Source organism: Myzus persicae, unplaced genomic scaffold (assembly GCF_001856785.1).
Source record: "Myzus persicae strain clone G006 unplaced genomic scaffold, MPER_G0061.0, whole genome shotgun sequence".
Classification (NCBI taxonomy): Eukaryota; Metazoa; Arthropoda; class Insecta; order Hemiptera; family Aphididae; genus Myzus; species Myzus persicae.
In genome coordinates, this window is record NW_019104466.1 from 152,177 (window position 1) to 296,355 (window position 144,179).

The 144,179-nt window shown below is 28.4% G+C and overlaps 9 protein-coding genes, 1 non-coding gene and 1 pseudogene across 13 annotated transcripts; 6 read left to right on the forward strand and 5 right to left on the reverse strand.

Annotated features, from left to right (window-relative positions):
* Nucleotides 1-24,143: 24,143 nt before the first annotated feature.
* LOC111042361 (chromatin modification-related protein EAF3-like) lies at nt 24,144-33,833 on the forward strand. Of its 2 annotated transcripts, none has more exons than XM_022326949.1 (10): nt 24,144-24,639; nt 26,351-26,555; nt 26,662-26,741; nt 26,850-27,013; nt 27,080-27,172; nt 27,238-27,326; nt 27,391-27,496; nt 29,738-29,864; nt 30,238-30,325; nt 31,499-33,833. In XM_022326949.1, the coding sequence occupies exons 1-10, from the start codon at nt 24,612-24,614 to the stop codon at nt 31,614-31,616; spliced, it is 1,098 nt and encodes a 365-aa protein (XP_022182641.1). In that variant the 5' UTR covers nt 24,144-24,611; the 3' UTR covers nt 31,617-33,833. The 2 variants fall into 2 exon arrangements, with proteins under 2 accessions (XP_022182641.1, XP_022182639.1); XM_022326947.1 differs by having other exon boundaries at nt 24,146-24,639; nt 26,811-27,013.
* Nucleotides 33,834-35,697: 1,864 nt separating this feature from the next.
* LOC111042384 (zinc finger MYM-type protein 1-like) lies at nt 35,698-39,127 on the reverse strand. The gene is made up of 9 exons (XM_022326974.1): nt 38,581-39,127; nt 38,210-38,392; nt 37,811-38,078; nt 37,536-37,731; nt 37,135-37,453; nt 36,796-37,048; nt 36,480-36,728; nt 36,134-36,408; nt 35,698-36,051 (listed from the first exon to the last, which is right to left on the reverse strand). Exons 1-9 carry the CDS (start codon nt 39,037-39,039, stop codon nt 35,698-35,700), a joined length of 2,556 nt encoding a protein of 851 aa, XP_022182666.1. The 5' UTR covers nt 39,040-39,127.
* A 4,429-nt stretch (nt 39,128-43,556) lies between these two features.
* On the reverse strand, nt 43,557-50,053 carry LOC111042379. The gene is made up of 2 exons (XM_022326968.1): nt 49,653-50,053; nt 43,557-43,900 (listed from the first exon to the last, which is right to left on the reverse strand). Exons 1-2 carry the CDS (start codon nt 49,890-49,892, stop codon nt 43,586-43,588), a joined length of 555 nt encoding a protein of 184 aa, XP_022182660.1. The 5' UTR covers nt 49,893-50,053; the 3' UTR covers nt 43,557-43,585.
* A 2,698-nt stretch (nt 50,054-52,751) lies between these two features.
* LOC111042375 (sorting and assembly machinery component 50 homolog A-like) lies at nt 52,752-57,651 on the forward strand. The gene is made up of 10 exons (XM_022326965.1): nt 52,752-53,380; nt 53,896-53,964; nt 55,390-55,491; nt 55,598-55,714; nt 55,788-55,999; nt 56,087-56,192; nt 56,265-56,540; nt 56,620-56,781; nt 56,852-56,972; nt 57,165-57,651. Exons 1-10 carry the CDS (start codon nt 53,360-53,362, stop codon nt 57,350-57,352), a joined length of 1,374 nt encoding a protein of 457 aa, XP_022182657.1. The 5' UTR covers nt 52,752-53,359; the 3' UTR covers nt 57,353-57,651.
* Nucleotides 57,652-78,012: 20,361 nt separating this feature from the next.
* On the forward strand, nt 78,013-78,585 carry LOC111042378. The gene has a single exon (XM_022326967.1). The coding sequence runs from the start codon at nt 78,013-78,015 to the stop codon at nt 78,583-78,585; it is 573 nt and encodes a 190-aa protein (XP_022182659.1).
* An 8,608-nt stretch (nt 78,586-87,193) lies between these two features.
* On the forward strand, nt 87,194-89,310 carry LOC111042377. The gene is made up of 3 exons (XM_022326966.1): nt 87,194-87,499; nt 87,669-87,923; nt 88,747-89,310. The coding sequence occupies exons 1-3, from the start codon at nt 87,437-87,439 to the stop codon at nt 89,251-89,253; spliced, it is 825 nt and encodes a 274-aa protein (XP_022182658.1). The 5' UTR covers nt 87,194-87,436; the 3' UTR covers nt 89,254-89,310.
* Nucleotides 89,311-91,937: 2,627 nt separating this feature from the next.
* LOC111042382 (FK506-binding protein 5-like) lies at nt 91,938-113,141 on the forward strand. Of its 2 annotated transcripts, XM_022326972.1 has the most exons (11): nt 91,938-92,212; nt 93,162-93,483; nt 104,585-104,786; nt 104,862-104,956; nt 105,025-106,175; nt 106,242-106,340; nt 106,406-106,488; nt 106,556-106,661; nt 108,735-108,861; nt 112,407-112,494; nt 112,898-113,141. In XM_022326972.1, exons 2-11 carry the CDS (start codon nt 93,429-93,431, stop codon nt 112,965-112,967), a joined length of 2,076 nt encoding a protein of 691 aa, XP_022182664.1. In that variant the 5' UTR covers nt 91,938-92,212; nt 93,162-93,428; the 3' UTR covers nt 112,968-113,141. The 2 variants fall into 2 exon arrangements, with proteins under 2 accessions (XP_022182664.1, XP_022182665.1); XM_022326973.1 differs by lacking the exon at nt 91,938-92,212 and having other exon boundaries at nt 92,796-93,483.
* On the reverse strand, nt 96,449-99,445 carry LOC111042383 (annotated as a pseudogene).
* A 14,829-nt stretch (nt 113,142-127,970) lies between the features above and the next one.
* On the reverse strand, nt 127,971-134,986 carry LOC111042364 (serine/threonine-protein kinase grp-like). 2 transcript variants are annotated; one of them, XM_022326955.1, is made up of 10 exons: nt 134,894-134,986; nt 134,516-134,605; nt 133,716-133,939; nt 133,393-133,457; nt 133,188-133,313; nt 132,019-132,151; nt 130,918-131,121; nt 130,554-130,765; nt 130,365-130,496; nt 127,971-128,328 (listed from the first exon to the last, which is right to left on the reverse strand). In XM_022326955.1, exons 2-10 carry the CDS (start codon nt 134,578-134,580, stop codon nt 128,125-128,127), a joined length of 1,365 nt encoding a protein of 454 aa, XP_022182647.1. In that variant the 5' UTR covers nt 134,581-134,605; nt 134,894-134,986; the 3' UTR covers nt 127,971-128,124. The 2 variants fall into 2 exon arrangements, with proteins under 2 accessions (XP_022182647.1, XP_022182646.1); XM_022326954.1 differs by lacking the exon at nt 134,894-134,986 and adding an exon at nt 134,688-134,737.
* Nucleotides 134,987-137,906: 2,920 nt separating this feature from the next.
* Nucleotides 137,907-137,979, forward strand: Trnar-acg. Its single transcript has one exon. It is a non-coding gene; the product is annotated as a tRNA-Arg (tRNA).
* A 2,234-nt stretch (nt 137,980-140,213) lies between these two features.
* LOC111042385 lies at nt 140,214-141,530 on the reverse strand. The gene is made up of 3 exons (XM_022326975.1): nt 141,513-141,530; nt 140,747-140,981; nt 140,214-140,590 (listed from the first exon to the last, which is right to left on the reverse strand). Exons 1-3 carry the CDS (start codon nt 141,528-141,530, stop codon nt 140,538-140,540), a joined length of 306 nt encoding a protein of 101 aa, XP_022182667.1. The 3' UTR covers nt 140,214-140,537.
* Nucleotides 141,531-144,179: the final 2,649 nt, after the last annotated feature.

A 144,179-nucleotide genomic window follows, 5' to 3' on the forward strand; every position in this document is an offset into this window, starting at 1 on the left:
GCATGGGTTCCAGTAAAAAGCCACTCCGATCAACAGTAAATATATATATAGGTACCGATAATATAGTGTACTTTTATAAAATGTATATAATGTATATAAGAAATTATAATGATATATACAGAGTGATTCGCCAAGCATGCTCGTCCCCTTTTCTTCTTCAATAATGCAGTTTGTAGTTGATAATATTAATAATTTGTAAAAACGGCCCAAGTACAATAAATACTATAGTTCCAAAATCTTCTGATATTATGTCTATTTTCTATTTTAGTAAAACCATTTTTAAGGATTTATATTAAACCTGAGTACAAACATTTTCATAACTAAGAAAATATACCCATTTTAATTCAAGTACATTTTCAAAAAAATTATACACTACATGATTTACAATAAAAAAAAGGGGGTTCACATTTGAGAAACAGAATTTTGTACTGACACAAGCAGCACATTGCATTTTATAAATACCTAATACCTATATAGATTATAGATAATATAGTAGTATAGTATATTTTATGATCCGATAAGTTATCGTCAAAGGTTTGTGATGGTCAAAGATGACTCCTTAAACGTTTCCCAGATGGATATTCATGTAAGTACTTTACCGTCTGCATAATGGTGTCGTCGTTAAAAGGACGTTACACTGACATTTGTTATATCCGTCTTACAAGTGCGTATCATACCAAAAATTACGCTCAGCATATCACGCTTATCTCCGTTAGTTTAAAAATTAGAGTATATTGTCCTCTTAGAAAATTTAAAGGTAAGACTAATATGTAAGCAATGTTATATTATGTTTATTGTATTTTTATTTTAAAGCGAGCATGGGTATTTTAAGATGTACAAATAATTTGCAATTTTAAAATATTCATAACAATCACTTAATCGTTTGAACTATAGTCTATAATATATTTATATTAATAATAATTACGATAATATTTATGGTCTGACGAAATTTTTCACAACAAATACCTATATTTTCAAATAAACGATCTATATTATAAATGTGTAATTTATCCATCGTAATAATAAAAAGCGATAATGTTTACATTGTGTGTTAGTGTGAGAAGTTCAAATCCGTGTATATGTTACTCGTGGTTATAAAATTTGGTAGACAATTAATCTTATGTACACGGGGTGCAACTCTAAGTCAATTTTTTGAATTAAGCATTTAAAAAAACAGGCTCACTATACTATAGGGCACACTGTTAGCCCTAAAAAAATGAATATATGTTTTTGTTTATACAAAGGTGCCATTGGTTACAGAAAATAAAATATATAATTATTATTCATTAAAATATTCGATATAACTTTAGACCTATATTTAATATTTGGTCAAAATGAGTTAAAATATATGTATAGTCTACATTTCACAGAGTTTGAGACAAGGATGTATGGTACATCCGTTGGAATTGTCATTGGCAACACCTTATAATTATATAAACTATAATTATTGTTAATAAAATATATATCTACTGACTACTATTATAGGTATATAAAATCAAACGACTTGAACAGACGATCCATATCCATAACATTTTTGTCGAAAAATTCAGCAAGATCCGTATAGAATCATACGCACTATTATAGGCTATCATATTATTCAGCTGTTCGGCTTTTTATTATTCCCTATCTATTTGCTTTTTGCTTATCTACACATAAATGTTAAACACATAGTTGAATCGCGAAAAACCGTCACTATATTTTTATAATTCGAGACCTGCGCTAAATATTTGGTCAAAACAATCCAAATAACTGGAGAGTTAAGCATCTGTATAGTTTATATTTTAATCGAGTTTAAGCAGGCGGTGAGCGTTAATTAAATTTGTCACGGGCAATGGCATCAGCTAGATAAAGATTCGAAAAAAAAATAGAAATAATAAAATCAGAAATTAATTATGCTGTGGGTACTTGAGGCCGAGACCAACCGGTATAAACAAACGGACACAAATAAACGACGAGAATCATAAATCATAGACCTGTCCGCGTGAGGTTGACGACGAGCGTCGGCGGCGGCGAGCTAGGCAAAACCAAAACGGCGAGACGCCTTCAAGTCTACGTATGACGAGGCCACGTTGGCATACAGGTCCCTCCGAAACTCGACGGTAGTCAATGGCGTTTATATAACCGCATATAATATAGTGCATAATATATTATATTAGTATGGCCGACCCAATATCAAATACCCTTCTCGCATCAATATTGTTTTGGCTTCCTTCGACTGTTAATAATAGACGAAAAATTAATTCTGAACGTCGTCGGCCCGTTCTACGAACAACATAATATTATAATAGTTTAATATACAATATATTATACGAAGTGATCCATTTGACGTAAGACACTCTTATTATTTCAGAAAACATACTAACGCTTTTTTTAAATATTGCTCTTACATAATTTCAAGTCGTTCAAAAACAACTTTTTACTAGATAATAATATATATTTTACTTTTTACCATCGGTTTTTTTTTTATTGATGACGTATATTTTTAATTTCATAACTGGTAGCAGAATATTTGAAGTATTTCGTTCGATCAAGATACAATTTTGGACAAGCAATCAAAAAGTTATACCTTTTAATAGTAATTTAAGATTATATGAGTGCAAGAGTGGACCAACATTTCGCGGTGACGTGCAGTGGCAACTCTGTCAACACACTCATCCAAACTTTAAATACTTATAACTCATAAAGTCATAAACTACTCATCTTTAATTTGATTTTTTTAAGTGGAAGAACTCCAAAACATATTTTGCCTTGGGACAAGGAATTAAACACGCATGTCGTAATCATTTAAAAAATAACATCGATATAAATAGTAATAAATATATTTTTTTAGGAAAATCATTTTAATGACTAGAAATTATGTAAAAAATATTTTCAAAAACGTTTGTTTTTTAAATGATGAGTGTTTTACATTAAATGGATCATTCGGTATACATACCTATCGTTATGTTTGAGATCCACAGCTGCTGCAGTATAGCGTTATTCGATATAACATATAACTATATAGGTATTTATAAATTTTATAAAATCACTTCACGATATTTGCACAATATAGTAAGATGGATAAAAGGATAGTAGAGAGATTGGGGTAAAGGTTCTAGGCCCCGTCATTTTTTTAATATAGGTACTAGGTTGTACGTAATAGGTCCAATATTGAGATTTTTTAATGGGAGTAAGAAATATTTTATATCATATGGTTTATGGTATTTTACAACTTTATTTTAACGTCATATTTTTCATTTTTGAGAGCGTTTTAGAGCTTTTTTAATTTGAAACAACAGTATAAATAACAACATTTTTATATAGTAATTTTTCAAACGTATACAAACTATGAACATTGTCGAAAAAAATTAATGCTGTAAAGGGCGGGGTACCTAGTAATAGTTAATAAATAGTTATCATGCGGTTCTAAATAAAAACAATTAAAGGGTTCAAAACATTTCTTATATATATTTAAAAACTTTCGACTAATCATTAAGTGACAAAAAAAAAAATGGAATTTTCATACAGTGAAGGATTTTAAGTTTGTTATTTAAATACTCGCACATGGCATTTGTCTTCAATATATTATGTTGAAATATAGGAGCACTTTTCCATACACAAAATTATAAGTGGTCAACAGACGATTATTTGAAAGTCCCGTGATTAAGTATAACAAATATAGAGATTCCGAACGTATTAAACGTATACATAAATAAACGAACTAAAATTTTAAAAATAAAATGTTTTTTTTTTGTAAGGTTCAAATCGAAGATGCAAAATTTTACAGTACTTACATTACTGTAAAACATTTTCAATATTTATTTTTGAATAAGCTTTTGTTTGAAACTTTTTAAAAAAAAATACCCTACTCTTTTAGGGCATTATATTTTGCTAGCCCTAATCATTATCTATGGAAAGTTTATTAAATATTATTTTTGTACGAATAATATAATATTTGGTTACCATATTTTAAAAATGCCGCCTATGTCCAAGGTATTTTCAATCTTGCATAATTGTAGGCAATTTCGGCGAGCTTAAATAGCTTTTAACTGATCAAATTTGGTGTCTGGAAAATGTATCTACGGCAGATGATATGTGTAAAAATCGGACGAGTTAATACTTTGTCACTTCGTTACCATCATCGAGATAATATTAAAAATTCTTTTAAATTATCAATACTGGACACCTTGATATTATAGTATTCTAGTAGATTTGTTTTTTTTTGCAATTTAAAATATGTAACTCCGGAAAACCAATTATATAATAAATTTAGGTGAATATAATTTAAAGAATCTATTAATTACAAAAAAATTATACCAATAAGAAAGAGCAATTAGGTACCAACAGTTACATGTGGCACCTATATCTATTATCTGTATTATACGTATCATTTTTTTTTTAAATTCATTACAATAGTTTCAACAACTTTTTTTCCTAATTGTATTTAAAAATAATAGTTCCTAATCACACGCGCTGCACTAATGCAGACAGTGTTGGTATGTACTTATGCATTACTTGAATGCAATACAAACGTTGGTCTGTATAATGTTTTAAGGGTTGTCAACTTAAAATAATGCAGACAAAATACTGCATCAGAGTATTGCACCGCACCCGTCCATAATGGTAAGGTAATCTCATTATCGTTTTAAATATTATTATAAAGTGAGGTTTAGCTACCCACGTAGTACGCATACAACCAACAGTTTTAAAATATAGTGTACCTATGCTTCATAATATCACAATATTATAAACACAGCCACTCAGCAGGATAGTTCACAAAACGCATGTTTTGCTTTCATAACGAACTTATTCAAATCAATTGAAATTTTTAAATACCTATATACTTAATGAAGATATTTTCAAATGTCTACTATATCTCTTTCTCTGTTTAAGGAGTTCCCCGTGGCTATATAAACTTCTTTTTTTCAAATAAAAACAAACCTTTTCTAACTGTACTCAATACAGTGTTTGTTAAATAAATGATTTTTTGGAAAATGTTTATGTCGAAGTCAAAATTCGAACGAGTAGTTGCTGAGTTATTAAAATGTATATATTGTGGAAGATAATCCTAAAAAATGATTTAACAAAAATTTAAAAAATATTGATATCATAATATTTAACTTTATGGATTATTTATTATACTCAAAAAGTTTTTATAAATCAATAAATATTAATAGATTAGATTTAAGTTAATCCTGGTGGCATTTATTAATTTTCCCGCCTCACATAGGTATATCCTTCACAATGATTATGTCTTATTTATAATCACATTTAAACAGCTTTATTTTTTTTCTCTGAATAATCAACAATTTATTTACTTGGTAAAGAAAATTATTTGTTATTCATTAACTGTACTTCAATGAATTCCATCTTTCATCTATTCTTATTTATTTTATTCTATCCTTTTCAAACGCTGCAACCGGTTTGTACTCTATAAAATATGGGTGTCTTATGTATTATGTCTTTTTAACAATAAAATTATAATTCCTAATTTTACTGGCTTAGGACTTTCAACAGAATTAAATTATTGGCTTGGTTAAAAATTGTTTCATAATAAGATATTGGTACACACTATACACTATTTAAAAATATTATTACATAGCATAAACTAATTAAGATAATATATGCAGAGTGATGTTTATGAATAAAAACTACAAATAATTTTTTTCTTAATATTATGTTAAAATCTCAATATAGACACCTATATAAAAAATACTGCCAATTACATTGTGGTATGAAATCGTAGTCCCATTATTTTTAAATACTTTTTTTTAAATATGATGTAATGTTTATTGTGCCATGTATTTTTATTTCTAAATAGTGTATTAAAAAATGTTGCGCTTTTTATGTAAAAAGGTACAAAGTTTCTAAGGAATATAGGCCCTATCATGTAACAAACCTCATCGAAATAGAAAAAGGAGAAATAGAAAATAAATAATAATTGGTAACGTTTGTACTCACATATGATGAGCAATTTTTTAAATCATATTTCAGTATTAGGATAAATTTTGAAAAAAATGATTTCTCTTAAAAAAAAACACATATTTCTTGTATTGTTTTTGATATACGTATATTTGTGTTACATAAATTTAACGACATCAAATTATTTCTGAAATGTACTACTAGTTATCATCTATAGAAAATCCTTTTGGAGCACTTCAACATTTGTTTATTTACCTTATTTTCAGTAGTTGAGTGAAGAAAAAAAAGTAAATTTTTAAAGCAATTCATTGTAAACTGGTTTTCTTTTTCAAACTTCTCAAACCAAAAAAAAATCAGAACTTGATTACATTTCTTATTAATGGAAAAAATTGGGTTGAACAAGCTTGGTGAATCACCTTTGAACATTTGTGAAGATATCAATTATTGGAAATCGTATACATGTAGTAACAAAACAAAATTATCGCTTTACAAACAATTATTCAATTCGTTTTTAAGAACTAGCTACTAATTTGATCGCCGGTTTTCGAGGCCCCCTCATCGTTTTCCAAAGTCCTCTTGAACAATCCAATCTTATAGAGTATAGATGATCGAAATGTTCAAATACATCTTGGCTTAAATAATCTTGTTTTTGGGTGAATTGAATTTAAAAAAAAAAATAATTATTGGAAGATTGAAAACAATATTTTCACCGAGGGATAAAATATGGTTATCGGTACGGTTGAAAATATTAAATACCGCTTCAACAGTATAACACTGCGAATACTACCCGTACAATATTATCATGGCATCCGCACACACTATAATATATTTTGTACAGGTCCCTGTATATTTGTATTTATAGATTAAAACTAAACGACTGCTGCGCCTCAACTACTCACAATATAATAATAATATATTATATACTTATACTATATATTGTATGCACCTATTATTATTATTATTATTATTATTATTATACATTTACGCGTATTATACGTTATACCCACTATTATTGCACATATTATACAGAGCGATGTACGCAGTCGCAGTTCTCGTCGGGAGACGCTCGGACACTATAATAATATAATATCTATACGCACTTGAGCCCAGAAGCCATGGAAACACCATACACGCATTAAGTACAACGCCGGTGGGTACGATAAATTTCACACGTCCAACTGCAATCGGTGAACACCGATCTGCTTCCTCGTGCACGCCTAATATGCGCTAAGGCTGCTCGGCGTACCTACCATACACGTATCATACGGGACGTCCGATATGGGTACCTACCTATATATTTTATTTTATTTTATTTTATTTTATTTTATTTCACATATTATATTATAATATGTGTACAGTCCGCAGGGCGCAAAATATCAACCGGAGTGTAAAATTTAATATGCCGACACACCTCTTATTATTATCACCGTCGTGTAGAATAATATCGTAATGATTGTATAGTGTAATAATTTTTGTCCCCCCCCCCCCCGGTTTGTCTTGCTTCCTCGCAGGTTTTGCGTGATGGTCGGTAAGCACGGCGGCGCGCAGACTCTATTAAATTTGACGGCCCGTGAATGTGTAACGAGTGTTGGGTCTTTTGTTTACAATATTATTATTATATTGTTGTTATTATCATAATATGATTATGATTTGTGAGATTGGAACATATTTTATATACGCGCAGGTGGAGGACGTGTTTTTGCGCATATTATTTCGTCCAATTTTCACCGATACGATATTATAATAACACAATAATTGCACTATTATACTATATTATAATATAATAAATAGTCGGACAACCGCTATGTGTGGCAGGCGACAGTGTGTATCTATATCTATATTATTATTCGTGTGTGTTGTGGTGTGAGTGTGTAATTATTGTGTTGTATTACTGCCTATAATAAGTTAACGGCTAAAACTCCTCGACTATACAGAAATAAAAAAATAAAATAGTTAAAAAATATAACATCTAGGTACAATTTATCATTATTATAATATCCTGTTTATATATATACCTATATATGGGTACAACTATTATTCGGTACACAATAAACATATTTCACAGTCACGACGAATTTAAGACATGTGTTCGTTTACAAAAAAAAAAAAAACAAACATTAAAAACTTAAGTAGGTACCTATTAGCCTTTGTCTTCACACCGTCTTGCCCTGAATTGGCCTCTTTTGTTTTTTTTGTCGGCACAAATATGACGAAGTTTTGATTCGACAATGTAATAGGTAGGACAGGTAGGTACTAAATAATAATTCGATTAATTACTTTTCTTGTAAAGAACTAAAATATTATTTTTTCAACAGGCATGGGACACATTTAAGTATGCGGAAGGTTGTATTATTCAAATTATATAAAATAATAAATTGGAGGGATATATGGGTCGCAGTTAAAATTAATGTAATGCTCGGCTTTGCTTGAAACGGTTAATGTTATGTCATTTAAATTAAGAAAAAATACAAATTTTAAAATCTTAGCTAGTGGAAAAAATTGGCAAGAAGGTATCGCTCTGCAGTTGGACTGCAGTTAATGCTCGAGTAGGTCACTGTAATGGATGTGTTACATTTGATTTCAATAATAATCAATCATTCCACATGAAAAGTGATTCTGAGCTGAGAAACGATCTGTCAACTTATTGGCTATTACTAACTACACCTATTTGATTATGAGTTTTTATTGTTACTATAGTATTCTATGCTATAGGAAAAGTTTTAATTGGCCCGTGCTATACATTTTCAAATTATTTTATAAAATTTAAAATGTTAGGATTTATCTGTATTTTGTTTTATAATATTTATATAATCGACATAATGTGTATCGTACAACACAGATATCACTTCTTATCCACATGTATTAATAATTAAATTAAAAAATAAATGTCAATTGTATATTTTGTTTTTTTTATTTTTTGCTTTTTATGTTCTCTTTAAAGTTCTAAAAATTGGCGCTCTAGTAACATTGCTGGGTTTCCCATCCCTATCTTATAGCATAGCTATTACTATATTATCAATACGGTGTAGATTGAACTAATGTTTGATAAAACATAGAATTTATCATATTAAATAGTGTACTTATATTTATATCGTGTTATATAATTCATTATAGTTATGAACAAAAACTTACCGTAGAACGGTGTGTCGGTGTTGTGATAGGTTCATGGTATAAATGAGCAATACCTTAAAATTAATCTAAATGTTTTTAAAATGTCATTATGTATAGTAAAATATAGTACACCTTTACCTATATATACATAATATGTTATATAATAGTTTCAAGTTTTCATCAATAATATTCTTAAATTACACCAAAATAACTAAAATCTTATTATTTTTTAAAGGTTACCACATTAGTCAACTACCTAATAACCTAGTTTGATCCGGGGTGAATAACATTATGACATTATGTATAAGTATAATACATAATAAACAAAAAAACATATTTAGAAATTATATTATATTAAAATACTATGAATAATACATACCCCATATACCATTACAATAAAAAAACTAAAAATCTAAAAACTGAATGTTTCAGTTCTTCGTATAGGTTATACTTTATAATTTATAGTAATTTATATAGGTACATAATATAGTGAACCAATATAGCTATTTTTAGTGACTCTCATGCGTTTAAAACTTAAGTAAATAATAATTACATCCATATATATTCAATGTGTAAATGTTTCCTTAGTCTAAGGCTTCAAAATGTTAGATTAAAAAAATATTAAAATTTTATCGACAAAAAAAAGTGACTGTTTAAGTTTAAATTTTATTTGTGGAAATATTTTTCAACCGATAACCGACGTCCGACAGTATTACACAAAGTATCTTACTACTGTAAATCAATAAATTACACACGTGATCTTGAATTTTACAAAAATAAAAAGTTCCAACTGGGATGAGAACGTGTTTCAATCCAGAGGCCAAAGATTAGACAAGATTGCCAAATTTGGAATGGTTAATAAAAAAACGGTCTTAGAGCCGTAAATAAAAAAACAACAATCGTAGATAGATAGATGGTGAACTTCACAAATATACATATATTATAGATAGTATTATGTTAAATATAACATAAAATAATATATTATATACATTATACATGTATATAATTGTCTTCATTAATAGATACAGATATTTATTTATTTGTTATTACTTATCATGTCTACCATGCACGATTACCAGTTGTAAAACAAATGACATAGAGAAAATCTAAAGACATTTTAGTTTGAAAATGACTTTTAGCTAGTAAATGTTTGTGTTTGAACAACTTTGGAAGAAATAAATTATTATACTTACTCACATAGGTATAATTTGGGAGGTGCTTGGAAGAGCTTAGCACCCCCAAAATATTTAATAGCATCATCGAATTTTTATTGGTTATACCATTGATTTTATAATATACATATATATATATGTATATATTATATATTACTATAAAATCAATGGTTATACTATTGTTTCACACACATTTAATTTAGCCATTCGATCAAAATATTGGAAATCAATCTTTTAGACTTGTAATAGTTATACGCTTGACAAAAATGTAAGTACTTTCAAAGATCCGATTTAAAAATCGAATAATGTTTGGGTGCATAAATAATAGATTACTTTGCATTAATCATAGAATTTTTCCAATTGTAGCAAATTGTTATCAATAGTAAACTAATATTGAATATAATATGCACCTACCGATGGCAAGGTATTAACATCCTTACTAAACCAAAAATCTTTACATTTTTAAATTAAACCATTAGAAGTAAATAAATTGTTGTAAGTTGATAAAGTCATTTGGTAATAATAATAATAATAATTTGACGACAATGTAAAATTAAACCATTAGAAGTAAATAAATTGTTGTAAGTTGATAAAGTCATTTGGATAAAAAATGTAAAAACCTTGCAGGTTAAAAAAGTTAATCTAATGATTGTGTACGAACGATTTTTTATTGAGCAAAGCCCCCCACAGACTTTAGTCTATTTAACATTTAACCCGAATTGTGCCTTTCGTGAAATTATGAATATTGTGATATTATAAAACTAAAAACATATACAAACTAAAACAACATAAATAAACATAGATATTATATTATAATATTGATTATGTTATTTCGTAATAAAAAATTTAAATAAAAAGAAAGCAACAAACTAGCCAAAGGACATAGAAGTAAATATTTTTAAAAAAACATCGTAGATTTCACTCTATGTATACAGTAGATTTCGAGTATTCCTCGTCATTGAGTAGGTCACTGTAATGAATGCAATAAATTTGATTTCAATAATAATCAATCATTGCATGCGAAAAGTGATTCTGAGAGAAGTCATCGGTGTGTCAGCCTCTATTACTCAGAATATTTAATAATATATTTATATTACGGCCTCACCCCGGTCTTTATCACAAAAAAATAGGCCATGATAGTACAAATAATGTTAGATAAATTTATTACTGCATTGAGATAAAAATTTAAGTGAAAATTTAATTATCTTATGAGTTGTGAATTGCTGTGAATGAATTTTTTACCAGTGATATGCCCAGTTATAAGTATCCACCCCAAAATTTCAAAAAGCGAAATAATGCCACTGTTGGAGGATAAATCTTTATTTTAATTTTTAAGTTTAAAATTTAAATATAATCCAATTTCATCAAAATTAGAACTTTAATCGATCATATTCATTTATTTGCCTTTACGCTCCTCAAACTTTATTTCAAGCTTTAGTGAGTAAAACTTATAAGGAATCGTCTATTAAATTGTCAATGGAACAAGACTCACGAACAATGAATATGGTTATAATAATAATATATATATAGTATATACAGCGCATAAATAAAAAAAATATAAAAATGGGAACCTAGGGTTTAATCTTCCACCTCCTCCCCCCCTTTCAGTAACAACTAGATCGGATTTTCTTCAAGAAAACACGCTCTACGTTGAAGATTGAAGTATTTTTACCACTCACAAAAGTGATATCGCAGAAAAAAAAACAAACAAACGAGTTGATTACATGAAGATTATTGTTGTCATGATTATTTGTATTCTTTCGGCAATGTATAACGAAACGTATAGACAATTTTCCGCTGTATAATATTTACCTATTATATGGCACGTCACTCTGTGCCCACACTAAAAATAAGTCGCCTATAATAATATGTACTCGAATGTATACATATAAGACATTGGTACACATTCATAATAATATTATTATGCACAATCTTCTCGGGTAACGTATTATACATTTTTGTGAGGCAATGTGTCAACGAGATTTTCCTCGACGTTATCCATAAAATCCGAACGCCGTCGCCATATTTTAATGTTCGGTTCGATGTACGCTTAATGCTTGTATAATATACCATGTACCTATACCTACACTATGATACGCATCGTGGAGATATAGGTAATTTAAGCGCCCGTATATCGGCCATAAGACAGCGTTCGTAATAAATCGCGTTGACGTGTCGTAAATATCTCTCGAAATAACGTCTACATAATAATAATAATAATAATAATAATAATAATAATAATAATTTGACGACAATGTACGCCTCATCAATAACAGACCTTCGCCACCGCACTTGATCGGATGCCTGTACGTGAGCGTACCGGTATAATAATGACGGCTCGTCGCTGCTGCTACTTAAGAACACCGATTTTTGAATTTGCGACCAGAGTCATCATCCTTGATATGAAATTGAATTTTAATAATGGTGCATTTTCATCGATGCTTGTCGGACAAAAAAGTTATGAACACACAATATGGACTGGAACGTCGATTACTTGTTAGTTATTATTCCAAACTAACAACTTAGTTTTTTTTGCTAGAGAAATCTTTTTATGAATACTTAATTTTCATCGTGTATCATAAGTTTTTAGTTATTCATAAGCATAACTATTATATTATGTCGTTTATAATTACTTATACAAGTTGTGTTATAAATTATAATGTAATATTAAACTTGTATTCAACTAGGTAATTAAATCACAACTCGCATAATATATCCATTACTAAACCTATAGATGTGATAGCCATTTCAACTTACTAGTTATTTTACTTTCCTAGTCTTACTATTTATTTAAAATAAACTTAAGTCATTTGGCCCCGGACAAAATTACTTCGAGCAGCGGAGTAATCAGGATTACGAAAAGTAGGGTTATATAAATAATATAAATAATACATTTATTAGTGGCGAAAAGGTAATGGGGGGGAGGTTAAATAACCAAACCGCCTCTGCATACTCCACTGCCTGCGAGGACTCTTTGCCTTTTGATACTTAGGCCAGTTAGTAAGTAAATTTAGAAGTGGAACAAGTATTTTTACGCATAGGAAAATGTTAAAATTATACTCCCAATCATAGACCCAAAATACTGAAATACCCTTCCTACAGATACTTTCTAATAATAAGGATAATTAAATGTGTTTATTCAAATATTTAGAAATCATTGGCGAATATTTTGGTAACAACATAAGAAAATAATATTTTCCCGTTAATGACGAACCTAACCCACTTGAAGTGGTTACACACTGGGCATTAAGATAATGGCGCCCAAGCCACTCCAAGCTTTGCCTAACCTCGGAAAATTCGAGCACAAATGACCACAGTCTACATTATCATAGAACATACTTTCATATTCTACACACGGAAACTATGGTAGGTAGTTTGCCTACATAAAACGGCTGTGACCGCGTCGGAGACGGTAAATGATGGTTAAAGGTGAGTAATTGCTTAATATGTAACATTTTACCAGTTACTTCATACTTGTAATATAAGGATATAATATACGAAATGGTGTTAATAGACGTGTACTATGTGTAAGCACGTGTTATAGACGTGTCTGCGGCGTACGAGCGTGAGCATAAATATTAGCCTAACTGTAGAGATTTTCGGGCGATTTTCGAGCGGTTATTACGGCGATGCGAAACGTCTCGGACATTATTTTAATATCGTACGATATTGTCGCCGTTTTTAAAAATACGCAATAATGGAGGATGGCACCATTACGAATTACAATAAATAATGTGGTAACCAGCAGTATTGGAGAGATTAAATTAATGAAGTTACTTTATTCGTTACATACTCTAATAAAATTGTAATGAAATTACTTAACTTTTCGATCTAAAAACTAACTCCGTTACTCTGGTTACCACGTTACAAAACAAAAAAAAACCAGTTTATATGTATTTCTCCAATAATTCCCAAATTATTTTTACACTCGAAAAAGCACCAGACGAGCGACTGCACATAGTAGCTGGTACCGAAGTACCCAGTCGGATTATATCAACTTACGCCGAAAATGATTAACACCTAGAATCGCAATAGGTACTCGAACATGGCGTTCCCCTCATTGCTTCTTCAAAAGCTCTATCAGACGAGTCCTATTGGACCGTATCGTACCGTGGTATGAAACATAATAAATATAACGATAAAAACTCTTTTATTAGTTAATATCCTATTCCTATGCGTATATAGTATAGTATAGTATATAATATTATATATTATACAATACATAATTAAATGGAAATATATGTCATGAAAAATATTATTATCGTGCAAAAGTATACTAACGTATAAGAACAACGTTAAATCTTTTCAGTAATTTGACTGTTTGATGTAGGTTACTAGTTACATTTTAATTCATGATGTAGATATTTTGATTATATTATATTTAAAAACGTAGAAACCCCTCTTTCAAAATTCCTTATCACACTTCTTCACACGCAGTATGTAGTACTTACCGATGATTATATAATATAGGTACAAATATATACAACACTGTAGGACGCAGGAACCCACAGGCTTACAACTTCTCAGTTGTCTTAGCGAACAAATCATTTTTGTCAATTTTGCTGTTGTTAACAATTAAACTATGATAAATATGCTTTAATAATTTACTCAAACTCTCAAACTCTTTTTTGTAAAAAAAAATATTATATAATTTCTTGTATGAACTACCAAGAACCTACTCGTTTACGTAGTACTGTCATAGTTGGTATGTTCATTCACAAATTAAGCAAGTAAATTAGTAAAATAACTGAGTTAGAAGACCCTGTAAGATGAGTTTTGATTAAAATAAATGTTTCATAAGCTATATATTATAAAGGTGGGTAGTGGGTACTTAATATATTAATGTTGAGTTGTATGAACAACTACTAAACATTTAACGAATCAATAGTGAACTAAAGCTAATGGTTTCTTAAACATGATTTAGTGGTCTAAGATTAGTCCATCAAATTTTATTGAACCAGTTAATTAATCAATGTTTCATGCAGCCCGACAAATGCTTGGTATAAAATTCCATTATAACCTACTAATGTCTAAAATATTATGTACCAATATTTTTCATTTTTTTTTCTATCATACAAAGTCAATGGTCAATAATATGCAGTAAATTAATTTTAAAAAGATTATAGGTATACTATGCATTTTATAACTTCTACAATATACGAAATAATAAATTTCATGTTTGGGTAGTAAATATTTTGAATAAAAATTCGTATAGTTATCTTTTATTTTAAATTTAAAATAAAGTTTATTTGTATTCAAAATTATTAATTTCACAACACTTTTTAGTAATTAGTAAATTTGAACGTTATTGCGTACATTGTTCGGCGATTTTGGTTTGGAAATCCTCTAAAGGGTTTACCGCTTTAGAGTCCGATCCATAGATATTATAAAAAATAGCGAACCTACCCATGCCCGCTGTATATACTATACCTATTGATCAGAATAAATTGTCGATTTTTGTACGACTTCATGCCCATCATACAATGTGTAAAGTAATTTAAAGGAGATTTTAGACAGCACCAAAGTCCCGCCCATACTAAAATATTCAACTTACAATAAAGATTTTTCGAAATACATAAAAATGTATTATTTTCCATTGAACATTAGAACCTAAGAAGAATAAACTTCATAATTAACTTGTTTTTCCAGACATAAATTCGGGACCTACCATCTACTGTTATAAAAAATAAATATATTGTACATTTTGATATAAATTATAGATATCATATTTATCAACTTACACTAACACGCCCAAATATTATTATGATACATTCAAAACTGTCAAAAATGCCATTTATTCTATACAGTGTAGGATGATATTGCAGAACGAGAGTACCTACTCGTATACCAATTTCTTTATAAATTCACTGCTATATATCCTATAGCCGAGCGATGAAGTTCCGTCCGCGGGTCAGGTACCGTATCAACGATAAAATATACCTGATAATGGTGGTATCCGCATTTTCAATGAACAAAAGTATAATAATTAATAAGCATAACATCGTGGCCTTATTGTATAAAATATATACCTATACCTAATATGTAGCTGTCTGATTAAATATTCATAAATCCGTACTCTCGAGCGCGGCTTACCGTATAATATATTATATATATTATTATGCGAGCAAATTGAACTGCATAGGCCGCAATCGGTAGGCAGGCAGGTATAAGTAAGTAGGTATACAGGCAGGTATAGGTACGTTACGAATATATTAGCTATAATTATCATCACAATATAATGTACTGCACTGCCGCCGAAGTCGACACATATACTTGCTCGCATATTATTGCATAGCTACAATGCGAGCTGGCGGTCGTTAATTATACATTTATAATAATATATTATATTATACGGTTTTCGAATAACGTCTGTCCGGTCGAGTGTATAATGTATATACCTTAATATATGTTTATTGTATCTCGCATTCGACGCGATGCGATGGGTGTTTGCAGTTTGCACACCCATTCTCGTACCCCGCGCCGAAATAAATAGAGCTCACATCCTGACGAAATCGCCTCCGTGTAGGTACACACATTTCTATTTTATCCTATCCCGCGCTCCTGTACAGTTACCACGTTACTTGCATTTATATGCACGCCGCCAGAACAATGGCACGTATATTACGCATTATTATGAATGTTTTTTAATTTTTTTTTAATGGCCGTTAACAATGGCTCAAGACGTTTAAAAAAAAAAACCGTGTGTAAAATGTCCGTCCGTGTATTTGTGCAGTGTGTATTTGCTGTTTTTTTTTCAACTCGCTCGATACGCATAGAATATAGCCTCCCATGATTTTCGTACGCAATTATTATTACCGTATTTATTATTATTTATATGATGTGTGTGTGTGTGTGTGTGTGTGTGCGGTATTACTAGTATTACACACGGGTAGTTTTACCGCGATGGAGATCTCTACTATTCGTGTTTGCAGGTACCGTTCGGTCATGCCGCGGATATAAGTATTATAATACATTAGGTATACATATATAAGAGTGATATGGCGCATAGGTGCTGAGGTATAAAATTAGAGCAATACCTAATGTATACATAATAGCACTGACTGCCTGGCTTACCAAATAAACAATCGGTTTTTTTTTCACCGACGCCGACGACCCGTGCTAAATAATTGTAATAATTTTTTTTAGGCTCACATGCTTTATTTATATTTTATTATTATGCCCATTGTTCTGCGGGAGGAAGAACGTTGCGTGTGTTAAACGGTGCACGTTTAAACTTGGCCACAGCGGCGCGGCGTACAGGTGAAGAAATCCATAAAGTAATAATATAATATTAAAAACGCAATAAATTACCAGGCACAGGCACGTTATTATTATGACTATTCAGGAATGGGGGGGGGGGGTACAGCTGATGGCCGAGACCATAGATAATGTTAATGTTATTATACAATCTATCTTGTATTATATCTATGGACGAGACGCACACGAAAAGCCCATAATTATATATTATTTATATGTGTAAGACAATGCTTGACTCGGGAATGTCCTATGTAATATAAGGATATTGGTTAATATAGGTACAGAGTGATTCACTGCATACCCAAGACCACTCATTTTAAAATTCTTGAATTTTTTTTCTATTACTTAAGGACATGTCACATGTCACATGTGGCAGTACAAACTTCTGTTTTCCAAATCAGAACCCCATTTTTACTGTTAATTATTTAGTGGATCATTTTTTAGAAATTGTTGATGTACCTTATACTTACTTACTTAATTCGACCCATGCGCACAAGTCAGCAACTGACTACGTTTCTTAATTTGAACAGAGTATAACATGCAGTTGGTGTATAATATCAGATCTATTTTTTGTAAAAGAAAATCATTTTTGTCGATATTTTGTCAATACTCAATAGGTACATAAGAAATCTTAATATTTAAATCAATTTCTGAATACAACAAATATTCCATTATTAGGTATTCGTCATATAATATAAAACATGGTAGTGACGGTTGAGCCTATTATACAGCAATAAGAAATTTAAAAATGATAAATATTATTAAGTGTTTGCTGGAAATAGCAGAACTAATTGAATACGACAAAACTAAAAAAAGTGCGAAATGAATTAGCTAATTGATGTTTATTTGAAGACGACCGGACACAGTGGTCAAGCTACTTCAACTTCACCCACCTAAATGAAAATTAATCATTTACAATTTAAAAATTACTTGCTAATTTTGAACACCATGCAAACACCATGCAACTTGCTATTATTTGCTAATTATTAATTTTTTTTTTTGCATACCTTTGGAGTATTTTGAATAAAGTGGGACTGGGTGAGCCAAGTTCATGAACGTTAAACAATTTTCCAAAAAAATGATCCACTAATTAATTTACAGTAGAAAAAGGGTGTTCTCGTTTGAAAAACAGAAGTTTGTATCTATACAGCCTACAGGACACTCTTAAAGTAGCACAAAAATCTCAATAATTAAAAAATATGATTTATAAATACCTACCTATTTTTAATAATTCCAAAATCAGTCTTTGGATAAGTACAATAAGTACAACACTACAACCCAACCCTGTATAGTGAGTAATAAGTACAGAAAAATTAGAAAAAAAATCGTGAAGTAAAAGCAAGGAAAGAGAATTTCGTTGGACAAATTCAGTGAAAGATCCTGATCACCTACTAAGAATCAGTTTTAAGACTGAAATAGCTAAATTCGAATGTCATAATTCATGTTCGATAAAAATTCAAATCAGTCCACTTGCTAATTCAGAATATGATTATAATTACAACTATAAAATCAATAAAACGATGTGTTGTTTTATTTTCTGTATACGACTTTTTGATCAGTAAAAATCTTTAACTTTGGCCATAGTGTATTGGGATTTATGGTTTATTATAATTGTATCATAAATCTTAATACAAAAAAATATATTCAATTTTTAGTCAATACTGACTTACTGCAGGGCTGTGTGAATATAGGTTCATGGTATAAATAGGCAATATAGAATACAATTAATCTAAATTTATTTTGAAAATGTCATTATGTAAGTATAATATAAAATATAGTGATAGTTGTACTATAGTTTCAAGTCCCCAACAATAATATTTTTGAATTACATCAAAATAACTAAAATTGTAAGAATTAGAAAAAAATAGTCATCATTTTAACAACAAGTAATATTTTAAGTTGAACATTAGGTAAATAATAAACTATAAAAGAACCATTCAATATTTGTGTTAAACATGAACTGTGTATTTTACAATATTTATTTATTTTTTTGTATTTTTAGTTTCATACCTGAGATTATATTATGTACTTAAAATTACAATAAATCATTTTGTGAATTAAATTAGTGTTGTTTTTTATATTAATGTAAATATTTAATGTGATTGATTGTATCATGCTCTATGTACAAGACTACAAAATAAGAATTAATTTTATTACTTGTAATTTGTGTATCATGTACCGTGTAAAATTGATGTATGCCTATTTTGTAGGTCTATTGTCCATATTCTAATAAATGTTATCTTTAATTAATTATTTCAATACAAGTTTTGTAAGTTATAACTCTACTGTGCTTTTTATTTCTATTTTATGTATAGTGTTCAAGAATAAATATGCAAACAACAATTGATGTTTTTGTGTTATAAGGTCGATTGTTGAATGTTGGAAAATAAAATCTGGTTGGAATGTATAAAAATGTGAAAATATAATTTGTGTATGAACAATTTCTATTTCAATTTTTAAGTGTCTACTTGACACATATTCAATGAACAAACTGTTTGATCACATGGATTTCAGATTTTTAAATGTACTGTGTTTGTAACACAATACAATAGATACATATAAGTATGTAGGTACATGCACATGGATAGCTGATGATAATGTATCCCAAGAGAAAAATGTCAGTAGTGTTTTATATGAAAAACATTTTGGACAAAGGATAGGAAAGATAATGTATTAAGACATAATATTATAAGGAGCAATCATAATAATAAAGAATTGACACATTTTAAATATGTAGTACTTAATAATTATTATACATTGAAATTTGAAACAACTAATAATTTCATATTTTTATTTAAAAAATAATTTATTATTAAACTAAAGGTAAAAACAAGGAATTTAGATTTTAGAACAGCGTGTACGTGGATAACTGTCAACTGTGTATTAGGTGTCTATAGTGTCACTGTAATGGATGTGTTAGGTCTGTCAGCCTATATAATTACTAATTCAATTTTATGATTTTATTGTGATCTAAGTTAAAACGCCTTCAAATGCACACATAGGCAATACAACACGCAAAAACTAGCCGGTCATGATTACAGGAAGCAACACAGTTCCCGAAAAAAATTACTTGAGTAAGCAGTCGAATAATGATATTTAAAAATACAATCATCTAATTGGAAATTTCTGTGTGTATTCTGTATTTTTCAAATCATTTTAAACAATATCAACAGAGGCAATTTAACTAAAAATTATTGTTGAGTATTTTCAACATTTTATTAGATAACATTCCCCGTGGACCGGCGACTAATAAACAAACTTTTACTTTTATAATCTGTAAAATATTTAAAAAATTAAAAAATTAAAAAATTAAAATAAATAGGGAAGTGGATGGCACTCCGCTCATAAGTTGCAGTGTACTGGATGGACGGTGTTAAATTTGAATTCATTGATATAAAATCATTGTACTGGAAAAATGATTCTGATCGAATATTCGAATGATATTATTGTGATTAAAGTAATTTATTTTACTATTAAGTATTAGTACTGTACGGTAGGTTAAATCTATTTTCACCAAAAAAATTATATTTGAAAAGTCATTCTGTGTATAAATTATAATAATATCCTCCAAAAGTTTCAAGTACCCACGAATATAATATTTTTAAATCACACCAAAATAACTTAAATCATTATTCTTTTGAATTTAATAATGTGTAGTGTCTTCCAAAATTGAACTTAAAATAACAATAATAAAAAATAACTGTGGTTGTATATTTTTTAGATTTTTTGTTATAGAATAACTTACTTACTTGGAACTTTGTTTTACATTGTCTATCTTTAGCTTCACAATTTGAATATTTTATACATTTTTATCTACAAAATAATTTTAAATTTTAAATTTGATAAATGTTGTTAACATTTCAACTTTAAATGCCTACAAAAAATATTGTGCCAATGTATTTTGAATATTTTTCAACTGCTGTTGTAACAATATATCAAAAACCTTGCAATACATTTTCAATCTTTTTGACCTAACGAATACAATTGTATTCACATTTACAGAAAAAAAGCCAAAAACATTGAAAACTTAAAATGTCAATAAACAGCTGAAAAGGAGTCAAAATATTTTGAAAATTATTTCAAGTATAAGGAATGATGTAACAAACATTTTGTGTAAATTACAAGTATCTGCGATTATTCGTTTATTATAATTGCAACAAAATAAGAAAATCGTTCCATAAGAAATCTAGTAATTATCCAATGTTGTAAAAATATCAACTTCAAATGTTCATAAAAATTTAATTTGACTTACGAAATTTTTTTGATAAAAGTAGACCAGCTTATGAGGAATGTTTGAAGTTTAAGTAGTTTAAAAAAACTAATAATGATCAAAAATGTCATATGCCTATAAATAGTTAAACACGAGTCAAAATACTTTGCAAATTGTATTACATATAGCAAATGCGAATATAAGTATTCGGTAAAAATATCATGTATCTGCGGTCATTTGTTTTAGAGTTACGCCAAAAATCAAAATCGATATTGTCAAAAGCCGATGTTGCGGTAGAATTCCAACTTTTTAAATCTTGGTAATATTGTAAAGAAATTTCAACTCTTAGATATACATCAAACAATTTTCTGAATTTTTAATTCGAAATATTTTGCCAATGTTGTAAACATTTTAACATCAAACGCTCATCAAATTTATTTGTGAATTTACTCTCAAATTTTTTTTTAAATTCTACTAACAACTTTTGAGAAACATTGTATTATATTTTCAAGATTTTCAACCTGGCAAAAAAAAAATAATTGAAAAAAAAATAATAAGACTCGAAATTATCTTATTCTTATGCCCACAAATAGCCCACAAATAGCTCAAAAAGAGTCGCAATATTTCGAAAATGTTATAGGGCATATTATAAATTGCTTTTATAAAAATGTATTGAATATGTCGTGTTTGCAAATAAATGAGAATTAGGAATCCAACAGTTTGAGAATAACCGGAATGTTGATGGGCAGGCGGTAATCATCATTCTTCATTCATGATTACAATAAAATATTTCAAATTTTTCTATGGTTACTAATTAGTAGAGATAAGATTTTAATGGCCTAAAATATACACAATAATGCACAAAAAAATGACTTAAAAACTCAAAAAAATGAACTTAAAAAATGACCAAAAAATGTTCTTAAATGAACGAAAAAAATTTAATTTTTAAATAAATATAATTATTAATTATTATTTATTATTTTTTTTATATTACACAAAAGAGGTAAACATTTGTTTTTAAAAGTTAATTAAACAAATATTTTCAAATTTGAGTTGACTTGTGAGTTTAATTAATTATATTACTTTTTCGATTCTAACCCATTTAGCCGAATCCCAATTCGCCGACAACTCAGTTTGCCGACAAATATACCAGTTTTGGAATATTTGTAATATTAATTTATTAATAAGGTTTAAATTTTTCCCATTCGCCGACCGGTGACAATAATTTTGTCGAAAACGGGCATAACAGTGATAATATTATGGTATGTTGTCGATGTAAGTTCAAAGATACTATTTTTATAAGGGTACTATAATAGGTACTAATTGAGATTACTTATACAACACATATTAAAAAAACTAAAATAAACAAAAATTAGTTTAAATACACAAATTAAACGTAATATTTGTAAAAAATTAGCTTAAAAAATGCCAAAAATGCAAGATAAAATGTACACATTCTAAATTGTTGTATCACGTAGCAAATTAATTTCTTGGTCAGAACTGTATAGCACTTAAAGAAAAAAAAAAGGCAAAAGTCACCTAAATCCTAGACGTACCTACTAATTAGCAATTAATGATGGGTGTTGATTATCAGTAAATATCATTTTAATCGCATAAAATATGTTTAAATATTCAAGTTGGATTTTATTCCATCAGGGCTTATAATTAATCAACTGTCATGATGAGGTCCATCGTTTTGTAAGGTTTCGGATTTGTGCAAATTTCGATGTTCAACGATTCGATCTTTTAAAAGATCGGGCAATGGATATCTCGATTCAAACCACCCATTACTATTTTTTTTTTCTATAGCGAAAACTAGTATCACATTTGTGAGCGCATTAAAAACACGAACGTCCGTGCGTGAATTATGAACACAAACGTTCGAGGTCTCTAGACACCAAGGTTAAAGGTAGATTAAAATTAATCCATAAACCTCGTCTAGACACGGCGTAATCATTGTTATTGTGGAGGTATGGTGGTTATCACTAATGACGACTACGTCTAATTGCGTGTGTCCGAGCGAGTTTTAAGTTGTTAACAGACCAGAGATCTTAACATAAAATGGGCTATTTCGTGTAGGTATTTAAATCGTGCAGTCAAAAAATGATTAAGAGTCGCGTTGAAGCGGATCGATTACGGCGGGACGGGGTGGTTTTTGGTATGCGATTGTGTGGCGGTGTAAACGTCAAAAAATGAAGGTAACGCGCCGTACGATGTGCGTGTGCGGTACGAAAACTGAGAAAACGAGATCGATGCTGCGAAAATACGAAGCCGGAAGTAGGCAGCCGGTCGTTCTATCAATTGACGCAGCGCCGTCCGGAAACCAATGTGACCAACCGTTTTTCGCGAACATCGCTTTCGCGATAAATTTTCGCGGCGGCTTTCCACCAGCGCGGGTCGGTGTCGCCAACCGCGAGAGGGTGACGACGCGAGAGGTGCATGGTAGCGGCGGGATAACGATATTCCGATAACACTCGCGACTCCGCCGCTCGCCACTCGCCACTCTGTATTCACATTTCACTGCGCCAAGCGTTGGACGGCAGACACTCGCGTTACTATTGCTCCCTGTGGTTTCGGATGTTACTGTATGTGAGAGAATTGATAGATATATTTTGTCATGACTTGGTCGTCATTTGCGTTTATCCAGTGATCAGGATCCGTAATGCTGTGAGTCCGTGAAAACCGTGATATCCCCAAATCGTTACGACACGACCGTTGGTTTATTCTGACTGTTTGCTTGTGCCGATTGCGTTTATTTGATCCATGCAATCGCATTATCCGTCGCCGGCGCCATATTGATCGACATCGTTCCAACTCGTTTCACCATTTTTACCCGTCTGTATTTTGCCCTTAGAATTTTCTCGTCTGCTGTTGGTTACATTATCAAATAGTTGATTTATTGATCTGCAACTCAGATTTTCTGCCGAAACGACGAAATATATACAGACATATTATACTATATGATGGAACATTTTGAATTCGCTTTGGGTAAGTATTGATTTTGTTACAATAATTGTACGGCTGAGTTTATGCCCCAGTTTGGTTTATATTATGCTGCTGATTCCTCGTTCAATTGCTTGGCTGATGTGTTGATATATTCAATGCAACAAAATGATTCCGTTCACCGAATATCACCATAGATACATTAAGAATTTAGCCATCTATACTCAGTCTCACAAAACAACAATCATTTTTTGAGATTCGCGAATGATTCGATCGGCATATCGAGAACCATGTGATCAGGCTTACCGTACACTGTGGAGTTAGTGGGAAATGAGCAACACAGACATACATCTGTCAGCCGATTGTTTATTCTCTTTTGAGTATAATGGGTGTAATAATGAATTGCCAAAATTAAATCTAACTAGTTTCAACTGGTTATACCAAAATAGGGCATCTAGCATATTGTGTTATCAAAAAACCATATTGTTCTCTAACAAATAATTATAAGAATCTTTTAATGAATTCATAATTATTTTTATAATCTATTTTTACATAATATGAAGCAGGTACTATTACTTTTTTTAATAATATTTAACTTGTACCTACCAATCTTACCTTGTTTAAATAGGTACCTGTGTAAATAATAAATTAAAATACAAGAATTGAAAATTGATAACAAAAATTCTCATAAATAGTTCGTATTGAAATTAAAAAGTATAAAGGCATCATTATTTTTTACAGACATTACTAGAGATACTCGTAATGGTCATGAAACGTTTATTTTTTTCTATACATCTAAAACCAAGAATAACCACTCAAGTTATTTTGTTATAATTTAAAAATATTATTTGTGGGTACTTGATACTTTTAGAGTATATTGTTATTTTGTGTACAGTTTACACACAGTGATATTTTAAAATGCAATTTTTTGAAAAAAATTAATGTAACTTGCTGCAGTACTAATGCTTAATAGTGAAATTAACTTCTTCTTTAATCACAATAATTTCACAGAATTTATTAAATAATTATATAGGCTGACAGGTACTTTTCTGTTATCCCTACTACCTCGAGTCTCCATTCTATTATCTCGACTACCACGCCGATGCTGTGACCACAACTCGCTCGATTACCTTTTGCTGACAGTTGTTGTATTTCCGTCATTGTATTTATTCATTTAAAAATAATTATGAATCTGTGGAATTTACCAAACAGTGAAAAAGATGCAATTGAATTTTTTCAAGAGAAGGGTTTACTTCCAGGGCACCGTGAATGCAAAAATAGAATTTTAGACTTCTAGCTGTAACCGTGATTTTTAATTTTTATATGTAATATTTAATATCTTGATGAATTTATGTTTAATGTTATAATTTATAGAATAGACTTACAACTGCTGTGATAATTTTAGAATATGTAACTTGACGTTTTGTGATAATTTTGAGGACATACTAATATACATTATTATATAAATGGCAATTCATGTATTTTATGTATTAAAATATAGAACTATCTGGATATTACTTTAGTAGTCGAGATAACAGAATTGAGTGGTCACGGTAGTCGTGGCATCGAGTGGTAGTATGGATAACAGAAAAGTACCAGCTGACAGACCTGAATCGTTTTTCTTATACAATGGTTCTTGAATCAAATTTAACACATCCATCACAGTGGCTCACTAGACACCTAATGTACAGCAGAACGTTATCCGCTTACCTGCTTTATTTTTATTTATGTATTGTAATGTTTTATTCTTATTTAGGTCAACAAGTGTTAGCATATTCTCAAGGTTTGCTCTATGAAGCCAAGGTTATCGATCGACGAGTGACAAACTCAGGGTGTAATCAATACTATATACATTACAAAGGATTCAAAGCAAAATGGGATGAATGGCTTGACGAGGAAGAATTGTTGGAAGTTAATGCAATAAATTTAGGTCACAAGAGAAGGCTACTAGAATCTCGTCGGTAAGAAATTGCCGGGAAAATTGATTTATTATTGCTACTCACCATTTATCACCGTTTATTTAAAAAAAGTTTTATTATATTTTATTTAATGAATGAATAATTGTAGAAAACTTGAAAAGACCAAAACAGCTTATGAACGAAGGACAGCGGTAGCATCTTCATCAAAATCAGCAACAAGAAGAAGAGGTATGTACTTTCGTTCAATATTTATTTTGTATTTCAACATTTGTCATTGTAATGTTTTATTAAAATTAGGCGATTCCGAAAATAATGTAGCACAATCTGCAATCCCAGTTTTAGAAAATGAAGTAATGCCGATTGTAGCAGATGATGAAGTACTAGTTATAGATGATGAACCAATCACAGCCATTGAAAACGAAGTAGTCCCAGTTTTCGGTAACAGAGCAGCTGTTCGTCCTGGTCGTGGAATTATATTCCATAATATTCCACCTCCAATGGTATCTATTACAAATAGTGTAATAATAATAAAAATAATACCTATTAAAACTATATTTTTGTTTTAGCTTCTTGCAAATGAATTGCGTTCATTAAAACTACCGCGTTTTCTTAAAGGAGCGAGGGATATTGATCGTACAATGCACAAGTCATTTGGCATGGTACAATACATTTAGTTTTTATACGTCATGATTAAATCATTTTAATATTGATTATTTGGTTTTAGGTATTAAAGTTTCCGGAGAAAAACTTTGTTGCAGAAGTATTGCACGAATTCACAAAATCTAACTTTTTTGTAGATGATGATGTCCAAAAGTAATTTTTTAATAACCATTTAAATTTATTACTCATAAATATTTTACACTTAATTTTTTTTTAGAAAATATACAATAATATTTCCTGTTACGTTAATGAAGTATTTTAATACCTCAGTGCATTCATGCCTCACGTATAAGAATGAGAAAAAGCATCGTCTACAAAATAAGGTAATGAGAAAAATAAATTGTGTAAAATTATAATTATAATATATTTTTAATACAACATTATGTATTAATAATTTCCATTTTTAAATACTTTGAATTCTAAGAAAAAGTGTACTTAAGAATCTGAGCAGAGAGATAAATGTATTGATTTTGTGTTTGTTCACATGAACTATGATGGGTAATAAAAGCATTTACGAGAAGTCTTGTGATAATTAAAAAAAAAATAACTGTCATTGTGCTACTTATAGATTTCTTAAATGTGTTACTTTTTTAGTTTGTGATTTCAGTATGATATTATTTTTTTGGGGTAAAAATGTATTACAATGTTACTTTAAAGGTTAGCATGTATACAAAATATACATAATCACTATATTTTTTTTTAGATGTTAAAGTTTTAATTTTAAGAAATTCTTCAAAATTATTTTTTAGTGAAAATGTTCAATTTTTACACTTAAGACTAGCAAATATGATTCAAAGTTAAATGAGGAAAAATGATTTTAGTAACTTTCATGAAACCAAGTAATTCTTTTTGCGGACTAGAAACTAATATATTATCTATATTATTTTATTTAACTATACACAATGCACTTTGCTAAATATTTAGAATGAGGTATTGTTTATATATACTACTACCCTATTCATACCCTACCTACTGTAAATAAGTATTGACTTAAAGTTAATAATAATAGTCAATAATTATGATATAATTATATACCTTAATGATTATTGATAATATAATAAATTCTATGTTTCTGATAAAATTAATCCAACCTATGATATTAGCCATAATATTGTTCTAATTTTAATAACAATATAAATACATTATTTCTTATATTTGGAATAAAAGTTAAGTGTTGAGGGCTCTTTTCAAAATTGCATTTTGTATACAATAATTTATCTTTGAATTAAAATTTAACATATTTTTATAATCAATATAAATTCAGAAGTAGTCATTACATTTGATAAACAATATTGAAAGGAGTTGATCTGTATTTCTAAAGATATTTTATTACATGTTTTATATTACTCTTGGGAAAGTAGAAATCTAATCGATTTAAAAATTACCAATACAAATTGCATATTTTATAATTTAAATGTGTTTTTTTTATATAATATAATCAGGTGATGTTAACACGTCAGAACGATGCGAATAGGCTACTAGTATAATTAGCTTTAAATTAATTTAAAGCTATTTTTATTATATTTTGAAAATTAAATTTTTTTAAATAAAAAACTAGCTGCATTACTCGTTGCTACCACATTGCAGTGGATACAAAATAGTAAATAATTATTAAAAATATATTATATACATAAATAGAAATTAAAAAAATAAAGTTTTAATGTAATATATAGAAATCTCATGCCACAATGGCAAATGTTTGTCACCAAACTCCTCCGAAACAACTGGACCGATTTTCATGAAAATTTGTGTGTTTATTAAGTATGTCTCAAGGAGTGATGTCAACTATTTTTCATACCCCTAGGTGTAAAGGGTAACTCACACAAAATATTATTTAATGTTTAATGTGTAAATTGCATAATAATAATAATAATAATAATAATAATACACACCGAGAGTTCAACAACACTGGTTATCGAAAATTAGTATCAATATAGCTTTTAAACAATAAAATACATGCAATTGACATAAATCGATCACCATCAAGTCTCTGGTATAGGCATGGCATTTTTAAGGGGCAACAAAGTGTCAGCTAATAATATTATAGTTATTGAGAAAAAATGCAAATTAGATCTTTTAAAAAATTAAAAATACAAATACTACCAAAAAAACAAAAAAGATACTATGCATGTAATTTGTTAAGAAATTATGTATTTTCAATACCCAAATTAATTGTAATTTTCATTTGTCAGTTAACATTTATGGTTGAAATATTTGCAGTTTCCTGATATCTATAAATATTGTTAAAAATATTATTAAAGAATTGGTGTTTCCTCATTTTTGGATGCTTGCTTATAATTTTAGCATTTATTTTCTTAAGTAAATTAAATACATTTTGAGGGCCAATATTGGTATACACTGAACATACACAATTGTATCGCTTGGAGCTCAAGTTATTAAGTGCCGCTTATTATACCAGTTATAATATTGTATTATGATATAAACCTTACTGCAATATTGAAAACAAGGTTTTTTCTTAATTACAAAATTATTTAACTTAATACAATATGTACAAATAATTGTTTTTATAAAACATATATATTATATAATGTCGTTTGTTCTAGGGCATGAGTTATTTTCGGCAAAGAATGATTGATCGGCCTAACATCAACTATGTCTTAAAAAATTACTTAAATCCCAGAAGAATTTGGTGTTACTTATATGGACCGATATATCTACTAAGATTACTTGGTAAGTATCAAACACAAATACATTATTTTATTTTTGCATTCATTTGAATATTGCACAATATTGTGTTATTTTTCTTGCACCATTTAAAGTAAAATAAAAATTCGAGCTTTGATCCAACCTGAAAAAATTCTCATCTTTCAAATCAAAATTTTTTAAAATTTGACATATACATCATACTCTTTACACAGACCTGAAAATCAAAACTGTTAAAGAAGAAGCAGTCACTTATTATAAAAGATTCCATAATCGGCTTGCATCTCATCCCAATCCTTTAATTAAAGCCTTTTTTTATCAAAAGGCCTTGACTATACAAATATTAATATAATTATTTGATCATTTGCTATTTAAAATTTGTTTAATATTTATTTTTCAGTTCATTTACCAAAAATTTTGGTAACAAACTCGTGGCATCCCGAATATGATACAAATATGTTTGTTCTTCATATTAAACAATTGATGCGGTAAGTTATTGTTTTTTCATTTGTTATTTAAATATATATTGTAGAAATCATTTACAAGAACATTCAAAGAACTAGAAAAAGTACAGTAAAACAAATAAAATACACAATTTCATCAGGATAATAAATTATATTGTCATCTAAATATGTTGAATATATATCCAACGTTTATCAACTACACAAAGAGCAACGTCTGGGACTGCATTTATGTTATATAAATGGATGGGTATGACCATAATTTATGACTCAAATGTTCTTTGTTAATTTTGTGGTGTTAAATACAATGTAGCAAGACTAATAAGTAATGACCTCAGAAACTCATCAGTTTTGTTACAATAACACACCAGCCCCTATGATTTTTTAATTTTCTCAAAAAAGTTAATATATATTTTAAACACACATATTACGTCTGAATATTTTAAAATATTATTAATAGCTTAAACTTAGTTCTAATATGTATTTGTAAAAATCTATTATTTGGTTTTAATATAATATATTTTTTAGCTATTGAATTTAAAAGTAGTACTATGATTAGATAAAAATCCAGCATGCTAGTATATATGATGCAACATTATATTCTTATTCTTCAAATCTAATTGAGGGTAATAGGATTTTGCGTGTTATCTCCATTTAATTAACACATAGCCTATACAATTTTACATTAAGAAAAGAAAAATCAATTTTATGTCTTTATTTTTAATGTTAAAGTGAAGTAAATAGTAAATTTTAAGATGTTTACTGAGTATGGAACAAATATTTTTTTTTCTTTCTCTAATTGGTCTATATGTACAAAACTTAATAATTAACTCCCTAAATAAGTCTTAACATGTTTACTTCCATGTGACTGCCAGTGGAAAATATTACAAACAAATGAGATTATGATAGTGCACAGCGTTTAATTAATAACAATGTGCGACTACCGGCGTCCTTAAAGCTACTTTTATATTTTGATATTATGTGGATACCAGCAGTCTTTAGGAAATTGATGTGTTGCATTTGACAATGGGTCAATTCACTTTAATAATTAAAATAATTGTTAAAAATAGATTCTTCTTAATAAAATAATATATTCAATGTTATTTGTTAGTAATAATCAATACAATGTCATTAATTCTTAATTATATCAGTAAATTTAGTTCATCCAAATAATTTTTAAAAAAAAATTTGGTTTTTCAGTTTTTTGGAGCATAATTACGATACCTATTTCTCTGTCTATGATTACATACCAATGGACCATAATACACGTAAAACAAAAAATGTGTTTTTACGACAAGCATCAGCACGTTGGCACTAGGCGGTGACTGGTTGCGCAGCTTTATCAAGAAAAAAAGAAAAATTTCAGTTTTTAAAAATCATAATATTATTAATGTGCTATGGTTTTTTTTCCTAGGTACCTGTGGAATGAAGTTTCACTTCAATATACATTATGGTTATAATTTAGTCTATAAGAAATTCAATGTACATTGTAAACTACATAAATTAGTTAATTATATAAGAAAAACTACATTTTAAAACAAAAATTGCTTTATGTCTAGCTATTAAGGTATATAATATATAAGTCTAATTGTTGAAAATTCCATATTGATAAGTTAATTATGAACAAGGTTTTAGTTAGCTATTCATGAGCATTCGTAGTAATTAGGTAATTATTGCAAACAATTTTCACTTAATTTGTTAATAATTTTTATTTTTATGGTTAAATTTGTTAAGGTATGTTTTCCTTTCAGAACCAAACAGCTGAACAGTACAGGGTTGGTAGTTGATGCTAGGCGCCCCATCCAGAAACCGCAGGAAAACCGTACCTTAACAGAATAAAAACATAAAAGAAACTAAGAGGATCATTTTTTTTTTTCGGTCACGTAACTGACTGTTTTTCTAAGATTCTAGAAAGATTCTGTCATTTTTTAGTTGTAATTTTCTAGAAGCATTGGTCCCTAGGAAAAAAGTCAGTTTGTGCTGTATCTGGCGGCATTCCCTTGAAAATTATGCTAAGCATCTGATGTTACAAAACAAGTGTAATCTTAATATATTATAATGGCGTAAACAGTATAATCGTGCTTTAATGAATTTTATCTTTTTAACAATTAGTTTTATTCTTTATTCTTTAAATATATCCTGTAGTATTAGAAGAAAAAATAGACCCATTAAAAATAGACACATTTTACATTAAGTTTCATAATCATTTGATTATGTCGCTGCTTAGGTACTCTTTGAAAATTTGCTTCTGGAAATATAGATAACTTGTTAGCTTATGAAATGTGTGTAATATTTTGTTTGAAATTGTTGTATACCTATGTATGAAGTACAAATAAGTTCATGTAATTAATGTTTTTATGGAGCATACATTTTGTATTATGCAAAATATTTAATTAAAATTAATATAAGAAATGTGCAATCTAAAGTAATTGTTTACTATTTTAATTTTATTCTAGAGCAAAACATGTGTATTTTTGATTAAGTATTGCCACAATAATTTTGAAGGAACAAATTACTGACAAATAGACACTACATTTTACAATGTTTTTATTAGGACCACAGTAAATTTAAGCCAACTTTCTTGAATGAAGATTAAAATCTTAAATATTTTATATAAATTATACAAATATTCTTCTTAGTTTCTGCCAGATACCCGTATCTTGTTCCTCAGAAGGAATAAATTCTGGTATTCTTAATATTTTTCCTGATATTTCCCATAGATATTATGTACATCATAATTCATAATAATAAAATACACTTTGTAAGTCGACAAAAGAGAATTATGTTCTGAGTAGGTAATGAGTTTACTAGATTATTATTTATCATAGGTTATACTGCAGTTTTGTGAAAATAATGAACACGTAACTAATTATTGTTTATTCCAAGAATTACTACCACATAGTCCACAAGACTGTTATGTCTATAGACGTTTTTGATATTTATTATACTTTTATACAATTAACAGTTTAAAATATTCTGAATTTAATTTATTCACCTATTATTCATTAATTTAATGATGTAAACATTAGTGTATACCTTACCAAGACATCTGGTCAATTAAATTGTTGATCTAAATTTGTAATTAGAATAATAAAACTAATTTTTAATGAAATAATATGATATAATGGTCAAATAATTAAAAATAAACATTTGTTTTATTTTCCATTGTTTTTTCCGTGATTCGTTGTAACTTATAAATTATTATGGTTAATAATAATAAAATATCATAGAGACATGTATGATATAAATATATAATGTAATCAAAGCTCAGCTGTATACAATGTATAATGTGTATGATAAAGTTTTGGCATTGAAACTTTATGAAATTCATTTCTGTAATTGTGTAACTAAGAAATTAGTGAAAAAAATATTTTGTATATGACTATTAGTGTCGAATAGAACAGGCAACATTCCAGCTTTAAGATCCAGTACCTATGTGATGTCGAGTCTTGATTCACATAAATATTTTTTTTTTATGGTCGTGTTCATCGTTTGTGGTTGTGTACTTGTGACTTATATCTAATATTTATTGATATTTATTGGTTTTACTTTTTAAGATTCTTATTGTACCTAGATTTAATCCATTGTACTTCTATAGAATAGAATCTGTTATGAATATTTTGAAGTCAATAAACATTTAATTTTACGTAGTATAGGTAGGTATTGTACCTTAAGACTATGCCTATAGGTTACCTATAAACACTAGTTTGTAATTATATTCTATATATTGGTATAATATGATAATTTATATTTTAAAGGCGATAAATATTATATTATCATATATATCATCATTTTCTTAAATATTCATGTACCTATCTAAATTAGATTATTTTATTTTATTTCTATACATAAATCTATACCTTATACTTTTTTTTTCATAATATCGTTTCATCATTTATTCAATTAATATTGGCTATCTTTGGCCATTGATGGTTTTTTTAAACAGGATTGTTTAATTTTAAAGTAAAAATTGCGAAATATTCAAAAAGTTAAGGGGCCTCCTAGTGTAGTGTCTTTATTAAGGGGCAATATTTAGGTAGGTATTATGTAATTTCATTGCAGCCGCCCATGTATTTGTGTTAGTCGTCAATGATGATAAGTGAAAGTGTTATATTGTATACGGACACCGGATAACCTACACATGCCCTACGGCCTACACAGTACACTGTCGCACAGCCGAATAAAAGACAATTTTAGACTTAAAAGTACTATTTCTAAAACTAAAACATTATTGTTTTTTTTTTAATAATAATATTTTATCTTAACAGTTAACAATATACTGTGGCTAAATATAGAGTTTCAAATGATATAATTGACTTATAGAGCTGTTTGTACTAAATATAATATACATTATTTGATTGATATTTTCAAACTTTCACACATTTTTATATTATTTAATATTGTCTTACTTAAAATGATAAAAGATATAATTTTTTTTGCGGGTATAGTTATTATATTTCCCTAAATGTAATAATGACAATATTTTTTTTTTGTGTTTGCTATATTATGTTACCAACTTGTTAAATGTATTAATGGTTTTTGAACTTTTGAAGAATGATATTTAATTTTAAACGGTTTTACTAATTGTTCAATATAGGTATTATAAGGTAGTTTATAGCTTATTAAAAATAAAACATATTTTTGCATTCTGCTTCAACAGTAATTTAAAAAAAATGAATTTCTTTAAATAAATATATAACATACCCACATTTGTATAAACCACGGTTTTTATCCTTTTTAATTTTCTCACATTAAACAATAAACAATCGGTTCTTTGCTTTTGTATTCTTTTAACTTAAAATGTATATATTTATTGCAAACCAATTAAATTTAACGTTAAAAGTTGATTAAGCACCAAAATCATGTTTTTTTTACAAAAGTAAAAATATTTATTTATAGAACTCCATTTTTGGAAATTACTGTTGAAACTTAATGCTCATTGTTTGAGCAAAAAACAGGTCGTGTGCAGGCCACTCCATAATGAAGATAGTATTTTGCTTTGCTCGTGTTTGCATTCCGTATAGTAAGGAACCAAAGTGATGAGCAAATTCTCAAGAATTTCCCTGGAATACAATAAGTTTTTTAATATCTCTATATATATGTAAATGTATTGTGTTCATAGGCGCAATTTGGACAATTGTTTTAGGGGGGCTAAATTAATAAAAGCAACAGAGACCCGCAGGGGCTACGCCCCCGCACCCCCTTACCACTAATTATTTTTAAGACTACACCTAATAAAATATGCAAACATTTTTTTTTTTTGAACCTACTCATCATTAAAAAGTAAAAACAAAATTATTGAAAAATCAAATACAATATACAACTCAACATTCATCAATGAAAATAAATTGTTTATTTCTAATTATAAAAAAAAAAAATATTATACATACAGTTACATGTTATAACTGTAAACGGCGATTAGACATAGCAAATTTATTTAGTATATCCTCATTTTTTAGAGAAATGTCCTTTTCTATATATATAACAGAAGCATTAGAAAATCTATCTTGATGCATAGACGTGCGTAACCAATTTTTTATCTTCCTCATAGCTGAAAAAGACCTTTCACATGTACTGGAAGAAATTGGTATACTGAGAGACAAAGATAAAAAAGTATATAAATTTGGATATATTTTTAAATCTGTAGCTAATTTTAATTCCTCTAAATCAAAATTAAATTTGGTACGTGTAAGACAGTTTTTTGCAACCAACATTTCAGAACGAAGAGCATCTACATCCACATTTACTAGACCCTAAAAAATAAAAATAAAACAATAGGTAAATTCATGTAAATGTAACAAATATAAATTCAATCTTAAACAATGAAATATTTACTGCATAATGTTCGATGAAATATTTACTGTCATCATAATTCAGTTTATGAAAACTATCGATTGATGACGCCATTTGTAAACTTTCAGGTGAAAATCTTTTTTTTAAGTTAGTAATAATACAATCTATAACTTGATAATAATCGGTGCAACTTTTACGATAAATATCTGTAATCTGATTAGGTTCATTCACATTCTGCAGCTCAGAATCCATGGTTGTAAAAACATGAAAATCATTTAAGTTTTTTGGCTGCTTTTTTTGGCGTTTTGCACAATGACCTTTAAATAAAATTATTATATATATATAAAACAGACATGTGTATATTTAATATATAATATGAAATATTTACCAGTAAAGAGAAGATCTAGATTATTATACTCAGCAAAATCTATGATCTTATTCCAGATTTTTTGAAATTCAGTTTCGGCTCGCAATGACTCAAAAGTATTTATTATTCCTTCAATTAAATTAACAGCACTTCCTAGCGTTGCACCTTTATTTTGAAGCTTAGTATTTAATACATTAATAATTTGTAATACATCTTCTAGTATTATTAGATGTATAAAAAATGAAGGTTTCTTGATAATAGATAAAATACCTACAGAACACAGTATTTGTAAGAGTGTGCACATTAAATAGGTTTAAAAATTTAATATTTTTCTCACCTATTGCTTGTAAAACATCTTTGTTATCACAACTATCAATTTCATTATTCAATACTTTTATAATAGCTTTAAAATTTGATTTGACAGCTGTACAATTTTTAACTCTACAATTCCAACGGGTGTCACTAAGTCTGGTCAATATTGTTTTCTTGATACCCAGTTCTTCTTGCATTTTGTTAAACTTTAAATTATTGGAAGGTTGGGAAAAGTAAACATATAATGATTCCAGACAGTTAAAAACTATACGAGTTTCCTACATTAAAGATAAATACAATGTAGGTACTAGGTAAATAGAAAAAATGATAATCTTTTGATACTAAATAACTTTTTGATACATACTTTTACTAATTTACACATGTCTAGTACAACTAAGTTAATTCGATGGGCCATACAATGGGTATAGATAGCATACGGATATTCAGTTTTGATTTTTTTCTGCACACCATTAAATTTACCAGCCATTACACTGGCACCATCATATGCCTGGGCTACAACGGGTACATTTATTTTATTTGTATTAAAGAAATTTATGATCTCGGTTGATAAAGCATTGGCATCCTGCTTTTGTGATACATTAATAAACCTTAAAAATCTTTCATACACTATAAGATCTTTAGTATAACGTACACAAATTGTCATTTGTTCTTCCCTGTAACATCTGATTACACAAAAATACTAAATTACATAAACTTTTAGTAAGCACTAAGCAGTTCCATATTCAACTTAATATTAGTTAGTACCTCGCTTCATCACACATGACACTAAAAAACCCACATTCATTAATTTCTTTAATGATAGTATCTATTATCATTTGAGCACTTATATTTAATAAGTCATTTTGTATTGACCAACTAGTGTAGTTAGTTTTTTCATTAAACATAGTAGCAAAATCTTCATTGCATTTTGATAATAATACACAAGCTTCTTTAAAATTCCCTAAAAAATAGATTTAAGTTGTACATATTTATAAACGTTATGTTAAAAGAATATATCTTATGCAATGAACAAAAACTACCTTGATTTAGTGAAGTTTTTTCCTCATCATGTCCTCGAAATGCTAGACCCTGGCGCCCCAAATACAAAACTATATCTATTAAATGCTTTATGTAAGCTCTATTTTTCATTAATTGTTGTCGATTTGCACTAGACATAATTGTGTGCACGGATCCTGATTTGATACTTTCTGTATAAGAAACCCATTTTGTTGAATTAGTTAAATGTTGAATAGTTTTGGCATGCAATTCCAATTTAGATTTAGAATTTAATCCACTTGAGCCACTAATCTATAAACATAAGTTTATGAAGAAAATAGTTTAAACTTATTGAAAAAAGGATATATAAGTACAAAACACAACAAATATCAACTCAAATAAACATATTTATTACAACAATTTACGATAAAAAATTTAATTACCTTTTTCCAATTTCTAAATCCAGTAGATACAAAAGTGTCTTCTAAATGTCCAGTTCCAAAAACTCTACAGGGATAGCAAAATACAGCATCGTTTTTCAAACTGTATTCAAGCCACTGAAAAGAACTGTATAGTGAAGATGAAAAAGATCTGTTTTGTTTGCCGAAACGAGTTTTTGGATAAACCTGATATTAAACAGATAACTTAAACTAGCGCTAGACTAAATACAATTTTAAAGTTTACAATATTGAATATTGCCTTGCACATTTTGTAAACAGTCTATAGGTGTTAATTATCACACTGTATACCTAAGTAGGTATTTGATGAAATAAACAAATAGTATAAAACTAAAATGATTAAAGAAAAATCATACCTGTAATTTTGGTCTTGCTGGGCCAGAATTTATGTCCCCTAGGTCATTAGTTTCCAAGGTATTTTCTGAAGAACAATCTTGTTCATTTTGAATATGACACACAACGGCTGGATCATTATCATTATCTTCGTTATTCTCAATAATTTTTTTAGAAGATATCTCAGATGGTTTAGAATTGAAGGAATCAAGATTACTAAGTGTTTTATTTGTTTTTAAATTAAAAATGCTAAACATATTATTTAACTTCACAAAACAATAAATAAGTAGCAATATCGAGTAAAAAATAAAAAAACACTTGTCACACGCAGAAATAAAGTAATACACAACAGAATACACAGAATACACTGCTTCAGAGTGAGTAAGAAAGACAAAAACGTCGCGTTGGTGCGTTACGTTCAGAGCTGCATTGCAATTGCGATAAGAGTCATAATAACACATTGACATGACCGTAAATTCCATATTCTAAAAATAGCTAATATGCGATAATAATATTTATACCCATGATATCATGTAATACGTACTATATAGGCATGATAAAATAAATGTTGTCATAGTACAATAACAATTGATTAAATATTTTGTAAATTATTGATTTTAATCTTATTAGTTATTACCATTGATTACATAATATACTAGTAAAAATATACTAGTAGAAATAATATACTAGTAAAATTAATTATATTTTAATCTATGTTATATCTATGTCTGATTATGGATTAAAGAATGAATATATTTATATATTATTTAAAAAATTAGGGGGGGCTTAAATTAAACTAGGGGGGGCTAAGCCCCCCTAGTCCCCCCCAAATTGCGCCTATGATTGTGTTTTAATATTATATCTTTATTCTAAATTATTGATTTACTATTTATTTATTTAAAAGTTTATTTAATTACCTAAACGTTATATCATCTTAATCTATTATTAATTTATTTTTGTTAAAACTTTGTTTCATTTTTTCTTTTTTATTATATTCTTTGAAGTAAACTTGTTCCTCAATCTTCCATTCAACAGAACTATGCAAATAAATAATTAATGTACTTAATATTATAAGAAATGACATAATTATATTATTTTATCTGTAAATGTAACTACTCCCTACCTCCAACACGAGCTTTTAGCTTACAGGAGGTAGGTAATCAAAACTGTATTTGTTAAACTTGTTAATTTGTTACAATTTCTTTTGATTTTTAATAAAAAACGTAAAAAAATAAATTTATAGGAAAATGTCTTCCTGATTCATAATCAACTGAGAGCTGAACCTATTAAAGTTATTGCCTTGAAATTTTGAGGATAGACTTATGTTATAATTTTACAGTATACTAAGAAAGGATTTTTCAACATTTTGATTTTAAGGCGTTGAAATCGACAAAAATAAATTTTTTACTTGTAAATTGTACATCTATACTACACATATTGTACCTCTCGATGGCCAGCGGGTTTCCTAGCTACAAAGTACAAGCAACCTGATATTTTTGTCCGTCATCTAATTATGTGTTTGGTCGGCGTATAGATATGAAATTTTCCGATAAGTAAAATTGTATAATCTATCTAAATCCATCTACATGTATAAATATAAATCAATATTTCCCTTTGTAAAGGCATCATGATCATCTCTTATCGTTTAAAACAGATCCATCTATGATATAAAATAGTTAATTTATCATTTCTTAATGCACATTTCGCAGTCGATTCAATCGGAAAAATAACAAAAACTGTGCAGTTATTTACAAGTGTGTCACTGTAATGGACGGTGTTAAATTTGAATTCAATGATATAAAATCATTGCATACGAACACGGATTCTTAGCGAAGACTATCATAATTATAATAATATAATAATTCTTACTATCAAACTATAATATTACTAAGTATATTTGATAGTATTATTGTGATTAAAGAAGAGCGTCTTAAAAAGCATACATAGGCAATACAACACTCAAAAGGCAGCTGGTAAGTAGTTTGTTTTACTAGTATAAGCACATTTGCACATTAGTAACTACTACTTAGTAGATTAAATACATTTTTGCCAAAAAAATTCATTTGAAAAGTCATTGTGTGTATAAAATATAATAATATACTTTAAAAGCTACCCACGAATAATATTTTTAATTTACAACAAAATAACATAAATTATTATTATTATTACCATTATTCTTGGTTATTTAATATGTGATTTCGTCCACATTTAAACATAAAAAAAACTAAAAAAAAACTGTGATTATACATTTTTTGATATTTTGATTACAGAATAACCCACTTGAGTGGAATTTTGTTTTGAATCTTCAACTCTTTGCTATAAAAGGTGAAAATTTTATAAATTTTAAATTATCAAATTATTTGTAGATTTTGAATGATGAATTTTTTCAAAATTTAAATGTTTTAAAAAAATCGTTTTTGTATTTTTTAAGTTTTTCAACTGATATTGCAAATATATGTCAGGAGCCTTATAGTAAATTTTCAATCTTTTAAACATAGCAAATACTATTTTATTGACAATTATAGAAAAAAGCTAAACAAATTAAAAACTGAAAATGTCAGTAAACACCTCAAAACGAGTCAAAGTATTTTTTGAATTTTATCAAGTATAGGAAATGATAAAACTAACATTAATTAATGTAAATTTCAAGTATCTGCGATTATTTTCTTTATTAATAAATTACAACAAAATAAGAAAATCTTTAAACGAGAAATCGAGTAAATATCCAATGTTGTGAAAATGTCAACTTTAAACTCTCATAAAAATTTAATTTAACTTTCCGGTAGAATTTTTTATTTTGATAATAGTAGACAAACTTATGCTATATATTATTAGTTATAAGGAATTTTGTATTAAATTAAGATATGAAAAGAAAAATTTTTATGGATTCCCAGCCTAAAATAATTTGCAATTTTTTGTGATTTTTACGTATTTTGTCGAAATTTGAAAATCAGACTCTAAAAAATGTTTGTGGACTTACACTCAATTTTTTTTTAATTTTCACTAACAACAACTCACGAGGAACCTTGTATTGTATTTTTAAGTTTTATGACCCATCTAATATTTTTTTATAGACATTAATCGAAAAAAAATTAATAATAATCGAAAATATCATAAGCTTATAAATAGTTCAACATGAGTCAAAAAATTTTGAAAATTGTATGGTATAGCAAATGCTAACGCAGACATTCAGTGAGAATTTGATGTATCCATGCTTATTTTTTTTAGAGTTGCATTAAAAACCGAAATCGATTTTTCGAAAATTGGTTTTACGTAAAAATACCCGTTTTTCCTTAATTTTTTGTTTGTTTATTTTGTGGCTTTTAAAAACTATTAGAAATTTTAAATTTGGTCCTCTCGAATGCACCAACTGTATTCACTTTCCTACCGGAATGCTGTTGAAAGAATTGAAACACTGTTACTGCCCAAACGGCGATGACAGACACGTAAATAAAATAAAATAAATTAATAATAAGACACACATCATTGTAAAATCAATAGCTCCTCTTCGAATCTAAAATAAAAATTATGGTTAGAACAAAAGTTATTTAATATTTGTCTGGTCTCCCCTTGTTACACTGTAAATGCTATTAACATAATTACTAATTAGATGAATAAACCATTTTCTTTACGCAGATAGCTTCCACACATTAACTCTAATTACATTCACACACACCTTTGGTAATATTTTCTTCACCAATAAACCCTATCATAAGCCTTCTCTAGATCAATAAATAGCACGAGTAATTTTCTTTCCTACTACTTTTCAGTACTTCTCAGTTCTCAGATACTTCTCAGTCATCTACTTTCTGCTTGATACAAAATATTGGCTCTTAAATTATTGACCTTCCGGATATATGCTATTATTTTGCATACTCAACGCGCCGTCTAATTAACATTATTAGTTGTACTTACTTACGTTATATTTTATAATACTTCAAATTGTATACTTGTATTAACATACAACTAAATTGTGGTAAGGCCCATGACTCGTGAGTAATTTAATGAATATGAATGAAATATAAACAAAAAGATGTAGGTTTATTTTAAAAAGTATAAACCTAGATACGGTAAAAAAAGAACTTGAAATTTTTAAATAAATTATAAAATATCATTCCAAATAATAATGACAAAGACACTCCACCGCTCAAATTTAACAAATCCACTATTCCACTACAGTGACTTAGTTACCTACCTAATGACTAGGTTCACTCAATGCATATTTACATTACATGTGTTAGTCCACTTTTTGTCTTTAAAAATCGATAAAAACTATTGGTCTAAAAGTTAAAAAAAAAAATTAATCACAACAGGTTTTTCATTAGTTGATATCACAGCTATTAAAAAAATATTAAAGATACCTACCTACATATGAACTATTTTTTTTTTTACGAATCCAGTGGATATAGGTACCTATATATACAACTGCAAATTTCAGCTGATCAAAGAACTGGTTAAATCTACGTTCTTAAACCGTTTTGTAAACAGCAAAAATATGATTTGTGAATATTAAAACGGTCGATGAATCATATTTAAATGCGATTTAATCGTTAGAGCCTTCAGCGCTTGTTTTACATGGCACATATTATAAACAAAAAAATTATTGAAATCCACCAGAGTAATGTTACCGTATAATTTAATTTAATTTAAAAACAATAAAGAAATTTGATTATTGTTTTTACCCTCCCACCCTCCCAAAATGAAATCCTAAAGCCACCACTGGCTGACAGTCTGTAGTTAGTATTGATTCCCTATAAGCGTAACACAACGTACCTACTGTCATATGCGTCATCTTGGTAAGTAGTATATTATGCTACAATAATTATTTCGAAATTCGATTATAAATTGTTAACCACTAAACTAAACAACTAATTTTGGTATGCTATCAGAAATTCAGAAACACAAAGTCATAACTCATAGACCAAACGATTGTTTATAATTTCAAATTTGCGTTGGTACAATATTATTGTGATCGATCATGATGTATAGGAATATAGGTATTAGGTACTAATAAGAGCATAATACTATTTAATGACTGTTAACAATATTTTTGTATTTGGAGATGTATTTAATCCACGGTGTCGACCCTTTTGAATGTATACTATTATCTCCCATCATCAGCATTCCTTTCAAAATATTAAGCTTCATTAAAACGTCGTAGTTCTTTTGAATGGTTTCGTAAACCGATTTTATATGTTCAGACACTTTGTCGTACGCTGTGTTCAAAATCATCAGTTCCGTAACTTGATTTTTCGATGAATCTTCGTCGACCTTGCATTCTTTCGAATAGTCGAAATCGTGGACCACGTTCACTACAGTAGACGACGGTAAGCTCATGGTTTCCTAAATAATAAAACAAAAATGCAGTTCACACGGGCACAAAATACAAAATTGATTGATTCAAGTTGTTACGTCACACTTAGGAGTGCCCGGTGCCCCTCAAGTGTCGGTAGGTATTAGTATAAAATAATCTATTGAATATTATACACATTCGTGCAAAACAATCGTTTTAAGTTTTTTCGTAGAACGGTTTTTGAGAATTTTGAGAATAGGTCGACACTAAACTTCACCTCACTTGGGTTGGGCAAGATTAATAAGGAGTCAAGTGAAAATATTATTTGTATCGCTTAATTATTTTTTGTGATTTATAAATACTGAAGTAAAATTTTGTTTTGGAATAATTTAAAAAAAAAAAAAAAAAAAAAGGTGGTCACTCTGCAGTATTTCTAGTTCTAGAGTACTATAGAGTGTATACCTCATCATTTAGTGGGACACTGAAATATAGATGTGTCCAATTGTATCAATTCAATGATATTATATTATTACATTCTAAAAACGATGTCAAGTTGTCTGATAACCTATATTTATAAGAATATTTTGCTATTATAGAATATATTGATATTGCTATTAATAATTTATTTTTATTTTAATAAATAGTAGAACTGTCGATCGAACTCATTTTTGGCGAAAACAAATCGCATAATATAATATATTACATTATCTACCAATTTTTTTTTTGATTAAGAGCTTCTGGTAATTAAGAAATAACTAATATGGGCAATTATAGGAGGCCACAATGTAGGGTGTCTGGGCTGCCATTGCAATTTTCAAAACGCGCGGGTCAACCAAATTTTAAGTCTGATGGTTAGGCTAACAACTTTTACTGACAAAAATGTTTTTATGCATTGTTATAAAGATATATGTTTGAATAAATTAAGTAGTATCAATCTTTATTTTGTTAATAACATGCAGTACTTATTGAAACACCTATTTGTTTAATTTCATTGAGTTAAGATTATTTAAAATTATGGTAATTAGATTGATTTGTAGCTAGGTCATAGCCCATTGGCTTATCTTTTATCTGCGAGTTAGGTCCTAAATGGTGTAATACAGGGTTGTAGATGAATAATATTTCTGGAGTTTAATTTAAACGTTTAAGGTACTGAAAATATTGTACGTTATTATAATTGTATGTAAATAGATAATCTAGGTACAGACATTTTTCAAAATATATAGATATTAAATTTGGGGGAGGGAGCTACCATTCTTTAAAAATTACAGACTCAGGAGGGATGTATGGGTATTCTTAAGGTTCATTTAAGTATAGACTGTCCACGTGAAGTGAAGGGACGAAGTCTTTAGTTTAGTCACTCATACGAGTTAACTTAAGTATAGTAATAGGTTAGATTATAATATTGGTACTGTTGTTGAGTGTGATCTACCCATCGGTTTTTGTTCATTGGCATAACTAAAGGAGGGGGGCTAGACCCCGCTAACTTTTATTATAGCCCCCCCCCTTTAATCCCATTACTCCCATCAACGGTATAGCTAAATTTATAAATTTTAATTAAAAAAAATAGTTTTATTTTTTTATAAACGCCTGGGAAAATGTTTTATGTTATTGTCAGACAATATAATATATTATCATTAAATGTGATGAGTGATGAGCTATGACCATGTGTATGACATGCAGCGTAGTTTTTACTACAGTCATAGATACAATCAGAGTTTTTTTTTTAAAACATTTATTTGAATATATACAATCTGCAACGATAGTGTTACAAATTTACAATGAGCATAATACGAGTGGAAGTATAAAAGCTGACTGTGAATGCGGGAGGGGAGCAGCTACCCATCAATAACACTCGACCGATACAATAGAGTAAACACATTTTATTTTTGTAACATTATTGTATACATTTCGATAACCGGACGACGATCGCTGTGCCTACCGACCGCTTATATAGAGGTCTTGCTAAAAATAGAATCAGTTTTATATTATTTTATTATATTGTCATAAACCTTCGATTTTCGTAAGTACAACGGTTGTGTGCTTGTGTTTGAAAGTTTGTATTCTGGTCAACGTCGTTATTGTTGTTATAATAAATTAGTCAAGTTTTGTTTTCATATCTTTCTAGGATTTATTAAATATAAAACAAATAAAACTGAAAAATTAAAAAAAATTAAAAATCAGAAACGTGGGTTGGATTAAAAAAGAAAAGATTAACAATCTTCAGGGGAATTTAAAGAGGCTAAAGATTATATTGTTCAAAAATCTGTTTTTTCCAAATTTATATTAAATGCTACATTTTTCATCAGTTTCTGTTCCAGCAAGATTCGCATCTACAGAATCGTGATAAAACATTTTCAGCAATGCGTCGAATAAATAGTTGTATAATGTATTGTATATTGTATATGTTACCAAATCAATAATGTTTATAGTGTAGTCAAATGTTTATTGTAGCTATTAAAAGAGATTTATCAAATGTTCTAAGTAAAGAAATATTATAAAACATTTACTTACATTGAGCGGAGGCTTAAACCGTAATTACCAGAGTATTATTTTAATGTTAGCCGTATAAATTAATTAACTTTCGCTTATATCTTAAGAAAATTAAATTAAAAATTGTGTAACTAAAATAAAAAATTTTAATAACTTAATGTTTACCGTTACCTTCTCTTTCCACTTTTTATGATAAGTATTATACAAACACTACAATAAATTAATGAAATAAAATATTAACCGTAGATTTATTGTTAATTAATGTAACATGTTTTGGGTGGTGTGGGGGTGGAGCTCCACTACTTAATTTACTTATTATAAAAATGTTAGAGCTTAAGCCCCCTCCCAACTTTAAGGTCTAGTTACGCCTATGTTTTTGTTATATACTTATATATGTATTATACTATTATGTATGTACATTGTACACGCATATATTATTATTTATTATTATTTGAATATTACGAAAATTCAATTTTAAATTTAAATCGAATAAAAAATAAATAAAATGAATAATAAAATAATATCGTAAAAAAATGACGTCTTAATTGAAGAAGGTTCTTTCATATCATGAAGGAATCCGTTGAATACGTTCTCTTCGGAATAGATGGAATTCCACCACTGTTCTTGCAGCTGACGGTCCGAAGATGGAAAAAATGCGCTATTATTCGTTTTAATGTTTTATTTTTTAAACTTTATAATTTACGTCTCGTGAATGTGCAAATCCATAATAATGCAATTTAGAAAGGCTCTCAATACTGTGTATAGTTGACCCACATTCAACTTCTCTTGTGGTAATAGTCTGTGATGGTCTCGTTTTGGAACAATAAAATATCTTTGTTCCAATGCGACAACATAATCCAAATACCCATGGGCCTTTAACACTGATTATTATGTTGGTATAACTTTTGAACTGTGGTATATTTTTGTCTTAACGTCTTTGATCGATGAGCATTTTGTATTAACGATTATTTATCTTAATTATACCGATAATAAATAATTATCATTTATTCATATTTCATATAAAGAGGAAAACATTTACTGTGAGATATTGTTTTTATTTTTTCGATACCACAAAAACAAAAAAGTTTTTCAAGCTTGAAATAATGCAATTTTTTAACAGTAGGTATGAACTTTTCTTCTATTTGTGATACCGAAAAAATAAAAACGATTTTTGCAGTCAATGTTCTCTTGTTTATAGTGTGAATATTAGGTTGCTTAGCTTGGGCTACTGCTTGAGTGGTTCTATTTCGCTTAAAACTGCAGTTGTTGGCATGCACGTATTTGTAAGACGGAGACCACACGTGCGGGTGTGGCGTCCTCCGTCTTACAATTGCTTAAAGTAAATTTTACTAGATCCTCTAATTTAAAACGTAAAAAGTAAATTGACTTCTTATAAAATTTAGATTATTACTAAGATTATCCAGATTATAATCCAGCCACCTCATAGGATGTATATTATATTCTAATTTTAAAGCGAGAAAAGATTATTTTAAGATGTACGAACAATTGACGATTTTAAAATACTCATAACTCGCACTGTAAAATTAAAATATAATAATAATATGATATTACCTGGATATTAATATTATCTGTAAATTGTATATGAGGACAATTCACTCTAATTTTTAAATTAACGGAGATGAACATGATCTGCCGAACGTACAATTTGGTATGGTACACTTGTAAGACGGAGACAACAAATGTTCGTGAAGCGTCCTCTTAAACTTTTATCATTGATTTTATTATCGCTACAATAATTTTATAGTCTTGATTATGTTTATTAAATGGTACATAAATCAAGCGTCTTATAAGTGGTTCAAATTCATTGGAATATAAACGTTGTTCATTTGTATAAATTGTATCTGGTTCATGTCATCGTTATAATATATTATATTGTAAAAGTCAATACTTGTCGCAAGACTAGATGACTGATGAGAATGCATGTAGTTTTATAGTAAGTAAAATGTTTCTTCAAGCGTAGCGACAAACATTTTTTGGGGGTATTTATTTGTAAACAAAGGACTGATATACTAAATTAGAGGTATCATATTTATGTTTGCTCCTCCATACATTGTTCCTTAATACGGCCCTGGGTAGATCACACGTAAGACGTAACAATAGTACCATAATATTTTATCATAATACATTGTAGTTATTAATTACGTAACCTATAAGTACGATAAATACCGAGTACCGTACGTATTCGTGATATAAATAACATAAAATTAGTCAACATAATATTAAAATGTCATTGTGTATAGGCAATAATAATATACGTAATGGCGGAATTGTCAAGTCTCTGGGGGCTATGATTAATATTTATTGAATTCAGACAAATAATAATGAAAATCGTTATTTTTTGTTTGATACCTAATATTCAATTTCGTTTAAAAATTCAAATTTCTTCAAATGTCTGTAAAATTATGTGGATTGCCGTAAGTAAAATTTCTGAATAACCTTGTATATATTACATTTTTAAGCTTTAGCTTTTAAAATTCAAAATGTCATAAATATTCAATTAGGCACAAAATAATTTGCAAATGTTCGTGATTATGATTTATGACGAATTGTATAAAAAAATAAGTTAAACACTTTTGACAAATATTGTAATACATTTTCAAACATATTCGACAAAGTATAATAAAGTTTTCAATGTTTGTCTAAAAAAATAAATAATTATCTAAGATATTTTATAATTTCTAAGTATATTTTTAAATTTCAAAGTCAATAGAAAATTATTATTCAAGTAATATTGGAATAGGTATTTCAAGTCTCTGAGATAAATATTTTTTTTTATAATAACAAAATAACAAAAATAATATGACTGTTTGAGGATAAATTGTTATCATTTAGGTTTGAATATCCAATATCATTAAAATTTGAACTACAATCGTTCATAAAAAAATGTACGTGCCTTAAGCTCAACTTTTTTTCATATTCTAGTAAAAATCTTATGAAAAATCTTGTATTAAATTGTTGAGATTTAGGTGTTGGAATAAATGAAATCTTATGCATTTTTAACTAAAAAATAGTTTACACATTTTCACTATTTTAATAAATAAATATTGTAATATTTTCGATAAAATTTAATTGAGGTTGAAAACCACAAGACTTATGGGGAGCTTTATTGCATTAATTAAAAAAATAAAAACAAAATTGTAGATTCATCATCGTAAAACCAATACATTCATTGCATCATTTAAAACGTTTTACTCACTCTAAATTATAGTTTACTAATGTTATATTATTATAGGTAGGTAATGCATATTAATATATTGTAATTACTACGTTCTACCTATTCTAGTCACTCACCGACACTTGCGCAGATTTGTCATCGTTGAGTATATGCAGCATGTCCAGTAATTTCTTCACGTCGATCTTGTCCAAAATGTCCCAATTGGGCGGATGGGTGACCGCTGTCGGATTGTGATCCACAAGGCTGGCGGGTGCGAAATTCGTCAATTGGTTTAACCGATTCACGGGCATGGTACCGACGTCTGCGAAAATAACGCAAGTGATCATTAGCTCGTAAATCATGATGATCGCACTCATAATTATTATGTCTCCTTAGAAACTGAACACGTGCGTAACGAAAAAGAGTTTTGACAGTCATCCGGATTGTTCGCAGGTAAACACCGAGTGAAGAACGACATATTTGTATTTTTATGTAACATAAATATACCTAACGATTTGTGTCGATTTACGATAAGCTGTTCTTGTTGATTATTGTAGAATTAAACAATGTATGGTTGCTATAACTTGCATACCTATATAGTCACCTAACATAATATAGTCAAGTTAAAATTACTGTATAGGTAATTATAGGCACAATATAATATTATAAAAAAACATTTATAATAAAATGAAAGATAATTAATAATAATATTGTAATGCTTTAATACCTGATACGTATTACGTATAGTACTATTAGTACTTAAGTATTTATTGGGATTCAATATAATATAATATCATAATATTATGTGATACCATTGAGTATAATATCATATTGAAACTTACAGTTACTGTGTCATGGGTAGCATTTTTGTTAGGTAAATAATAATACAAAATATAAAAGACACAGTAAAAACGTCAAATATATTTTACTCAAATAAACAAATATCAGTTTTAAGTCATTTATCAAGTTATTAAATTAAAATATAAAAATATAAATAGGTAAATAATAATAATAATAATAATAATAATAATAATAATAATAATTAAGACCCGGAATTATATGCACTAAAAATGTACGAAATATGCATGCATTGCATTTATGCACTGATTTCATTAAAATATGCAAAAATAGGTAAACAAAATGCATGTTAATTAAATTTATTTAGTTTAAACATTTATATAATTCATTAAATAATTAATATGGAACAAAAAAATGTACTAAATACCAAGTTGTCATAATTTAACTGTATTTTGTACAATGTACCTATGTTGCATTTTGAACATTCACTCATCTAAATAAAAATTCATGAACGATAATCAATTAAAATAAATTTAGTTTATTTTTATAACATTTCTAAGTTATGTACCTGAAGAGATACAGTTGACTACTACAGACTTGGATACATTTTCAAATAAAAATGCAACAAATATATACTTGAATCGAGAAAAACTTCACATTCGCGGGATTTAAGTAGGATATGGCGTTAAGTATTATTAACTTAATACTATTTTTTTTTCGTAAATATGCATTATATTTTAGAAAAATATTGAAGTATGCATACAAATTTTAAATGATTCAAGTATGCAATAATATGCAACATTTAATTTTGCATACCAACACATTAGTTTAAGATTCAAATTTGCAGCTTATCTAGCTACTTTTTGGACTATTAAAATAAAATATGCAAATGCATATTAATCTGGGTCCTAAATTAATAATAAATCGCATCGCATAGTGCCTATCTGCTGTTTAACTGCTGAAAAATTGGTATGTTTCATTTAATCTTTCCCCACATTACTAATAAAAATCACATACATCAGTTTTTTCACAATTTTCTGGAAATAATAATTCTGACATCTGCGGTTATTGGCAATAAAACCAACTGACAAAAATTTGTAAAGATATTTTGCAGGATAAAATGCGACATATGGTGAAATTATTATTACAACTGTTGTTCTTACGTATCTACCTTTTAAATTATAATTTTGTTGTTTTTACTTTTTTCCGTCTACCTGTCATATTATTAGAACTAGACATTTTTTTAATACAATTTCTTAACAAAATTAAAATATGGAATTATGAGTAAGTTCCTACTTTGGTATATTTTAGAATCTCAAGCATACTATAAAGTATACTGCACGTCTGTACGTATAACAAATAGGTATAATTGAAAAAATATAAATAATATCATAATGTATGTATATTTATAATATACATAAATAAGTAATCCATTGCTTTAAGTATCATATCATGTATTACACTTTTTATAATGTGCAAAAAGTGCTAAAATATAAGTGATTATGAACGATGTATTGATATATCATGGTTTACAAAAAAAAAGTACTTAATTAAAATAATATATTGTAGGTATGATTTATACGTCGTGGCTTTAATTAAGTGACCCATCAACGGGCTATGAATAATGAGTAATTTTATTATACGTACTATTATGTTCACCTATCTATGTTTAACCTAGGTACCTATTTATAAATATAATGCATACGTTACCGCACCATTGGTAAAAGTTACTATAGTTATCCGGGTAATAATTAAAACTATTGCAAGACCATCACAATTCACAAATCAAGAAACCAGTGGCTTATTATTTCGGACAGTTTTGATGCCATTTTAAATTTTAATTATTCACACTCTTAACTATTTCGAGACAAGTGTTTTTTATTCAGATTTAAGTACAACGTTACCTATACAAAATGTATCAGAAATGATTTCGGTCGGGTATTTTGGTATTTTTGGAAGTATTTATCCCATATAGGTACAGCCACAGGCAATGGTCTAATGTTTGTCTGTTAACATTTTTTGAACAAACCGCCTACGGCCTACCCATACTTGCCCATATGTAATAGGTGTCGTAAGTAGGTAGATACCTACCTCTACTAGGAAACATAATTCTACGTTAAAAAGATTAGCCTATGACTAATATAGGCCATCTTGAACACGATAATATTACACCTAGATAGGCAGCTACCTACGGACCTACCCACTCGTAAAAAATAAACGAACGCACGGCGATAAAAGGATTACCCGGTAATTGGCCGGTATAATTTTGTAAGTGTGCCATACTATTATAATTTCGTCCTTGAGACGAAATCTTAAGCTTAACAGCCAATTTTATTTTATATATAGTTACGGCGTATAGGTGCGTATGCTAAATCGTACGCGTAAACATTTAAGTATACCTATATCATATTATAGTGTCCGCCGCCCAACATTAGTTTTTAATGTGCCGCGCGACGAAATGGTGTTTATGACTTAATAAATCAAACAAAAACGAGTAGGCAAAGTACGACTGTTGATAATATTTTTAGGATTTGGAAAAAACTATTATTAGGCCGACTCTGTCCACCGTCCGTTGTCGGGGGGCTAATAAGAAAATAGTTGAATAATTAATCCGTAGGTATATTATTACAATAACATCAATACATGGTTAGGTTCTAAAAAATACAATTTATCTGCTATCACCGCCGCGGGGATCGTTATCAATAAAATAACGGTTATCAGTTAGTCGGTCGGTGGTGTTTAGCCGTTCGTCGTTTATCACTGACCTGCTTTTTGACCTATCTTTCAACCAAATGTTAATAGTTGTTAGTTTAAAAGCTTAGATTTTTATGTTTTCGTCGTTGATCTTTTGTTAGAAAAGGTCTACGATTCCTTTTAGCATTCATAATATAATTCACATTTGTAATTTTTCGCTTCCAATAATTAATCGGTTCCAGTTCACAATTAAATACCTATAAACACTGAATGCCTCACTTGTTGTCTCCATTTCATTAGTTACCTACCTTTATTACAAATTTATTTTAGCTATAATTCGTAACAACTATTCATGGGAAATCTATATGCAAAAGTGAGTAACAATTATTTAATTTTTATCTATTGTTTCTCTTCTATAGGATTTTCTTCATTAAAACGAGTTTAATTTTAGTTAAATTAAAAATTGTTTTGTGTAACTAAACCAATTAGCCATTAGATTATTACATGTGTAATGAACTCAATATATTCTGTAGGCGACCAAATGAAGAATTTCGACTATTTAAAAAAAAATTTAAGCTATGATTTAATTATACAATTTTGAATACCTATTCTTTTATTATGTTATTATGTTACTCGTTCTATGTTTCTTACAATTATAATAACATAATGAATAAGTATTTATTATTTATATAATTTTATATTTTCCTGTACTTATTATTTTTTTTGTATTATTTGCAAAACAGTTTTAATTATTTATTCCATACTGATTTCTAGTTAGTAGACAGTAGTTATTACAATATTACTTCCTACATGACCTATACCTTCTACCAATTAATAAATAAGTAAACTTTAATGATTACATTGCTATGAATCATTTTTGATTTTCAGCTTTACCATGAATTCAATACTAATCAAAAGTCGTCACTACAAGATTTTAAATTGCTGGGAAATCAAGAAGTGAGTTTTTTAAACAATTTAACTATTACTTTTTCATTAGCAAACCCCTACCTAATTATTAAATCTACTAGCACTCCCTGATTTTGTTTACTCAACATTTTATAAATTATATTAGGTATGAAGAAGTTTACATATTTTACACCCATTTGTACTCTGTAAAAATGCTGCATAGTAAACTATATTATTTTGTATGTTACCGGCTAATTTATAATTAGTTTATTAAATAGTTATTCCATATATTCAATTTATATTTCATTGGCAGGTAACAATTATAATAACATTTAAATTATAACCAGTAACTTTTAAGACTAACATCTAGGATATGACATTTTACTGATTAAGGTGAATGTTAGTCAATTGTAAAATCTGTTTTTACCGCTAATTTTTTTTAGAAACAAAATTGTATTGTTATGATCTCAATGGTTGCTCTAGTAAATATAGCAATACAACTGCGTAAAAAAATTGTTAATTTAATAGAACGGAGATGACTTGTTCAATTTATAATATAATAGGTATTTAATTATATTTTTAATTTTCTAACATAGATTATGTTGATTGATTTTATTTGTTTAAAATGTTCATTTTACAGTTGTATCATTACCACTTACAATATTTCATATAACAATAAATTAACTTAAAAAATTGAATGTAAAGAAAAATGGGTAGGTACTTTTCAATTATCGTACTCTGGTGGTTAATATGCCAATTGGCTGCATCAAAAGTATTAACAGTGATATTCATTAAAATAATAAACTACATTAACAAATTAATGTCTCCTATAGATAAATTTGTACTTACCTAAACATTTTTTACATTTTTCTACATTTAATCATTGTTGCATAAAATAGTTCCTAATTTATTCAATTAAAATAAACAAATATTAACTATCAGTTAATACCGAAATTGAATATTATCTTTGGTTAATGCTAAATGGTTCTTAATAAAAAAAACTAGCTGAAAATGTCGCACCTAGAGTAGTAATAACTAATATTTATCTAACATTTGTACGAAAATTTGCTTTATCTAAAATCAAGGCTGGTATAGATACCAGAAAACGTTTTTTTTTCAATTTAAATTAACTAGTTAAGAAAATAGGTTTTAAATAGTTATAGTTTGGACTAACTACTGAGCCAATAATAATAACATTGTTATTTGTCACTGTATGAATATATTTTACATTATTTTATTTACTTTGTTACTATCAATCATCTTAATATAATAATATATATTTAGCACTACAATATTTTAATCTGTTCGTAAATTAGATAATATTACTCTACAAAAAAAAAAAAAATGAAATTTAATTTTAATGATTTAATTTATGGTTTTAATTAAATTAAATTTGAAGTAGTATATAGTATATACTTAATCCTAAGTAATCTAATTTAAAAATTATCATTAGTTATTATCTAAATGTATTTATAGGCAAGAGTTGATCAAGTTCAAATGCATGGATATTCAAAAACAAAAGATTTAATCCTTGAATCATCAATTAACTTGATGTTTACATCAAATTCTTTAAGAAATGTAAGTTTTCCATAAATACCGATACTTATACTTGCATGATACTCAAATAGTTGGATATTTCTACCATTTCAATATTTGACTTAAATTATTTGTTATCTTTTTACAGATTATAAAGAATGCTGAAATTGTTCGTCAAAATTTAATGAGCTTAAATTGTTTTGAAAATATTAGTGTTAATATAGATGTTAGTAACGGATCAAATTCAACTCCAAATGGATATAAGGTATTTTGAAAATAATATGAAAAGTGTTAATTATTCTCCTGTATTATCTAATATCTATTTGATCTATTTATAGGTTATTTTTAATATAAAAGAACTGACATTTGCGTCTAGTATACTACATTCGGTTGCAAGAGATAATGAAGGAATTGTTAAACTAGGTTTTAAGCTAAATAATATTACTGGCCATGCCAATCATTTTAAAATAGAATCATCAATTGGAAATGGCGGCACTCAAAAGTATGATGCTTGTATATCCAAACATATTCCCGGAAGTATATCTTCATGGTTTGTATAAATTAAACTTAATTTAGCTATGCAATTCAGATCTTAATTTTCAATTAACTAAACATTTAATTGTTTTAAACATTTCAGCATTTCTGGACATATATTTAAAAAGAAATCATACTGGAATACTGTACATGGTGTTTTCGATGAGTGGGGAACGCTGTTTGATTTACTATTTCTTTCACCTTATAAAGTAGGTACTTATATTAAATATTTTTGATATAATACTATAATTTATTTATGATTTCGTTTAAAACATTTTCAGAGTCATTTTAGTCAAAATTTACAGTATGAAGGTGTAATTCGTGATATAAATATGTTATCTAAAGAAAGTCCATTTAAACTAAGAGAGGAATCAGGTTTCTCAGTTAAATCTTCTATAAAACATATAACTACAATTGATACTAGAGATTCCAAGGTTTTAGCTAATGAAGGCGCATTCTTTCAAATGGTTATGGAAGTAGCTGGTTTTGGTGGTGATGTTAAATTTTTGAGGAATTATTTTACTAGTCAATTTTATTCGAAAATTACTAAAGATGTTGTAAGTTAATTTTTTGCTTTTATTGATAATTATTCATCCTTTATATATGGAAAGTACTATTTATTCATTTTTTATGAAGGTATTTCAAGGATCATTTGGCGGAGGAGTTCTTACTGACTTAGGAACATTTAAAAAAGTTAATATGATGGATAGATTTTTTCTTGGAGGCCCTATGACATTACGCGGCTTCCAATCTCGAGGAATCGGGAATTTAAATGATAACGTTGTGGCTGGTGTTACGGTAACTCATCAAAAAATTTACAAAAATATGGTGCAATTATAATTACTAAATGTTTATGACTATGTTTCAGAGCTATTGGATTTCTGCTGTTCATATTTACGTGAAACCACTTTTTGGAATGGAAAGTAACCGAATAAATGAGGCAATCAGGCTACATTTATTTTGTAATGCTGGGAATATATCATTCTTTGGTACAAAGCTATTAATATATTGTTATAAATTGCTATACTTTTAATCAATCAATATATTGTATACTCCGGGCACGTTAAAAAAAACAAGACCAGTTAATATGGGATAAACCAATTTAAGATGACAAAGTGGTCAAGTTCTTAACGTGCACGGAGTGTACATCACTATTTTTAATGTATATTTGTTTCTTTCAGGTAAAGACACTAAATCCAGCTTGGAAAGAACATTTAAAGACTTCAGGTTATCAGCTGGCTTTGGGGTAGTTGCTCGAATCGGTAATTCAATAAGGTTTGAGTTCAATTTATGTTCTCCACTTCAGTATTCAGCTGGTGATAGAATTGTTGATGGTTTTCAATTTGGAGTCGGAGCAAACTTTATTTAAAACAATAAGATCAGAATCTCTCTTTGTGCTAGTTACCTTAATAATAATAATATGTGAATCAATCATATTGATTTAATAATATAAAACAATAATTTATTTATATAGTGTATCAGAGACATCAGTATTATTTTATTATGCCTTAATTTATTGTTTTATTTATATTTATATTTTTGTTTTTGTTCTTGTTTACTGTCCAATGTAATCAATATAAATGTTTGAACATGAGTATTAAAAATTCAAGTGTAATGTACTTAGATTTTGACTGATGTTTAATAATATAATAGAAAATTTGTTTTTAATTGCATATTATTTTTGTTTCATGATCTATGGCGTTTTAATATAATCTAAAATAATAGTTTAAAAATTAAACTTACCAACTTATATAGAGTAATAAGTACTAATAACTAATAAGTATGTTTTTTACATAATTTATTTCAGTTGCTTAGGTATTATATTTTATGAAAACAGTTTTATTAAATATCACAAAATTATAAATAACAAATAGAAATTCATTAATTCAAACATCTCATATTTATTCAAAATTAAATGTAAGTATTTTTAACTTTTATTTTAAATGTCAATCTGTATTTTGATTTTTTGCAATATTGTAATTATTAATTTAAGAACATTCTTATACTAGAATATTTTATATACACATAGAAAAATGTTAATATCGTAAATAACTTACGTACTAACAGATAATTAATCAGATAATATTTTTACATTAGGCTTTAAGTTAGAAATAGTTCAGTAAGTCAATTATCTTTAACAATAAAGATAACAATACAAAATAGGTTTTGCTGATAGCTGATAGCTGATAGCTGATACCAAAGTTTCCGTGTTATATGTTATGTACACGCCGTGTGAATGATGCTGTTTTGTCTTCTTGAGTGTCTATAAATTGTTTGTTTGATTACTTTAATTTTTATATATAATGGAATGGATAAAAAAAAAAATTTATTAATTAATTTATTAGACTATTTATAAAAATTACATAGCTAGGCTGCTATTTTACAGTATGTATGGTAAAATGTCTAAATAGACAGTAGTTTAAAAGCGACTTAAATCTGGTATCAGTATTGTGGGTTTTTTTTCTTTAAATTAATTATTTTTTATAATTTAGCTATTTGGGATAATGTAATTTTATGTTGTCATATTATCTGATCAATGTTTTAGTATAATAAACATTAAATGTTTATTCTAAATTCTTTAGAGATCATAACTTTAAAAACTATTTAAATACACTTAAGTTCTAAATTCTTCCGTTTCAGACTTTCAGAGGCTATTTCTCTAATACTCACTGCAACTTAAAAAAATTAATAACGAATTTAGAAGATTGCCTATACCGAACGCCTTAAAAACGGTCAGTATCGAATCCCTTAAAATTGTGGGTGTTTAATTGATTAAGGTCACACCAGTAGTGGATCCAGAAGTGATTAGTGAGTGGTAGGAGGGGGGGGGGGTGACAATTTTTTTAAATTATGAAGCAACAAGAATATTTTAAGATGATGCTAACATAGTAACATGCATTTGTTGTCTACATCTTACAAATGCGTAATATTGCAAATTTACTCGCGGCTGTACACGTTTAGCTTCTTTGTAGTTTGATGATTAGAGTGAGTAAACCTATTGTCCTATTATAAATCATAATGGTAAGAACATTATCTGTGGGCATGTGTCGGTATTTTATGATAGTTTTTAAGCGAGTTATAAGCATTTTTAAACAGCAATATTTTACGTATACAAATAAAATATGATAAAAAATTAAGCTATCGTAAAAAACCGACATACGAACACAAATTATGTTCTTACTACCTACTACGTTTCATAAAATTGGTCGATTCACTCAAATATTTTAAAATTAAACGTTAACGGCTGATAGTATATTTGTTATATATCACTCATTTATAAGACGGAGACAACAAATGCAGAAAACTCCTCACCCGCAAGTGTGGTCTCCGTCTTACAAACGTATAATATAGCAAAATTTTTTGTTTACAATATAATTTATTTTTTCGTTATTTTTAAAATTAGACTGAATTGATCTATTATAAAATTTAAATGTAAGATTATTATTTGCTTTATCTCAGAGACAATCTTAATTTCTATTGATGTTTTAATTTTGAAGTAATACGTTATAATGTTATATGATTGTTTTAGAATGTTTCGAAAAATATAAAGGTACATTTTTAAAATGTTCGCAAATAAAATATCAATAAAAGCCTCCCGAGATGACCTAGATCGGGGGGAGTAGATAAGAAACAAAAGTGAATGTCAATCAAATGGTAATTTAATAGTAATTTTTTTTCACTAGTTCTCGAGAAGTAGACCCAGAATATGTGACTAAGCAAAAACTTGAAACAAAAGTTTTATTGACTCGAATTTTTTTTCTTCAAATTATCCGAACTCCCTTGGCAACTTGATTGTCGACCTCGGCCTTAGACAATAACTTTTATATTGTACTAGCTGTCCCCTCACGGCGTTGCCCGTGTATTTTATAGCTATTTAAAAAACCCCCCTATTACCCAATTAGAGGTCTAATTTTGAAAAATCCTTACAAAAAAAAAATGATATTTACAAATGATTCTAATGATTCTCGAGTTTTAATTATAATTTGTATAGTTTAACAAGTTTATCGCACATCGATAAGAAAAGTATTATTATTTTCGATAACGCAATTTGTATAATTGAGCTATTCGGTGTTTTCCATACAACTCTTAACTTAATAAAAATGTTATGTTAATTTGTAGTTTATAATATTCCTACGTCATAAATATAGCGGTTGCAGCCGGCGCACCTACGTACGATCGTCAGTAGACAAATTAATTGTCGTAGTGTCGTGTCGAAACAAAGATATATTATATCATTATTATATCTTTTCTAGCTGATCCCTTGCACATCTACTTGCGGTGCAGTTCATTGCGGATCCCGCTATAGGTGCACACTCTATATGAATAATATGTTTAATTTTATTAATTTTTTGATTGGGTACATGTCGATGAGCATTGAGCGGCTATACTGTAACTCAGCCGACAGCCTCCTTGTTAGGCAATGTACTAAAATTCGATTTGATGCATTCTTAAACCTGATCTGCCCGAATCACCAATGGCAACCGAAAAATTTAAAAAAATACCAAGTCAAGAAAGTTGCGGGAAAAATTAGTTACTAATTAAAATAAACATGCAAATTGTAAGCCTATACACATATTGTATGGCACGACGGCCCGAGGGGGGCTTAAGTTTGTTTAAAATGTTAAGCGTGATTGCGCCTAACCTCATCTTGTTGAACAAACACTTAGGTATCAAAAAACTCACTATAAACATTTTATCGGACAAAAAGCTATGGTTGCATGTCGCTATGGAAACCTACAGGTCACCGTGCTGTAAAACATGTACCTATATAGATGTTCAATTTGTACTTAAACAATTTATTTTTACCGATTTCAACCCTTTAAAATCAAAATTTTGAAAAATCTTTTCTCAGTGGAATTTGACATTATAATATTTATTCATTCTCAAAATTTAAATTCTATAACTTAAATAGGTTCGGCTCTACGTTGATTATTGCTAAAGTAACTTTAATTTACTCTTAACTAATAATTTATAAGCTGATTATCACATTATATGTCCAATTTGCATTTAGTGTGTTTGTAAGACGGAAACGACAACTTTAAAGAAGACTTCGAGCACGCATATGTTGTCTCTGTCTTACACATCACTAGAGTGAATTGACCTTTTATACAATTTAAAGGAAAGATTATTTGTCATCTAAGCTTTTATCGGTATTATTATTTTTAAGTAAGTTCTGACCATTTTAAAATTGTATATTTTAAAATAGGCATAAGCAGATGATAATCTTCCCTTTGAATTTTGAAAACTAATAGCCCACTATTGAAACTGATTTGCTACGTCATGCGTGTGTAAGACGAAGACAATACGCCGGCGTGAAGTCTTCTTAATACAAATGAGTGGGACCTAAAGCTAAAAAATTCCATACAATGGTTAAAAATATTTATGATTTTGTCAATAATATATTAGGTATATTAATGTTAATGATTATTTATCATTAGCTGTCCCGCCCAGCGTTGCCAGTGCCGAAGATTTGTTTTTGGTATATACCTTCCATATTTCTACATACCTAATTATTATAATACCTATAGTAATATTAGAATATATTAATGTGTAAACAATGACATCCTTATGAATAAACAAAATGAAATATTCTTTTTTCGAAAGCTGAAAAAAAATGCCTGTGTGAGCCATCTTTTAATTATACCTAGGTATAGTCGTATAAAGTTTTAACAAATAAACTATAAACACTCTCTAACAATCTTAGTCTCAAATCTATTAGTATATTTTTTTTATTGAAAACTATCCAGTAGTTTTTGAGTCATTAGCATCAAATTAATAACATGGGTTAAAAATGTAGTGATCAAATATCAAAGCTATAAGTTAAAATTATTATATCTGATCAATAATATTATACAATATGTAACTTGCAGTGACAACTACTGTCAAGTGCAATTTGATACATTTTGTCAAAATATTAACTTATAATAACTATAAAATAAGCTGTGCTTACTGTTTTGTTTATTTTTAGATTTTTTGATTACAGAATAACCTACTTACATGGAACTTTATTTCAAATTTTCAATTCTTACCTATAAAAGTTAAACATTTTATAAATTTTTATAGCTACAAAATCATTTTTCAATTTTCAATTTGATATAATTTGTCAAAATTTGAGCTATAAATGATTATAAAACAAAATCTTGAATATGTATTTTCAATATTTTACTGATATCGTAACAATATACAAGGACCCTTGTATTAAATTTTCAAGTCAAACGGAGTGAACAATTTTTTATTGATGAAGTCCCGGTTTTTCTAAATGTTTTGTCTGTTTTTCCTGCCGCTTTTGAAAACTATTGGGAATTTTTTTTTTTGACTCCAAAAATTCAAACTAGATTCACTTTCCTACCAGAAAAAATACTGTTGAAGAAAACCGAAGCATTTTTACTGCCCCAAGAGGCGATGACAGACACACACAAAAAAAAAAATAAAAACACACATCATTGTTAAATCAATACATTTATTTCACAGCTCAGTACCTAAAAAAAATTAGTAAGAATCGAAATATCTCATGAGTCATGGGTATAAATAGCGTAACTATCCGGTGAACTTTTTTAATTTGTTAAAGGTTGAAAAAATTGTTCGAAATGTTTTATTAAAATGTCTAATATTATCTACGAAAATAAATTTTTTTATGAATTTCTAACTGAAAAACAATTTACAAATTCATAAAAATTTCAAGTGCCAACCACTAAATTAAAAAGTGTATGTTAACTGGAATTTTACCCTTTCCCGACCATAAAGATATAACATTTCTCAATATTTATTAAATTTTATTAATTTAAATTATAGAATAAAATATTCATTAGACCATTATTATAGTAGTAAGTATCTGACCATTGGGACGGATTAAAGGTCACTTTATTTTACTTTTATAGTTTTATTATAATATTTGAGGTAGCTTTCTGTAAACCTAATTAGATGGCGCTGTATGTACAGTTGTTTCACGTACATATTTCATTACTGAGGGGCCTCTTCTGTAGTGTTTCTAATAAGGGGCAATATTTAGGCAATATGCAATTTTGCCGCCGCATACGGCATTTGTGTTGTCGTAAATAATGATTAAGGCGCTTGCACACCTATCCTTCGTGCTTTATGTCATGTCGTGTTTTTCGTCGAACCATAGTATTTATTAATAACCAATAATCATGGTTATAGTTGTTGAATATGATAACAGTTTTAAACATTATTTTATATTAATATTATGATTGACTTCAAACCGTTAAATGTTCTGGTTTTTGGAGTATTTTGAATTTCACTATTTCAGTTTAATATATACTATTATTTATTTTCATAATGATTAGGCTTTTTTATTATATCAATCATTTAGTTACCACACTACTAAAAACTTGAAATATCTCAACTCCACGTTTACATATTTTGTTTAGAATTGATAGTATTCAAAATCGTATTATATGATTTAGAAATATAATTTTGAAAGTGTTTCATCATGATCTTTAAAAAAAAATTATCGAAATTTGAATCACTTCAAGAGGCTAGGGAGATTTATCTGTAAGCCATGTTTTGGACAAAAAAGGTTACGTGCAGACCCATGCAAATAAAATATTTTCATATTTTTCAAAATAATTACAGTGTAAACGAATAATATAATAGACCACTGGCGACAGGCAGTCCGTCGGCCGTTAGTGTAGACTTTGAAACTGAACCTCAGGGCTAACCTAACCGAAAAAAATACCACTAACTACTTGCTATGTACTAATAAAATATGATAGCCGGATAATAATAGTAATTCATATCATTTGAATATTTTTTTTTAAATTAAGAAGCGTAATATAATATTATTTTCGATATTATGTCGTTTTTTTTCATCATTTTTCTATACAATATTATAACAATATTGTCATATCAATTATTTCTGACGAGGGTAAAGGTCCACACACATACTGTGTTTCGGTGAAATGCCACCCCTGGCACGATTTGCCGCCACCACAGCGGCGCCACCCAGACAATAGAATTATGCCGCCAGTGTGTCGTGTTTGCGGGCTGCGGGGGTTGCAGTCGCAGTTTCTCTTTTGCGCATCGTTAATCTTCCAGGAAAATTAGTTTGTCGTTTTCACCGGTGGAGTAGAAAATATAATCGTCAAAACGAGATAGTCAAAAAATAAATAGTATCGTTTGTACAAAAACGACAAGGTTCTATAGATACCTATCAGAAAATTAATAAATTACCTGATTAAGATAGAGCATTTTTGTGTTATAATTTAAACAATTATTATATTGTCAGTATACAGGTGTACCTATACTTAGTAATAATTCGCATTTCGTTTAATCTATATCGAAAATGGATTTTACAAAAACAATAATTTTAAATAGAGGCACATTATGTATTTTCTAACAAAAACATAGATATTTTAGAGAAATGGCCAGTGGTTAGATACTTGTATTTTAGAGGTATATTAATTCTAAAACATTGGTATCGTTCGGAAATTTTGATTGAAATTTCAGACAAGTATGTTATACCTATATTGTTGTTTGTCATATGAACCACAAATGCAACTGAATTATATTATTTATTAGTATTTAAATGACCAATGAAATTTGTGTTGCTCATTGCTCAGTTCATTTTATAGTAATTTATGTAACTATTTATACATCAAAAATTACAAAATAAAATACAGTTATTTATGAACTCTCTTGCTGCAAACTTGAAATTCACGAAAATCTGACGAGGGCATTTTACAATGCAAGCAACACTATAATGGTGAAATGAGACAAATAGAATAACTGAAAAATGTGTGATTAAAGCATCAACCAGTATAAACAAACATTTTGTACTGTAAAAAATATTATTATTTTTAACTATTTATTTTTATTTACATTCGGTGCTTAGAACTTGCATATTATTTTATTATCACGATTATAATAATTTTACTCGATATTGATTATTGGCGATTTGAAATATGTTAATACATACTATAAAAGGTAATCAAAAAATCAACCCATAATATTACATAAAATACTAATATTGGTATAGGTAAACTACAAATCATATTTCTTTTTTTAAAATATAATTGGCGCTTTTGACATACACTGAGACATTCGGTATAGTTTTATATTGGATCAACTGATTTACAAAATAATATTATCATGCTGTTTTCGCACCTTACAAATCCATTTGCGCATTTCGCGTGTTTTAACAATTTAACCGCAGTAATTGATAAGTAAAAATAATATTATTTAAAATTTAAAATTTAAAAATGTTGTATGTATTCAGTTTTTGGGAATGACCAATTGACGAATCAAGCCAATCTTAAATGCCTAATTAGATAATTAGATAATAAGATATTATTTTAGTAATTGTTTGTACAACAATTTATAATTTTTAATCTCGTTATGTATGTTAATAATGGCATATTAATTAATAAAGTCAAATTTAGAAAATCACATTTTATTTTAATTATTTTTCAATAATTTTTATAGCAATAAAATATTATGCAAAAACCTAACATTTTACCACATCCTGTAGTATATATCCATTTTTTTTAATCTTAAGTCGAAACATACAATCTATATCAGTAGACATAATAAGTATAATACATGATATAAGACGGATTACATGAGTAGGTACCTATAATATTGGGTAAAGAAGCCATCCAATGATGACACTTTATTATTGACTTTTTAAGTTATAAAATGTATTTATTTATTTGGACACGATTTTTTTTTAAAGTTAGAATTGTAAAAGGTCTCTGCATCATTTGCGCTTTAAGCGTTTAGGAGGGCTGCCTGGGATTGTGAGGGAGGAAAGGATTTTAATTAAAAGGGTTGAGTGGGAAGAAATACTGTTGTGGAATCTTTTATACATTTTTTTTAAAAATGTATTGTCTGTGCGGAGAGCAAGTATTATATTTAAATATGAACTATACTTTATATTGGGTGATGATTACGTCGGTCTCCGATAATTCAGAAAAACTGTCGCATTGTGCTTTAGGGCATTGAACCTTTTTTTTAAAAGCTTAAATAGTTGAATGCGATCAAGTCAATAAATAATTATGGTCAAATAGTCATTACATGTTTTGTAATATCAAATAAATAATCTCGTATCTTAAAGAAAATCAATAACTCGTTAAGTTTTCATATATAGAATGTTTATAAAACGGGAAGGATCGAATCCCTCATTAATTATCATAGTATTTGTTTTTTTTTATTTTTATTAAACTAAAGCCCTGAAACTATGGTCATTAGCTGTTTGAAGGGGGGACAGGTGGTTTACACGTATTGTACGCGTGACAAGGATTTTGTTGCTAAATATCACTAGTGGTCACCCATCCGGGAGCTGGCAATGCCGGCCGGTTACGTACACTCCGAGCTTTTCCGCAGATTGAGCGTACGACCGCGCTTCACCAAGCCACTTATTGTAGCATGTAAGTCGATATTGGTTGTCAATTTGTTTTCAGCATAAAATTGTCCCATTATAATAACAATGTCAACATTTAAAATAACACAAGTATAAATCACAAACACTATATATTTATATGTATGTGTATTGTGTATTGAGTATTATGTGTTGTGTGTTGTGAGCGCGTGTGAGTGCGAGTGTGTGTGTGCGTGTGTGAGTACGAGTGCTTGCATTGTGTGTTTGTGTTGTGTTTGGACATTTGGGGTGGCCGGGTGTTTGTACGGCTGATGATTCGGTGTTCAGCTGGCGGTACAGGTATTACTCAGCGCATGCCAATGTATGGCAATATTAAAACCCAATAAAGGGGACGATCGATATTCGAGAGTTCGGGACCAATAAAGATACAGGCGATTTACAGAAAAAGTACTTGATAAGATATATTATAAGTATAGGTATTTGATATTAATCTCGTCAAAATTGTAACAATGATTGTTGTACTAAAAGAAAATAAATCGTTATAATTATTATTTTGAATCTTTTTACATAATATTAAGATATCAAAATTTCAAAGTCTACTCAAAAATGTAAAAATAAGTTCAATTGAATGCCATAAAAAAAAGAACTCAGACAATGCTCGAATGCTCTATAGTAAAATTACTGAAGTTCTTCCCCCAATTTACTGGCACAGGCGTATATAAATAAAATAATAAAATAAAATTTATTAATACGATTAACCTGAGACATAGTTTCACCTATGCTGATCGTTCTATAATGACCGTTTTCTCTGGAGACCACCGATTGCGTCACAGAGTTAGGTAAACGATTTTTTCTTACTCTTTCTATGTTCTGATTGCGTCCTCTTGTATAGTACGTAAGCGTTAAATACAACTAATATATTTGGCTCATGTGGTATGAAGATCTATTTAATTGGTTTTTACATGAAGACTTTAATCATATATATTTGATATTTAGACTGATTTTTATATGTTTTTGTATTATTATTATTTTATAACACTGACTGACCAGAAATGTATTTTTTAAATAAACAATGAAACAATGAACATTTTTAAAAATAGGGTTAGATATTAATTATTTATTATGTTGTGTATGGCTTTATGTTTTATTTGACAATATAGGTACATCACTATACATTATTACAATACATAAATTATTTTACCTATAAACCTGTCCATACTTATTCGTTCAAACGTTATTTTTTGTGGAATAAACACTCGTCAAATTTGTATACAACTACTCTCTGAAATTTTGGCCCAAACGGTTGACGCCTGCCTAGTCCATACAAAACTGAGTACCTACAATCCAGGCGACGATCAATGGATCATCATCGTTGATAACAATCGATCGTTATTATATTGAGAATATTAATCTGAATATTAATAATGATACTATATTAATATAGGGGAATCATATTTGTAGAAAGATCTGAGTATGGAACTGTCATTATTGCACTATTTATCTATAATAATATATGAAATATACAAATTAATCTGTATTATAAGGGCATGTTGTTGTCGGAGAGGGGCAAGGAGGCTCAGCCTCCATCCGTGTACACTGTATGATGTCCCATATTTCTGTCACAAAATATCTATTGTTCACAGGTCCTAATAAGTACCAAAAGTATATTATAGTCATACACTTTTTTATAGACATCTGAGGTTCTTATTTTGACTGCTTTGGATATTTTAACGAAAAATTGGAAATTCTCCTATAGTGATTTTGGTAGTTAATTATGTTGTAATTTAAAAAATAATAATCATAGAAATTTGAAACTTTTTTTGGGTAAAAATCTCCGTTCGATTTTGACTGGAGCGACGAATGCATTGATTTTACAATGAATGTGTGTGTTTTTTTGTGTCTGCAGTGTACTCGACAAGTAGCTAGTCGAAATGATGCTCCAATTTTTAATTTCAACATCTTTCTGGCAGGAAATTTTTTTTTGTCCTAAACATTTGTCAACTGTTAAAAGTTACGTATACGTATCGAGCTTTTTAGTTAAATTTTTGATTTAACTTTGACAAAACAGGTAAATATTAATGAATGAGAAAAAGATGATTGATGTTTAAAGTTGTTTTTTTGTCAACCTGGAATAATAATTTCAATTTTTTTTATTACGGGTGATTTTGTGTTTTGAAAGTCTGGAATATTGTACATTTAATGATAAATAATCAATCAATTTAGTAATAGATTTTAAGGTTTCATAAGTAGTTAAATAATTATAATAAATTTAATATAGTTAACAAATCTACGGTTTTAAAGATGAGGTTAGGTTAAAGACACTATTTCAAACCAATATCACACTTTGAATAAATTAGTAAACATAGCATACAGTATGGAAAAATGAAATTTATTATTTTTCAAAACGAACTGTTTGAAAAAACAAGTTTTTAATTTTTTTAAATTTACGTGCGAGTCGCCTCGTAGCAACACCACAGTGAAAAGTTAAGTGTAAAACTCTCAGAATATCTAGAAATCTATATTAATTCATTTTTTTTATTGAAAACTCGCCAGTAGTTTCTGAGTCCATGGGGGATAAAAGAATAAACATTAATTGAAATAGATATATGTAGTTGTGATAACTATGTTAACACACGATTTGCAATTATAAATACAAATTATGTTTGTTAAGTCCAAAGAACTGTTTATTATTAATAATAAGATAATAAGATATTTTGCATTTGATAAAAAATGTGTTCGATTTCGATTATTCTAATTGAAATAAACCCAAATTTATTTTACATATTTTTACATACTTTGGTATAAACACATATTTTTACATATTTGGTGAATGTTTACATAATATTTTACACATATTTTAGTAATTTTTGATTTTCTTATTGATTTTCGACGATTAAACATTAATTTTGTATTGTCTAAATTAACAAGATTAGTAATTTTTAATTTTCAGTTATTGTCGATATTGGTAATGCTGGACGATATAAATATAAAATAATTGAAAAATAAAAAATAAAATTGAAAAAAAATCTGGATTTCTAACTTTTAAGATCATCAGAAATGTTTTAATTGGTAAAAATCAACAAGGGATTCTGGATGTTGAATTCACTACTTCTGATAATATAGTAAACATGTATTAGTGTATTACTCCCCTATGAAATCTGTTAACGTACATAGAACGATCTTTTAGTCAATACAAGAGCATTTTCCGACCAAACCGTCAGTTTTTCATTTACAAACCTTCAAAAATATTATCTTGTTTCTCATTGCTTTGTCCCGGAATAATTCTCAGTTTTATAAACCTACATCGTTTGTATTACATCTATTAGTAATTTTATTTTTTTGTAATTTTCAATACTAATACATTTTTTTATATTTACATATTTTTAATTTTTTTTTTCATATTTTGATAAAAATAATTACATATTTATGTACATATTTTGATTTTTTTATTACGGTAAAGTCCGTTGCCTAATAATAATCAAAATTATCTACTCTTGACTGTTGGTAATTTTCTTTGCACTTTAAAATATAACTTAATTAATAATAATGATTTAAATAAAATATTTAACATTTTCAAATATTGAATTTGGAAATAGTACGTTTAGGCTTAATGAAACGTTGTTAGCCGTACATTAATATGGGAAATAGTCGGTGGGTAAAGTATAATTATAAAGTATCATACAATGGCATGGGATACTTTTATCCATAATTTATTTTGAATATTTCATATAATGTTTTCCCCGTACAACAATTCATTAATTTGTTGAACCAAAAATATATAGTCGAAATATGAATTGATTTTGTAAGCAGGTAGCAAAAATATCTAAATTTAGAATATAGAATCATTAGAGGTATGTTTAGCTATATATTAAATTAAATTAAATAGGTAAGTATAAATATGTACATATACACTATACACCTTTGTAAATATATACAAATAAATATAATATATAATAAAATATATACAATATACATTTGTATAGAAATATGGTTAGGTACATAAATTATATTTTTCTAACTTCTTAGGACTTCATTACGCTAAACACTTTTAAAACACTTAGGGGTATATCATAAATCATCAAAATTAAATATAACAAAACAATATAAAAAGGAACATACATATTATATTTCCCTTAGGAATTAGGGACTTATTGCAGATAATAATTTATATAAAGAATTAGTGTCCATAGGTTGCAAGTAGGTATAACGACGAATGGTCAATAATGGAGAATCGGATGTTTGAGTATGATTAGTTAAATACAATAATCAATGCCCAAAGGTCATGGGTGAGCGCGATATCAAAAACCAATTTTAACGCGCTATTTCAAGCAATTTTTTTTAGCTAGATAAGTTCCGCAGTCGAAATGAGTTAGATTATAAATAATGTTCAAATTAGTTTATTTTTATATAGCACTATTAGAACTTATTGTTTAATGCCTACAAGGCTACAACCTACAACCTACTGCACCACAACTACACATTGCGTTTGCAAACCTTAATTTAAGTATTAGTTTAATACAATTTTCAAAAAATTGTTTACATATTCTAAATAAGATGAATAATAGATGGATTTTATATTATATAGAAGATAATCTAGTAGATTTTTCTTTTTAACTGTTTAAAATTTTTTATTGACGTCATTCTCATATAATTATATTTTTACATTTTAGATTCTGCGCGGAGTGATGAATGTATTGATTTTACAATGACGTGTGTGTGTATTTTTTATTTGGGTTCGTCATTTTCGTCAACGGTATCTTTTTTGATAGGAAAGTGATTTAGTAAATCCAGTTGATAATTTGACCGTTCAAAAGGAAAAAATTCAGATAAGTTTTCAAAAGCGTCAGGAAAATTGAGATTTTTAAGCATTAACCAGTTTTTGAAATTTGTCTTTTAGTGTAACTCTTAGAAAAAATAGTGAAAACATGAAATATTCACTGAATGCTTATACAAGAAATTTCTATGTCCTGTAAAATCTTCAAAATGTTACGGTTATTTTTGAGCTATAAAAATCGAACATTTTTGAGATTTGTATGAATTGTCAACATTTTAACTTTAAGTACTAACAAAAAAGTGCCTATGGATTTTTAATTATTTTCTCAACTCCTATTATAACTACTTATGAGGAACAATGTATTAAATTTTCAAAGTTTTTTACCCAACGAATACAATTTTTTTGATATTTATAAAATAGAAAATTAAAAAAATTGAATTATGAAAATCGTCATAAATAACTTAAAAAGAGAAGAAATATTTTAAAAATTTTATAATAAATGGAAAATGATAAAATTAATATCTTATGAAAATTTCAAGTACCTACAGTGAATAGCTTTTGATTAACAGCAAAATACAAAAATCGTTGTATGAAAATTTGTTAATTTACGAATGAATTTCCAATGTCCAACTTCAATCACTTGTAAAAATTTAGATCGACTTTTTAGTGAACTTTTTTCTGTTAAATGTAGAACAACTTAAGAGGAATCATATATTACATTCTTAAAGCTTAGGTATAAATATAAATAATTTTATGGTTTTCTAACTAGAAATAATTTGATGAATTTTGTCAACATTTTAACTTTAGGCGCTCATAAAAAATTATTATGGGTTTAAGCTCTATTTATTTTTAATTTCCACTAACAAAAACTTATGAGGAATGTTGTATGTATTACATTTTCAAGTTTTTTGATCAAGCGTAAAATTTTGTATCAATTGTAATTTAAAAAAAAACTAATAAAACTTGAATTTTTCTTATGTCTATAAATAGCTCAAAAAGTGTCACAATATTTTGAAAATGCTAGGGTGCTTGAAAAATTCGTATGTTAAGTCAGTGAGAATTTCATCTATGTACGGATATTTTTTTTTGAGTTACACTGGAAACAAAATCGGTTTTTTTTAAGAATTGGCATTGGGTGAAAATATTATTTTTTCTTAATTTTTTGTTTATCGTATGTTTATAATAATATTTATAATTTATTATATACTACCTATATGAACATTTAAATAATTTAATTCTACCATAACGTATATGCCTACTTTTTAATAATATGAAAATAAACAAAACAAAATCATTTTTGGAAAAAACGAGAATCGTGTCCTCTGAGTAATGTTAAATGGATGTCAAAAAAAAAAAATATTTTTAATTAGATATGAGAAGATCTGGGTTAATTAATTTTATTCGGGGCGAGTTTAAAATTGCCCGATTGACGATCAATGCACATTTTGCACATCCGGTATAATTGAGTCGCTGACCATATCGTTTATCATATTATTATTTATACTGTACAATGTGTACCTGCGCATAATTAATTAAGTGTTTTCCTACGTTTAGTTCAAACAATTAAATTGTCGTTATCGTTACAGCGTATTTTGTTCATAAATGAAAAAGTATTTATATTTAGTATATAACGGAAGTAAAAAAAATAATCTTTATCACTTAGTAACAGGACAAAATGTAAATGATGAGTATTTAATGATGATGGATACAATTATCGATTAATTAGAAAATAATAACTACCTTTTATTGGCAATAGTTTTATTAAAAAATAATTTCGTTTACAACAATATATGGGCATCTACAGAAATTATTGAAGAAAATAATTAAAACTTCATGGGTACCGGTTAATCCATTATATACATTTTTAAATTAAAATTAATTTTTCCTTTGCAAAACAATTCTCATATCTCGAACGAATCAGTAAAAATCCACGTTCAAATAAAAAGTACACTACACAAATTTGAGACGACCTTCGGTAAAAATATTCTAATGAAAAAGTGTACTTGCGCTGAAATGGGATAAAAAAGTGATCTTAAATGACTGAGATAATTTTACAGTAAAAAAGGTAGCCATTACGGGTGACGCGATGGTATACATTCGTCAAACGTGTTTTTACTATAGGAAGCCATTTATTTGAAGACTCCATAGTGGCTACCAGTACCTATAAGGCTATAATTATCTAGTTATATGGATGTATCGTAAATAACTGTAACTAAACTGTTGAAACGAATATGATTACAACATTTCTGTATTAACTGTCGAGCTATTATAGTTTTTTACTAAAAGCTAAAAAAAAAAAAAAATGATTACAACGTTAAAAACTAACAATCTAATTAAATTTAATATTTAAATATATTATTATTATTAGGTATGATGTTCGATTAATATCAAACATATTATGGGTATAAAAAACACCAATAATAATTATTGTGTACACAGCAATGATAACAAGAAGATGCCTCATACTTCATAGTCCTATAAATTGTTTATCTCTTTGGACAGGAAGTTTATGCTTATATGTGTTTTCATTTAGATACGAAGTCGAAGTCAGTGAATTCTAGTTACGTAGGTATAAAATGTATTTAGTCCTGTTATATATAGTAGAATTTACGATTCAACTTGCCTTTCGATTTTTGATTATAGTTAATTTAATCTTTGACGTATACCTAGTGTATTTAGGGCAGGTATTTATCCTAACCTAATTTTTTATATATTTGCACAATAATCGTCACATATTTTATAAGTTCAATCCAAAATTTTTTTTAGTAATAACATAAATCATTTATACCTTTAACTTAATCCTCGTTAAAACTTTTTTTTAGAATGTATTTTTTATAACAGCCTTACACTAACTTTACAAATAGTATTGCAATTTGCGGTATGACCAAATACACCTATTATATAGATGACCAAGGTTCTAAAACATATTTTAAAACAATTTATAGATCAGTTTTAAAAATAAAATATACCAATAAATTATATTTTTATTTTTAAAATTTTTACGAAATGTAATACTTCCACAGTTCTACATCATTTTTAAAGTATTTGCACACATACAAATTTAACTCATAATAAAAGTGTACATTTTTTAAGACACTTGGAGCTTTCTTTTGTACATTTATTGATTTTTGGTCTAATGATAAAAAAAAATCCAAATTATGTATTTTATATTCGTTTATAAGTTTTTAAGATTTGTTATTACATTCGTAAAACTTCATGAAAATGTTAAGAAATGGTTCTTTAAAATACTGGTTATTGTAAATGAAACATAAAAATAAGCATTTAGCTACAATAAAAAATTTCAAAGATTCATCATAGAAGGACTTAATCGTCTATGAATGTAATAATAGTCCGCAGTAATTTAATTTTAACGACTTATGAATAATGACTAATCATTAATGTTATAGTTTGGTCGAACAAATAGTACATTTTATATTATGTTGTGCGTATGTAATAAACAGATATGACGAATCAATTACTAAGAGCTCGATTAGGTCTTATTAGAAGTTCAATGTGCGCATGAAAAGAATATTTTCGGTATTCAAAAACCTTTGATTAGTATGATTCCATTGAAATTATAATAATAAATTGGAACCGATTAGAAAATATGTATTTAAAACTTGATTAGTACATAATCATTAACCAATGCTATCTCATTAATGTACAATAAGATTTACATCAAACAAAGTATAGTGCTCATGTTATCCAAAATAAACAACATAAATGAAGAGAAAGAATAATATTATAAATTAAATTTCATTTTCAATCATTTGTTTTTTCACTAATGATTACTCATTAGTTTTTTCTTTTTACTATCAAATCTTTTAAACTCGTCCTAAGACCAGCGTTTAATTAGTTTTTAATAATAAAGTTTAATGCACCTACCCACATTTCTAAAATAATATAATGATACTCATTTTGGTATATATCAATAATCGAAAAAACAAATAAAATACCAAGTACTTAATAACCATAATAACATTACATGTAAGACATAAATAATATTATAATACATATATGTATAAATTAATGATTTTTGTTTGTCCTCTATAAATTCAAAAACTACTAGATCGTTTTTAATAAAAACTAAAAGCTATATCAATGGATGCCTTTAGATTGAGGGGGGGGGGAGTTGTTTAAAATATCAAATATTTATTAACACAATTGCAATGATTACTTTTATGATTTGATTTCTTGATTTTGACGTATTTTTGTCTGAGCACTTGAAGACGATCGGCAATCTTAACAAAATTGGGTTCTCGTTACTTTTAAATATTTTTTTTTTTTAATCCGTCTGTAGTTTTTGTGTTTACATCTAATGTAGGCATGTCCCAGAATTAAAAATTCGAAAATCATAAAACCAATTTTTCGCTTTGTTTTTGTGTTTGTATAATAATTTCAACTGAAGTGAAACAGAAAAAATAAAAATATTCAAAGATTTAATTTTAACCGGCAGGGTGATGACGTATAATACTGTGAGTATGTATATATAATATACATGCAGTATTACAGTAGTTGGTACAGTAGATAATGTTATCATCACATTATAATTTTCTTTTAAGTCGTGGTAGGCATTCATATAGTAATTTTGTCAATGTTTAGAACTCATATTATAGAGATTGTCGATCAAAAATACGATAAATAGATAAAACTGCAGCATAAGTCGTGTATATATTACAGCTGAGGCACGTGTAAAGAAAAATATTTCAGGGCGAGGGGGTTATAAATTGTTCCATACTCTCAACTCTCCCGCTATATACCTACATACCTGTTAGTAGCTGTAAATAGACAAAATTATTTACTTACTGAATTTATTATAGTGGTAACGAGTACTATACAATGATGGTTAAACAATAATAAAGAAACACGCAGTATTATATTATATATTATTATTGTTCCCTATTTCAGAAAACGAAAAAAAAGTACAAACAACCAACAAATCACCTCTGACCTGTCAAATTATTATTTCGGTTCCTATTATTATTGCTTTATGAATTTAGGATGATTACAATATTACAATACGTTCAAAGCTTAAAAATAAAACGTTAAGTTTACGGGTTACCTAAGATATTATAGGCCTACTCTATAGGTGCTTATAGATTAAACATTTGGTATAACGATATGAATACAAAGCATAATGTTACCTACATTGTATACCTATATGTTATAGCGGATTATATGGCTATGGTGAGTGGAGGGGCATCATATCATAGGAAAATCTTAAATACGCACTTACATTGTGCGTGTGCTTTGTAGTTTTATTTTTGTACATACTTATTTATGGACGGTTTAAAAAGTCAACTACCTTCAAACTAGTATAGAACATTTCCATACTGGTGGAAGATATATTATACTACCGTGTTTTCCGTCCCCGAAGTGTGATACTAGTATACTACATGAAAAAAGCAAAACATTCACAGCACTTAAATAGCTACTTTTTTCAGTAGAGACAATTTAGCGAAGTAAAAAAAAAATGCTGAAAAATTGTATGGGTTGTTTTTTTTTTTTTTTTTTTTTTTTTTAACGAGATGTTTACCATTTTAGATTAAACCGAACTTCCGAGCTAATATAAAATTATCTTTCATCTTTCATCAATGGCTTTAATTAGTTTATTACATGCAATAAATTGTTTAAAAAGTAGGTATTCGTAGAAATAATATTTTTCTTATAGCATTTTCATAACCTAGTAAAAAAATATGTTAAGAACCAACACAACATTTATTATACAATTAAAAGTGTTTCAAAATTGAAGACACGTTTAAAATCTGCCTGCGTCACATTTACGTATCAGTGACGTCACTTAAAATTTTGGGATCGATATTGAAGCTTTCTGCGTACTTTCTTCCTACTCGACCACGTATACCAAGGACGACGTGTATATTGACTGACAGCTTTGAGATGATAATTTTGAATGTCGTCAACCGTAGTTATAAATTACTATATGTCCACCATATTATTAGGATTTATAATTATTTGGAGTGTGCTATTCTGCAGCATATATTATATACGGCCATCTGGCAAGCCATTACGATCACCAATAGTACAGGGATGAAAACGCCCTAAAAATATGCAAAAACTCCTTGTATAAATATTATAATATGTACTATGAAAAAGTGTTAAAAAATGAATTTCTTACAGTTTTTATATTTATATAACGGGAAACGCGTCGGATAGTATTGAATTTATATTATATTATATTATTATGGGTAATAGAAGTATTGTTATCGCCTCTTTAATTATTCTTAGATATGAAAACTGTGGTCGACGAATATTACATATATACAACACGTTCGACGCTATCTGACTACAATATAGGACTTCTAATAATACTCTTATTTTTATCACAAAAAAATTAATTTTGTGTTACAGTTTCTGAACTCTAAAAATATAATGTGAAAAATATTCTAAAAAGTAACTTAAAAGCAAATACACTCAAAAAAAATGTATTGAAATAATTTGGAGGGTCCCCTAAAATACGTTTTTTTGTATTCAAACAAGTCTACGTTTTATAACATCAGAAAAAAATATATTGCATCATAATCCCACCTCTAAATTCATCCATAAAGACGTATGATACGAATCAAAAAACTAGTAAAAGTGTTTTAAAAAGAATTCCGTAATTTTAAATAAAAATGTATAAAAAATATACATTCCTATCCCCGCGTGGGCTCACTCCTTAATTACATTTAAACGTTTAAATCCAAATCGAGCCACAACGAGCCCCTCTCTGTGACCCCTCTATACGTATCCACGTACAACTAATAAAACATATTAATATTATTATAATACCTGTAATACCTATAATACCTATTTTTCTGATTTTTTTTTTTGAAAATGTTTTTCCAGTCTAAAGATACGATAAAAATAATTACAATTATACCGTAAACGACGGTCCGCAGGATAGAGCGTAAACAAATTCATGTCGAGAAATAAAACGACGTGCGACGAAAACCGGCCGACCGCCGAGTTCGACCGGTTTGAATTCCGGGGCGGCCGGTTGATCGTCGGATGCAAGTGTACCAGGAACGACGGGATGCAGCACTATTGCGAGAGACTGAAGTGTGTGGCCGACCGGCCGCTGTGCTTAACTTACCCGGCGGCCACCTGCCTTCCCAGCCTGCCATGTCCGCCGCGGCCACCAGACCTCCCCCTACACGACGGCCACCACAACAGCAGCCGTGCCGAGTCACAGTTGTCGCATCAGCCGGTGGACGGTGGTGGTGGTGTTACCGACGGCGTTGTCGGTACCGGTGGAGTAGGGACTGGTGGTGGAGGGACCGGTGTCGGAGGGACCGGCGGCGACGAGCGCGCGGCCGGACGTGACGCGCGTTACCGACCTTTCAACTCGCGACGCATGCGAAAGTGGGCCACAGATCAATACGACGACCGTCCCGCGCTCAGAAAGTTTTTTCAACCCTGCCGAGTCCACTGTTTGCAATACAAGAGGCACAAGGGCGTCTGTGATGCACGAGAGACGAAAAGGCGAAAGTGATTTTATAACGATTTTATAGGGTATTGATATAAACCGTAGCGGCAAATAAAATTATTTTTTTATATTAATTTTACAATATTATTGGAATCGCGGGTTATTTATCGTGTATATGGGTTTCGACGGCCAAGTATAAATGAAAGGGGGCAGGGGCAAGTATTTCGATCAATAGTGGGCCCCTGGTGGGTAATATGTTTCCCAAGATGTACAGATAATGGAAATATTATTATAATTTGGCGCCAGGCTCAAAATTATCTCAATCTTCGCTTGCCTACGACACATGAAGAAATACAACACGTTAAAATTATCCAACGCGGATTTGTGGATATTATATAGTTATAAAAATAGATAATTGCTATACATATAAACAATAACTTGTATATACTAATATACAAATTGAAAACGTCTCCAATTTAGGTACTATACAACTTGCACATAATTAATCTTGCAATTTATAATTTAATTTTTACGATTTTTATATTTAACATTAATCTGCTCTGCTATAGCGTTATAAGATAATAAATAAATTTTGTAACATATATACATTTCCAGTCAAATATGAAAAAGTGTCACCGCAGTGGCTAACTAAGGATTTGTCACGGAGAGTTATACATTTCATAAAAACCATACCATAACTCGAAATGCAATAAAAATCATGCAACTACAATATTTATCTACATATAACGTAGGATTCATAGAAAAAAACACATTATTTGGGGGTTACAAACTTACAACCCCCGAACACATTCCTTTCCTGATCATGCCACTCTGTCATTGTATCATTTTATAAGTAGAAATATATTATGTATATTAATCTGGTGCTTACATATTTTATAATATCAAATACACCAATAGATTTTAAGATTTGAAACATGTCAATATTTTATTTATAATACTTATCTGTCTTACATTATTATACCCAACATACAAACGTAAATTTAAGAAATCGTCATTCGTCACACCGTCAAAGGTCAGTGTTATTGTTATTCTACTAATCTTAAGGTAGGTATATATGTAGAGCTTATATTGCACAAATATTGATGACACGTTGACAAACGCGTCCTCACATGTCAAAGTACTGATAATGGTAATTAACGTTTTAAATTTTTAATCCACTGAAACCCATCAATTGAAAAATAAAACAATGATAATAAAATATTTTAAGTTGATGAAATTCGTTAAAAAAACCGAAAAATGACGAATATTTAGAAATTGAAAATAGTGTACGGACTTTTTAAAAACTAATCATACTGAATGATGACAAGAAGTTCATACACCAATTGTGAATTTCATGTTGAATTAGATTGTTTAAGCTCATAAAGTCATAACACTTCAAGTACTTCCGGCGCACAAGGTAATTTCAAAGTTCAGTTAGTTCAGTATCATGTGTTGAAAGTTTCAAGTAAGGTTACATCTTTATAAAATTCACTACCGTCACAGTTACTTAAACCAATATACTTATACTGTTCTTCTAAATACATAGGCAACATGATACATTTTTACAAGGGGGGGGGGGTATAATCTATATTGTTTCATGTACGTACACAACATATATTCTAAAAACGTAGGGGGGGTGAGCTAGTCTTCTAAGCCACCGTTTATACACAATACACATACATAAGAGACTATATTATACAATATTCGTTGTTGGAAATTTGGGATATTTTTCTAACATGCGAAAAAGTTGTTTGTTTGTTGGCCTCCCGAGAAGATACGGCTTGTTTCACTAATCAAGGCTAATATATATTATTTTTTATCGTTAGTACGATTTATAAGCTTTTTAATAATATAGATTGAACGGAACTCGCTTGAAGGTTTGATCACATTCAACAATGTAAATGTATATTAATTAAACTGACGATGAAGAAATTAAAAAACAAAAATGTTTTTGAAATATTTTGGGATTATTATATAAAAACAAAATGACCATCATTATATATTTTTTTATTGTCGTACTTATTTAACGAAAAAGTAATATTCAGCATAAATTATAAATGAAAATTAATAAAAATTACACATAATAAAATAACAATAGAACTGCACAGTTTGCATGCTACCTTTTTTGTAGTCGTTTAATAGGGAGATTGTTTTTACAGTGCCTCTTTTTCGATACTCATAGTAAGACGAAGTACTCTATACAAAATGTGTACCTACTTGTTTTTTGTTATCTAGTTACCTGTAAGAAGAAGTTAATTATTTGTATATGTGGTAGGGTCATGTTAAGATTTTAAACACCTGTAGTATGACATTTTCCCTCATACTGATTTACAAGACTGATTGGACTTGATATAACAGGTATAACTGTATAATAGTATGACGTTTTATAATGTCCAATACTTGGGGCGCTGTTGTACCTCGACCCGCCAAATATACAGTGTACACTCTACCCAATATTAATAATATGACCCGTACCCTATTATGATAATACTGATATTATACGCATTTTTTACATACCTACATTATATATGTATAATATGGCCTATTTAATTTTATGAAAAATAATAAGCAACGATAGTAATAGTATAATATAACTATTAAAATTGAGAAATAGACAGCGATCTCATTAAAAATCGGTGTCTCTTAGGGAGGCCGGGGAATATATTACAACAGGTGTATTTAATAAAAACATAACCCATATACTCGTAGGTATAATATAACAGGAAGTATTAAGAATAAACAGTAATTCGGACCGTATAGTTTTCAGTCGGCAATCAAAAACCTATTAAATATAGGTTATGTTTTGAGCTATATATTATACTAAATGGGTTGTGGTTCCATGCTTTTTACTACTAACTAAAAATAAATTGAATATTATGAATGAACCTATTAATATTAATATACTTAAAACGACGAACGTCCTTTTTTAATATTTTAGAAAAATTGTAGCTTTTCATGTCGATGTGATACCTTATGTGCTCGTCTGCGTATTATATATTTTTTTCTTCGGCATTCGTGCCAATATTTACTGACAACTAATATGTGTAATTAGTATAGTAGAGTTTAAATAGTTTCTACACTATTTATAAATTATATTATAAGTATAGTACTGTAGTAACTGTATAAGGTCTGATGTAATTCAGTGACTTATTTTACCTGCCTATCTGGTATTAGCTAGTGATTGGTATTGATTGGGAATTTAAAAATATAAGTGTTTAAATTTGCGCTTTAGACCTATAATACTATCAATATACAACAAAAATATTGAAATTAACTTCGTATAGTATGTTTTTTTTGTACCTATATAAAATGAGTTTCAAACCATAAAAAAGTGTATAACCGTAAATTTTAAAATCGTGTACATTCACCATTGATGTTGCTTAATACATTTTTTTATACACCTCAGCTATAAAAATATCACCATAAGTTGTTATACATACACCTAATATTTATTTTATAAGTTCTCATTTGTTATTTTACTTACCTATTGTAAATATAATGCTTCAAAAAGCATTCTATTTAAAGATCTAAGAGAAAAACATTTTTTTCTATTTATTTTTTATGGACAATATACAAAAAAAGATACGCATGCATTGCATCAATACCTATAATAGGGATATCTACTTTGATATTTAATACCTACTGTTATATTCGTCCATGGTATGATGAATATATTTTTATAAAACTACGATTGTCCAAAAATTATTATGATTTATGAATAGGTTAACGTATAAAAAAAGTGTTTGCTATATCTTATTTGGGGATCATGAGTGAGTCGTATTTGGAAAAAATGGTGTTTTTTTAATTGGATTGATTGAAATAACAGTCTTTTAACATCAGTAGATAACAAAAGTACAAAACATAAAATATTATCTTGAGTGTTAATGAGTGAATAAATTAAATAAATACGTGAATACATAAAAATAAATAATAATAAATAATAAATAAGAAACAAAAGTGAATAAAATCAACGCGACGTAATTTTCGATGCAACAGTTGTATTATATACTCGAAAAACCCATATAATAAAATACATTATTTTATTTTTATTTTCATACACCTAATATTATTTTAATTGAATATTACAACAAAGTTAAAAAATATGAACAGAAAATTCTATTATTCCCATTTCAATTGTAGAGTTTCTTGTTTATTATATTTTTATGAACTGCGCACTAATCATTATGAATTTCCAGGTTATGTTAACAAACTCAGTACCTGTGCGTTTAAGTTAGTAGTTATAGGGGTTGACAATAGAAATGTTGATTATTTAAAATACAAGGTCACTGGTTAGCAAATTAATTTTATATTCCGGTTCCTTGCAATAAGTAATAACCATATGCTTCAAAGAACATTGCTTAAATTCCTGCATTATTTTGGATTATGCGTAGGTACCATTTAATCTTAATAAAAAAGAAAATACTCGTATACAAATTGATATACATAATCATTTATGAATAGGTAAGTTAAATTCTTGTGTAATACCTTTAGGTGTTAGTGTTACTGTATATAATTTTTAGTGCTCAGATTTCCGCAGTTACCAATGGTTTTAATTTAATTGTTTTAAATATTGTATGGGTAGTAAATAAATAAGTTGAGATACGAATGACACGATATGATCGATTTTTTCTAAGGCATTGATGTGTATGACGCATATACCTATACAACTATATTACTTAATTTCAAATAATAACCAATAATATTAGTTATTACTATAAGTCTATATTAGCCAAATAAATATTTAATGTTGACGTGCTATTAATTATTGTTCTATATTTTTACGAAAAATCAAATTTTTATTCTTATGAGGTCATTTTTGTATGTTTCAACCCTCATACTTATTTACAGATTTTAAACTAAATAATGCTTCGTCAATGAAAATATACATATTATATTATATATATTAAGCCTTTTATAAGATAAATATAAGTTTTTAAATCGTCATGAAATGGGTCCAAATTGGAGAAGTGGCAATTCCTTTAAATGCTTGTAAATAATAGACAATTGGATGATACCCCTTACATACATACACTTACCTACCAACACTTTTAGAAAAAATGTTACTTATATTATGTACTAAATGAAAACCTGGCTTCGTTTATGAATAAAATAAATAAAAACGTGATATTATAGTATAAATTGTTCGCCGAAAAACTTTCATTGAAATTAAATGTGTGCTCTCCTTTTCACCCAAATCAAATGGGATAAATATCGCCGCTATATAACATGGTTTAGTATGATGTACAATATATTAATGTATAACATATTAATAATAGGTATTTTACAACCGGCGATAAACGATTGCAGACGGTACTTATCAGGGTGACCTTTTTAATAACACGATTGCGAACGTTTATAGTTCAACAATGGACCCCCGAAAATGCCACGATTGCGGACACAAGTTGCCAAATTAATAAATAATATTTCGATAATCTGGGAAGGTGGGAATTCTGAGTGTATTAATATTGTAGTATGTAACAATTAATTTCTGTTGTATTACTGACAATAATTTCATCAATAAACTAAGGTCGAGAAAAATCAGTATCAAAAAAGATTTAGATAGAATTAAATTAACTATTCAGAGCTATAATGATTATAAAAATCACCAAAACGTATTACAATATTTAAAATCAATTTGTTTTCATTATAGAAGGAAAAAATATAAATTTTTTTAATAAAGGTACCAATATAAAATTATTACAGCTCAATAGTTACAAAAAATATAAATTTAAATAATGAAAAATGAGAGCTCGGTTTTTTGCTTTTTTGATTTTCAATTATTTATTTTTTTACGTATGTAATTGTATTGATATTGTGGATTTTTAACGAATATGTACAGCAAGTACTTAATTTATAAAACACTTTAGTTTTTGATTTTTAACTTATTTTTATAATCACAATATTGTGGACTATAGAAATACAACGCCAATGTCATTATGAATCTATTATCACTTATCATCATTTGTGTTGTATGATTTAAGATTTATTTTACGTAATTACGTATATATCTTACATCGTGCTGTAGGGAGACACTATATATATAAGCCCAAACATAAAATTGAGAACCGTTGTAGGTAGACTACGTCTCACGACTTGGCAACGTTTCACTAAATTTCGACCGAAACCGTGTGATCTTTTGGGTAAAAAATAGTACCTTTTGATGGTGATCGTCCACAATCGTATTGCAACAACAGTTAAGTGTCTTTAATACAATTTTCATAAGAAGCATAAATGCATAATGAGTAAATATGAAAATAATAAAATGATAAATCTATGATGAATCGAATTAGAATGGGTACACAATTTTTACCAAAAATTAACTAATAGTTAAGTATAGACGTACATATTATTATTATATATTTAAAATATGTTTCCATGCTATAATCATTATACATTTACTTATACTAATATATTACATTATGATGTCTAGGAATGTAGGATTTTACACCACGCCAGTTATAACAAGGTATACCTTGTAAGTCTTAATTTCTAAGTCTAAAAAAAGGGTATGGAAAATTTTACAATTTTATTGAATTAGATAATAATCATACATGGAATTTAGTTGTACACAATTCGACACGAATTTGAGTTTTGGAATGTAATTCGGGTTTAACAGTACCTCAGACAAAGCAAATTTTATTACATGATAATATAATAACGTAAATAATTAATAACTAATAAAAAAACGAACAAAAAATAACTTAAAATTGATCAGAGGCTATTTGTTTGCTATAGATCTAGTCGTATAGGCCATAGGTTATAGTTATAGCGGGATAAGGCAGGTATAATATTATTATAAATATTTACGTATAATAAAATATTTCTAGTATACATACTTTTACCTACTAAATTAATGTTATTACTCGAATGCCTTAAAATTTCTCAATTTCGTATAACGCTATACTATATTACTACGAGTATAAAGGGTGATTTTTGAAGTATGTCGCTCTCATTTTTTTCTTTAATAGAACATCTATTGAAATATATACACGGTTATATAAAATTCTCAAACTACTTAGTCATATTTTGATATAGACACATCAAAATTCCAAAAAAAATCTGCTGAATTATAAATGAAAATGGGAATTCATATTTGTAGTAATAACTTGATCTTTTATTGTTGTCGTGAATCCTCAAATTCTCTACTATAAAATTACAATTTACAATGTTATTGTCCTGCATACGATTTTAGATATTGCGTCATTCTTTAGTTTTTGATAAGTTTTCTTCTAGTAATAATAACTGGTTAAATAACTATATTAAACTAGTAAATCGTTAAAATAATAATTTGTAAATAAATATTCACAATTTTTTTTATAGCAAACGTCGATCAACAACTAATAACTCATAACTATAATAATAATAATAACATGTAATATTATACTAATTACAAGAAATCAAAGAGTAATTTTTTTTTTATTATTTTAATAGTATATTCTGCCTAATTATAATTTTATCAATAATAATTATCCTTCAAATGTGTGGAGAGTTTTGAAACTAACATATATATTTTTGTGTCTTTGCTAGTAAATCGTAATTATAATAAGAGATAAATAAAAATTATCGTACTCGTCGGTCCAATAGTCATTAAATTTCGATGTTGGATTTTAACATAGAATACAATTATTATACCATAATATTATTTTCAACGGTATTGAAAAATAAGAAAATGAAAACATGATAACATTTCGCCATTAAAATAGCTCGTTTATTGAAAGGGAGAGAAATAAATTATCCGTTTTTAAAGGATGGTGTATAGGTGATATGGACATACGGTCACTGTTATTTTGTAGGTAGGTAGTAGGTACCCAATACCCAAACAAATAACATTAAAAAATAAAACTAGTGAAAAAAAGAAAATTTTACGTAAGTACCGAATAGTTAAAAAAACTGTTTCAAAATAATATTTGTACTGGGTACATAACACATATATACTAATATTGAACGTTGTTTTACTTCTCCCTATAGACAACAGCCAGACGAAGTGCGGTCGAAGAATTATACTCGGGTAACAAATGATATTATATATAGAGATCGTACACTGCAATTGTTATGAGACAATCACGTATCCTAAACATTTTTGGATAAACTCATGTGCCCAGAAATGTCCTTCGGGTCGAACACCCGCAGTGCCGGGGCAAGTGTTTTTTCGTGAGCAAACAACAATAATATAATGATTTTAGGTACTCACTAAACCGATTCTTGCTCGTCCCTTTGTAATTCGGACGAAGTCCGAAGCCCCCGACAAAAGAAGGTACGCCAGTACATCCTATCAGATATTTATTATCGATTTAATCTGCCCGCCACTCAACCCCCTAGTAAAGTACATATTGTATGATGCACCTAAAATCTTATATTGTCGTATAGTGCTCATTGGGTATACGGATGTTACTATTATTATAATGCTTGGAGACAAGCACATATCAACATGTAAATGATACCCATGTATAAGTAGTTCGTTATTTACTGTTAGTGTGTTATTTATATTGTTATTATTTTTATACATTCAAATATACAATATAATACAAATGTATTTTAAATGATTGCCTGTTTGTCCGGTGGTCGATAAGATTAAATATTAACTGTGAGGAGTGAGGACTGAAATGATAACCCACAGCGCGCCCTGACTGATCTCTAATGTTAACCTTCCAGTTCTCGGTGTAACCAGCTCACAGCTGCTGCTGTTGTACTATTTCACTATCGAGCGATCCCGCGCTCCGTTCGGTATTTCAGTGCGAGTCATCTACACGGCCCTATTTTCAATAACGTTTAATTCGGTTTTTTAGTTACTAATCGTCCATCCGTCCGTCTCAAACCATCCATCGATACTCGCACGTTATATCGTAGACATACACACCGTATTCACATATTTTATATTTTATTATATATCAGGTATTATAAACCTAGGTACATAAAAATGGGTTGTGTATCCAGCAAGAGGAAAGCTGGTTCAACCGAATCTACTTCGACTATGTTCAAAGTAAGTGCACCTGCCTACTGATAATTATTAGTGTGGGCAGCAACGAAATTATTTCATTTTTTTTTTTTTTTTTGGTACCTGCAATTTTTTCACTTACCACCTACCTACAAATAATCAATTCGAATATTTCTATGAAAATTAATGACTGTTATACGAAAATAACTTTCAGGTTACTAACATCGATTACAGCGGTAACGAAATAAATCATGGTCAGATTGAAATCACTGATAGCGATTTGGTAATGCATTATGCAAGTGAAAAATCAACTATTTCATGTCCACTGAGCACAATCCGACGTTATGGTTATGAAGATTTTATGTTCTGCTTCGAGGCTGGCCGTTTGTCTCCCTACGGTCAAGGAATATTTGCATTTAGAAGCAAAGATGCTGATAAAATTTTCAATACTATCAAACGACATATACAGGTATCATCGATTGGTATTAATATTTTTTTAAATATAAAACAACTGTTATTATTTTCAAAAAAATTCTGTATAATATTCACATGTGATCGTTTAGGATTACTACAACTTTGTGCCTTTTTAAAATTGTAAAGTTGTGAAATATCAAATAGGTGAACTCGGAGGGGGCAATGTTAGCATTTATATATAAATTTAAAAATGTCGACAATTTTTTTCACATTTTCTCAATTAAAAAAAAATTTCCAAAAGTCAGAGGAGGAGGGGATGATCCAGCTTGCACCTCCCCTCCGGGCGCCCATGGTCTAAGCATTAGGTGGAGTTGAACTTGCTTTGTATTACATAATTTTGTTCTGTTTACTAAGTATGGATTAAAAATAAGGGTTTACCTTGGAAAAATGTACAATGGGCTCTGATATTGTACTGTTATCATATATTAATAGATAAAATATACTTTTGTTTTAAATTATACTTTTTAAATGTAAGTTCCTAATAAGTATTTTTATATCATTACCAAAAGGCAAACAAATTGATAATTACAAATTTGAATTCAAAAAAATATTGTAAACATAGCCCTTCAACAGTTTAGCATGTATGGGACATGTGTCTCTTGCACACAAAAAATATATATATTTTCTATTGTAATGAAAAAGTGGCCTGACAATGAAAAAAAATGTTTGATGATCAGGATATCAATGTTCGGAATTATAATAAGAATCATTAATACATACATAACACCAATAATAATTTTTTTCCTTGTTTAAAAGAATAAATAGGTAAATGTCATGTCTAGCAATCATTTTTAATTAAGAAAACATTTTTATTTTAGATTTCAAATGACACAAATATGGCTGAAGATATGTCTTCTGAAGTGCATTTTTATTCTGGTCTATCACGTCCAAAAACAAATCATCATGAAGAAGATGTTTATGATGAGGTCAGATTTAATGGACTAAGAAATAGCAGTGAGTCAAATGTTGAATCTCCATACCTCGAGCTAAATCCTGACAATTCATACTACGCTATTTATGAAAATATGCTGAATGCCAATCACAATCATAATGGTGCGTTGGTAGATAATGCTCATAATGGTAATTCTTATGCGTCTCCTACAGAAGTAGTTACTTATACTGAAGTTGAAATTGCTGTTTGTAAACCTAAAAACAATAAAAATAAGAATGAGTTGCCACCAATTCCCCCTAAAAAAGAAACTTCCGAATATACAGTTATAGATTTTGTACGAACAAGTCACTTCAATAATGGAAATTTGTTCAAATGTACTTCTAATTCAGGCACCAGAAGAACTAGACATGATTATGGAGTGAGTACTCCTTAATATTATCAGACACTATTACATTTGTTTACCTACATTAAGTGTTTAATATCTTAATCAAAGCCGATATAACCGTATTAAATGATTTGAATCATCAACAATTTTTTTTACTAATTAAATATTATTATTTTAAATTAATTTTTGTTTCATTTAGTTTTATATTTTTACTCAGCATATTTTTGCTATCCAATTTAAAATTGTATTTTTATAGAAGATGCTTTCATATAAAAATAAATTTGAGTAAAACTTTCCCAAACTATATATGCAGTTTGTGCTTATTTTATCATAACATTTAATTTTATATATTTCATAATTTGTCCAAATAATATTTAATTTACAAATATATGTATATAATACCATGATACAACAATACATTCCAAATACTTGTTTTGTATTTTTACATCAATATTTTATAAATATAAATAATTTACTAAAAATTCATTGAAACACAAAGTATAAAAATATAATTGTGATAAATAAGATTTATTTATTTTTCATTTTAACTATTTGGTATGATATGTTAAATAATAAATTGTATTATTTAAAATAGATATATTGTTGTATTTAATTGTTTAATGTTTGTTTAAGTCTTATTAAATAAGGTAATTAACACTTTTAAGTATAGTTATACTAATGTTTTATGAAATACTCACTATTCATTAGAAACAAAATATATGAAACATAAATTAAGAAAAAAATGAATTACAAGTAATAATAACATTTATCTTTTCAGTTATTATTTTTACCAACAAAACCCTCTCCATATGTATTTTTTTTGTTATGATTCTTATTGTATTAGAATTTAAGATTGTACATTTGTACATAAAGTTTTATACCTAAAAATAATAATTAATTAATAAATTTTTAATTCTTTACTTAAGTATAAAACTTTACTACATGTTAATTGTGTGCCAAAAGTTATGTTTCAAGTAATAGCATTATTATTACATAAATACATCCTTTATTTTGTAACTGTAAGTAGTTACTATTTATTAATAATTATTATTTGGGTATTTAGAACATAAACTATATAATAATCATGATAAAAGACTATGTACTAATTGACAACAATATATAAGAAATACTTTGTCAAAAATGTATACGTCTTATAATATTTATTTTTTAGATTATAATTATTTAAAGTTATGTAATATTGTAGTATGATTTATGATTTCTTCAATATGTATTGATTATAATAGTTCATGTTCATAAAATGTATCAGATTTTTTTTGCAAACAATTATATTATGAATGTTTAGTCTCGGCATATTATGTTATTATTATTTATAAACAACATTCTTTACAGGTTATGATAGATTTTTCTATGATACCTCATTATTATTTATATTAACTTAGGATCATTTAAATCCTCAGAAGACATAATCTCATGAATTAGTTTTGTTTGAACTAGCATACATATCTAATTTACTAACTCTATTGCTACAATTCCCCTACAAAATAATTTTTTTAAATAAAATCATGTAAGGAGTTTCAATAGACAAAGTAGCTGTAAACTTGGCTCGCTCTATAGATACTCTCTATGTACAAATCATTTAAACCAACATAACTGATACCATTGTTAATCGTAACATCATTACATCTGTTTCTCTTGACACTCTTGTTTAAATAATTCTTTTTTTTTATTGCTCAGAAGCTTGTGTGCGAATGAGAACCACTATTGACAATAGTAGTAACTTAAATTGACCTGACCAAATATGGCGTACCACTTTAGGCATCTGGTGCCTACGGTGGCATGAAATTATTGTTCAGCATCGCCAGAAAATCTTAAAGTCTTACTCATGAAGTTCTGCAGCAGTGTTCAAGAGGTGAATACAATATAATTTACAACACAAATGTACAGTAACACATTGTTATTAAATAACCATAAGTTAAAGAACAGCTAAGTTAGCAATATTATAACTTTTTAAAAAGGCAACTTACCAATACTGAGCAAGTCATTGATGAGTTTGACAATAGTGAATAGTTTGAGTGTCTGATACCAGTGATAAGAATATAGGATGCATAGACAATTCGTTTTGACTCTAAATTGTTTGAAACATGAGTTTTACACATTTTTGTGTGATTTTTGTACAAACAATATTAGATGATTTTTATCTTATTCTATAAAAATTGGTTTTTGGATTTATTTATTTCTTGAATTCAGAAAAGAAAGTGATGCAAAAATTCTTCAGCACCATCACAAATTCAGTCACTGCACTATAATAGTAAGTACCTTTATCCATCACGATGTCATCAAAGTATACGGTCACTGGTCAATGATGATAGGTGAAACGTACTTACTACTTAAGTAAATAAAATGAGAGAAACAACTTTTAATAAATTAAAACGAAATCTGTGGGTATTTGATATAACCTATACAATATTTACACGTATACAGTAGTAAGATAATATAGGTAGGTAAGTAGGTACCTGATAGCCGTGATAAAAAGAACATGGTATGATCACAACAGTTCAGATATGGTCCATGTCCGCGCATAAGTCAACGCTTACCCATATCATTTTTAAATTATCATTAGTTACTAATGTGCCTACCGAAAAATCTGACCGGCAAAAAGTTATGATCATACCTTGCTGTTTATACCATGCTAATCAGCTTATAGCCATAGCCGATACAATACTTATTGTACAGTTGTAAATCGAGCCTGCTGCAAAGTATCGACAGACTTCAGTAGCTGCTGTTGGCCAGACAAGAAGAGGAGTCCTTGCTCTAGTGAAAGGTTAATAAGTACAATAAGTATATATATTAATCTATACATCTTTAGTCAGGATTTCCAGATTTGAGGCTTGAGCAGGAGGTGTGCACTACACCCAATGTATATAAAACTGAAAGATTAACATGTCGTCGACTCATTAGTAATTAGCAGCTATTATTGCAGACACCAGCATCGCACTTATTATGATGAATAATTAATGTGCACACCTACGAAAATAAGATGTTCCAGGTAAGCATCACGGATGCGAATTTTTTTCCGATTTTATTTTAATACCTACCGATTGCGAACACCGCTTACAACAGTTAACGATGCATATTTTACAGACAAGCGTCCTCTCCAATTTCTCAAACTTTTTAGTTTCTATCTTATCGATGTTCTAGCTGAACTCGGCACACAGAATAGATAATACAATATACCACAGGTCAAATATCATAGACTCACGCAACCCACTTCTTTTTAACAATTTTTTTTTTTACCAATATTATAATAGTAATAGGTATTATAACTTTTCTTGCCATCGTATCGTCATTTTTAATTAAACGTGCGGCTCACGAATCTCTTATCGTCGGCCGTTCTTGTAATATAACGACTGTCTTTCATCGAAATTAATATATTATGACGTCATACTGTTTTTTTCTCTAGTGTAAAAATCAAAAAATTAATAACAAACGTTATTAAAATATTATGTAAAAAAAAAATCATCCATGTCTTTATCGTATTTTAACGGGTTCACGCTTATCAGATAACGCTAACGATAATTGTGGTTCGTCTTATAATATTATTTATCATTATTTCATATAATATGGATGGGGCGGTCGTGCCCATCTCCCCGCTTAAACAATTTGACGTAGTGACGCACTCAATAGTACTGACGCGATCGGTCGCTGTATTCGATGCTTGATAATATGTACAATCACGATGTGGACCATCGCATTTTTATGTATTTATATATATCAGTTCAAATGGATAAATATACGACGCTTCTTTTTATGCATACAAAAGTCGAATACATAAACATAATAATACGTCTATTATTATGTGCCTCAAATTATCGAGACCGAGTCCATGCATAGTATAATAATACGATCCAAGAGGACCACAGACATAAATAATTCCCGTTAATTGAATATTTTAATCATAATATGATGTTCGATGTTCAGTGTTCACAAAATTATAGGATAAATGTCAAGGACGTTGTATAAGACGACGCCACCGGTTTATAACGCCTTTGAGTACTACGCCGTAAGCACTGGCGATGCGCTTAGTTGCACATGCGCAAAACGGACGATCGATGCAGCCTACATTGTTACATTCCGTAACGCACCGCACGAGTAGACGACGCTACAGGCTGCGGCAACAGCATCACGGCGAAGAACCACGATGTCGGTGATTGAATATTCAACAATATGTATAATACCGTGAAGACTAAAAACTAACGAGGAACATGTCGAAAACCACCAAGGCTAAGGAAAAAGACGAAGAATTCCAATTTTCCGTCGGTAAGTGTTCATTTTGTCACAATAATGGTAAGATCAAGTTCACGCCCATGTTTGGTATATATTATGCTACTGATTATCTATTAATTTCCTTCGGTGATGTGTAATGTATGCATTTGCTTTATATTACAAAACAATTACATGCACTGAAAACTCAATAGTATAACTACTTATTTATATTACTGAACTGCCAAAATTAAATCTTAACGAGTTTCAACTGTAAGTAGGTACCTACTTATTATGTGCTTATAATATGGTATTAATTAACTAGTACCCATATAATAATGTATTTCGTCATAATGAGCAAAAATATCTCGAAATATATGCACCACTGACTTCTAAGGAATTCAAACAAGTAAATCGTACTGTTCTCATATAGGTTCTGGTTGATTGTAGCTTCGGTAACCGCTACTCAACTGACAACTGGTCTAGCACTTATTCATCAATTATATACCATATGCATTTTAGTTTCATGGTTTAATCACCAATCACTGTGCCATCATTTGGTGCTCCTCAGACTCCTATACATACTACCGAAATTAATAAAAATTTCTGAGAAAGTGTCTTTATTTACCCATACACATAATTAACTTTTACTTTAAAGCTTTAGTTTATTGTTTTAATTAAAGATGCAATTACAAAATATTAAGAAATATTTTAAATTTAAAATAAAGGAATTACTTAACTGATTTGTATCACCTACTTAGTTACTTTTATATGACTTAACAGACCAATTCTAAAAGACATTATCACATTAACAAGAATGATAAAAAATGTAAATATAATAATTGTACTTTTTAAATTAAATATATACTCTGTTTAAAATATGAATGGTAGTTAGCGGTGACAAATTTACGTCTCCAACGGTCAGGCGAAGCTCTTTTGCTATCGCCATCAAGTCATCAGTCTATATATTTGCTATATAGTATTATTATGCCCATGCACACAACCTGGCTGCTGACTACCATTCTTATTTTGAACATAGTAAAAGTGCCTTCGTGTAATTATAAGAATTTAACTTAAGTATGTTTTTTGGAAGCAGATTTGTTGATGATTGAAGTGTACAATCCATAGATTGTATTAGATGTAATTTTATGCTCAATTGAAAGTATTGCTAAGCTTGGTAGACGATTCTTGTACCATGGTAAAAGCTGTAGTAACTGGCATTCAACAATGGTTTCAACAAACATATTATCTTCTTAATGCTGCTTCCTAATTTAAGAATATACTGTGTGTCTATGAAACCAGGGTAACCTGTACAACTAAATTACCCATATTGCTCTGTACTCTATAAATATATTTGAATTCTGTTTGCGAACATGAAACTAGACTATTTTATTGTCAATATCTTACAGACAAAATTATAAAACATGTATAGTATATGATACTGAGTAATGTGGGTAATTGAGTTATAGAGCATACCCAGTTTTTGCTGACAAGCTGTACATTATCTTGTAGAGAATGTTGCTGTATGAATTTTAAAAGACCATATAAAGTTGCAGTTTTAATTATATTTAAAAGCTTGAAACTTGAAATATTGAATTTCAACATATAGCTCACTACCTACCATTAAAATAAACGCTGCACACAATGCTAGATCATCCAACCATATTTTGACATCATCCACATATTTTCTCAGACAATTAATGTTAACCAGAAAGAAATGAGAAATTTGAAGAAAGGCATATTAAACATTTTTTCAAATCTAGATTTTAGACATTTTTTGATTGTTTAGAAGTTATTACTTATTTAATGATGACATTATTTAATCATTTGGATTTCATTATATTTTGATAAAATAATATGATATTAATGTTTATATATTGTTGTTTGACCACCGGTTTGAAATCAAATAAACATCAAAAACATAACATCAATGTATTGTTATTTTGAAAATTATAATGTAACCATGCATTTCATTATTTTAAAAATGCTGTTTACCAAACATATTATTTACTATGCATAATAAACAGTTATAAAATATTATTTTACCATATGATTAAGATTGTATCAATATTGTTTTTTTTTTTTTTAAATTAAAAATATATATATATTACATATAAACTTACCCTCCTCAGAGACCTCCTCATTCCGACAGTTAAAAACTCGCTAAAACCCTATATAAACGTTTCCATCTTAAGCTTTCAAATCACCGAAACCCTCTCTTCTCAAACAATTCTGGGTGACCCTGGCCGATGTCAAAAGCGTAGCTGGTGCCGTGACCTACTAATCGACTAGTTGACTAGTCCACTAACTACTACTATCCCGCCATGAAGTGTTATTATTGAATAACTTCTTCAATCAAGCCAACCATGACCGATGACCTATTATGTATCCCTGAATTGTGCTTATTGTAAATATTGTCATATAAATTGTACACATTAAATAAATATGTCTAAAAAAAATATATATATAAATTTATGTGGGTTCAATTAGAAGTGGTACCCTCCTAAAAACTGTAGTTTGTATTATTAATTAATAATACTTATATTTGGGAGTATTATAAAAAACATTAAATATGTGATTTTTTATTGTATAATGGTAGTGTGGGTGATTTACTATCATTATGTGTACCCCGTGATTATAAGACTATATATACTATATATATTATATAGGTTTAAGTAACTGAAATAATAAATGACTTTAGCACCTATAATTTCGTCATTGAAATGGTGCCCCTGTATATTATTTATTTAATTAATTATTTTTGTATTTAAATAAATTCCAACAATTATATATGTTATGATATATAATATAATAGGAAGGAAATAATGAAAACGTAAATAACAACAAAAATTGTAAATCAATTTTTTCATTTCCATGATTAATTAACTGTGTATATTATTTTTAATTAATAATTATACTAATACAAATTTAAAACAGATAAATATTTATACTGGTACATTTGACCATGAATATTATAAATTTGTAACATGGTATTTTTAAAAAAAGAACATATAATATAGTCATTACAACAACAATTAATAATTATATTAAAATGATAGTTCCTTAGAGATAAGAAGATTTTTTTTGATTCCCGGAACTTAGCTCCAGAAATAAATGTCCTTAATCCTTATGTAAGTCTCGATATCACAGCATCACTAAATTTTTGAAATTTTTCATTTGTTTTATTGCATCTAAAATTTAAGTAAAAGAATTAAATGAACAATATAAACTTTTTAACTATATATTATATCATTATACTGTTTTTTTAAATTAAATATTTATTTGCTATAAAGCAAGTTGTATTTATTATTTAATTAACCTATTATCACCAAGTAAAAAATTAATTTAAGTAATACATGTAGCAATACTGGTGATGTAGTAATACATTTTTTTATTATTAATTGGCGTGCCAGTGACACAGTGGATTTATACTGAGGAAGTCATATTTAGTAACATATTTTGATAGGTGAACATAGAACATCGTTATATTTATTATTTTATTATACCTTACTTTTTTATTGCGTTAGTTTGAAATATTCATTAGTATTTACTTTTAAACAAATTTAATAGAGTAAAATTATCCATGTAAAATTGTTGTTCCTATCTGATTTTAAGGACCACCACTGCTATAACATATTCTGGTTATTTCTTTCACTTTTGGATTTTTTTGTACATGTTAATAAAAACATTTATCCTAGAACCCTAATATTGAATTTTAATCTGTTATTATTGCCAAAAAATGAAATTAATTATAGCTAATAATACAATTATTGTATTATAAATTGTTATTATATTTTTATAAAAATTTAATCAAGCTTAAAACATAATTTGAAATTGTATATTTAACTAAACAAATTATCACCAGAAATGACTGTACATGTAGCCAGTATAAAATACTTTCTTTTTTTTCAAACCCTTGTAGCTAAACTTTTCATGCAATGCATCTTTAAACATTTGTCTCATTATAATACGCACAGTACTGGGCAATGTGCTACGTGAAAAACATTTGAGCTCTACCTGTATATAATTAATAATTTATAAAAGTATTAATATGAGTATATTATAGCATATTTAGAATTTTATTTTTACCAGTTTCGTTCTAAATACTTTATTGACTCTAAGTTTTTTTTCAAATTCCTACAGCTCATATTCTGTTTCTCATGGAAGATTTGATACTTCCATTTGGGATATATTTACAGTATTTTTTTTCTGTTGATGAATGTTCAAAGCAACCGGGTTCCAATAATATATCATATATTTTATCAACCTTCTCATTTAATGAATATCATATGTTTATTACATATGGTTCGATTCATTTTTTGAAGAAATTCTATAGAGATTAAAAATAAATTATATAAATAAATTTATAAATTTAACATTATATTTTAATTTAATTTATATATTATTCACCAAGTATTGCATTGGGAGTAGATATTTGTGGTTCATTGGAAAAGGTAGCCGACTGCTGCGTATCTATATAAGATAAGTGAGAATTCTTAAATGATGATGATGATGTGTTGACTGCACCAATAAAAGATTCATCAATAACATATGTCATCCCCTCTAGATCTAGCAACAATAAATTAAATTAAAAATATGTCAACTTTATGTTATTAATTATTGCACTAGATTATTTTATTCAAATATAAATAGAATCATTTAAATATGATAGACGTACAATTAAAACTAATATTAACAAAGTGAGTAGATAACATAAGATAAATAAAATATTTTAAATAAGACAAAAAATGTATACAATAGATTATAAATCAATTTGTTAAGATAATTCTTTATATATGCATTACCAGTTAATTCTGTTGTCTTATCACTTATAGAAATTGAACTTGGAGAAAGACATGTTTTACTGAAGTTTAATTTTCTTACATCAATAACAGTACTTTGACAACTGTGAGATATATTTGATGGGAATAGCTGAATAGCAGGAGAACTTGGAGTACCTATTGTAAACAATTTTTAAAATAAAACTGTACATTATTAGTCTTAATGGTTTATCCCCTTACAGTTAAGTTCATATTTTCTCATACTTATTAAATCTATTTTTTTTTTTTAATGGAATAAGTATATAATTTATAAATTCTTTTTTTGAAATATTTAATATACAACGTACATTGATATCATCGAATATTTATTATTTTAGTATGCAGTTAGTTGTCATTTTTTATTTAAAATAAAAATAAGATAACAATGAACTAATTTTTTAATTGTTTAGAATTTCATGTTCTAATTATTATAGTCGGTGATCAATTATATTTTAGTTATTAAATACCCATATTGCCTATTTATTAATTAAAACTTACCAGACAATACTAGAATACTTCTTGCTATTGGACTTAGATTTGATTCTCGGTTGGTATTATAATTGTCATTACTCATTAACTAAAAATATGTTTTTAAACTATTATATTAAGACTGAAAGAAAATAAACTTATTCTCTTGATTTTAGCAATAATATAAATTGACCAATCAATACTACTAGCACTTGACAATGGATTCCAGAAGACACTATTTTCTTTTTTTTTAGTTTTTAATGTGGGTTTCATATTATTGTATTCGTGCTTGGTTGGTGTTGTTGATAAGTCGGGTGTATATTCTGCCTTTTTAGCTTTTTCCCTAGCTACAATATAACTAATATTAACTAATATTAATAAAAATAAATATAATTCCCTGAATAAATGTTAGGTAAATAAGTATATGATGATCATCTGGACCACAAAAAATGTAGATCACATGATGAATCATTTCAATAATGTTCAGTTATATAATATTAATTTTTATTATAGATATAGTACGTACCTCTATCTTTTCCCAATTTATGAGCCTTTAAAAAATCGAACTCAATATCATTTGGTTAGGTCTTCTTCTGGATACATTTTTTTGAATTATTTTTCGGCCAAGCACATGTGTTTTTGTCTAGCCAGTAGGTCAGTACCACTTCAACCGAATTATCATCAATGGACTCCACTACAGACCACATTTCAAGTAATAATTTAAACTGAAACAGAAGCAAAACCTATAATTATAAATACAATCATTATTAATTATATATTAAGCACTTATAAAAAGTAAAAATAGTCTATTTAAAATGAAAATTTTAAATTTAGTATTTACTGTTTAGACTTGTGATTCTTACTTATAACCAGACAATAAATGTTAATAAACATATATTAAGTAAATATAAGTAGTAATTAATTATTTTGATACAAACATTGATAAAATTATGATAAGTGGGCTCAATTTTTAATATAATTTTATACAATATAACAATGAGCATACAAATTTTTTATAAGGTTTCTATATATTAATAGTTGAACAATGAATAATAGGTAATACAATCAAGTCATTATTATTAGATGGTAATAGAATAAATAAATACTAACAGTCGATCAAATATTCACGGTATTATGATAGGGCGTAGTTCAAAACCGGACACATGTTTCACACAAATCGTCTTAAAAATTTTTAAATTGGTAAATCGTCATACAAATAATTTAATATAAAATTTTATAATTTTTATAGCTATTGAATAAAATAATTTTATTCATAACTTATTCAATACAGAATAACAAAAAATTTAATTATTTTTCAGATCAGAATAAATCTGTGGATAATCCCAAAAGTTTTATTTTAAAGGGTTTTTTTATTATTTTGTAATTTTGATTAAATATAACTGGTGAGCGGTTCTAGACGATAATATGATTTTAGATAAATGGTTACGTTACTGATGAATATCAGTGAGTGCAGTATACTGTATAATTATTCTTGAAGACTGTGCCAAACAAATGTATAAAAGTGTGCTGGTTCGAATGATAATGACGTTTTTTTAATAGTGTGATGTATGACAATCACCATCATAATTTATCACTGATGGGAATAAATTATTAAACATAGTTTCAAACCAAAATCCAACACACCATTTAAAAAAAAAACAAAAAATAAATTTTACCAAGTATCGATTTTATTTTTTAGTATGTACTTTGATATCTGTAATATCGGGGCCCTCCAAATATTTCAAAGAGTCTGGGCCCCGGTGCAATTCACTGCTTGCACCAGTGGCTTATCCAGCACTGCATTTGCCTCTTTATAAGAAACAATTTATTTTTTTAAGTTATAATTTATAAACAATTATTAAGATTTTATTTTTATATGATATTTAATAACACAATTGAAGGTTGTTAATTGCTATTCCGAATTTGGTGTCGGACTATCAGTTGACTGCTAGTATCATGTACCCGTGTTATGTTATATTTTGTATCTATTATAATTATCTATTTAAAATTATTCTTATTTAGTATAGTGTATTTCTAGTTAGGTTTCTTGTAGGATGACAATAAATTGCTTAGAAATTAAAAAATTAACAGTTTTTTTGGAACAAGAATATTTTTCTATTTGAAAATATACAATTATATTTAAGTAACTCAATTACATTTATCTCTATGTAATGATTAAAAGTTGCTTGATTACTTTTTAAAAGTAATTTACCCAACACTGCTAATTGTTAAGTAGAATATACTTCCTATATTTTAAATTTGACCTCACAATATTGTCATATACGCCTACTACTTTGACATACCCAATAATATTTTAAGCATATTTAATAAACACTGGTGTCTGGTGGTAATTGAGTCACACAATCACCACTACTGACCAAACATTTGTCTCATACTATGACATTTATTATCGCTTAACCTAGATTTTGTTTTGCTACATCTGCTATAACTCTGACTAAGAATTATTACTAAATAATGTTTCATACATGTTTACTCAACCTAGTTCATATTTTTAATATTGATGATTTTTATACTTATGCATGATACAACCAAATACATATAAAACAACTATATAGCAGACTTCATATTACATTCCTACCGGAACGTTGAAGTTGCACTCATATGCCAATTGGGCAATGTTTACAAAATAACTCAATAGATGAAATATCTATACATATTCATATGATATATATATATATTACGAATATATGTACATTATCACTCATGCCAATTTTCCCTGTCGGCATATGGCTACCAATTTCAATATTATCCTGTAGATTTATTGATCTTTTCCAAAGAAGTGGTAGTTGAATATTAATTTAATAGGTAGTCATCATCCAAAAATAAACTGTAATCGTTGGATCATATGGGTGGTTATGAATTGTGGTGTGTAGATTGGTAGAATATTTTTGTGTTTCAGTATATCTGTGATGAACGATGGATGATTGTATTTTGAATGTCCCCATCTGTTATTTTGTCACAATCATTTAATTATATTGCAATAATTATTAATACCAAGGCTAAAAAATTATATAAGCCTGTGAAAATATAGATATAATTGATAAAAAAAAACTATAAAACCCAAGTAAAAAATAAGGGTATAAGATAAATGTATGACAACATGGTTGCAAATGATTAAAAAAAAACAATATTTTTCAATTAAAGTTGGAATTTAGAGTAATTTTGTTCATAAATAATAAAATATAGTTAAAGATGCTACGAAAGAAAGGTGTTTTTTAAAAGCTATATACAATACTTATAAATGTATAATCACCATAGTTTGCTTATATACCAACCATATAACAATGGATTGAACTAATAGTTTCACATTGAAACGAGAAATACGTTGCATCAACAAAAAAACGTATAATAATAACAATTTTTTATTAGGATTTAAAATTTAACATTAGGAAAACATTAACATTAATAATGAAGACTAAAAACATTCAATGTAGCATTATAGAATAATATACAGTATTAACTATTAGGTCACTATAATTTCACAATATTGATAGGTGCATATATAATTAAATACATATAATATAGGTATGTTAAAAATTGCATTAGATAAAATATTTTGATAAATTTATGAACTTAATATAACTTATATATTTCTAAAAATCTAATAATTTGTATAGGCAGAAAAAAACATAGTTAATATATTTGTAACTCCTCTATAAACATAGCTTGTGTTGGGGAGTTTTATTTGAATTCAATTATTGACAATAATAAACATTTATAAAATATAGTTACAAAATTACATGAATTTGTGATTAAACGTAAATTAATTTGTATAAGACCAACATTATTTAAGTACAATTTAAAATCATTTACATTATTAAAGTTATATATATATATATATATATATATTCTAAGTATTCTACATCATTTGATTGCAATTGAAATAGAACTTTTCATGTCAAAATTGTTGTGGTAAAGAGGTATATTTAAATTAATATTTGTTTCATAATGTTTATTTTAAATATGATTCATAAATATTATGGGTTTTTATTGTATAAACATTAAATATTAAATAGTATACAAACTCATTGTTGGTAAGCCTAGGTATATCAAATATAAATTTGATTACATTATTTAAAGTAATATTTAAAGAATAAATACGAGACTCATACTATTGTCCCCAAAAGACAATACCATGCTATAAAATAGATTGAAGTAAAGCTCAATTAATTGTTCGTTTTAAATAAATATCAAATAAATGCCGTGAATCATAAAAGACACTACACAACATTTTGAAGAATGCTTGTAATATTGTTAATATGATAATTACATATTTTAAGTTAATTGTCTTAAGTGAGGCCTAAATACTATAGTATTTGCATTCTCTAGAATAGCGCAATTATCACAGTTACTAGATTGACACTTCGATGAATGTATGCATATATTTTAGTTCTGGACTAATTACATCTGAGTTAATATTAAAGTGAATATATTTGGCTTTATTTGAATTTAATTTTAATAAGTTATGATCAAACCAATCTTTAATAACTACAAATTAAAATAGCAGTATTGTCTGTATAACGATTACGAGTATTTCAGCATCAACTCATAGTAAAAAGATGCACAAAATACGTATTTATTATGAAAGGTTAAGTTTATTATGTGCAATTCAAAATTTAGTGTTAAATATGTAGTTAATGTAGTTACAAATTTTTGTTTTTTTTTTTTTAATACATAAACATGACAAAAAATAAAAAGTATTAAATTTTAAAAGTTAAGTCACCCACACGTGTTGACATGTTGTACTTCGCTACGTAAGTAACTACTCTCAAAATACGCAATACTGCATTATAGGTAGTCGTTGAAGTACCCGTTGACCAAAAATTGAATCCACTCGTCAAATTGAGTACATGCACAACAAGTCCAAACTGGTTTCACATATTCAATACCCACACGTAAAGGTAAATCCAAAATTGCATGTACACTACACACATACACGGAAACACAAAATATCGTCTTCATGCTCACATGTCAATACAAAGACTTGTATTTACAAAAATTATGCAAAAAGGTTAATATACCCGAATAAACACTCACAAAAAACATTAATAACGTGCTAAGGTTGATATAGTCCCGTAACTTCAAAAAATCAATGCACACACACACACACACAATTGTCGTAGAGTTACGAGCCACGAGTTGGATGTCACTTTGTCGTATACGTCTATTACTTCGACGTACACAATAAACAAACAAATAATACTATAAGCACATTTCATAAACACTAATGTCTGGTGGAAATCGAGTCACACCGATTATCACTATGACCCCACAATTGTCTCGTACTTATATATTATCGCTTAACCTAGTTTTTGTTTTGCTACATCTAATAAGACTTACTGACTAAAACTTAATATTAAATATTGTTACATACATGTCTACTTGTAATAATTTTTATATTTATGCGCGATAGAACAATATTTACTGAAATACTCACTACTCCACTATTTATTATACTAGGCGGAAAGGTTTATTATAAAAGTGTTAAATTTATAACAGTTTCAATCAACCTTCATCTAATAATGATTAATAGTAAATAAATAATTAATAATAACATTTACTAACATATTAAAATATTTTGGCTTTGATTTTCAAATTCTTATTTAATGATAACGTCATATTTTGTTCCACTGGTAGGCGTGACCTTGCCAGGCCCTATTCCCAAGCTTGTGAATGTTTTACCGCATATTTGGAAATATTTATAAAAAACATATTTCAGCATTTTGTATTGCATATAAATCAAATTCCTAGTGGGACTCCATATTCTCTTCAACACATGCAAATTGAATAATAATTCAGCATAAAATGTAGTTTTGATTTCTAAACTATAATGTTTTACTTTTAATTAGGTGACAAAGTGTTTGCCTACTATGACGGATTACTTTATGAAGCCAAGTGTACAAAAAGACGAGTGACGAATGATGGTTACCTTCAGTACTATATACATTACATAGGGTTCAAAGCTAAGTGGGATGAGTGGACCGACCAGGATGAGATATTAGAAATAAATGAAATAAATATTGGTCACAAGGAAAGATTAGTATCTAATCGGTAAGAAATTGATAAATTATTACTACTCACTTATCACCATTTATTTAAAAAAAATATTTGTTTTATTGTATATAGTCGAGAATGTAAGCGGTTGTTAAAGCGATCTCAAAAATCGCAAGACTCAAACGATGCCGAAGATGGTGCATCAAAACCACCACCAAGAAAAAGAGGTATATATTTTAGTTCAATATTTATTTTATATTTCGTATTTTTCATTGCAATGTTTCGTTAAAACTAGGCAGGCCCAGAAAAAATATTGAAAAGCCTGCAAAAACATCTGGAGAGGATAAAAAAGATCCAGTTGGATATGAAACAATCCCAGTTGTGGAAGACAAAGATATCCCAGTGGTGGAAGATAAAACAATCTCAATTGAAGAAGATGAAGCAATTCCAGCTGTAGAAAACAAAACCATCCCAGTTGTGGAAAACAATGCGATCCCAATTGAAGAAGACGAAGCAACCTCATTTGTAGAAGACGAAGTCATCCCACTTGTGGTAGACAAAGCAATCCCAATTGAAGAAGATGAATCAATTCCAGCTATAGAAAACAAAACCATCCCAGTTGTGGAAAATAATGCAATCCCAATTGAAGAAGACGAAGCAACCTTATCTGTAGAAGACGAAGTCATCCCACTTGTGGAGGAAAAAGCAATCCCAATTGAAGAAGACGAAACAATCTTAGATGTAGAAGACGAAACAATCTTAGCTGTAGAAGACCAAGTCATCCCAGCTGTGGAAGACCAAGCAATCCCAATTGAAGAAGACGAAGTCATCCCAGCTGTGGAAGACCAAGCAATCCCAATTGAAGAAGATGAAGCCATCCCAGCTGTAGAAGACGAAGTATTTCCAGTTGTCGAATACGAAGTCATCTCAGTTGTGGAAGACAAAGTCATCCCAATTGAAAAAGACAAAGATATCCCAGTTGTGGAAAACAATGCAACCCCAATTGAAGAAGACGAAGCAGTCTCAGATGCAGAATACGAAATCATAATAGTTGTGGAAGACGATGAAATCCCAATTGAAGAAGACGAAGAAATCTCAGCAGTAGAAGACGAGGTCATCCCAGTTGTGGAAGATAAAGCATTTCCAATTAAAGAAGGCAAAGCGATCTCGGCTGTAGAAAATGAAATCATCCCTGTTGTAGAATTCGAAGAAATTAGAAACATAACGATCTCAGATTTCGAAAACGGGGGAATCCCAGTTTTCGAAGACGGAGAAATCCCGGGCTTAGAGGATTTAGCTATCCCAGCCTTGGAAGACACCGAAATTGTAGCTTTAGAAGACATAGAGATCTCACCTTTAGAAGACATAGCACTCCCAGCGATAGAAGATGAAGCAGCTGTTCAAGCTGTTGCTAATAGTCAATTAAACATAATTCCTCGTTCAAGGGTACCTATAACAAATAGTGTTAAAAACTAAATTGTTTATTTAATTACAATTTTTTTATTATTTTAGCTTCTTGCAAATGAGTTGAGTAAATTTGAAATTCCACTTATTTTGAAAGACGCCTTAGACTTCGATCGCTCGGTTCACGAGACAGGCCACGTAAAAGTAGTAAGCTACATTTTGTTTTTATAACTCATGATTATATCATTTTAATATGGATTTCTTGGTTTTAGACAGTAAAGTTTCCTGAGGATAATTTTGTGGCTGAAGTTTTGCATAAGTTCACAAAATCTTCGTATTTTGTAGATACCCAAAAGTAATTATTTAATAACTAAATAAATGTATTAGAAATAAAAATTTAATGGGTTATTTATTTGTTTTAGCAAATATTCAATTATGTTTCCAGTTACATTAATAGGATATTTTAATTCAACAGTGCACACACACCTCATATTCAAGAGGGAGATAATAACACAATTACAGAATAAGGTAATGATAAAAAATTGATCATGTTAAATTATAATTAAACCTTATTAGGTCATGTATGAATGATTTCCATTTTAAAATAATTCAAACTTTAAGAACAAAAAATGTTCTCAAGAATCTGAGTGGAGCAATTAATGTTTTCATTTTTGTGTTTTTGTACATCGGGCATGTCAAACTCAAAATATTAACCAGGCCAAATATATTGAAAAGTATATGCTATTATTAGACGTTTTGGTATAATTAAAAATTTTTTTTGTCTTTCTGTGCTATTTATAAATTTTTTTAAATGTGTCTTTTTAGTTTATGGTGATTTAAGTACGATAAAATTAATTTTTGTATGGTGAAAATTGAATACAATGTTACTTAAATGGTATTCTCATTGCATATGCAAAGTATCAAAAACACATAATCACTATGTTTTTTATTAGATTCTAAAGTTTTAACTTTAAGAAATTTGTCAAAATGATTCTTTGCCATACCATTTATAAAATGTTCAATTTGTACAGCAAAGGCTAGCAAATATGATTCAAGGTTCCATTTTTTTTTTAAATTTTCAATGTTAGTTACTTTCATATAATCTAAATAAGTCTTTTTAAGGACTAGAAAATAATATATTACCTATATTATTTTATTTAAGTATACACCGTGCACTTTTCTGAATATTTAGAATAATGTATTGCTTATTTATACGTTATACCACAAACCTATTCATACCCTCCTACTGTAAACATAACAATAGTCAATAATTATTGATATGAATATATACTACTATAAGAATTGATTATATAGTAAATTTCATAGTTCTAGTAAAATTAATTAATCCTATAATATTAGCTATAATAGTATACTAATTTAATAGAAATATAAATACATAATCTATTATACTTGGTAATATAGGTTGAGTGTTGAGGACTCTTTTCAGAATTGTATTTTGCATACAATAATTTGTCTTTAAATTCAAATCAAACACAGTGACGGCTCGTGGGTAAAATAGTTGGTGGTGCACCACTACTAAAAACTGAACTTTATTAATATATTTATTGGTAGATATTCTTACACAATGATGATATGCAGTTTTCTTAAATATCCATATTTCTATGATTATACTGTCTATAATAGTAGGTATTTACTATTTATAGAAATAAGTAATGAAAAATGTATCACAATATTATTATTATAAAATATTAATATCATAAAAATAAAAATATTATTATATAATAATAATATTGTGATCAATTTTTCATTACTTATTTCTAGGGCCCCGGAATTATATGCACAAAAATGTACGAAATATGTATGTTTTTATGCACTGATTCTCATTAACATATGTACTTAAAATATGCAAAAATAAGTAAACTAAAGTACATGTTAATTAAATTAATTTAGTTAAAACAAATTATATAATTCATTAAATAGTATATTAAATGCCAAATCGAAAAAATTTTACTGTATTTTGTACAATGTGTGTTGCATTTGGAACATTCATTCATCTAAATAAAAATTCATGAACTTAAATCAATTAAAATAATTTTAGTATATTTTTATATAATTTCTAAGTTACCTGAAAAGAGAGATACAGTTGACCACTAAAGACTTGGATAAATTTTCAAATAAAAATGCACGTCTGTTTTCAGCAATGTAATATGGATGGTATTAAATTTCAATTCAACGATATTATATCATTGTGTATGAAAAACGATTCTGAGCGGGGACTGTATGTCAGTTTTGAATATTTTATATTGTTATTAGTTATTACTCATTAGTAGGGCTAGGATTTATATGCATTTGCATGTTTTTTTCCTTAAGAGGACGTGATGCCCGCATGTGTTGTCTCCGTCTTAAAAGTGCGTAACATAGTAAATTGTACACTCAGCAGAACACGCATTTGATAATTAACATTTTTACCAGTTATAAAGTTTTATTCGTATTATATACCAGTTTTATTGTATTCGAATTTATGCCTTTATTTTAGCCTTACTGCAATAATAAAAACAAGATTTTTGTTCTTAACAATAAAATTACTAAACAACAAATTAAAAAAAAAAAAGATATGACGTATTATATTGTCTGTTTTAGGGGATGGCACATTTTCGACAAAGAATGGCAAATCGGCCAGACATCTGCTATGTATATAAAAATCAACTAAATCCAAAAAAAATCTGGTGTTATGTGTATGGTCCCATATATCTTCTAAGACTGATTGGTATGTATCAAACACAATTTTATTTTTTTATTTTTAACCTTAAGAACGTATATAAATTTGTATTACAATCATATGTCAACATCATCAACTTCATGGAGGAAATAGATTTATAAAACAATATAAGCACTAGCTATAATTTAAAATATATTTAAATTACAATGTAACTAATGACCTAGTAGCCTATGTGGTGTGGTAATTATGTCGCAAAAAAAATATCGCCGTAGTCGTCGTGTGATTCACAGTTCCGATTTTCGTTCGGTCGTCAGTAGGATTAGATTAGATTTAATTGTCATAGTGAGATACTTACAAAATTTAAGTTCAGTGTACATATTATAGTGTGTAATCTGCTACCACAGCAGAAACTCGCCATCACAGTAAATCTAGATATAATCCATACACCATGTCATTCTAGTATATAATAAACCAAAATAATGAAAAGTACTCAGTCAATTATTTTTTAAATAAAAAAGGGGGAGAAAACAAAATTATTTGGAGGAGCATAGAATATATTACAAAAACATGTGGTAGTCGATTGCATTCGTTTGGGCAAAATGTAGTTCATACAGAACATAACCATGTAGACGATATCTCAAAAGTTAATCGAACAATTCGATCGAGGATTGGCATGATTGTTTTAGATAAATTTTAAGCTCTCGTCATCCTTCCGTCTGGATTTTTATCGATTCATTGAACAAGGAAGAAATCTTAAGCCACCTAAAAGTTAAACAGTGTTTTGCTGGCATAAAACCTCCGACAAAGAAAAAGTACATCGATTCTGCGATATTACTTAAAGCCATAATACAGTCAACTCGCGATTTAACGAAATTCGATATAACGAAAATCTCGATATAACGAATAAAACTACCGGTCCCTTGAAAATATCGTGGTATAACGAACAAATGTAATGTATTTTGGTCCCCTCGATGTAGCGAAGCGTTTTTGATCAAAACTCTCGAGATGTAACGAATTTTTATAAATTTGGAGCTTTTTATTATGAATTTTTAATTTTAATTAAGATAATGTACATGTATCTAGTGTATAACTCTATGAAAGATATATAAAAATAAGTATGTTGGTATTACCACATAATAGATTACGAAGTTTTTCTGATGATTATCATGCGATAGGACACTCAAGTACAGTATCGCAATTAAGATAAGACTTATGTCGAATAAATACATACTTTTATGACTCATATATTTTATACATATGTATACGAATAATACAATTTTTAAATAAATATGTACAATCTCTTTAAATATCGTCATAACGAATTCAATAGGTATATTCTCTTGATATAACGAATTTCGATGTAACGAACTTTCGATATAACGAATTTTTTTCTTGGTCCCTTGAAATTCATTATATCGCGAGTTGACTGTAAGTGATGATTATTAAAATCGATCAATCAACCACTACCTGCTTGGAATTTCGTGTAACTTTCATAGTAAAATATAAAAATAAAATATATTTTTTGTTTTTTACAATATGTACAATTATTATTGTCTACGCTGTCGAGCTCTTGTGAACAGTTGACCCGACAACTCGCACCGTACAACGGTTTTTACCACTTACAATATTAATAAATAAAAAATAATAATAATATCATGTGAGAATTGTTGCTTCACAACATTGTATTGATCGTTGCAAATAACATTAATAATAATACAAATTATAACGATGAGGACGTCTCCTGCTAATAATAATTAAATAGTAAAAAGGGTACAACAAAATACACAAAATATAATAATATAATATACGAAAAATAATAGAAAGATAGGACTTATCACTGCATCCAGTTGTTGTACCGGAACGCGCTAATGGGCAGCTGACTGAGCGGCCGTTGACCTATATTCATCGTATTTATAAACGCGGCCGTCGTTCGCGGTGGCAGCGAGTGACCGTGGTGGCGGCGGAGAGTGGCGGTGTAAACGCCGGCTTATGCAGCGGTGGAAAGTGATGGTGTCGACGCCGGCCTATGTGCACCTCCAATTAACGCACGCAACGAGTCGCACCCGACGAACCGCTCACCAGAATCGCACACGACGACGCATACGATTAGACCGCTAAACCACCCACGTTCGAGTGCGACGAATCCAACGCAGACTCCTTGGAATATGTCTCACTCGCGGAAGACGATTAATACGGGTCGTATGCGTGCGTATTTCACTCCAACGGTATGATGCGTCCGGCGACGGAAGAAAATATGTCAATTCGACCGAACGCGCCGTGCAAAAGAAACACGTGATTTCGCATTGCTGCTGTGGGTTTCAGCGACGTCGTCCGACGCGCGACGCAAAAACTATAGAAGTCACGACAGCTGCTTACGGCAGACTCACTCACTCGTTGTCGCGTACACACTAGTTTGACCAGCGAAAGGCCGGCCGGTGATAACGAACAAGGCGCGACAATGAGCGATACGGGCAAAGTTCTCGAATATTCCTCGTCCACCACGCGCTCACGCGGACCGGTTCGAGGAAAAAACGCGGCGGTTTGAACAATTGTTTAATATTTTTCATGCCTTACTTTTTTTAAAATTATTAATAAATTGTGTGTAATATAAGTGTACTTTGTACCTACCTATGTTGTATATGAATATTGTATTTTTAATATTTTTGCCATCACAATGTTTTTGTGTTCATGACACTTATTTGTACTATGACATAATTACCTCCAAATTACAAAGTGGATTCAGCCGATGGTAATTTGATCAATAAAAAAAAAAAATGTTATACGTCTTAATTGTATAGTTAAAATATATTTTCATTAGCATTAACGTCCCAAGTTATAATTTTATTTTTCATACTTATAACTATGTGTCATCCTAGGTATTAAGTTTGTCCATTCCATAAGACTTACTCAAGCCTATAGTATTATGTATGAAGTAACTTTTTTATTGATTCTATTTTAAGATGAATTTAGCTTTAATTAAAAATAGTATTAGTAGTTAGTACATTTCTTGCCTATTAAGGAAAAAAAAACAAATAAGATGTATATAAAGTGTCTTAAGGATGTCAAAGCCGGTGCAAAACATGACTTAAAGAATAGAACATATTGCAGATTTCCGATTTTCAAAATTATAATTATAGAAGCTTAAATACGCATTTGAATAATGTGCAATATTCGTTACTTTTCAGTCGTATTTTTCTAGCACTATTTAAAGTAAAATGAAAATTGGAGCAAATTGGATGTTTCCTGAAAAAATTCTTCACGTTTAAAAAAAAAAAATCAAAATTCGACTTGTCCTTAAGGCGTGATAGTTTTGCCAACTGAGTCATTTTTGTTGATATAAAACTTTTGTATTGTAGTTAAGTTAAAAACTAAAACATAAAATATAATTTTCAAATTTTCAAATTTTATAAAATTGCAAAAAGTTGAAAAAACTGGCATCGACAACCTAACCTGGCACCCTTAACTAAAAAAATATTTATCAATTTATTTGATCATTTGATACCCAAAATTTGTTCTTAAGTAAAACTGAATAAAATTAATTAAAGTATTTCACAATCATTTTATCACAAGAACTTTTTATACCTATTTTTCAGTTCGACTGCCAAAAATTGTGGTATCTTACCCATTGGATCCTGAGTACGAAATTGATAGCTTTGTTCTTCATATCAAACAATTGTGCCAGTAAGTTTTTATTTTTGGATTTTTCATTTAAACAAATAATGTTGAAAATATTTATAATGATATCTAACGAAGATGGTTAAAAGTAACCAATTAGTTGGTAGTATTCAATATAAGTATGATGGGGCCTGGCGAGGCACTCTGGTTGGGCGTAGTCAATAACTTGTGTTGAGGACAATTATCAGCCGTCACTAGTTCCCGGATGGGTGACCACCCGGGTATATTAGTGTCGTATTCTAGGGTTATACACGTGTAACCGAACCAACTGTATCCCCTTACAGTAAAAAAAAAACAAAATTATAACCAACTTCCAATGCCCTATGTTTCCGCGGGTTAAATAATAAAAGAAAATATTATGTATTATATACTAATTAACATTAAAATAATTATGAAAAATAAATTTCAGGTTTTTGTTGGCGAATTTTGATATGTTTTTCTCAAGCTATGATTACGTCTCAGACGAGGAAGATGCATAAAATTACAAATTGTTTATAATTTAGTTTTTAAGAAAATCCTTGTACATTACTACATTGTTAACTATTAAATATTAGTGTATATTGTTTTATAACTTGTTATCAACGCATTGAGATAAATAATGTTGTGTAATATATTTTATTATTATTTTATATATTTAATTTCTTGTTTATGTGCAAAATATTAACAAAGCATTTGATGGTTATTCTTAAGTAGTTATTAATTTTTACAAAAGATTTTCATTTTATTTTTCATTAACTTTAATTTTTGTAGTTATATTATTATTTAAGTATGTTATGGCTAACATAATATATTTATCTACGTGTATATTAAGTACATTTCCCCTGTATCTCCAAACAGCGGAACTGTACAGTTTTATATTCTATGTAATAGCCTCTGTTCATTGACTGGTCTTATATACAGTACACCCCTCCCCCCACCATACTCATAATTTATGTTTTTATTGTCGTCTGACATGGCTGTAGTGAATTATTAATTTTTTATGGAATAACTAAGAGTTGAGACTGTTATTCATAAGGTAATTTTTGATAACAATTTAAAATGTAGATATCATAACGATGATGATAATAATAATAATAATTCAACAAATAAATATGAATATTATAAAAAGTACTAAACATCAACATTGTTTGTTTATACTCCATAATTTATTCCATTGGCCATTATACTAAAGGGTAATATTCACTGTGTGATTGACACCTACAGTTGGTATGATGCTCTACGGCGCGATGTTATATATGAACGCTTGATGTTAAAAAACATCCGAGGTAATTGACAACATATTACTAGCTGTATTTCAGCTTAAGATCAAAATATTTAAAATTATTTTGTTCCAAGGTAATGATTACGTTTCAAATTGGCATTGATCGTTTACTCGGATACAAAGTCTGGCTATACCAAGGTACCAACGCTTCTAACTTAAGCCGTAAGTAACCATTTAACGTTAAACAATTCAGCAGGTCCCTATATTCAATGTAAAGCTTGAAATTTTCGTGCACATACCTAGCTATTCCAAAAAGGATGTTTATTTTTTATCGGTATTCTCGGCACATTTCATACTTATATGTTTTATATATTTAATTGAAATATATAATATAAATAATATAATAATATATATATAATATAATTATATAGAAATTATATATATTACCTAGTAAAACATCATTCAATTATACAAGCTTTTATATCTAATTATGTATGGTAAATATGACCTATAATTACCACTAAGGGTCTGTTTAAAATAATTCAGATTGCCAATAGTTGTTATAAACAAAAAGTGATAAAAAACAAAAATAAAAATAAAAAGTTAAATAACATGACATATTTTCTAAAAAATATAAGAGTATATAGGTAGGACATATTATTTTTAAAAGGTGGAAAAAAAATTAAAAACGTAGTTTCAATTATGACCGATCTTTTTGACAATGTAATGCAAGGTTCCTCATTGTAATGTATCTGGGGGGGAGGCTAGAGGGGGCGATCGCACAAGGCGACATCAGATTTTTATATTACCCGTTCTCTGTTAATGAACCGTTACGTAAATTGGTTAATTTTTTTCTTATCAATAATATTCTAAGGTTGTAACAACAACTGGCCTATTATATGCAAACATTTTAGATCATACTGATGAATGATGATGATCGATGAGTACAGTTCCTTTAAAGCTATAAAAAATGTAATGTAGGTATATAAACTGTAAATATTTATTGTTTTGTAATAAGTGGATAATACATAAACCTACAATATATTTGTGATTTACTTAATATACCAGAAGCCCAGAAAGGATAACGATAACGTCGATAACATACACGCCGTAATAACGATTGGTCGACGTGAGGTAGTAAGCTCCGACGTAGATGTAAAAAGTCAAATGATTTTTGTGGTGGGGGGGGGGGGAACTAGCACCAGGGTTCCTGATTTTTGAATACGTCTTTGGTTCCTCATAAGTTGTTATTATTAAACGAAAAAAAGTCGAGTGAGTACACAATAATCTCTTAGAGCAACTCAGATTATAATTTTGATGCAATTGAATATTCACCTGTGTTATAGGTAACTATTTATATTCATACCATTTTTGATAAGATTAGTTTATACGTGATCAAGATAAGTATGTATTGTAAAATATCAAAATGTATAATTTGTACTAACCTAACCGATCTCATGATCAAGGTTGACTTTTAGCGTTTTTCATTTGCATGCCTGTTTTTTGTATGCGTGTTAAGTCGATAGTCATATAATCTAGTCCTACTCGTATTTAGATTTAAGATTCATTTCTGGTTTAGAAACAAATTTAGGTAGTACAGGTTGTCAGGTGAGTATATACCTAGAGAAATTACACCTTTGACCCCACGTCGTTGATCGCACTATAGGTCATAGGAATACCCTTGGCTGACACGATCACTAAACTTGAAAACAAATTAATAAATATTAAATTACTTATTTTTTATTTTTAATAAACATCCGTTAATGGTGGGGTTCAAGATAAGAAGTGATCTGAAGTATCTAAGAAAAAATTTTTAATTATCATTTTTGAAATTGATAAGTATTAAGAAACCTAAAATTTTTTTTTTTCTCCGATAATAATTTATTTATATTATTTACAGTACCTAGCTTCATACCCAGTTTCTAACTTTTTTTAATTTACATTTCTTCAAGAATAAAACCGAGCAGTACCTATAAATATTTATGTGATTAATTGTTCTAATCTTCTCAATTATACATTAATACATTAGCCGTTCATATAAATTCGCAAACGAAAATCAACATTTAACAATCTATAAATAAGATTCAAATCTCACAACAAGTTTATATGCTAAGGGTGGGAGTCGACATGAAGGGGCTTATAATTCCACCCATTTGTAACATTTATCCTGATTCGTGTTTTTTTCTTACTACTCTATATTAATGATTTTTTTTATACTTTTCATTAACTTTAATATGTCGTAATTCGCGATCAATCTTTCTTTTTGGCGTACCTATATACTTGTTGAGGATTCTCTGGTACTGTTAGGATGGAGGGATCCTTTGTAAGGGGATTTTGATGACTTTTGAGTCGCTTGTGAACGCGTAATACTGAATATACTACATTACTATTATACTATAGTCTTTAAGAAAATAAGAACAAACAGGTAGATGATGAAAATTGTGATACAAATGTGCAAATTAAAAAAATGAGAAAAAATGTATGTATGTATCCAAAGTTTAATATTACACAATAATTGGAATAAAAGTAAACATTTTATGGTATGATTATTTTCAAAACAAATTATTTGAAGTAGAACTTTACTAATTACTATAATATTCAGTGGCGTGCGCCCGACGGTATTTTAAGCTTGGTAAGCGGAAAAACTTATATTATAAATTTATAAATAATTAATTAATTATAATTTAAAAATGAAACTTAACTAGCCCCCGGGAATAAAAATATTAACAATTATTAAAACTTTACTGATCGTTTAATAACAAAGATATCAAATAGGCAAGACGGATGCTCCAAGCATATAATATAAGTCTTTGTGTTCATGTATACCAATAGTAACATCATTACTTATAATGCGAATTGTGCGATTTAAAAAGGTAGGTATCAGAAAATCCGTTTCGAAATATATTTTATAATCACTAAATGTAACGATGCAACTGCCGCATTAAATCGTGGCCACTCCAACCGCACCCGACCTTACTGACTATGGTAATGCGAGTCAAGTAATCGAAATTCCGAGAACTTTTCAATTTATTGCTTAGGTACCCAAATAAAGAAACTTCATTGTCTGTAAATAAAAACAAAAACATATCAAAGTTAATATTCATTTACCCAATTATTAAATTATTTATAATATAACTATTCAAATATCAAAAATACCTGATTTCGAAAATTAGAAAAAAATAATATACTATAATATAAGTACCAAGTTAGAATAAAAATGTTAAAATAAATATTAAAATACGTTGTTCGTCAAAATTTAGAAATAAATTTAAAATAATAGTATAAATTGTACTGCTTAATACATGTTAAACTATTTTTTTATTAGCATTTACTAAAATGTACTGTAATTACAATCTACAGTTTACAGCATACGCTTCTGTATATAGGTGTACTATGTATATTAGGTACAGTATCTATGCGCCGATGTATATGAGATCTTGTATTGAATTTCAAAGCTTGTTACTGATTCTGAAAAAAAAACTTAACACAATTCGAAAAACTCAAATAAATATAAAATAACTTTTTATATTCATATATATTTTGAAATTTTAAGTGGGTATAAAAAATGATAATTTAAGTAACAGTGCAACCGCAATGTTTCGAGTTTCTACGATTATAATTTACTGAATAGGTATTTACAAAATAACAGACATCGTTATTGTATATTTGAATATCCAACGTCGTCAAAATTTGGACATCGCAATAGCTAACAAAAAATGTGCGGGGCTTTATGTTTTTTCTTTTAATTTTTAGTTTTTTTTTTAGAATTGTGTATTCATTTAAACCTTTGATATTTAAATTTAAAAATTGTATGTATTTTACCTAAAAATAATTTTCAATTATTTATTGTTTTGGTCCAATAAAAAAAAAACTAAAAATATGTAAGAGTTTCCTGTTTAAAAAACACATTGCCACATTGAAAAAAATTTCGCAGAAAACATACAATTAAAATCCAAATCCAAGAACAATTAATTATCTTCAATTAAAAATTAAGCAGAACAATAGGCATACTCACTCAAAGATTCTTTTGAACAGTTTGTGTTGTAGTTCCGTGATTGAAATAAGATACAAATCGTTTCTATTTGAAGAAGATATTTCAAAAGATATCATAAGAATATCACCAACGAGTGTGAAGAATTAAGAGCAAATATTAACTATTATTTCGATGACATAAAATATATAAAAATGCATATGTTATACATTTCACGTGAAGCTATTACATTTAAATTAATATTCCTTTGGTATTTACTGTATGAACGGCCAATATTATTTCGCATTGCTATTTTTGATTTATTTAGTACACATTGACTGAAAAACCAAGTAAAAGAAGCAAATAACTTTACTGTAGTATTTAGGTGGATAATTTGTACAGATTGTGTCTGCCTGTTTTTTGGAACATTACTATTGTAGTGCTTATTTGAGCTTAAATAAAGTTTTGTAACATTAATCAATTTCCATATATCTTTGGAATAATACAGAACATTATATATTTTGTAACAATATAAAATGAAATTACTTATACATCCAATGTAGTACATATACTCAATTATAACATTTCTTAAATATTGTAAACCAATTGGAAACATAATCGATACGGCGAACAAGAATGAACGAAAAAACCAAAAAACGATGTGATCATTATTGTAGCCACAAAATGTTGTAGTATTGGAATTTAAAATGTGATATAAGACCGCAAGTCTTGAAATCTTCAATTTTTTTGAATCCATTGCATTAATTATGGAGGTATATGGAAATAACCTGCCGACAAAAAAAATTAAGCTAAAATAAACAATAGTAGGTATATTTTTTAACTGAATTATAATATTGTATTATCTGGTATTGGGAATTGAGTTATTTTTATTTTGTTTGTTTGTTTTTTTATTTAATTTTTTTTTACTGTTTATTTTTATTAATACATACATTATAAATACATTAAATGTTAAAAATTATACAGTATTCTTATAAACATTTATTAACATTTAAATTCTAAAATTTTTAAATAGTTGACCTATAAGTTATAATAACATGTAATTCATATATAGATAATTTATGAATAGTTATTATGCCTATGTATCATAGGTACAATATAAGTAATTAATGGATGCTAAAACATTGTCTGTGCCGGCTAAAATATCAGATGGTAATATTTCATACAATTAATTTTTATATTTGGAAAAAAATAAAACCCACCTTTTTTGAGGAGAAAATTCGACAACAGAGGAAAATGCTACCTAATTTTTGGAGAAAAAATGTCATGTAGGTAGTCACCGAGTTCCAAGGATCTTCAAGTCAGAATATTGTGCAATTATCCTTTTGAGAAGTTCTTACGACATATAACTTTTGAACTTGTTTTTCGTTTAAATAGGTGCCTACCTATTATGAATTAACTTGAATTTTATACTGTCCAAAATTAATTAAGCCAACGCTTCCCCTAATAGGTAATATCTAATTTTGAGTTCGCTGTTGATCTAACGTGATCTTAACTGCACGCAACATTACATATATTATATATTTGCATATAATGTAAATAATGTCGATAAAATAGTAAATACATAATGAATAATGATATACATTCGCACAGTATAGACATTTAATTTCCACAAAAACGCTCCGTCAACTAAGTGAAAAATCTCGCTAAGAAAAAAAACTCAAATTAGAAAAGTTATGATATCAAAAAGGATAAAGGCTAATTAATTTCTAAAATGCTTTAGTCTATACATTGTCTATAATTTGTTTGTATTTGATGAAGTGCGATTATTTAATACAAATAATTTAACTTAGCTCGGCGGCCACTCATAGAATGTACTTAAATAATGTTGTGGTAATAAACTTTTTTTTTTTTTCGTGGTATCGAGAACCAGAGGGGGGACCGCGTTAGCATTACTTCCCCTGCGTTAGCATTACTTCCCCTACGTTAGCATTACTTCCCCTACGTTAGCATTACTTCCCCTAAAAATATAAACTATAAACATCGTTCTACTCAGAATCTAAAATATAAAATGGGGTTGTAAAAATATTCATGTCGATATCAGCATATGCTATTAAATTATCGCACTTCACCGTATTCAAACGATATAAACAATTTCTACACTTATGAATTTTAGAAATTCTGAACTTATATCAAACTTTACTAACTTGATTTTTTTTTCTCAGCTATGTTTTTACACTCGGTTGACGGAGTGTTTTTGTTGAAATATCACTCGTTTTTTCATAACAATTTCGGACGTATTCAGTCGGACCTATGTTTTTTTTTTGTCGGACGAAAAATCGTGGGAACGAGATAATATTATCTTTGTTGATGTTTGCGCCGACAACTAAGTGGTACTCTCACTACACCAAGGCGACGGCCATAAAATAAAATATAAAAATATAATGCACGGCATGCACTCGCTCAATGTAACGAGTCGGCTTTACCCACACTACCGCGCGTACTGTTCGCAAATAGCGATTGCGACCGACGAGCGGTGGAGATCATGCATAGTCCGATAGGTTGGGTGGGCTGCACATATGGGTAAACAGCATGAACGAGGAAGCGGCGGTGCTTAGTGCTCTACTGCGTACAAACATAATAATATCATATCACAATATTGTTGGATTGTTAGCGGTTCGATTGATAACTATGGCTAATGCTTTTGCATGTTACTCGGTCCGTAAATACTTCGACCAATGTTATTACTTTATAAATGTATTGTCTACACATAGCCCACTGATCGATACTCGTAGATTTCAAGTCGATCAGTTCATTGGTTTAGGCCAGGATAGAGACTTTAGAGGTCGGACCGTTTTTTGTAAGACTTCTCAGGTTTAAATACGAGTAGGGCGTCTCGTGTGACACTGTACTGCCGTTGTCACGAGCTGTTATTTTTTTTACTCAGCTCTGTGACGTGAAGCTAGATATAACCAAACATTTAAAAAATTAAAGATAAGAAATATAATTCTTACAGTATATTGTGGACCAATAAGGAGTAGTATCTGACGGATATGAGTCAAATCTATGAATGCTATTAATTTTAATATTAATTATTAATTTACTACATTTAATTTTCTGAGTGACGCTATCTCTGCATCAAATCAACCACATGCGTTAACCGAGTGGAGCGAGAATGGGGGGGGGGGGATCAGGGCCGACTTCAGATACGGTCGACGCGGCAGTTTATCAATTGCGCATAAAAGTGACTGCTTTTACAAAGACAAAAATATCTGGATGGAGAAGAATAAAAGTTTGAAGAAAATGAAGAGTGAAAAGCTTCACACGCGTTAGTTGTTCGTTCCGAACTCATTGTATTAGACGCCCTGCACAGTTTCGGAGGGAAGGTAGAATTACTACCGTCGATACTTCAATCTGGTTTGATTCATTACTTATGCCTGTAGGCTTAAATAAGGCCAAAATAATATTTATATGGTTTATATTATTTTTATTAGTTTTCGGTATAAATAATAGTAAACGCGTTCTTGTTTCATTGGCTCATATTTTTTGTGTTTGTATGGCATCGCGACACAAGCGCGTGTAGCTTGTCGCTGGATGGGTTAAATTAATTTTAACCGAAAAAATTACATTTGAAAATGGAATTGTATGTATAATGTAAGAAAAATAGTAACATCATTTAAAAGTTTCAAGTACCCACAAATTATATACAAATTGTTATTCTTCGTTTAAATATCTAATTTCACGTAAATTTGAACTTAAAAGTTCAGGGCTGAAAATCAAAATGAATATGATGATTGATTTTATTTTCAGTTTCAATAATTGATTTTTGTTTTTTTTTCAGATTTAAATTAAAAATAATTATTGATCTTGTAATTATTGTATACATTTTATATTGTGGTACAAAATCAAATTGATCAGGTATTTTTTGATTTTTTTTCGATTTAAAATATGAATTTTCACAGTTCTACGATTTTAATTTTGATTCTGAACGACAAGAAATCAGTCGCGCAATTCTATATTGGTCATTACATGAGGTTATGAACAACTTGCGTGTGCTTAAATCACAAACAATTAACTAAAGTCGTTGTTTTCTGTTTAAACTTTATATAATATCTAATTTCGTTAAAATTTGAACTTACAATATCTGTTAAAAAAAAAAAGGTGCTTATAAAATGTATTGATTTTTCGTCTACTGAATGAAACACTTCCGAGAAACATTGTATTAAATTTTAGATCCTAAGTCGTAAAAATGTAATATTTATACATTTTTAACTACAAAATAATTATCAAATATTCATGATTTTAACAATGAATAATATAAAAAATTGAACTATAAACGCTTATAAAATAAAATATTGCCTATGTTAAAAGGCAGAAAAACTTACGGAGAATCTTGAACTCAATTTTTTAGATATAAAAAAAAATGTCCATGAATATTTAAGATTTATTTAAATATTTAAAAGTAATAAAAATTAATCGAAAGACACTACCAATTACCGCTGTTATAATAATGGTAAATCGTAAATGTACAAATAGCAAATTCCAATTAGAATCATTTTCAACGCACGTGTGCCCGCTCTAGCACACGCGTAAATAATTACGTCCGTCGTAACGAGAGCATTTTGTACGTCCGTGCGACACCAGCCAGACGAAGCTGATGACCGACGATTTGCGATGATAGTCGACATGAACTCAGTGGTTACCAGGGTCTCATGGACTAGTCGCTACACGTTCTCCGGTTTTGAAGTCGGCGGCGGAGACTGAGCGAGCGAGCAAGCGCGTCGCAGTTGTCATCGACGGCGGCAGCCGCTATCTCCACATTAAAACGGCCACCACCGCATGAGTTCCTGTTACTTCTATCCTCTTTTTTCGCGGACTTTTAACGTTTAAAACGCGTTTCAATCTTGTTCACGGAGTTTAAATAACGATCGTATTTCCTTCACGTTTGGACGTTGTGAGTTTTTTTTTTTACCTTTTTTTTGGTGGGAAATGTGAATTCTTGTATCTCAATTCAAGACTTTTTTTACGATAAAATAAGGTTGTATCTCAACTTCGAGTCATTGATAAAATAATTAGACAATGATACATAAAAAAGAAACAAAATAAGATAAATTCTTTTAGACTTTCAGAGAAAAAAATAATTATTTATGAACACAGATAGTGAACATAATATTACACAGCAAAACATTACTTTGTTATAGACTCATTTTCAATTTCAGTATACATTTTAAATATTATTAAAAACATTTACAAATCACATTAGATTTATTGGATGGTCTTTGACGATATTTTTAGCGATATTTAAAATCGATTTCAAGCCTTGCTTAAAATACCCATAAAAAACTATTTACAATTAAATACAATTTAATAAAATGGTACAATTTTAGATTTTTGGTTACAATATGAACTAATAATCCTTAACTATAAAAATTTAACATTTTACAAATATTTAACTACGAAATAATTATGCAAAATTTAGTGAATTTGACAAAATGTTTGGTCAAAATTTGAGCTCTGAGTACATATAAAAAAATTTTGTATATATGTACCTTTAATTATTTATAATTGCAGTTATAACTAGTTATGAGAAACCTGTGTCATATTTTTAATTTTTTTCTGAGAGGGTCCAACAATTTTATAAATTCTAACATTTCATTAGGCGTTGGTAATATTAAAAAATTGTTATTTATTTATTGTTATACTTCACTATTTGTATAAACATCATCTACATTGTATTATAATATAATATAAAATTTAAATGTGTATATATTTAGTTATCCTTTTAAATTCTGAGCGGAGCGATAAATGTATTGATGTGTTTTTATTTTTATTTTTGTATCTATGTACAAGATAGTCGAAATAATGCTTCGTTTCTTAACTCCAGTCATTTTTTCCGGAGAGAAATTAGTGCATTTGGGATGTCAACATTTAAAATTCATAACGGTTCTCAAAAAAGACGGGAAAAACAAAAAAAAAATTTAGGAATTTTTAAGTGAATTCGGTTTTTGAAATATCGATTTTGATTTTTTTGTGTAACTCTAAAATAAATAACCAATTCATGAAATTTACACAAAATGTTTTTTTTATAATTTCCTATTCTCGAAAACATTTTCAAAATATCTTGACTCATACTCTGAGCTGTTTATACCGACATTTTCAGTTTTCAATTGTTCTAGATTTTTCTGCAAATGTTAATACAATTATATTCGTTGGGTCAAAAAGCTTGATTTAATACAGGGTTCCTGTTATTGTTATAACAGCAGTTGAAAAATATTAAAAATACATTGGGACAATTTTTTTTATAGGCATTTATTGTCCTTATTAACCTTAAAATTTAAAACTATTTTTTAGTTAAAAATGTATAAAATATTCAACTTTTATAGCTATAATAATGATTAAAAATTTAAAACAAGGTCTCACGTGAGTAGATTATTCTATAACCAAAAATTCTAAAAATATACAAGCCCATTTTTAAAAAAAATTGTTTTATGTAAAAATTTGGGCGAAAATACGTCTTATTAAATAACCAAGAATAATGATTTTAGTTATTTTGTTTTAATTTAAAAATATTACACTTGGATACTTGAAACTTTACAGTATATTATGTTATTTTATACATAGGTACAATGCCTTTTCAAAATACGTAATTTTTTGGTAAAAATGAATTTAACCTGCCGTACTAATGCCTAATAATAAAATAAATTACTTGAATCACAATAATATACGTACATTACCCCCCCCCCCACCCCTCTTTTGACTTTCGAAATTTTTTTTGCGCCAATAATTAATAGGTACTCTATTCCTGCTAATTCCTGAAAAAGTTTTCATAATTCCTCCTCCAACAGTTTTCCGGAAAATTAAATTTTTCACGGATGGGGCTGGAGTAATGTTACTCCAGCCACACCCACCTTCCAAATTTAACTTTTTGCAATTTTTTTTACGCCAATAATTAGTACTCAATTCCTGCTAATTCCTGACCACGTTTTCATAATTCCTGCTCCAACAGCTTTCCCGGAAAATTGAATTTGTAATAACATCATCAAATATACATAGTAATATTAGTGGCTGACAATGACAAACCGTCTTTGCCAGTGGCACGGAGTACGCACTTAAGGTTCATTTGAACTACCTAAAATCTTAAGCTGTTCGCTCAGAATCATTTTTCGTGTACAACTATTTTATATCACTGAATTCAAATTTAACCCCATCTATTACACTGACCCACTCGTGACCTACTGTACAGCTGAGTGACATCCACTTACCAGGTATACGTAATATACAATATACATATATATTTTTTGGGCTGGGGGGGGGGGGGNGGGGGGGTTGTCCTCTCCCCTTTACGCTACTGCTTATAAATAATTAGCATGAACCCTCAACTTTTTTTTAATTAGACTAGTAACAACTTAGTTATTGAGATAAATATGTAATATTATAAGATCGATTACTTTTAATATTACATTAAATATTTAAATATAGTATATATGTATATTATAAAATGAATAATTTGTTTCTTCTGTGTTCTGTGTGTTAATTGCAGGTGAATGCAGTATGCACTTAAGTTTCGAAATAATTTAAAATACATAAATTGGTTTTACTGTTCCCTTAAAGTTGTTCGGAAATGTGTATCACTGCTTACTTGAATAAATTATTTACTTTTCCTATTTCAGTATCACGCAATATCTACCCAAAATATTTTGGATGGAAACTACAACTTTTATTTTTTTTTTGTATAACAGAAGGTGGCTTGTTTTCTCTGAACACAATTAGTTCATACTTTTATGTACACATCGCTGATATTAGGTGGCGTATTTAAGGGGCACTGGTTGGCATTATTGCTTTGAACAGCAATTTTTTTTTCGAAAATAAGTTAATAATGATTTAGGCAATTAGGCAAATCAACGTCAACAAAACGTCTTACAAATATCTTAACAATTATTAACATCTATATTTTAGGCAAACAATCTCAAGATCTGATATACGCACGCAGTCACCTAATCTATTGTTCTGTACCTAAACGTCCTAAACTAGACATTTCTTATGGCCCATGGGCTATGAAGTTAGTAACGTCGTATACTATAAGTATACAAGAGTGCTTTATATTAAACGCGGATGAAGATAATAATTTGACAATAATGACATATTTTGTTATGATCTTTTTTGTGTGTAGGTATACAAGAAAAATAATTAAAACGATGTTTCAATTTTCAAATTCCAAGAAGTATTCATAGGCGACTAGGAAAATAAAAACAAATTAAGAAAACACTTTCTGAATGACCAATTATGGACAAAATCGAATTTGATTGTTTGGTTTAACTCAAACATAACATAACAGTATAGATATCTAGTAATACATTACACTCTATTAAATTCTTAATTATTGCCATTAGATGATTTTGCCGTTTTCTATACAATTTTTATATAGATTTATAACCAAGATTTTAATGCAAGAAGGCCTTATAGGTACCATTATGTAGCTTTTATCGATGTTTTTTTCAAGGGTTATTAACTTTTAATATATTCACTATTTCATAAATAGATAAAAAAAATAATACATTTAGCTATTTGCTTTGATTATTTTATTAGCACGGGTGCTAATGAGAATATCTATGATATTCAACACTGGGGCACTCAGTAGATTTTTTTACTGCATAATTATACTATTGCCATATTACATGTGTTGAAAATACTATTATCGGTAAGAAAAATTGCCACCATAAAAACTCCAAGGGAAAAGGGGGCATTAAAAAAATGTGCACCCAGGGCAGGAAAATCTTAAGTACGGCACTGGGTATAGGAATATTTTGTAAACGTAAAAATGTAACATTAATTCGAAAATAAAAACAAATATCAGAGAAGAAAAGAAACCGATAGCATGAAATTATTATAGTTACTATACCTACCTGTCCTACCTATATTATTATAAATGCTTGATATCAAATAATTATAGTTTGATGAGTTCACAAAGACACAAATAACAGCAAACAGCAGTATAATATAACGAATGAACAACAACAACGTAAATAGAATAAAATATATTCTTAACATAAACAGCATATTATAGGTAATAAAATAACGTACCGCAAATGAGACCATACTTTGTAGTTTGTACACATAAAATATCATGTGATGACAGTTCAGCAGCTCGTACTTCCACACAAATGCTTCAAGGTAACAACAAGAAATGTTAAATCACTGGCAGTCATAGACTTTAGCGTTTCTATAGCCGTTCTATCACCTGGGTCGATCCTAAGTATGCTCTTAAAAATATAATAGTAAGCAATTCGAAAGCTTTATATTCTATATTATGTAAAAAAACAAATATAAACCTTTTTTCTTCGTCATTCAGCGTAAGTTCAGCACAAACAAAAAACAAATAATGTTGCGAGGACAGAATAAATTAAATATTAATAATCCTAATAATACTATAATAGGTGTAAACAATAATCATACAATTATAAAAATAAAATACACAACAATACAACATAACCATTTACAGATCATTAATCCTATTTCTTAAAATACCCTCTGGTATAGCCCACACTACAGTTGAGCCTAGGGGCCTACAAATCCTAAATCCAGACCCGAATATATTTTGAATTATTAGGATTATAAAATCTCATACCTGTAGATATTTAATGATTTGTACTTTTTTTTACAACAATAATGGATACATATTTTATGTATTTTTAACTGCCAATTAAATGTGAGTGGTTTTTAATTATGTACCTTCTGTATTTCCTTTTTTGACAACAGAAAAAATCTGTGCGATATTAAACGGTGCAAAATGTGCGATTATGAATGATAAGTGTTGAACTGTTGAAAGACGTCCCTTAAGAGTAATGGTTTTTAAAAAAAATGAAGATAATAATATGCAAAATGTTGATTTTTTAAATTTGCATACATCATAATTGAAATTGGAATGAGTAGTTTCATAATTACCCAACTTTTTATACCAGATATGCCTATCTATAACGCCATGTGATAAAAATTATACACTTAATATTATTGTATTATTGAAACTTGGATAACAAATGCGTGTTATCTAAATGTAAAGTAATTAAATTTGAATTTGTTTAGTAATATTTTTTGTGTTACCAGTTACCAGTTATAGCAGTATAGCACTGAACAGACTATAGCTGAGTGTATATGGTTTTATTAATATATGTAACAACAATAACACCAGATTAAAACAAAACAAACAACACACTTTAAAAAAATTTGAACAAATTTAATGCAAATACAAATACATTTGATAAAAATAATTCATTTTCATAGACTTATGATTGAGAATATAAAAAAAATAGGAATCAATATGTTGTTACACAACTGTAAAAGTAAAGTTGAGTAAATGTTCAATGAATCTATGCTACCTGTATGTAATTAATAAAATACATAAAACATATATAATTGTATCTTATTTATAACTTTGATTGATATGCTTATTATAGGTACATTAGTTTTTCTGAATTAGGAAATAAAATAAGCAAAGTTATTTTTATACAATCTATTTTAAGTCAGTCTTATATGTACTCACAATACAACCAATACCTTCAATCGTTGAAGACATTGCATTTTTAATAGAAACAAAATTTCGCTTAAATTCTAAACCACAGCCTCTCGAAAGTCTGAAGTCAATCAGAGTTTTATCATTCATTGGAATCACATTCGATTTAAACACTAAACGCTCATCTGTAGTAGTAATTGTAATCTGCAACATGGTACAATATTTATGATTATGCAATATGTTGAAGTAGCACAAAACACATGCAAAATGGTATAGGTTTAAGTTTCTACACACATTAATCAAAGAGTTATGCGGAATTAAATAAGGACACGTGGCGTCATAGAGCCGGGCTTGCCATAATTGCCTATCTTACAGTTTATACATGTAAGAGTTGGTTGCTTCATACATTAATTTACTCCCTTTAAGTATATTTTTGAATTTTTTTTGTATGAATGTAGTGTTTGTGATTTTGTGTACACTGAAAATGTTAGTGGGACCAGAATTTGTGAAACTGTTTAGTTTTCTTGAAATATTAATCAGTTATCACGTGGCCATTACTTTTTTACACTCCACATCACAAGAGAAAGTACTCATTTGGCGCATGCAGACTGATGGCAGTGAACGTTATAAAGCTCCGCTATCCCCACTTTGTCTCTTAAATACCCGGGAATGCGTGAATTAGAACGCGATTTGGTCGGGACACATGTTACTTCTCTCGTGATGCAGAGTATAGTACTTTTATATTTCAAAAAAAGTAAACGTTTTAATGAAATTCTGATACTATTCTATTGCTCTCAGCACCAAATGTCAGACATAAATCAAACGTCAAAAATAAAAAAACTGAGATAGGTAAATCATTATGTAAAGTGAGCAAATTAAACGAGTATAAGATAGGCAGTTGTATCGAGTCCGAGCTAACGACCTCCTCCAACCATCATGAACTCTAATATCTTCTTAGATAATATATTTTTTTCCCATTGAATTTTGACCAAATTGTTTTTATAGTTTCATTTACAATAATTGAATATATTTAATAATTATTTGAAGAAAATATTTTTAAGTTGTGTGCTTCTTTAATTATTAATTTTGATTAATGTGATATTTTGTCTAGAAACTTATAAAATAATACTATGGTATGTTTGGTATGTTTAACTTTACCAACTATTTATAATTCACATTTTTTTATCCTGTGCACCTCTCATGACCTGATCATTTGCATCTCTATTTTCTAACTACACCCTTGATATGGACTGAGGTGAAAGCTGTTTAATATTAATAATGATTTAAAGCCAATGTCTATTCTAATCCTGTCAACCTCCATACCTCCGTGAGCAAACACAAACTTCTATCTCTAAGAGGACCACTATACCGAAAATTCCCTAAGCCAGTGGTTCCCAACCAGGGGGGAATATAGTGATGATGGAATTACGAAAATAATTATGTGATTTTACAATGTGTAAAATTGAAATCACTATATCAGTTTACAGATTGTTGGGCATCGATAACAATTATATATTAGGTATAACGGTAGAGTCGATGAAGTTGATAGACTGAGATATTATTTATACTTTTTGTTAATATTTTTGTTTTTATATTCAATATTTAATAGTTAATTTGTATGTTTTATTTGTAGGGCTCAAAAAAAAAAAATACACCTAAACTCTAATTTAAGGGGGATGAGATTTTAGTAATTTTATAAGGAGGGCGTAGAATGAAAAAGGTTGGGAACCGCTGCCCTGAACAAACGTGGTATCTGTCTATTTTATTTCACATACGTTTATTGAAACAAAATATCGTCTTCATTATTATTCTCTTATTAGCAAATAGCAATATTATAGTTCATAATATTACACAAAACTGTACTCCTAGTTCATTAGGTTATGAATATATGATCACAACTTTATTTTTTCTCCCTGCTCAACAGCTCAAAATTTGTTAAATTATGACGCACATGACCATCAATATACCATCTTTCTTCAATATATATTAAAACTGTACACACATGAAAAATATTTCTTTTACCGCCCTTCTCCTATTCAACCTCTTGTGGACTGCAGCAAACCATACCATACAATACCATACATATAATGTGCAAATAATGAAATAAAATGTTTGTTTTTGTCAATAATCTTTTTTTTTATGTGTCCTCATCACTAATTATTTATTTCTGTATATAGCTTAAATTATTTGTTGTTGAAGTGTTAACTAATAATTAACTAACTATAACAGTAATAAATTACCAAACTAGGCTTGTTGACTTTCCATATATATCCCATTTCACCCAGACACAGTGCTAAATTGGTTAATGCTGCATCATGTGGTAAATCGACTAGAAATCTTGTCATTCTTTTGACTAAGTTCTGCAAAGAGTTCTAAAAATTTGGCAGTTTAGTATACCTGATAATATAATACAAATAATTTTAAATTACATTAGGTGTGGAGATGGGTTGTGATGTCAGAAGTTGTGAAGACAGCAGCAGATCGTCCACCTGCGTCGGCTGGGAAAATGAATGTATTTCAGATTCACTATGTGACAAGGATGTATCAAATGAAATTGCTGCAGAAGTTGGTTGAGAACAACATTGACGACCATCATCCAAATCTCTGTCAGACCGAACAGAAATTCTAACTTTTTTATTATCTAAATAAACATAGGTATATTATAGGTAAATTCACTTTAATTATAGAAATTACAGAGTAAAATGTATTATTATGAATGCAAAATTAGCCATGAGACAACAAATGCCAGTGTGGCATCTTAATAATAATTAGATTGATTCAGTAAAAATATACCATGAGTTTCTGAATTTTTGAACCAACGATGAGACCGAATTTTCGGTATATCATATCTTTTAGACGGACTTGGTGTTAATATCTTCCTCACAAGAGACAAGGCTAAAGTATCTAATTTATTCCATGGTGAATGATTAGCATAGTCAGTAGTTTTCCACAATTTATAATCATCATCATTATCGGATGGCGTATCCCAAGGTAACTCTAAACAAACACAAAAAATGTTTATGTTACATTTTTTATAAACTATAATTTTTTGTTTAAATAATTTCAATAATTGAATATACCAATGTAATATTTTTTCAAGCAATTTCTCTGCAATTAACTTAATTCCAGACTCCAGTAACCATTTATACTCTACCTACGAGAGAACATTACCATGTCCCGGGCCAAACATGTCTGATTCCGCGCATCCGAGATTAATTGACAGCGATTTGTTAATGTTAGACAATATACTTTATACCGGCTATTCAGTCGCAGACAAAGTAAGGGGGAGGGGGGGAATGGCACCTTGGACTGGTCATTACAGTTAGTATGTATACAGGACATAGTAATATTCTCTTGGTGGCTGTTGTTAAGTATATAGTTTTATAAGTATTTTCTATTATGTGTAGCTTAAATAATTAACAACAATCTACAAAATAACATAAAACCTAATAACATTTCATTTTTTAATAAATACAAAACATTATGACCTGAACATAAAGGGGTTTATTATCATATATTAATTTTGCTTTTAGACCACTCTAAATACAAATTAAACAAACAAATTTTAATATTGATGGTTGCTTAAATTTAATTAAGATATTTATAAGAAAACAATTATACAGGTACATATATAAAATTAATTTACTAATTAAAGTTACAATATACTGAAAATGATTGATGCAGTATCAAATGCCAATAACTTCGGTACTAAAGCTTTAGGATGTTTCTAAAAAATTTAACCTACAGCTAGAATACCAAAGAGATCAACACTGACACATTAGTTACCACATATCAGTATAATATAATAACTTCTTAATAATATAATATAATATAATAACATTAAAATGCATGATGTAAGCAATACACGTGATTTAATTGAAAATAATAAATTACCTCCAGTGAGCATTGACACAAGTATAATACCGCATGACCAAATATCAGAAGGTTCTGCTTGATAAGGTAAAAGTGAACGAACTTCTGGAGCTAAATACGGACGAGTGCCACAATACTTATCCAATTTACGCCGCTATTTAAATTAATGTAAAATATTAGATAATTATGTCTAGGGTTGGATTTAAATTTAATAAAACTACTTACTAAGCAATATATTTTTTCATTTAATAAAAAGTAAACAAATTTACAATTTTCTGTGTTAGTTGATACTAATTTTACTTTGTCTAATTGGGTAAAATAAAAGTATAATTTATTGTTTAAAGAAGATAATACACCAGTTGCCTACATCTGTTGTCTTTGTCTTACAAACGTTAAAACATAATAAAATTGTGTTCAGCAGAATCCATATTATTGTTAGATTTATATAAGGTTGAATTGAAATATTGTCAAATTTAAGGATAAAAAAATTATCTAGGGCTTAACCTATGTGTTCATGATATTTAAATTTTAAAGCGAGTTTTTCAAATCTTAAATTTTACATAGTTAGGTGTAAAGGTTAATTTTAAGTAAAAAAAAAGTTAAGGATCAATAAAAGCCTAAAAAATGCCTTAGATATCATCTTACAATTTAAAATTGTTCAATAAGCCAATAACTCACAATAATGTTGAAATTAAGAATACAAATGAATACTTCAAATATTTAATTTGCTATTTAGTATGTTTGTAAGACAGAGATAACACATCTCAGTGTAACATTCACGAATTTTTTTCAAATAATTAAAAATTGATCAACACTCTTTAATTTGTTATTTGTCTTTTCAACTGCATAATATAGTTCATACTATGGATCTTGCCTAGAAAAATAATGTTTTCTTTAAATATACTATAAAATTCAAGAATAGGACAGTTTATTTATATGTGTAACTTTTATTAGGTATCTGATATAATCATTTTAAGATACTATTAAAAATTTTTTTGTGAATAAAACATTATCTTTTATTAATTTGATCAATTTTTATAATTCAAGACATATTTTGCTCATCTATACATAGGGATTGTGTTAGGGTAAAGAAATAGAGAATAGATGGATATATTTTTTATTACAAGAATAAATTTACTAAACGATTCTTGTTTTTTGCAAAAAATTAAATATACATAAATATTACTTACTTTTCCACCACATAAAAACAAAGTGGCTAATCCAAAATCGCTTATTTTTAAATTTCCATTTTCGTCCAATAATAAATTTTCCGGTTTCAAATCTCTATGCGCAACACCATTATTGTGTAAATATTCCTAACAAAATAATGGTATGAGTCATTTGCAAATATAAATACATAAAACAAACAAAATGTTTTTTTGTTTGAAAACTTACAACTCCAGAAATCAACTCTTTGAAAAACTTTCTAGCATCAGACACCGGCATTCCAACATCAGGTTCTAATTTTCAAAAAATATTTTTTTTATTAGTGTACTAACAATGAAGTTATTAGTTATTAGGTACAATAAAATAATGAAATCTTATAAATTCTATAGAGATGAATCTCTCTAAAAAAATTAACAATTATTTTACAAGTGAAATAAAATGTACCAGTATGTATTGACTGTAATATATAACTAATATTATAACGTATTTTCAATGTACAATTGTCTCTATAGAATTTGCATTATACATATAATTATTTCATATGAGCTTACCAATTCGATCAAATAGTTCACCTCCAGATGCATATTCTAAGAATATATAATAAGTATCTTTAGTATGACGCTGTCCATAATATTTTATTATACTTGAATGACTCAATCGGCTATGTATAGCTGCTTCTTTTTGTACAGTAGCCAATGCATCAGAATAGTTTTGTAAATCAATCGTTTTCATGGCTACATAGCCATGATTATTTTGATTTAATAAAAGTTTTACTCTGAAAATAATTATGAAAAAATTAGACTCATAGGTAGACACAAGTTGAAATGAAATTAACACTTCATATAAATATGTTTGTATGTAAGCAGAGCTTAATAAACGTAATTGAAGGACCCAAGCTTTAGTTCTATTAAGAATTCATAAGCATTAAAATTTAAATGGATGAGATACATATAAAAAAACAAGAATTAATTAATGGATTGAATTTATTTCCTTGTATACACCGCTAAATATCCTCATCGACCACTCTCATTTTTTTTCTTATAAATTAAATTAATCAAATTCTGACTTTTGACATTTGAAAGAATTGGTACTAAAATAATAATGGCCATATTGTTTAAAAGAATCTTTTTCTTTTATTCTAATGTTAGCCTTAAATATTTTTTTTTACCTACCTACTGTAATTTATTAAGGATGATGTTTTTTTTGAAAATGTTAATGTATATAAATCAAAATTCAAATTATTATTAGTTTCTGACTTAAAATTAACTACTAAGAATAATAATCCAGGATAATAGTTAAATGTTAATATAATTTGTTATGTGTATAATAAAAATATTTTTTGTAAACATACTCGCCAAATGATCCATCGCCTAATGTTTGAACAATATTCCATCCGTCAACAAATGGAGTATTCATTTATAATGATTTATTATGTTACAACCTAAAACAATACTCCATTAGATATCTAGGTACTTGTAATAATTTTGATTAAGAATCGTAAAAGAATAAATTTAAAAACGAACATTTAAAAAAAAATCTATGTGCGTAATAATAACAATGTTTATGTATTTATTATAAACGCCGATTTTCAAATAAATTAGTTGAAACTTATTTTAAACTTATTCATCAAAAAAAAAAACACCAACACTAGAAATTCTAATAATTTCACACGATTTATTGTTCTACTCAAACATAATATCAAAAAATAAATATTAATAATACAAATTACAGTCTAACAATACATAGGCCCATTCGCAAGCACCGGACGCGTGTACAACGAAGAACATATGAACCGCACAGCATCAGGTAGCAAACTAACTAGACGCTGAGCTGCGAAAGGACATAAAGGAACAACGAAATGTGAATTCCGTTAACATCGTTTTTTTTTTAAAAATGAAATTTTTAGGTTATGTTTTCATACTATCGATAGCGGATTTTCGATTGTATGAAGATATTATTATTATTTCGATCGCTAACAAATGGCGTTTTCGATTTGACGCACTTTATGCACTCAGTGTGCACTCGGTGCAAAAACGTATTCGTTTTGACCAATAATCTGGGAACTGGTGCAGTGTAGAGTGCAGTGTGATTTGATTATAGTAATATAGTGCAACACTCGTGTGCACTCGGTGCGCACTTTCTGCACCACCCTTGTGTAATTTTTTTTATTAGGTTTATTCCGCTTGGTGTGATAATATCATGTGGGTTATCGTCGTGGGTAAGAAATGCAAACCAATGATAACGTCGCAGTGCATTGGTTCTATGCACGATTAAAGATAGTAGTACTATCTACTAACCCATCTTTAATCGTGGTTCTATGATACCTATGACGGCTTGGCCATGACCGCTATACAGCTGGGAGTATAGGGGCCCAGTGAAGTGTTTATCAAAAGATTTAGCCGCACATAATTTTTAGGCGGAAATGCGGAATTTTTCGTTAGTGGGCCCATGGCCGTCCTGAAAACTTTCAGTAGTCCGAGGTAAAGAATAATTGTTTCAACAAAATGTCATGAACATTCTTTTAAGGGCCTTTGTATTTCATGATAAAACATTAGTCCTTGGGCCCGCGGTGTGCCAGGACGACACTGTGTGACACACACATATATTATGTATACACATTACACATATACTGTAGTTTAGGTCATGATAGGCATAGGCTGTGATAAGATATTGTTGTTTACTTATTTGTTCGTAATTCATATTAACTTTGTAAATATTTTTGTTGTTTAACTTCAAAACTTAAACTACCTATGTAAAAGATTTCAATTATTTTTTTAAAATATTTATTTGTGATAGGCATAGGTAGCATATCATGCAAGTTACTTGGGAACTTGGTTTTGTTCAGAAAATTAGATTTGTTTATACTGTTTTCAGTGACATGGACGTTTTTTAATTCAATAGTATCAGAAAAATAAATTAATTTGAAAGAACTGTATTTGAAAAATCAATACTGAGTATTTATTAAATTATAAAGAAACAAATGTAATAGTTTTGATTGCCACAAAGGTATTAACTCAGTAGAACCTATGGTATATACTATATACTATAAATTATATGTAATAATTATTATTATATTTGTAACTACAGTCTACAATTCCTACTAACTGTTTAACTGTACCTGTTCAGTTTTGTATGAATTTGAGTTGAAACTGAAACAAAAATAGCCTTTATGTAAGGAATGAGAATCCTAATCAGTGTTGAAAGAACTGTCGATTAGAAAAAATAAAATAAATTTTGGCTATTAGAATGATACAATTTTGGAATAATAAGTTTCTACACTTGAGTAATAGGTAAAAAAATAACATACGTTAGCTCCTACAAATGATTCCTACAAGGTAGAAAAAAATGGCATGTTAATATCTACAAAAATCATACACTACATTTTTATCACCATTATCTCTTATATTTTTAAAATTATTAGAACATCCAAACTTTTTTAAATAAATATACATACACACACAGTAAGAGCCACATATAGTTGGTACTTAACACAAAATACCCTGAGATAAAATATTTTATAAATAAACATTTTAGATTATTCTACAATCAAAGTGTATCAATACAATTACTTATGTTAAATATTTACTTTTCTGAAATAGACCATTTAAAAATAAAATATTTTTTTTTCCAATTATTATTTATTTAGGAAAATTATTGATATTTAAAAATATAAAGCATTTGCTCCCATCTAACTACATTTAATAAATAATTTTACATTTTTCTTTAATTATTTATATTTTATGAAATGTATTATGAAATTTTTTTTAAGACATTGGATAATTAAACTGATGCTTTCCTATATTTTAACATAATGCCTATAAAATATAATAATTTAAATAATGATTTAATTAATTTAAACTCACATCATATTCTCTAAAATGTAAGAACAAATCGATGTATTTTATTCTAGGTGTTGTGTAGGAATTTACATTTGCCCTTAAAATTAAATTCCTAGTAAAAACTATTTACCGTAGCCGACGGAATCATAAGTCAGCAGAGTAGATACTTAGGTAGTAGGTACCTATGTATATTAAAATATAGGTAAACCTTAACCATTTTTCAAAACCGTATGTACCTTCACGAAGATAACGTAATCCCCGTGCTCATTGAAATAGGTACCCACAAATGGTAGATTTCTGCTGGTACCGATGCAACCCAAACAGCTACGTTGAAAAAAGTTTCCCAAATGTTAGAACAGCTTATTATTTCGGGCATTAGTGTCGACCTCAAGTCCAAGACTAAAAAAAAACAATTATTTGTTTATTTTAATTTTTTGTATCCACAAAATATTTGTAAAAAATAATAGTAGAGGAGCTCCTTCGTCTTGTGCACTCTCCCCTCAAATTGATAAGTATTTTAACCACACCTATTTTGGGGGCAATCCCAAGTCTGTATGAAATGAGAAGGAATTTGTGTTGTCAAAAATGGGATACGTTTGAGAATTGCTCTTTTTTTAAAACGGTAGCCGAATGGGCTACAACCTTCAGCTGTTGGTACCTTCCTACCTGTACCTTAAGTTCTTAAATAATAATGTTCATACCTAGGTACTTATGTACGTATACGTGTAAATTATTAATGTTTGCAATGTTTGCATACGCAATCAAAAAATCATTAGTCATTATTATCACATTCAGGTGAGTGATAACTGTTAAGGTTTGATAATAATATGGTATTATGTGTCTACGTGTTAGAAAGTAGGTAAAACAAGTTATATACAACCAACGTTATAATTTTCGTCATCTGGCCTTGTGGCGCAACGGATAACGCGTCTGACTACGGATCAGAAGATTCCAGGTTCGAATCCTGGCAAGGTCGTGAAACTGATTTTTTTTTTAACAAATTTTGTATGGACCAAGTTTACTTTTTTGTGTCTCAAAAAAAAATGTCTCCCAACTCAAAAGGATCTTGACTATTGCAGGCTTATTAAATTTTCGTTATATAATTAATTGGATAATATTCAACCTATACCTATTATAATATCTTAAATATAGCTCTGGATATTCAATTTTGTTAACTTATTCTGTAACTAGCTGTTATTTGTTGTATTCACATTTGGATTTGATTAAACTTTTAATTACACGAATTATAGTAATTGTAATTGGTTAGATCTATTTTCAATGTATTTATACATTAATTAATACTCTACAGTATTACATTTTTGTGGCTTGGCTTAGCGCATTGGCTGTAACAAGTCGTAGAATGCGACTAGGAGTAAATAACGGCCACAGCTACTAGCTCCCGGATGGGTGACCACCCAGGTTCATAGTAGTTAAAAACCTTGCCACATATACACGTGTTTGCTACCTACCATAACAACCGTAACAATCATAAAAACAACTTATCGTACCAACCTTACCCCTACTACTGTTAATAACCCCTACAACAGCTAATGGCCTTTGTCGCCGGTCTTAAGTTCAAAAAAAAAAAGTATTACATTTTTTAGTGATTCTGTTCATATTTTTTTTTTTAAATACGCATGTAATATATTATGTACATTTTTCTAAACATAATAGTTTTTAAATAATTATAACAACGTTTTCAAAGAAAAAAGAAAATAATTTAATTACAATTATATTTAAGCTTTACCAGGTTCTGTTAATATTATGATTGAAATAGAAATGTTAGGCAGGTAATATAATATATTTGCAAGCTAAAGTAAATTCTATAATATTATAATAGTGATATCATAAAATCAATATCAATATTAGTGTACGCCGGTACTGGACTTGATGAGTATCAAATTAATTTGAAAATACAATTAAATTTTAACGATCAAAGATGGAAAAAAACTTCCATTTTTGATCGTGAGTCAACCCTCGACACTGTTTCATCAATGTGATCTGAATGTATTATTTATTTATAATAATAATGTAAACCATTAAAAATGCAAAAAATAAAATGCATGTAAAATATAATGGTGCGTCATTGATAGCTGGCTATTTTGCTATATAAAATAGGGCGCACGTAAACTCCGCCACAAGTACCTTTTTTTACTGTAAACTCCGCCAGAAAAAAAAAAACAGGTAAAATTGGGTTCATGTAAACTCCGCCACTGAAAAACATCAGGTAAAATTGAGTTTATGTAAACTCCGCCAGTGAAGAAAATCAAATAGTAGAATAAAATTATAATATAATATCATATCATATCATATCAATATTTAAATCATAGTATAAAAAATCATAATAAATAATCCAAAATCATATTTTTCATAATAATAATTAATAATTGTCCACATAATAATAAAATATAATAAAAAATAATAAATAATCGTTATAAATATTGTGTTGTATGAAAAACTATTATGTAAAACTATAATGATGTGATACAATTTGCAAATATTCTAAGTCTTGTATTTCTTTATTAGTATACCTATTCATAGCATCCTGTAATACTGTCATTTTTTTTTTTGATTTCGAATTTTTTAGCTGATTTACTTGAGATATGCCATTTAGTTTAATATAAGTTTGGGTTTGAAATTCGATAAGAACTTTACTAAAAATGTGAACATTCGGATGACTTTTATAAAATGAATTTCTCAGATGACTATGAAAGGATTCACAGACATTTGTTGTTCGATTTAAATTTGCATTTTAATAAGCCCACAAATGAGGAGGAAATGCTGCTTCATTACTTATATAATTGTCAACAAGGTAATCTGAGAACTTAGTTACTCTAGAGTCGGATGGCATGATTGCTTCTAAAGTAAATGCAAATACATCGGGAACTTTTTCCGGAGATAAAAATAATAATCCGAAACATAAATGAAGAAACTTACTTATTTCTGATTCACTTTTATATTCAACACTCAGTCCAAAGTTTTGAATTGCCCTCCACCATGATTGGCTGAGATGAAATCTACATCCTACTAGATTAACATCAGGCCATATTTTTTCGCATGCATTATGAATTGCTAATTCAAAATCGACAACTATTTCTGTTGGACTAAAAACTAAATTTAACTCTAAACATTTTTCACAGATTGATTTGAAACAATTAATGTAAGTCTCTTGTTTTTTATCTTTTAAAATACAGAAGACAAGTGGTATATTATAATGTCCATTAAAATATCCATGTAAAGTAAATAATTGATAAAAAAATTTAACACAATAATCAAATGTTCCATCCACATAAATTGTTTCTGAGATACATAAATATTTTAGATTTGTAATACAACTATATATAATAATCTCACTATCGAAATCAGATAAAATTAAAAAACTTTCATCTCTGATCGTTTTTGGTGCCATCTGAATAAGCGAAGAAATAACTTCAGATCGCGAAGTTGGAACTGGTGGCATTAATTTTCTACGTGCATTATACATGTTTCTCTTTACCAACGACATGTCATTTGAAGTTAAATTTGTAGAGTTTTTTATTGTACATTTGTACTACTACAACATTCTAATCCCATGTTTAATATTTTAGCTAAAAGAAAAAATATATCAGTATTTAATATTTTAGCTATAAGAGGTGTATGCCATCTACAAAAAATGACTATATATACATGTGTCGAATGCAATCTCTGATAGCACACGACACGTGTACCTATTTTATTACTAATTAATTTTGAAATGTATTTACCCGGTTTATCACGAATATCTTCTACCGCTTTCCTCTTTACACAACTACTTATTTCTTGTCTTTCTAGTGTTTGGATAGAAATTGAAAGGCATAAAGTAATGTGAGTATCATTTGCAAAATGTGTTAAAGCAATATTATGCTGCTCAGCTCCAACAGTTTTTATAAATGCATTACAATTTTTGTTATTGCACCTCCATTTTATTTCACCAGACGCGTATTTTATATTTATATTATACTTATAATTTTTAAATACAACCAACAAATTGCCTCGTTAGCCAGTAATTAATTTTATACTATTATTTTCTTGCGACATATTTCGTTCGGACATATACAAATATCAGAAGTACGGAAACACGCAGACTACGAATGATTATGTTCGTCAAAGTATACGTCTTTACGTATACCTTATCTACTGCCGATATCATCATTGGAAATCCTGATTTCAGGTAATATGAAGATAAAATTATTAATAATTTGAATCGATCTAACCTTGACAATATTTTATCAATTTTGACATATACATCACAATAGATGTAAACGTATTTAATGTGAGAAGGCACGTGGCAATGTGAGTACTGTCGCACTGACCAGGTAAAAAAAAAAACTGGCGGAGTTTACATATACCCATTACAGGTAAGAAAAAAAAGCTGGCGGAGTTTACCATAGACCTATTATTACCTTTTTATCTTAACCGATATTCTGGCGGAGTTTACAATCGTCCATAAAATAATAGGTACTATATACTGTTATATATTCCACTACTTACCACAGTATTGTGATTCATCTTGCACAATGCGTCTGCCCTCCGTCAAAGATGTATTTTTGTACCAACAACCGCGACACCTCACATATACATATTTATTTATTTATTAACACAGAATACTGGATTTTAAACCAGAAACCATAACTAAGTAGAAATATATGTGATATGAGTAATAACAAGTTTTGTTAAGTTGACATAATTGTTTATTTATTTCAGCATTTCTGAAAAGTTTAAATCGAGGTCCTCGCTCGGTGAAACTCATCTAACGGCATACAGGAGATCTATGAAGATTAATAACTTATAATCATTATTAGTGGCACCAGAGAAGGGTACGATAAGCGGCGAAGTTTCTCCTTTGAAGGGCTGATGTCTTAAAATTGATATTCGCTAGCAGAGTAGGCAAATCAAAAAAAACCAGATATGAGTTACGTTGTGCTAGTTGTTTACCGATGGTCTGATGGATTGTTCAGACGAAACAGCTGACTAATAGGCACCCACTATAGTCATGCGAAGGTTAATGTATGTTTAGGTAAAAGCAACAAAACTTAAGAATTTTCTCTGCAATTATTTGACGTTTGCAATAAGTGTATGGATCCCTAAAAACGGTCTCATGCTAAAGAACATGCCTCACTGAAGTACAGTAATGTAAGTTTACCTATTTAAAAGGGAGCAATATAGAGAACTAAAGACAGACAATAATGAATAATTGATTGAAAACAAACATACGCTTATAATAATGATATTTTTTAAACCCATTTATTTTGAATAATATCAACAGTGGAAAAACACAGCATAATGTCATTTTTTTAAAAATATTATTATTATTATAAGGCTTCAACGCATATGGTGATCAGCGCATACTTATTAATACACATATAATATTTATTATCAGGTAAATGCCTAATATAAAGTGAATAATTGTACTTAAATTAACTTAAATCTATATTTTTAATAATTATGTTATAATTTATATAGGTAGTCAAAAACTGAATACATTTATTTTTTTATAATTTATACAATAAATCGGTGTAATAAAACAATGAAAACCATGGACGCAATCGACTTAAAATAATAAAATATGATAAATATAAAAATATTTAGGCAAGGATATTATTTTATAATATATGTTTAGAATATTTGTAAATATTATATTATTATTATGCAGGGAATATTTAGCGGCTTTAACGACAATGGTTTTAATTATTGTTATTGTAACCTATTTATTATCCTTATTTTATTTACATAAACATACAGGTAATATTATAATAATTACTAATATTAAGTGAATAATTATACTTAAATTAACTTATGGCTATTGGTTTGTAAATTATATTATAACTTATTCAATTAATATCTAACTCCTTTTTTTGTTTTTAATTATACTTCGATTTATATAATTTATTGAAAAAAAACTTACATTATTTTTTTTTTTCGGTATATATAATTGATTTGAACTTTAATGAAACATTAAAATTCACAAACGCAATTAAATTAAAATAATAAATAAAATAAAAACAAAAATATTTTCAAAAGAATATAGTTTAATTTAACACATTTATTTTATTCGCAAAAATTCTATTACACTATGGAATTTTTCGATCGGCTTCAACGGGCATTGATAGCTATTCTTATTACTTATTAGCCTTATTTGGTTAACGAAACTCATAGAATATAGATATTTATTAATATAAAGTGAATAATAATTAAATTTACTTATGTCTGTTGGGTTAAAAATTATATTATAATTTATTTAATTAACATCTCATTACTTGTTTTCATTTTAATTTGTATAGTTAAAAACAACTTACATTAGTATTTGACATGGAATTGATTTAATGAAACTTTAAAAACCATGAACAAAAAAAAAAAATAAAAATTTATAATTTATAATTTATAAAAACAATACTTATATATAAATATAGTTATATAATAATAAGTAAAAATTACTTTAATATTAGATACTATTATCTTACTGAATAAACAATGGCATAAATAGCAATTACTTAGACGTTAAAATATTTAAGTTAAATTTAATTTAGATGAAGTCTGTATTGAGTAATTAATAAAGGCAACAATAGGTAGGTAAGTTCTGGAAATCGAATTTATGGTCAAAATCGAAACAAAATAATTTGCGAAATAGAGTTAAGTGTTAGAAGGTAATAAAATTTAGAATTAAAAAAAGTCCACTCACAAATTAGCACCACGAGAACGAAAAATGAATTTGCTAATTCCAGAGTTAGAAACGAAGAAATTATTGAATGGCGTAGACTCGTAGTGTATAATTATTATAAACATGATAAACTGTGATAAGATAAAAGTAAGGTTATTGATTTTAAGAATTCTATAGTACTAAAGGATTATTGGAGTGAATGTGTGATGTAACACCAGAACCCCAAAAACGAGATACAAAATTACCAAGTCTAAAAGCCAGAAAAAATGGAAAAAAATGATCGTGTATTCTAAATGTTTTACAGAATCATAATGCATTTTTAAACTAAATTTTAAAATCAGGGTGCTCGTGTGACGGATCTTCATTATAACTACTATTATATTTATTAGCCTGCTTTTGTTTATATATACCATACCTAATACAAATATAAAATACTATACTAATACAAAATAATAATAATATAATTATTAAAAAGTGAATAATTTTATTATATTTAAATC

Excerpts from the sequence above, each read along its gene's own strand:
- LOC111042361 (XM_022326947.1), top strand. The coding sequence starts at position 24,612 with ATGATGGAACATTTTGAATTCGCTTTGG. Across the intron at positions 27,014-27,079 it reads ATAATATTCCACCTCCAATG|CTTCTTGCAAATGAATTGCG; the intron begins GTATCTATTACA and ends TTTTTGTTTTAG. Across the intron at positions 27,497-29,737 it reads AGCATCGTCTACAAAATAAG|GGCATGAGTTATTTTCGGCA; the intron begins GTAATGAGAAAA and ends CGTTTGTTCTAG.
- LOC111042384 (XM_022326974.1), bottom strand. The coding sequence starts at position 39,039 with ATGGAATTTACGGTCATGTCAATGTGTTATTATGACTCTTATCGCAAT. Across the intron at positions 38,393-38,580 it reads CAGCAAGACCAAAATTACAG|GTTTATCCAAAAACTCGTTT; the intron begins GTATGATTTTTC and ends GTTTAATATCAG. Across the intron at positions 37,049-37,134 it reads ACATGTGTAAATTAGTAAAA|GAAACTCGTATAGTTTTTAA; the intron begins GTATGTATCAAA and ends TCTTTAATGTAG.
- LOC111042379 (XM_022326968.1), bottom strand. The coding sequence starts at position 49,892 with ATGAGTGCGATCATCATGATTTACGAGCTAATGATCACTTGCGTTATT. Across the intron at positions 43,901-49,652 it reads ACAAATCTGCGCAAGTGTCG|GAAACCATGAGCTTACCGTC; the intron begins GTGAGTGACTAG and ends TTTATTATTTAG.
- LOC111042375 (XM_022326965.1), top strand. The coding sequence starts at position 53,360 with ATGGGAAATCTATATGCAAAA. Across the intron at positions 53,965-55,389 it reads AATTGCTGGGAAATCAAGAA|GCAAGAGTTGATCAAGTTCA; the intron begins GTGAGTTTTTTA and ends ATGTATTTATAG. Across the intron at positions 55,715-55,787 it reads CAACTCCAAATGGATATAAG|GTTATTTTTAATATAAAAGA; the intron begins GTATTTTGAAAA and ends ATCTATTTATAG.
- LOC111042378 (XM_022326967.1), top strand. The coding sequence starts at position 78,013 with ATGTCGAGAAATAAAACGACGTGCGACGAAAACCGGCCGACCGCCGAG.
- LOC111042377 (XM_022326966.1), top strand. The coding sequence starts at position 87,437 with ATGGGTTGTGTATCCAGCAAGAGGAAAGCTGGTTCAACCGAATCTACT. Across the intron at positions 87,500-87,668 it reads CTACTTCGACTATGTTCAAA|GTTACTAACATCGATTACAG; the intron begins GTAAGTGCACCT and ends AATAACTTTCAG. Across the intron at positions 87,924-88,746 it reads CTATCAAACGACATATACAG|ATTTCAAATGACACAAATAT; the intron begins GTATCATCGATT and ends TTTTTATTTTAG.
- LOC111042382 (XM_022326972.1), top strand. The coding sequence starts at position 93,429 with ATGTCGAAAACCACCAAGGCTAAGGAAAAAGACGAAGAATTCCAATTT. Across the intron at positions 93,484-104,584 it reads AGAATTCCAATTTTCCGTCG|GTGACAAAGTGTTTGCCTAC; the intron begins GTAAGTGTTCAT and ends ACTTTTAATTAG. Across the intron at positions 112,495-112,897 it reads CATATCAAACAATTGTGCCA|GTTTTTGTTGGCGAATTTTG; the intron begins GTAAGTTTTTAT and ends AATAAATTTCAG.
- LOC111042364 (XM_022326955.1), bottom strand. The coding sequence starts at position 134,580 with ATGAATACTCCATTTGTTGACGGATGGAATATTGTTCAAACATTAGGC. Across the intron at positions 133,314-133,392 it reads AAGAGTTGATTTCTGGAGTT|GAATATTTACACAATAATGG; the intron begins GTAAGTTTTCAA and ends TTATTTTGTTAG. Across the intron at positions 130,497-130,553 it reads AACCCATCTCCACACCTAAT|AACTCTTTGCAGAACTTAGT; the intron begins GTAATTTAAAAT and ends CCAAATTTTTAG.
- LOC111042385 (XM_022326975.1), bottom strand. Across the intron at positions 140,591-140,746 it reads AGATATTCGTGATAAACCGG|CTAAAATATTAAACATGGGA; the intron begins GTAAATACATTT and ends TTTTTCTTTTAG.